General features: G+C 41.2%; 3 protein-coding genes across 5 annotated transcripts in view; 1 reads left to right on the top strand and 2 right to left on the bottom strand.

Moving 5' to 3' along the window:
• The first annotated feature begins 29,522 nt into the window (after positions 1–29,522).
• PAXIP1 (PAX interacting protein 1) lies at positions 29,523–99,914 on the top strand. The gene is made up of 21 exons (XM_089692488.1): positions 29,523–29,764; positions 49,936–50,070; positions 66,557–66,600; positions 67,775–67,838; positions 68,870–68,983; positions 70,084–70,737; positions 74,830–76,498; positions 78,068–78,162; positions 79,300–79,395; positions 79,720–79,857; positions 84,748–84,869; positions 85,219–85,403; positions 86,301–86,344; positions 88,852–88,913; positions 91,226–91,328; positions 91,524–91,692; positions 93,089–93,189; positions 94,189–94,323; positions 95,991–96,066; positions 96,160–96,224; positions 99,472–99,914. Exons 1-21 carry the CDS (start codon positions 29,684–29,686, stop codon positions 99,481–99,483), a joined length of 4,164 nt encoding a protein of 1,387 aa, XP_089548614.1. The 5' UTR covers positions 29,523–29,683; the 3' UTR covers positions 99,484–99,914.
• Positions 42,550–43,140, bottom strand: LOC149474400 (cystatin-B-like). Its single transcript, XM_089652379.1, has one exon. The coding sequence runs from the start codon at positions 43,130–43,132 to the stop codon at positions 42,830–42,832; it is 303 nt and encodes a 100-aa protein (XP_089508505.1). The 5' UTR covers positions 43,133–43,140; the 3' UTR covers positions 42,550–42,829.
• Positions 99,915–135,469: 35,555 nt separating the features above from the next.
• Positions 135,470–144,179, bottom strand: part of DPP6 (dipeptidyl peptidase like 6) — a 1,666,940-nt gene continuing 1,658,230 nt past the window's right edge. For all 3 annotated transcript variants that reach the window (XM_089692326.1, XM_089692191.1, XM_089692252.1), the window contains exon 26: positions 135,470–144,179. This exon is cut by the window's right edge and continues 559 nt beyond it. The gene's annotated coding sequence lies outside the window, so the exon portion shown is untranslated.

Raw genomic sequence — 144,179 nt, 5'->3', positions numbered from 1 at the left:
TAGGATATTTTTTACTAGGTGTGTTAAATCCCACTGTCCTCAGACAGTAATCAGGCAAATAGTATTTTTTTCTTGTTTTATTTGTTTTGAAGAACTGGAACAGGCATTGGGAAAAGCTTTAGGATGCCCAGAACTAAACAACTTGAATGAGCACACTATCTTGAAATAGTTTACTGAAGTAAAGCAGAGTTTTCTGTCCAAAAGCTAGCACCAGCTTTAGCACAGGGGGGCTTCCTCTAAGGCACAGACCTGGCAGCAGATCTGGAACAGTCCCTCTAACAAGAAACTGAAGTAATACAGTGTTTTCAGTACAAAAGGTAGGATGTTGATTTTGAAAGAAATCCAGTGAGGTCCTAACTTCCTGTAGTAAGCTGACAACATCATGCCTCTGCTGCAGTAAAGTTTCAAGCAGTGCTGGCAGCCCTGTCTGAGTTTTTCCCCTATTGATCTACTGAACACCTCCTTATCATCTACCTAACATAAGGAGGTGTTCTGCGGACCAGCAAGGAACAACCCAGAAACAAGCTTTGCTATTTATTACATATTGGGTTCTGTTATTAAATGTTTTCACACATGATTCAGAAAACGTTCACCCAGAATTCACACATTTTTCCAATTGAATCAAACTGAAAAATATGAAGGTTGTGTGAATTACTTTTGAAAACATTTTGTCTCCATGCACACTGTACTCCAAAGGACTCCTAACAGAAAAGCAACTGGAAAAACGGGATAAAAGCTGTGTTTTTTTATGTGCATTTATGAGCGTTCACACACTTAGTGTTAATGCATGCTGTTGGCTAGAATATCATCTTATTCTGGCTATTAAAATGTATTAATGCGAGCTTATGTGAGCCCAAACACTTCTTTTCAGAATGCGCAAGTGATATTTGTTTTCTGCCGCTAAACCAGGCCCAGACTGGGACAATAAATAGGTTTGGGCATTTTAGACTGAGCAGCCCCATTTTGTAGGAGCCCTGTTGGGGGAGAAAAGATAGAAAGGAAGGAAGGAAGAAAGAAAGAAAGAAAGAAAGAAAGAAAGAAAGAGAGAGAGAGAAAGAAAGAAAGAAAGAAAGAAAGAAAGAGAGGGGGAGAGAGAGAGAGAGAGAAAGAAAGAAAGAAAGAAAGAAAGAAAGAAAGAAAGAAAGAAAGACTGTCAGGGAGTGTAGCCGGGGCAGACACAGGAGGAGAGGGCTGGAGGAGGAGGGGTAGAACCAGCTTTCTCTCTCCTCTCCTGTCTGTGGTGGTGGTGGTGGGGGGACTGTCAGCACTGACTCTGGGCTCTCTCAGCTCAGAGCCCCAGGGGACAGTCTATCCTGACAGATCCCCCGTTACAGACGCAGGGAAGGGGGAACCCAGCAGCACTGCAGAGGATGAGGGTTGGGGGCGGTCCCAGGGGAGTATAAAGGAGCCCAGGGCAGCAGGAGATGGATAGGAGGGGCTGCACATAGAGGAACCGATGCGTGCATTTCTCTCCTGCCGTCGCTGAATGCCACAGGAGGGAGAGGAGGAGAAGCAGGCATTCAGTGGCTGCAGGAGTTAAATGCAGAGATTGGTTCCACCATGTGCGGAGTGGCCATGTGTGCCCTATGGCACACCTGTAAATGCCTATGTGTGCTTGGACACATAGGCTTACAAGGAGGGGTGTTTAGAGGGAGAGGAAAAAAAAGTCAAGACGTCATTGAACTGCATTGTGCATTGGGCTCTTGAATGTTCTATTCATTTAGACAGCATTTGGATCTGGTGAGTGTGCATTTAACTCAAGGTGGAGGTCAAACACCATTTAAACTATTATATGAAGAAAAGTCACAGAGGAGAAGACTGTCCTTGAATATATTGACATTATTTGAATTGTTCACACCTTTTTATGTTATACACTTGTCACGGGTTTTGTTGTTTTTTTATTTTTCATTTATATTTTATAAGCATTGCAAAGCACTGTATTTTATATTATTTTGGTGTTTTTTGTTAGCAGCTTATCACTGAGTGCTGAATTTTTCTTTCTAATTTTGTTAACACGGAGTGGTGTTTAGAGGAAGAGGAAAAAAAAGTAAAGAAATCTTTGATCTGCGTTGTGCATCAGGCTCTTGGCCTCGTGCACATGGTGGTCTAGCAGCTCCTGTGTGCTGAGGCGTAGAATCCCTGATGCTTCCTGGCATCCGGGAAGCAGTATGTGCCTCGTACAGCCACCAATACAACTGAATGGCTGTACATGACCATACTCAGGTTAACACCAATGGCTTCTGCATTGGCCTATACCTGCTAGTGCGCACACAGCATTTCTCCCGAAATTTGACATTAAGTTCCAAGAGAACCTCTGATTCCTAAACTTCATTTTTCAGTGTTATTGGTATGTATCTTTAAAATACATAAAGGACATATTCCTACAGACTGTGGCATCTCATGCCCTTTAGAACACCCCCTACAGAAATACTTTTGTCAAAGTCAAATCAATAAACAATTAGTCAATGGTTGACTACAAGTGTAGATCTGAAGGAAGATAAAATATGCTGTTCATCTTCATATAGCAGGGAGAGCTATCAATGTGCTGCTTTAGCTTCCTGAAGAGTCTTTCTAATGAATACTTGCTGCCTTGAAACATCCTGAGATATATCATTCACTATTGATTGCATTATATAACACACCTATGGAGATGAGCTAGATGACACTAATAAACATTTCATGTAAAAGTGAACTTTAAATCTCAACTGACAGCAAGAAATAAGAGATCAGAAAGGAGAACATGGAACATTGTGCACAGTCATTATCTGTTAGATGCAAGTGTTATCAGAAGCTGCAGATATAAATACAGTAGGTACTTACAGGGTCACTTGTACAAAAGGAAAGAAAAGGTAAAATACTTACCTTTCCACAGGATACGTCTTTAAACACTTTTTCCTGGCCACAACAGGTATTTTACCCTTCACGTGGACCTGTTACTCCTGCCACATGCAGTGGTTCCTCCCACCAGTTTGTACATCCAGTAGCAATCAGAAATCAGAACTTCCTCTGACAATGCCTTCTTCTATTTTTATTTTCCCAGAAGAACAGAACCATCTTGTTCAGGCTTCATCCAGGGTCAGTATCTACTTCCTTGGCAGAGCTGCTGGCTCAGAGATCACATAGTCATGAATATCCCTGTGTCTGTGCAGTTCTTGGCTGTGTTCACAAATGTCTGACATAGATCGGCCCCTGCTTCACTGTTACAGATTTAATGAATAGGCTACAAATATTGTCATCCAATGCGTATGACAGCTTGTAGTTCTGATGTTATGTAGATCTTTCGTAGTTCATTCACAAGCTCTGTAGCTTTCAATAGACAGGCAGTATGAAGGTACAGGCAGAAAGCTGCAGGGCTTGTCTGCAGAAACCTGACCATTACACCCCTGATCCACTGATCGCCGATGGAATGCTTTCCAGGTTCCTGCAGCAAAAAATAGTAAATGCACAATTTTTTATTTCAAAATTATTTTTTTATTTCTTGAAAGGTGAACTTTTCCTTTAAAGCAGAACTTCACATCCGAGCAAAATAAACCAAAAGAACTATTTAATTCATTTTTGATATTCAAAGAACCCCCCTTCCCATCCACCCATGTCTCCATGATTTATTTTGCTGATAAATCACTTGAAAAACACCCCCTAGAATTTCTAGCTGTGGTCATCTTAAGTAAGGGCATATGACTCATGTAGCTTTTACTTCCTGGAATCCATCTGCCCTTAGTTCAGGCATGCAGGCAGGATGGTGTGCTTAGCTGGGAAAGCTCCTCCTCCTCTCCTAAAGACTCAAGAGATATATGGCATCTTTTGTCCAGGCATAGAAACCAGGAAGCAACTGAAGAAATGTTTAAAAAAAAAGTTTAAAACAAGTAAGTAGAATATAACTTCCTATATATTTATTAATGCTAGCAGCAAAAGGATTAAAAATATTCAGTGTTGATTGAGAGAGTGAAGTTAAACTTTAAGCTTCTTTAGCTCCAACAAGCAAAAGTGATGACCAGAGCTCTCCGTAGTGCTGGAATTGTGCTTTTACATAGTCTCAACACTAGCAAGGTTAAAAAGGTTTTGTCTTTTTTCTCAGAGGCAATAAAGTTTTATTTTTGAGAGAAATAATACAAGAGAAGTACAGTTGAAAACAAAGGTAAGACTTCCACCTATATCACATAACCAATAAGGAGATACTTTAATCTGTGGGTCATCTGGGTCTAGAAGGCATCATGTACAGAAAGCAAACTGTGCAGTCCATAATGAATATCAGAACTAGTTCTGATGCTTTGCTCTAGGCCAGGCTGTGGGTCCAATTATGGTGTTGTCATGAATTCTCAAGAAGGAGAAATAAAAGTAAAAGACATTCAAGAAGAAAACCAAAAAACAGGGGATAGGAAGAAGAGTAGGAAACAATAAGATGCATAGCGGAGCAGAAGATGGGGAAGAAGAGTGGTCACTCCCTCAAGACAATGTCACGTTCCTCTTACACCAATCATGTAAGCTTGTATCTGCATGGGGGCAAGTGTGCATGTAACCACTTTAACTTAGGTTAGAGGGATGCATTGCGAGTGGTTCCCCTAAAAAAGGGCTACTCCACCTAAAGCACCAGCACTGGATGTTGATGGGCATGAGGAGTTTTTAGAACCCCCAGAAGAGAGTTCCAGCAAGGAAGACCCTGACCTTTCCCCCACCCCATGAAGGGCAAGCAGCTGGTCATTCCATTACTGGTGAACCGGTGTTAGAGATCCTTTGGACACTTAAGCAGTTAATAGTGAAATTAAGTACAGTATATTATCAATAAATAATAGGTTTTAAGAACTGTATATCCTTCATTTAATGCATAACTAAAGTCAAAACATTTCTTTTTAGTTTTTGATAGAGTGGAGATAAAATAGAATATCTGTCAGTTTTTCTTACTTTTTGTACTTTTTACTATTATCGCTGAAAATGGAAAACAAAATTCCACATTTTGGGTTGACATCAGAACAGTAATAGAGTGGAAATCTTTTAATGGGGACATTAGTTCTGCTAACTTTTGTGACACCCCAGTATTCCCTCACTTTGGAAGGATTTCCTCTCACTTCCTGTTATGGCTATGGACAGGTGCTTACTTTTGGGGTGCACATTGCCTTGTCTGTTGTACTGTATTGTATATGTGTTAATAAATCTATGTACGGAGAGCTGTCTAGGGGGTTAGTCAGGGGCTAAGTCTGCTAACTCCCTCTACCCCCCTTGTGGGGGACCATAAATACAAGGGGAAGCAGTTTTCCAGGCTCTTGGATGCCTCCACATGGGAAAAAGTAGCAGGGTGCTACAGAATATGATCTCTACCTATGAGTGGTCATTTCCCCAAAAGGGATATCCAATTGGGCTGCTGAAGAGGACTAAGGACTTTGCACTGCTCTGAGGAATGAGATGGCAGTCTGGTTTGGTACCAGTCTGAATAGGAAAAAGGGGTAGACTGAGGAAGAATTAACTGTAAGAGTCTGTATGCTCTAGAAACTGAATGAATTGCAGTAGAAGGTAGGGTGCAGCCTTAATTCTGATTCTCACACGACAAACATAGATCTATACTCAAACGAAAAAAAACCTAAAAAATACAAACAGTATAAAAGAAAAAATGGGCAGACATGATGGAACACTTGGTCTTTTTCTGCCATCAATATCCTATGTTCTTTTGATATTGATGGCAGAAAAAAGACCAAGTGTTCCATCATGTCTGCCCAAAAAAATGGAAAACTTTTTTTTCATTTTGGATAGAGTAAGGGATGGTTAAAAACCCTTTTCAGGTTTTTTTTTGCCATCTGTGTCCCATAGGGGAGATTTCCCTTCTCTTCCTACCTCATAGCCATGCAGGGTGGGGCTTGTCGCTCGATGCATGGGGACTCTTCACAAACACACTTGCTAATGCCCGGGAAACAAGTTTTCCATTTAGATACTCTTTATAGAAGTCGCCTGATGTCCATACTCCCTAAGTGGGAATCAAAAGCACAAATTATGATTAGTGACTAATGTAAACAGCCTTTTAAATGCCCCCTGTAGTGGCTAACTGTAATTTAGGGACTGCAAATATTATTCTAGGAAAACGTGTACTAAGAGAAATATGCAAGTGGCCAATGCTGACCTCTCCTTCTCAAACAGCTAATCACCTATCTGTGATGTTAATCTTCTACCTGCAATACATTCAAGGCCACTGGTCTGGAACAAGTATGGAGATCAAATATTCTATGTCGGCATATGTTAAGATGATGACTTTTGTAAAAAGCAATAGTTTTACAATATAGTTCTAAAAACAAATGTTCATTTTAGAAATGTGAACATCTCCAGGTTTAGAATGTACAGGTATATAAATCATTTTTGTGTTCAGTGTAGTTCTTTTTTAACAGTAGTTATAAAAAAGGCAAGGCTGTAATTATGTGCCCCCGAAGGTTTCCTTTATAGGACTATTTCCTATGACCACAAAGCTTTTTAAGTGCACAGTTGTCAATGTACAAATGGAAATCAGTTTATACCATGTATAACTGGAGTATTTCATGGAACCAACATACACGACCGAATACTGTATGTGGAAATACCATCAGTGGATCTAGAAGTAAAATAATGTAACCATTTTTTTATAGAAATCAAATAATAATAATCATCATCACCAAGTAATGCAATTCATTCCTTCTCTCCTATGCAGACTAGCAAATTGAAAAACATATAACTTAGTTTTTGTTCGGGAAAATAAGCGCCTATGAATGAAATGCAAGTGACTATAAGCCATACTAAAAGGTGCATTCTATAAATGTTAAAACAAATATCCAGCTGTCATAATTGCTGTTCAGATCTGTGTATGCCGTACTATAATTTTATGTAGAGTTACAATATTTGGGGATGCATACATTTTAAAGGTAATCATGAAAAAATATTGGCATTATGAATATAAATTAGTTTATCAAAATGCAAACTCTAGCCATTGATTTAATAACCATATTTTAATATTTTTTTAAATCCAAAAATATCTTCTATTTGGCCACAAAGCTAATTTAATACCATGATGTGGACCTAAACACACCACCTTTGATCATCTTCTTAACCCCCAGATTAGTTTAAAAAAAATGATCAAGATAAGACTATTGTGCCATTGCCAAAAACAAATCTTAAAAATTGTCTAAAATGATAGGTTAAAATAATGGGTCCACTGAACAATATATAATATGAACTGGAAGAGAGAACGTTCAAGGACCTGATTACATTTGTGGCTGGGGGGTGGTTTACTGTTCCCAACTGCCCAGCTTAACCCACTGTAGCTGGGTCTTCAAAAGAACTGCATGCTTTTAGGCTCTGGCCTAACTGCCCGCATGCTGGTTCTGACAATAGAAACCTACTCATCTGGCTGCAGATCACTTTCCCAGCTACCTCTGCCTCATCAGGTGTGGCTTCTTTGAGCCACTGAGGGAGGGAAGCAGAGACAGCTATCTTCCCTGTGCTTATCTAGGGACCTTGAAAGTTGTGGGAAAAGGAGTTAAGGGGGCCTGCACCTGCATCTCATGATACGTAAAAATACTATACACCTTACCCTAGTACTGTTACACCTCACCCTAATTGACCTTGCTGTACCAAAAGTTGAAGACCATTCAAAGGGTACAGAGTGTCTCCTGAAGTTAGGTCTCTGAAAATGCCTCAGGTGTTAATTTTCTGTTCTGTCCTCTGGAACAAGGACAACATATTTCTGTCTACAGGCACATCAGTGAATGGTGTTTTATAGGGCTCCACAGCAGGAGTATTAACAGTAGCTAGATGACTATTGGATTGTGTAAGATTGTCAGGATCCATGGCTGTCCTGGGGGTTTTGGAGATAATGGTGGAAGAGCAGGAGGTAATCACCATTAAACCTCTGGGGCAAAGATGTTTGTGGCTCACAAACCTGGACAGGGTCTTCTAAATTTCCTTATATGGGTCTCAGTGGATATGAGGAGTTTATAGTATAGGCATCTCAGTGGTTTTGGGTTCCTTCTCTCTGGATATCATAGACTGACACACCTACAATGGACCCCCCGCTAATAATGTGTTCATTCTGATAGGACAGCAGCAGAGTACTGCATGATTGTTGTGTTTGGTGCATGTGCACATGCATAAATACATACATATATGCACTACATACAGTATATAAATGAATGAACAAAAGTTGGGCTAGAGCTTTACCTGTGGGCTGTGAATGTATTTCATAGTAAAGTAGAATTCCCTTGTCATCTTTTATTTCACCCAAGAAACTGTAGCATGTATTCTACACATTCCCTTTTTGCAGATTACCTAATTGAAAAGCATAACATGGTTTATGGAGGGAGAAACAAGTGCCTGTGGGAGAAATAGTTCTAATGAACCATACCAACAGGTGTATTCTATGAATATTAAAATGAATACCCGATTGTCATAATTACTGTTCATATCTGTGTATGCTGTTTTATAATTATATGTAGACTTAGATGACTCAGGAGGCATATATTATAAAGGTAATCATGAAAACCAGCGATATGAATAGAAATGAGTATATCAAAATGCAAACTCTAGCCATTGACTTAGAACCATATTCTAAGAAACTTTCAAACAAACCCAAAAGATTTCTGTTTTTAGTCCCAAAGCTCATTTATTAATCTGAATAACATAACACAGACCTGAACAAGCTACCTATTCATCATCATCCTAACCCCCAGATAATTAAAATAATGGTCAGGACAAGACTAGTGCACTACCAATAAAAAAAACTTCTAAGTTAGGTATGATGACAGGCCTACTAAAACTAGGTTCACTGTACAATAAATAATGTGAACTGGAAGTTACATAAATTGAAATGATTTACAGTATGTTCTTTAACAGGATCAGTGATCGGCTTAATAAACCAAGTTGTGGAGGAATTGGCTAACACAAAGGCGGTCCGGGTCCTTTTGAGTCTGGTGCTGTTTCATGCAAGAAAATTGGTTACCATGTGTTGCAAAAAACATTCTCCCCCTTCAGTTCAGTTCTGGATGCAACTGGTGAATACTAACCTGCCTCAAGAAATTTCATTGAGTCTGGTCTTGTTGGCTTGCCAACTCATCTAAGGCCACACCAATGGATACTTGACCTTTAACTATGCCTTGTTTGGATTAGCCTCATTTATACCCCCTTACAGTTGCTCTTTTTTTTTTTAGAATTTATTTACCATTACACTCTGTGCTTGAGCCATGCACGCATTGCTACCATGTGTGTATGGTATGTATGGTTTATTTATAACTGGGTTTTGTGTTTTTCTATTTTTATTGGACACCGCCCCTGCATGGGATGGGAGTCTTTGTACTCTTATGTACTATTTTTTACCTGTTACTGCATTTTATGTAATAGTAATAAAAAAGTGTTAAAAAAAAAAAAAATATATATATATATACAGTGGGGCAAAAAAGTATTTAGCCAGCCACCAATTGTGCAAGTTCTCCCACTTAAAAAGATGAGAGAGGCCTGTAATTGGCATCATAGGTAGACTTCAACTATGAGAGACAAAATGAGAAAACAAAATCCAGACAATCACATTGGCTGATTTGGAAAGAATTTATTTGCAAATTATGGTGGAATATAAGTATTTGGTCACCTAAAAACAAGCAAGATTTCTGGCTCTCAGAGACCTGTACCTTCTTCTTTAAGAGGCTCCTCTGTCCTGCACTCATTACCTGTATCAATGGCACCTGTTTGAACTTATTATCAGTATAAAAGACACCTGTCCACAACCTCAAACAGTCACACTCCAAACTCCACTATGGTGAAGACCAAAGAGCTGTCGAAGGACACCAGAAACAAAATTGTAGACCTGCACCAGGCTGGGAAGACTGAATCTGCAATAGGCAAGCAGCTTGGTGTGAACAAATCAACTGTGGGAGCAATAATTAGAAAATGGAAGACTCACAAGACCACTGATAATCTCCCTAGATCTGGGGCTCCACGCAAGATCTCACCCCGTGGGGTCAAAATGATCACAAGAACGGTGAGCAAAAATCCTAGGACAACACGGGGGGACCTAGTGAATGACCTGCAGAGAGCTGGGACCAACGTAACAAAGGCTACCATCAGTAACACACTACGCCGCCAGGGACTCAGATCCTGCAGTGCCAGACGTGTCCCCCTGCTTAAGCCAGTACATGTCTGGGCCCGTCTGAAGTTTGCTAGAGAGCATTTGGATAATCCAGAAGAGGATTGGGAGAATGTCATATGGTCAGATGAAACCAAAATAGAACTGTTTGGTAGAAACACAACTCGTCGTGTTTGGAGGAGAGAGAATGCTGAGTTGCATCCAAAGAACACCATACCTACTGTGAAGCATGGGGGTGGCAACATCATGCTTTGGGGCTGTTTCTCCGCAAAGGGACCAGGACGACTGATCCATGTACAGGACAGAATGAATGGCGCCATGTATCGTGAGATTTTGAGTGCAAACCTCCTTCCATCAGCAAGGGCATTGAAGATGAAACATGGCTGGGTCTTCCAACATGACAATGATCCCAAACATACCACCCGGGCAACGAAGGAGTGGCTTCGTAAGAAGCATTTCAAGGTCCTGGAGTGGCCTAGCTAGTCTCCAGATCTCAACCCCATAGAAAACCTTTGGAGGTAGTTGAAAGTCCATGTTGCCCAGAGACAGCCCCAAAACATCACTGCTCTAGAAGAGATCTGCATGGAGGAATGGGCCAACATACCAGCAACAGTGTGTGCCAACCTTGTGAAGACTTACAGGAAACGTTTGACCTCTGTCATTGCCAACAAAGGATATATAACAAAGTATTGAGATGAACTTTTGATATTGACCAAAAACTTATTTTCCACCATAATTTGCAAATAAATTCTTTCCAAATCAGCCAATGTGATTGTCTGGATTTTTTTCTCATTTTGTCTCTCATAGTTGAGGTCTACCTATGATGCCAATTACAGGCCTCTTTCATCTTTTTAAGTGGGAGAACTTGCACAATTGGTGGCTGACCAAATACTTTTTTGCCCCACTGTATATACTATATATATATAGTAAAACTGGGTCTGAACAGCAAAATATAACATGAGCTGGAAGATATATTATTTGAAAGGGTTAAAAAGTGTTCTTGCTAGGCTTAAACATTGACTTTTAGAACTAACATTTAGAATAACATTCTACAACAGTTATATTAATCAAAACTAAAGCAGAGCTATTTTCCAAGGGTTTTGTGGCCAGTCTTGTGACACTGTGGATCCATCCTATTCCCCACCAATGATGTCAGTGGGCAATCCTTGATCGTAATGACTTGTGAGCATTGTTCAGTGCAGTAGTACTGAGATCCCAGACTGGTGTGATTACACACAAATCCACCCGGGCCTATAGGCAGTAGGTTAAATGACACTAGCCATCAACCCAGAAAAGGAGAGTCATCTGCTGCAGGAGCAAACATTCTGCAGGGGACAGAGCCAAATAAAAAGTAAATAATGTACCAATACCCAATCTTTTATTTTTAATATTTCTCAGCTAAATATTTTATTACTTTAAAAGGAGTTCTGCTTTAAAAAAATCTTCATACTATAGATAGCCTGTAAAAATAGCTAGTTAACGACTCTATTGTTAGAGGCACACTTTCAAACAATAAGTTGAGCATATAGGATACTGCTCCTCAGCAGAATTTCACCTTTTAATTCTTTAAAAGGCTTGTCTTTTTTGTCTTTACCTTTTCTATTACATGAATGTTTGCATTGAAGACAACACTAGCTATGATAGACAATCTGTTCCAGCAGGGGAACAATAGCTATGTAACAATCATGAATCAATACAAGTGCTAAGAAATAAATGAAATACTTCAATGCAGATGTTCCTGGAGCTCCCTTTATACCATGATCATGCTTACTGATGTTATACAAGTGTAGAATTCTCTTTCGATTAGGTAGCTAGGTAAATGTAGTTTTTGGCTCCACTGTAGTGAATGCTCAGTAGGGCTGCTCAGGGTTTCCTGAGCTGAGAGTTTGATTGCTTCCCTCTGCCTCTGAATGAAGTTTCCAGAGCATAGGGCTGGGAGATTCAGATGATCAGTTGAATATTTATCATGCCCCAGACAATCCCTGGAAGGAGGCATCCAGAAGGTGCCTGAGGATGTAATAAATGTGCAGGAGGCCTTAGCAGAGTGTTCTTTCCCTCAAGGAAGGGTTCCAAACTCTCTTGGAGCTGCAGCCCCTGGAAGCAGCTCCACTAAAAACAAAAAACTGCCTCAGCAGCTGCTGGTCTGAGGGCCTGGGGAAGATTGCTTGAGGATTCAATTTGCTGGAGGGCACTGCTCTGAAGTCCTGGTCTTGAGAAGGATCTAGTTAATCTCATTAGGATCTCCCTGCAGATGCTGGGCGGCAGACAGCAAAGGGCACTGTGAGTAAAGACCTTGTTGATGAATGATATCTATGCAAATGCCATAAGGGAACTAAGTGCCAAAAGTGGTTTTATGGACTGCTGTGGTAGGGTCCTAAGTATACTGGCCATTCCCTGGTACTTCCAGAAAAGTTGCTATTTGAAGATTGGAGAGAGAAGTTTGTCCTCCTGTTCTTGTTACGGGTCATTTTGGAGTATCCTGTGACCCTAAACCCTTCTCCTGTTGATGTTCGTCTGCAATAAATCCTAGAAAGACATCATCTAGTCTGAGCCTTAATTGTCCGCGTGCGTGGGATTGAGCTAGTGCTACTTGGGTCCCTTGATTTTCCAGACTGATGTTGCAGGGCATCTATTGAGTTCCCCAAAATCCGAGTTCCTGATGGTGCCTAATTTACCCTTGAAAGATTATTTTGAAATAGTAATGGAGTTGCTTTAAGAACACAGATACTCAACACATGTAAATGAATGTCAGTTGGAGCTGCTGACTGATGTTATACAAGCATGATGGAGACTCCTGTCATATTTTGCCAAATTACTCTTTTGGTCTACCAGTTTTATGGGTTTAAATAAACGGGAATTTTTCTAGCCTAACAGTTCTAAAATTCAAAGGGTTTTATTTTCTTTAGTCATTAGGGAATACAGACTAATGAGCCTTGACCTCAGATCTACCATAAACTCTTTTTTCTCACCATCATCTTGAAAGTACAGGAATATCCCACTGTGAAGAAAGCTGTAGAATTTAAAGAGGCTATTTGGGCACATGACATCACTAATGTAAAATAAAATTTAAAGGACTCCTGGTACAGGTTTTGATTTCCTTTAGGATTAAAAGAAACCATTTTAGAATAAAACCTTGCACTGCATAAAGATAAGTGAAATGGAAGCTTTTCCATGAGATAGAGTTAATCTTTAATCTGCTAAATTTCTGAATTTAAAGTTTACCTTTGCACCCCTGGCATTACTTTTGTAATTGGTATTCATGTTTTATCTTTTGTATTTCATTTACATACATTACACTATAAAGGGAATAAACTGTTTAGAGATTGCTCATTAAATTTAATGATGAGTACATTATCATTAAACCAAATGAACATCTGAGTATTCTTTACAGTACTTGGATAAAGTTTAGCGCATTATTTTCCCTATATTTTTTCTTATCATTAACCATAAATTAGGTTTTATATGCAGTTTTAAAACAAAATAGTTTTTTAAAAAAGGAAAGGTTATGATCTATTTAGGATTTTAAGAAATGTCTGAAGGTTTTTGCTGCTGAAGACCCCAACATCACTATTAATATAACACTGACCAAGCTATTCACAAATTCCAACTTAAAGTGATTGTAAAGCTTAATTTTTTTAATTAAAATAATAAACATGTTATACAGTACTTACCTTATCTGTGCAATGGTGTTGCACAGAGTGGCCCCGAACCTCCTCTTCTCAGGGACCACTCCGGCACTTTGGGCAAAGAGAGAAAAGGGAGCTACAAGCAGACAAGCACAGTGCTGAATTGAGATCAGGCTCAGGTAAGTATACGGGGGATAAGGGGATGATATAAATAAAGTGATTTTTTATCTTACTGCAGGGAATGCATTAAAGTAAGAAATGCCCAGCCTTTAAAACCATTTTAAAGTCAAAATTTAAAATCAAATATGCATTTTCACATTATATTTCAATTATTTGTAGCCTACTCCTGTCAATCTGGATGACCTTGAAAACTCAGTTGTGAGTTTGAAAATTCACTTGTTGTAGAATCCCACACATTTGCTTCCTTGAATTCTGCAACATATTCAATATGTCCTGTGAGTAGGCACTGCTGTCACATATTTCACAGAGCCAGCTTTCAGAAACACTGAGAGAAGAAGTTTCAGGAGACAGTCAGTACAAGAATCACAACTTGCAGGCAGCAAGGTACCACGGGATATGTAGTCCTTCAAAACTGGAAGTGAACAACAGGGAAACCAGAAAGCTGTGGAAAGAGAGGGCCAGCAGAGAGGCAGCACTAAATATTTTTCAAGTATGCATACTGTATATTAGATTGTCAAAATGACCATTGTTTGTATTATAAGGTGGCCAGATTTTCATAATAAAATCTGAGGACACCTTGCTGATCATGCAGACTTTTATTGATGGTGAGGTAGGGACAAAGATAATAGCAGTATGCAAAGCACGCTACACCAAATTTTGGGCATGGCTAAATTGTGCCAACAGTTGGAGTAGTTTAAAGGGGTATGGTTTAAAACACTGCAGTCTACTTTGCTCTTGGTCAAGAGTGCATAACACGCGAGTGTAGAGGCCAAAAGTAAGTAAAGCACAGAGTGCCTCCTAAACAAAACACCCTTCTCCCAACACAATCCCACCCATGATAAAAATCACTTAGCACATATTCCCCACTCCCTGAATTGTACTCACTAGATTATTACTGGTGAGTTCTTACAATCCACCATCTGCTGGTGAGTTCCATCCCTTCATCTCCAGTGCTAGCACCTAGACAGCTGCAGAAGGCATCATTTACTTGCAGGACGGGGAAGAATATGTGGCATCAGATGGAGCTATGCTTCTTGTGTGGAGACATGGCTTCTGAGAGGTGGAAAGACATATTTTGCTGGAGAGGGATCTGCTTTGAAGACATTGATCTGCTTTGAAGATATTATTTGGTCTGAGTGTTTTTCCATCTGGAAGGTTCCATCCTTCTGCTCAAACCATTTTTTGCATATCCACTTTCTGCTGTTAAATAAGGTTATGGGTTATTACTCTGACTTACTCCTTCATGTCTTTTTGTTTATCCCGTTATCTTTTATATTAAAATGCATCATCTCCAAGTCTACATAACACATTGAGATGTCCCTGCAACTATATGAACCATATCTAGTCTAAGTAATCCCTTAAAGGAAAAATAATAAATGCACATTTTTTTGTATCATGTTTTGAAAGGTGAACTTATCCTTTAAGTCCTCATGCACACTGGACGTTTTTACAGCTGCTGTTTTTTGCTTTTGACGGTTTTCCCAGGGGGTTCTTATGTAGTTGCACAGCCTGCACAAATGGTATGTCTAGCACTGATTATTTTTTTTTTTCAGGAACCCTCATCTATTTGCTTCTCCAAAACTAGTTTTACTGTGTAACTAGAGTCTTGCCTTACCTGATGTGCAGGCTAAGCTCCAGCAACTTCCAACTTCTGTCCAATGAAAGTGACTTTGTAGACAGCATGAACAATCTCAATGGGAGTTTGCAGGGCTAAGTCCTGAACTCAGGTTCATAGTAATAAAGTACATTTAGTTTAAGAAAGACAATTAGAGCAGAGTTTCCTGGCTAACAAAGGAAATAATGAATCTTTAACATGAACCAACTAAAATTAGTTCATATAAAGACAACTATCACGTACCTGGTGATGGAGGCCAATGGAGAGAGGGCTTCCCTTGCAGCTGAGTTCCAGACTCCCCTGCGAGTGGGACAGCGGGAGTCAGGCCCAAAGTAGCACAGGTTGCCTGTAGAAGTGCTTGTTGGTGGTCCACCCAGGAGCACAGCTGATGCACGGAGATGAGGTCTGCAGACAGGTGGCGCCTGTGCGTGGTATGCAAGCCCTTCCGGGAATAGAGGATTATAGAATACAGTTCAAGCCAAGGTCAGGTACCAGGTGGGAATCAGAGCAGACGTAGTCAGATGGGATGGCCGAGGTCAATCAAGCATGCACTTTTGTTTGCACATTTACGAGTGTTCCTATGGGTCACCTTTAGCGCAGCCCATAAATTTCAATAGGTTGCCGTATGCATGAAAAATGTGCAAAAATATGTCTGCACTATTTAAAAAACTGAGCAGCACCAAAACCCATAGTACTACAGTATCATGTATTTTGAAGGACATTAACATGCATGTGTTTGCAAGATGCACGGAGGTGCCATTAGGAATTAGGGGCACCACTGTGTGTCTGCTAAGGGGTAACATGTTTTGGTGCATTGTAGGAAAGCGCATGAATTTGCATGCGTTTCTGCCATGCACTGGTTTGAAGGAAGTCTTAATAAAATGTTATGTGTTACATATTTTTGGCAAAAAACATTGTAGATTTTAAAATGTATGTTCAGAGCATACATAGGGGGAGATTTAATAAACCTGGAGAGTGCAAAATCTGGAGCAGCTGTGCATGGTAGCCAATCATCTTCTAACTTCAGCTTACTCAATTAAGCTTTAGCAATACAACATGGAAGCTGATTGGTTTCTATGCAGAGCTGCACCAAATTGTGAACTTTCCAGTTTTGGTAAATTGCCCCTGAGGGTTTCCAACTGGGGTTTAAAGGAAAAGCTACTTTGATAAGTATGTATTTCATAATATCAAGAGGTTTTAAATAGTAGAATTTTATCTCCAACACAGAATTAAACGCAAATTTTTTTTGGAAAATGCTTTAATAAAATCAGTATCATTTTGCTCCTTTTTGTCAGGACACGATATGATCATTCTATTAAGTTATGTTGGACACGATTTTAATAAATTGCATTTCTTTCTAGTATTTTATATAAAGACATAAATTAAAAATGACACAGAACTGATTGCATATTCTGGTTCATATTAATTTTGAGTTTCTGATATGGAAGATTGGATATATGTCCTATCTCATCTGGATGTATTTCATGAAAGGAAAACACAAAAAAAAGATAAATATCATCAGAAAACTGAAAATGAAAGAAACTCTTCTTCAGGTTTTGGATATATGTAGTAGGTAATGTTAATGGCAAACTGCAGGATCACAGGACAGAGGGAATAAGGAAGAGCCCACTTCTGAAGTAAATGTTATGCAATGGCTAATTTGTATCACAGAAAACCTTTCCAAAGAGAAACTTGGAGGCTACCATTTCTTACTGCTCTGCAAGTGTTAATTCTCTAGCAGACATGCTGTCGGTAAGTCTGTGGATGTGCACTAGATAAGAGCAGAGTATAGCACCAGTCCCAGAATCTGAATGTACCGCTTTCCTGAACATGTTAAAAGTACCAAATTAAACAACTGTATACACTCCTTCCACCAGTTATAAGTGTAGCACCCTCCTAGTTTAGCTAGGGGGAGCTAGACCCTAATGGTTAGTTAGGAGCTGATTAGCAGCTCAGGTGAGATAGCCAGAGGGGTTGAATTATGGTCAGGGCTGAGAGACTCTGCAGGCCATCCCCTCTGGAATTTACCCTGCTCTTAGGCTTTCTGAGGAGAGCCTTGGGGGCAGTGGGTGGCTACACTTTTGAGGGACCTCAGCCAATCCCCAACAAGAGGCTTGGCAAGGGGCTGAGACTTCCTTAAAAGTGGAAAAGCCTGTTCAGTGGTGGTGGGAGAAGAGTGTGGAGCAGGAAGATGTGAGACTGGAGAAGGAAGGCTGCCAGGAGGTCTGGTGAGATGGGGCCTCCCTGTGAGCCTGAGTCAGAGAGGAGGAAAACTTGGAACTCACTGGTTCCCTGAGCAAGGACCACCTGTATGGCAGGGAAGGAGCAGCTCAGTTGATAGGCCTAGTATCAGCAGCCATCCTGCAAGCGGTACAGGAGAGGATCTGAGTGACTACACCTGCATCCACTGGGCGGATAGGGGAAGGAACACTCTGGTCGGAAACCAGATTAGCCCTCTACTAGTGACCGTGCACCTTATTTAAAGTAACAGGAGCCAGATCACCTGCCCAGGAATAAAATCTCCAGATTGCTGGGTGAAGAGGAGTTCATCTATGGTCTGGGGTAGTACAACTGGAGCTGTTGGCTAGCACTCCAACAGAGACTGTGACAGAGAAAAGAAGCTGTGAGTAGTTCAGGAAGTAGTCCTCAGATTTTGGTTCCCTTGAGCGTCCTATTCACCCCTTACCCTATCCAAGTTCAAATCCCCTCAATAAAATAACAAAACAAATGCTCAAGGACTGATTTCTGTCTATGGATGAGAGCTGGTGTGAAGAAATGTTAAATGATTGGCTGTGCAGGACTATAGGGGTACCAAAATTTAACAGCAACCCCTAAGGGGGTAGTGCTGCATATATAAGCGCTTGCCAAGTTCTGGAATGCAGTTTTTGACACCTCCTCTGTTTTTTTCTGAAAAGAATGATTTTATTTTGTCTAACTGCACACATTTATTTAATATTGTGTGGGATGTTCAATTTCCTTATTACCAAGACCTAATCAGGACCATCATCACTCTGCAGCCCAGACTGAGAACATTTCAAGCTTTTGCTCCTATCTACGCTCATTAAATTACAGTTTGTTCCAATCCTGGAAATAAATTTTTACAGCTAAACAACGGCTTCTGGCCAGTCCAACTGCAATCAATGTCCACAGTTCTCTTTGCTGCAGCCATTTTTACGGTAATTGGTTCTTTTCTCTCTATTCTGTCATTTTGCTTTGTCCATCTGAACTAGATTAGTGTGTAAATCCCTGCTCCTACATCCTATGCATTCAAGTAGAGTGCTAGGACAATTGAATTTTCTTGACATCTACCTACTAATTTAGTTATAACAGAAATAAATATAGTTTTTTTTTCTACTCATAGCTTCAAATTACGTGCATATTCCTTGGATAACCATACACTTAACCAATACATTTGTGGCTTTATGTTTAATTTTATATGAAGCATCTCTCTCTCTGAGGGCCTGCACATTCTTTTCAAAATGCCGCTGACCTTCAGATAAAAAGTGATATTTGCTGGTGTCAATTCTTTAGATGTCATTAGACTAGTATGTACTTTCCTTCAATAATCACATACTATACTTCTGAATGATGACTTTCCAGAGGATGCATGTTCATGCACATACCTGTTGATCTTTGTAAATACCTATACTATTAATGCTTCTTATGTACTAATGTCATGTCATTTTTTTTCCCCATAAAGTAATGTTTATTAAAAGGTTAAGTGTGAATAATACAGACAATAGAACAAATATTTATCTTGCAATGAGCAAAATGTAAAATGAAATAAATAAAATTATATAAGAACAATACAACTCACATTTTATTGGTTGTTAAATGTTAGTGATTACCCTGTTTGTGAATGTGTCTCAGCATGGTGCATTAAGATATGTAAAGATGGTATGCACTAGAAGTAGCTTGTGTAAGGTAAGTATAAGGTGTAAAATCACTAAGGACTAAGGTCTACATCTTATGCATGTAGGTGCATGTGTTGGTTATTCACAGGGATGTAAATAATTTTTATTTCTGGGGGGGGGGTTGGGGTTAGCTCACAGGGAGGAAGGAAGGAAGGAAGGAAGGAAGGAAGGAAGGAAGGAAGGAAGTGGTGGGTGGAGGGAAGGGAGGAGGGGAAGGGTGGAAGGAAGGGAGGGGTAAAAGAGAGGGGTGGAAGAAAGGGAGGGGTGGGTGGGAGGTAGGAAGGAAGGGAGGGGTGGGTGGAAGAAAGGGAGGGTGTAAGGAAGGAAGGAAGGGAGGGTTGTAAGGAAGGAAGGAAGAGGTGAGTGGAAGGAAGAGGTGAGTGGAAGGAAGAGTGGATGGAAGGAATGAAGGGTGGGTGGAGGGAAGGGAGGGATGAAGGAAAGTAAGTTGAAAGGAAGGGTGGGTGGAAGGAAGGAAGAGAGGGAATGGTGGGTGGAAGGAAGGAAAGGAGGGAGGGGTGGAAAGAAGGAAGGGAGGGAGGGGTAGAAGAGGGGGTAGAAGAAAGGAAGGGAGGGGTGGGTGGAAGGAAGGGAGGTGTGGAGGGAAGGAAAGGAGGGGTGGAAGGAAGGGAGGGAGTGGTGGAAGGAAGGGAGAGAAGGGTGGAAGGAAGATGTGGAAGGAAGAAATGGAGGGGTGGGTGGAAGGGAGGGGTAGAAGAGAGGGGTGGAAGAAAGAAAGGAAGGAAGGGAGGGGTGGGTGGGTGGGTGGGAGGTAGGAAGGAAGGGAGGAGTGGGTGGAAGAAAGTGAGAGTGTAAGGAAGGAAGGGAGGGTGTAAGAAAGGAAGGAAGGAAGGGAGGGGTGAAGTGAAGGAATAGAGGGGTGGGTGTAAGGAAGGAAGGAAGAGGTGAGTGGAAGGAAGAGTGGATGGAAGGAATGAAGGGTGGGTGGAGGGAAGGGAGGGATGAAGGAATGTAAGGTGGAAGGAAGGGTGGGTGGAAGGAGGGAGGGAATGGTGGGTGGGTGAAAGGAAGGGAGGGAGGGGTGGAAAGAAGGAAGGGAGGGAGGGGTAGAAGAGGGGGTAGAAGAAAGGAAGGGAGGGGTGGAGGGAAGGAAGGGAGGGGTGGAAGGAAGGGAGGATGGAAGGGAGGGATGGGTGGGTGGAAGGAAGGAAGGGGAGGAAGAGGAGGAAGAGGAGGAAGGAAGGAAGGAAGGAAGGAAGGAAGGAAGGAAGGAAGGAAGGAAGGGTGGAAGGAAGGGTGGGTGGAAGGAAGGAAGAGGTGAGTAGAAGGAAAGAAGAGTGGATGGGAGGAAGGAAGGGTGAGTGGAGGGAAGGGAGGGATGAAGGAAAGTGAGGTGGAAGGAAGGGTGGGTGGAAGGAAGGAAGAGAGGGAATGGTGGGTGGAAGGAAGGAAGAGAAGGAGGGGTGGAAGGAAGGGAGGGAGGGGTGGAAAGAAGGAAGGGAAGGAGGGGTAGAAGAAAGGAAGGGAGGGGTGGGTGGAAGGAAGGGAGGGGTGGATGAAAGGAAGGAAGGGGAGGGAGGAAGGAAGGAAGGAAGAGGTGGAAGGAATTGAGGGGTGGGTGGAAGGAAGGGAGGAAGGAAGGGGTGAAAGGAAGGAAGAAAGGGAAGGGTTGGTGGGTGGAAGGAAGAAAGAGAGGTGTGGAGGGAAGGAAGGAAGGGAGAGGTGGAAGGAAGGGGTGGGTGGAAGAAAGGAATGGAGGGGTGGAAGGAAGAGGTGGGAGGAAGGGAGGGGAGGAGGGGAGAAAGGAAGGGATGGGTGGGTGGATGGGAGGGAGGGGCACTCTCTCCCCTTTTCTCCTATTGGTGCGGAGGATGGAGGGAGGGGCTGGGCACTGGGAAGAACACAGCGGGGGGCCAGAAAGAAAACTGAACCATGAGCTATGTTCTGTGCAGCGGTGGGGGTGGTGACTAGCAGCGATCTCATGTATGGCTTTCAATGATGCAGCTGGAAGCCGCATCTCCTCCTCTCCCTCCTGCGGCTTCCAGCTGCTTCATTGAAAGCAATACAGGAGATCGCTGCTTGTCACCGCCCTCACCACTGCCCCTCCCACACACCTCTAGTTCTGGCGCTGCTCGGCCCCACCTTTTTTCCACTTGCGGGCGAGTGGAATTTCAAGGGCTTCAGGGATGCTTGGCAACTCTCCTCTGGGGGGTTCAGACCCCCCTGACTCCCCCTTTATCTACGCCCCTAGTTATTCAGTGCTATGATTCAGATTTCAATAGGATGTGGGGGGCCATGGGTGTTGAGGAGAGATGGAGGAGGGATATAAATTCTGGGGGTGGGGGGAGATGGGACAAATTGGACAAGGGAAAGCAAGGGAGGGGAGGAATATGTGTTTACATTAGTGGGAGGTAAAGGTCGCTGTGTTATACTATCAGAAAACACATTATTGGGTTACATTTAGGTAAAAGGTCGTTAGTAAGGAGCTTTGTATTAGTGGAGATTTAGGATCAGGGAATGAACATTGTCTAAGTGTAATGCGTTTTTTTTCTTGACATTCAAACTAATTTTTAAGCCACACTGTAAAAACACCAGTCACCACTAAGACACATAGAAAACAATTGCTTTCCATGTGCCCAGGTCACGCTGCAACGCAGTGCAGTGAGCTGCACACAAGAAGGTGCCTCATATCACTGCACAGCTGGACCTCTACTTATAGCGGGACACAGACAATGACATATCACTACACAGGCCTGTTGCCAGTATTATGTGACCGCTGTGACCAATCACAGCAGATCACATGTCAATTGTATACAATGGATGGCTTCTTGCCATGCCATTCATTGTATACAATTGTGTTGTTAGCTGTGATTGATCAAAGCATTCACATGGCACACACAGGGCCAATCACAGCCCATCTGTATCATATGATGAGCTTTGCCCAATCACAGCTAATCACAACAAAAGACTGAATGAGTTAGTTTCAATTTCATTCACTAACAATGATTGCAAATATCAATGAAATACATTGGTATTAGCAATCATAATGTGTAAAATAAAATAAAAAAATCCTGATCACTTGTCCAAAGTAGTTCAATGTCACTGCGGTCACAGTGTGTTGAAAAAAAAAATCTAAAAAAAAATAAAAAATAATGTAATAAAAATTAAAAAAAAAAATGTAATTATTATTATTATTTTTTTACATACTGTCACCAGTCCCTGATCACCACCACACCAGTTACATAAACACACTGTACTGGACTGGTGACAATATGTTAAAAAAAAAGTGATTTTTTTTTTTCTTTTTAATTTCAACATTTTTCAACAAATTGTAACAGAAAAATTACAATCTCCAAAAAACTCACCATGCCTCTTACTACATACCTTGGACTGTCTATTTTCCAAAGATGCATAATTTGGGGGGTATTTGTACTATGCTGGCATTTTCGGGCCTCAAGAAATTAGATTGGCCATCAGTACATTGATTGACAGATTGTCAGATATACAGTATATACCATGGTTTGTGGACTCTATAACTTTCCTACAGACTAAATAATATACACTATTTTGGGGTATTTTCACCAAAGAAATGTAGCAGAATACATGTTGACCTAAATTTATAAAGAAATGTTATAAAATTTTGCAAATAAATAACGAAAATGAAGAAAGTTAGTTTTTTTATCAAAAGTTTCAGGTTTTTTTTGTTCAGCAAAAATAAAAAACTCAGTGGTTATTAAATACCACCAAAAGAAAGCTCTACTTGTGTGAAAAAAATGATAACTTTTTTTATGGGTACAGTGTTCAATGACCGCGCCATTCAACCGTCATTCAAAGTACGACAACACCGAAAGTTGAAAATTGGCCTGGGCAGGAAGAGGGAAAAAGTGCCTGGTATTGAAGTGGTTAAACTTTAAACATTAAAGTGAACCTAACCTGGTGCCTTCAGGAACTTGTGTTAGTCTTTCGCTCAAAAATTGTGTCACTTTGGAGCCACTTGCCCATTACATACATAGGGTATTGGTTAAAACCCACCCCATCATTGAGCATTGCCCCTTCCCCTCGGATACACTTTTCGAATGTCAGAGTCTATTTTACCCACTGTTGACTGACTGTTACATGGCTAGGTTGGATCTTAGTGCCAGGAGCACAACCTCAACCTGTGCAATTTAAGGCACCATACAAATCCTGCGCCTAGGCTCCAAGAAGCTTCACAGGCACAGTGGAATTCATTTAAAAACTAACAAGATACTTGCAGGCACCACAAAGTAACTGATATTACCTTACAAATGCAGTATATTAGGCCAGGTCAGATTTCCGTTCATTGGGGTTTATTTACTAAAGCTGGAGAGTACAAAATCAGGTTGACTTCTGCATAGAAACCAATCAGCTTCCAGGTTTTATTGTCAAAACTTAATTCAACAAGCTGAAGTTAGAAGCTGATTTCTATGCAGAAGTGAGTCTGATTTTGCACTCTCCAGCTTTAGTAAATAAACATCATTGTGTATTGTCAGTAGGGGCGGACTGACAAGTCATGGGGCCCCCAGGCAATAGGGGATCATGGGGCCCCTGTGTCCTTGCCCACACTAAAAAAAAGCCTATAAAAAGGTACCAGGGGCATTTCATGGGGCCCCCTACTGACCCCGGGCCCTCGGGCAGTGCCGAGTTCTCGAATGGTCAGTCCGCCCCTGATTGTCAGATATATATACTTTGATACATTTTTTCCAAAGACGTTACCTCTTTAAAGGGCTGTATGCAAAAATATAGAGTTTTTCCTTGGTGTGTTATCTGAATAATCTTCTTTCATAACCAATACATTTTCAAAGAAAAGCTAGGAGGAGATGAACATTTTCGTTTAGAGACTGAAACTTTGGTCTCTAGATTGTCAGCTTAGGGGATAACTATAGGCATTAGTTTTTTAATCTATTCCATTAATTGTTCCAGAAACAGATTGAGGGCCTCAACTATTCATGACATTGTCACCAAATTTGGCAAAAATTGTAAAAAAAACTCATCGTCAGCTTAGGGGGTAACTATAGGCATTGGCACTAGTTTTCTAATCTATTCCATTAATTGTTCCAGAAACAGGGATTGAGGGCCTCAACTATTCATGACATTGTCACCAAATTTGACAAAAATTGTAAAAAAAACTCATCGTCAGCTTAGGGGGTAACTATAGGCATTGGGACTAGTTTTCTATTCTATTCCATTAATTGTTCCAGAAACAGGGATTGAGGGCCTCAACTATTCATGACATTGTCGCCAAATTTGACAAAAATTGTAAAACAAATTCATATTCTTTGTAAGAAATCATTTAGGCAAAGTATATGTACCCAAGTCTGGCAACCTTGGATCTCCAATTCTCAAACACCATCCTTTGACAAATCACTTTTATCCGTCTAATGTTAATGAGAAAGTGCACCCCATGGGACTCTCATGGAAGCCCCCTTCTTTTCCTTTTCCCTTCTTCCAACCTAAATCCTGCCTCCCACTTTGTTTTGTGATTCTCTGACTGGCTATTGAACATAGCATCACCACTATGTATGAACTTTTTGTTATGTATTTTCTCTCAAAACATTTAAGCTACAGTCACACTAGCAATTTTAGACCGGAGAAAACTGCTGCGGCAAGAATCTTCTGACTTTTATAAATATCTGCGGCTGCCGGTAACCCGTCATTATAATGAATTGGACCAGCGGCAGCACCTAGCCTCTTCCAGCTGCAGCAGGAATCAGAAGATTCACACCAGTCTAAAACACTAGTGTGAATGTAGCCTAAATTATGTTTTCTAAGAATTCATTTTATTTTCTCATCAATGCCTCCTCTCTAAATCCTGTGTTCTTTTTGTGACTTTAAACTGAAATGTCCGCTAGACAGCTTAGTTTTTATATTTCAGATATGACATATTCTATAAGATATCTTTAATAAGAGAAGACTCATCTAATAACCTCAGAAGACATATTCCAAAAGACATCAAAGGGTAATTCTCTAGTGTAACAAATACTGTGAACTACTTTAATAACCTATGAATATATTTCTAGCGGCTATTTTTTTTATCCCTCAAGCTTTTAAAGTTCAGTTGTGCCATTTAATATCATTGCTTCCGGTGGTACATTCCCCCCAAGTGTTTGAAGTAGCCTTTGAGATCCGAATAAAGAATTTTTCAGAGCATTTCATTTCACTCAGTCAACGTTTTTTCATTATTGAAGATAAAAAGGTTTTTTAAAAATGTATGTGTTAATCATTCCTATTAGAGTTGATGCTTATACCACATGCTGTTCATTTTGAACTAGGAGTTACTATTTCCATGTACTAAATCTTAAAGATTATAGAAATGCAATATTAATTTAATATACTCATTTCATCTGTCATTCAAACTAGAACAGCATATAACATCTTGGCTTGCTGTTGCACAGGAGATTACTTTATGTTTAAATTGTAGTTTCAATACATTATTTGTATGTGTCAGGGCAGCACAGTGGCTAAATGGTTAGCACTTCCGCCTGGCAGTACTAGGGTCGTTGGTTTGAATCCCAGCCACAGCACCACCTGCCTGGAGTTTGCATGTTCTCTCTGTGCCTGCGTGGGTTTCCTCCGGGTACTCTGATTTCATCCCACACTCCACAGACATGCTGGTAGGTTAATTGGATCCTGTCTAAACTGGCCCTAGTATGTGTATGTATGAATGTAAATTAGGGACCTTAGATTGTAAGCCCCTTGAGGGTTAGGGACTGATGTGAATGTACAATATATATGTAAAGTGCTGCATATATTGACGGCGCTATATAAGTACCTGAAATAAATATGTGTAAAATGACTTTAAATGAATGTGCATGCTCTTGTTATCTACTTACACCAGTTGTACTATGTGGTTCCATAGCATAATATTTTTTACAGAATTTATATAGCACCAGCAGTTTGCACAGTGCTTTACAAAATTAAGGGATTCAATTCAATACAAGAGGCTTAGGAGGGCCCTGCTTGTGAGAGTTTACAATAGAATAGGGTGTAAGGGACACTAACTGCAGGCATCCAGCAGCAGGGATGACCAGATCAGTGGGCTACAAGAAGAAGAGGAATAAAAAAACCTCTCTGGCAATACACACCAAACTGAGCATGTGCAGAGTGACTCCCCACGATATTACTTATTGGGAGATAAGGGGGGGGGGGCACTGGAAGAAGGGGAGGATCAGAGAAGTCAGGAATAAACAGCATTTTTACACAATGCAAGGGATTAATGCCTTAGGTTCCACAGTGAGTATAACAAGCATGCTTTACTGCATATACAGACTGATTTTAATGTTGTGGGTTTAGTAACACTTTAAGTGTAGCATTTATTAAAACATTTTTTTAAATAATAAACAATTAACCTCCCTAGCGGTATGATTATTTCAGATTTTTGGTGCTGAAAGCAGTACCATTATTTTGCATGGAAATAAGTATTTTTTTTTATTGTAGGCCTGTAATTTTTAGGAATAACTCACTGAAATCTGTCCGAACAAGAGTCTAGTAAACATCCCGGGTATGATAAAATTTGAAACACGAAATCATAAATTATAATTTAATAATCATAAAAAATAATAATATAATAATAATACATTTAATTCAATAATATAATCAAACCGAAAACACTGAAATTTGAAATATAGCGCCAAGTTCGCACATTCACTGAGCAAAGTCGCAGAATCGTTTTCAGTGTCTGATGATGAATTTCCCCCACGAATCATTATCACTCAATTCTGCAAGTGGTTCTGATTTACTGTCGTTGTTCTCTAGCTGATCTAAACCCGCTATTGACCTAAAGGGACACTTTTTGGACGCCATGGACGTTTCTCAGTTTCCAGGCAGAAAGAACAGACAAAACGCACGCAGGGCACAGGACAAAGCACTAGGGACAATATGTATGTGAAATGGGTTGAAACAGCAATGTTTTACTATGAAAAAAATTACTTTTTTTAAATTTTCAAATTTCCCGCCGCCGGCGACGCCCGTACGTCCTGACGTCACAGGGACCGGAACACAGAAGCCGGATGCCGGCATCGGCCGGAGGAGATGGCCGTGGATGCTGCAGGGGACACATCGCGGGAGCAAAAGACAAGGTAAGTGCTGCAGGGACTCCCTATGCAGCGCCGCATGGTAAACCCGAGTGTAGCTTGGGGTTACCGCTTTTGGCACTGACATTTTACCCCGAGCTACACTCGGGAATACCGCTAGGGAGGTTAATATGCACTCACATGTACAAGGTATTAACCACTTGACCTTCGGAAGGCTTTACCCCCTTCAGGACCAGGGCATTTTTTTTGTTATTTAGCACTATGCTACTTTAACTGGCAATTGCGCAGTCATGCAACATTGAACCCAAATGAAATTTATATAATTTTTCTTTCTTTTAGCTTATTTGATCACCACTACAATGTACAGTATTATCACTGATCACTGTATTAGCCTCATTAGCAAGTCAGTGTTCCTCCCAGACATTGTCAATTAGCCCCAGTTTGTATGCCACACTATCACAGTCCCATTATAAGTTGCTCATCACTGCCAGTATAGCGGCTATAGCTGTATATATACAGCGTAGTTTGCAGATGTTATAACTTCCACACAAACCAATTAATTGACACTTTTTTTTTTTTACCAAAGACATAGAGCATCATACATTCTGGTCTAAATTTATGGAGAAATGTGATGTTATTCAATATGTTTTATAACAGAGAATACAAATATATATATTTTTTGTATGTTTTCATGTAATAAAAAACCCAGTGGTAATAAAATATCACCAAAGGAAAGCTCTATTTGTGTGAAAAAGATTATATATATTTTCATTTGGGTACAGTGTTGCATGAATGTGCAATTACCAGTTAAAGTAGCACAGTGCTGAATAGCAAATATTGTCCTGGTCATAAAGGGGATAAAAGTTCCAGAGTGATTAAAAACAACTTGGGGACTTATTTCCCTGCATTTCTTCCATGCACACAGCAGTCCACTAGGCTTTTGTACCTGCAATGTGCACATGCAAATGTACCTAGGCATACATGAACCTAGGCTAAAATGCTCCAGCTGATAGTCACACTCTGACGTCATTCCATACAGAACAGGATCAATAGTTTTGCATTATGTGTGAGGAACATATATTCTGCTACATTTGTAAAAAAAAAAAAAAAAAAAAAGGCAATTAATATATTAATCACTATACACTGAGCTCCTCCCAGTACACCCAGCTCATCACTAGAACTCAGCTCCTCCCAGTACACCCAGCTCATCACTATACACTCAGATCCTCCCAGTACACCCAGCTCATCACTATACACTCAGATCCTCCCAGTACATTCAGCTCATCCCTATACACCCAGCTCATCACTATACACTCAGCTTCTCCCCGTACACCCAGCTCATCACTATACACAGAGTTCCTCCCCGTACACCCAGCACATCACTATACACGCAGCTCCTCCCAGTACACCCAGCTCATCACTCTATACTCAGCTCCTCTCCGTACACCTAGCTCATCACTATACACTCAGCTCCTCCCCGTACACCCAGCTCATCACTATACACTCAGCTCCTCCCTTTACACCCACCACATCACTATACACAGAGCTCCTCCCCGTACACACAGCTCATCACTATACACTCAGCTCCTTCCCGTACACCCAGCTCATCACTATACAATGAGCTCCTCCCCGTACTCAGCTCCTCCCTATACACACAGCACATCACTGTACACACAGCTCCTCCCCGTACACAAAGCTCCACCCCCCACATTCCTCGCCCATCCCACCCCGGCGCCTTTTCCCCGCGTTGACATTGGCTGACACACCCCTCTACACACAGCTCCTCCCCCTCACATCCATCCCGGCGCCTTTTCCCCGCTCTGTTCTGTTTGTTTATAGGACAACCTCTTTGGGCCCCGCCCACTCCCCGGAATATACCATGTCTACACCAGGGGAGATTTAACCAACGTGACATGGAAGTAGCATCCTTCACGACATTTTTCTGAGATAAGCTGACTCCTCAGCATCCACAGAGCAGTCAGGGTCCTTCTTCTATAGCGCTGAGGCCTCAATCCGCCCTACTTTGCCCTTTATACGGACATCAGCCCCCTTCTAGACGTCCGCCTCCCCCCGCCCCGGGATGGTAGGTGCCGCGGCGCGCTCTCCGCATCTTGGTGACCGTGTGGAGCCGGGCCTGACCCCTCATTGATTCCCGCCGGAAAGTGTCCTCCGAGGGGATGTGTCAGTGAGCGGAGCCCGGCGGCGCAGAGACCTCCGAGCGGCCCGTCACCTCACCGGCTGCCGTCGCCGCCATGGCGGACAGCGAGATGAAAGTTCCGGAGGACATGTTCAAAGATGTGAAGTTCTACCTGGTGGGGGAGCTGGACCCTCAGGTGAGACGGAAGAGGGGACAGCTGTGGCGGGGGAAGCCTGGTCTGTAGGCCCGGATAGTCCCCAGCTCCAGCAGTGTGCGGCCCTCCCGCTCTCCGGGGTGGACAAGTCTCCGGCCTGTGCTGTGTGGGTCGTGCTGGGATTTGTAGTTCCCCGGGGGGCCGCCAGAGGACAGAACGTGCTCAGCGCTCCGAGGAGATGAGGGGCTCCCACTGCCAAATAGTGAGCTAGGGGCAGCCCGAGCCGGATGGCGCAGAGAGAGCACTTCCTGCCAAATAGTGAGCCTGTCATGGGGAGTTGGGGATCACCAACATTGAGTGCCCTGACTACAACCTACCTACCCCCCACCCTGAGATCTGTGTACAGGGAGGCCTCACATCCTGTCTGATCCTCATACAAGGATGGCAGAGGAGCTCACCATCTAATGTCACTGCTGACATGCCTACAATGCAGTGTGCAGGGCACAGGTGGTTGGTGTTGATTTGGCGTTCTGTCGGTGACATCATTCAGAATCGTGTGCCGCTGACCTCCATCTGACTGGCTTGAAGGGCCTGGGATGCTGTGCAAGAAAGGCGACTTCAAGGGCAGTGCCCTTGCCAGACGCACGCGGGTGCCAATTCATTGTCAATGGAGCTACAAACGCATCTCACAGCCGCCAGACCACATGGTACCTCAGTACCATGCGATTTTGGTGCGACACGATCTGAAAAAGTAGTGCTACTTTTCTGTCTTCATTTCGCTTACATTTGGCAGCCCATTGAAATGAAGGAGTTGTCAAAAACAGACCAGCATGGCAACTTGTGCACGGCGGTCTGAGCCGGCTTCAAGCTTGTTTACACCGGATGCGATTGCAGGTTTTTTTTTTTTTTTTAAAGGGCAAGGAAAATGAATGTGTGTAAAAAAAAATAGCAAACAAAAACTCTCCGCTCACTTGCCAGCCTGCAACACGCCGATATATCCTGTCTAACAGTTCACGTTAAAACCAAGGGGTTTCGTTTGCACACATTTGCAAATACATGCGTAAGCTGCAGAGCCACTTCATGGCACCCCCCAGTATATCTGCAGTCCTAACTATAAATTCTGAGTCTTCAAAGTGGGAGCACATATATAATAATGGACAGATTGAGAGTAGGTATGTCTGAAGGGAGCCCACCCTTCCTTGCATCCCTATACTTTTAAGGAGGGGTGGGCTCCCTTCAGGCATACCTGCCCTTGATCTATCCATTCTTCTATATGTTCTCCAACTTTGAATACTCCTGCGATCCTAGTTTACACCATTGCAGTGCTTTCATGTGCATTTAAAAAAAATACAGATTTTTTTTTTTACACTGGTACACACTGAAACATGCATGAATATGTGCAAACCAGTGTAAATAAAACTTTGTAAAGAAAACAATTTTTCTAAAAACACACTGTAAACACTGAAAATGCACTGAAAACACGTACATGCAGAGATGCCCAGTAAACATTGATTGTGGTGTGAGCCCCTGTTCACACCAATGTGATTTGACAGATCAGAATTGCATGACAGGTTGCACTCTATTTGTACCTATGGAACCATTCAAATAGTACGACTCCAACCACTTTTGAAAAAGGTTCCTGTACTGTTTTTGGTGTTTTGCATTGACATCTGTGCATGAAGTCGCACTGACCGGCAGCTTTGAAATCGCTTTACGCCAGCTGATTTCAAAGCCGCATTTGTTGTGAACCATACATAAGTGTCCCCTTAAAGCGGAACTTTACCTATCACTTAAAATAAAGATATAAATGTTTAGAAAGAAATATATATTCCACATTAATAATTATGCTACCGAAATGTGTGTGCTGTAAATTGCCTCCAGCATTGTTCCTGTACTTTCTTGCTGGAGGCTGCCATTTTTCTGAAGCCCAGAGTTTTGAGCAGCATTAAATGTTTAGGTTGTCAGCAGATCCACCTACAGTAGCTCTGATTTTCAGCACAGTGTCTGAAAATAGAGAACAATTGAGCATGTCCAGAGCAGGGTGAGACAGTGTATTCATGGATTTCTAAACAGTAAGTCACTTATGCTTCTCTTTAAAAGGGGCCAACGTGAAGTGTTCTAGCGGGACTTAATTTTCTCATTAAAGTTCCACTTTAAAGTAGAACTAAAAGCAGTTTTTTTTTGGATAGAGTAAGGGGGAGTTAGAACTCCTCCGTCTGTTTGCCATCTGTATCCCATTAAGATTTCACTCCACTTCTTGTCCCATAGCCAAAACAGGAAGTAAGAGGAAACCCCACCAAAGTGAGGGGATCCTGGGATGCCATCAGAACTTGTCTCCACTAGATGATTCTTCTCCTGTCCAGTGTCAACTCAAAGTTGGGATTTACATTCACTGTTGGTGATAACAGTAAACAGGATAAATAGGGCGAGTCTCCCTAATAGGGACACAGACCGAAACACTGATAGGTGTTAATCCCTCTCCACTCTGTCCAAAAAAAAACCCCCCAAAAAACTTTGCTTTTAGTTCTACATTGAACTCCAACTCTGGGAAAACTAAGGCAGCCCATACATTATGCATTCATTTTTTGTTCAACCATCAGGTTGATGTAAAGAAAATGGCTCAATTTTCCCCATCCACACATTTGATATGAATGGGGTAATCCCTCTTGCTATAGTATTGTATTCTGACAGTGGGGAGACCTCCATGTCATCAGAATACAATGATCAGCATTGCCAGCTTTAGCTGGCGGCTTTTACGGTTTGTGAAAAGGTTGTACACAAGTCGGTCCCCTTTCTCCCCCACTTACCTTTGAAACTTTGTTTTGGAGTCTCCTACGCCAGGTCCTGCACCATGCCACCATCTTCCTTTTTACATTATGGAGAGCCAGCTGTTCTGCTTCTTCCAGATTCTTGCAGCCAATGATTCAGCAGATCTTGCACATATGCAGACAGAGTTCCAGCGCCATGTCTGTTTACACACAATTCTATGTATAAAGGAAATTAATTCCTCCTGGAATGCTGATATCACACAGTGCAGGAGGCAGTATTTTTCTTCATTCACAGAATAGTATGTAACTGAACACCATGCTAGATCTCTGCGCATGAACGAGATCTGTCCCAACTTCTGTTTACTTAAATGGAAAACCATGCTTCTTGGGATAAGCTGACATTGGTATCACAGGAGGCTGCAGAGGGACAACCTCACCTAGGTGTGATGGAGGGAGGGAGGCCGGGGTCTTCAGAGAAAAAAAAAAAGTCAACTCTTAAAAAGAAAAAAAAGTGGAGTGGATTAGGATGCTGAAAAGTTTTATTTTTAAGTGAAGTTCTGCTTTAATTTCCTATTGGTGGCTAAATACATAAGCATTCTTGTTGATAGCAGAACCATCCCTGTCTGTTGTCATTGCTAAAATACTTGTATTGTCCAACTGTCGTCTTATCCACAGCAATAGGACTAATTGTAGTAGTCTAAGATAAGAACTAGGAGGTCTAAAGTGATTCCTGAAATAGCACAGGACAGCACTGTATTTTTGGCATGATCAACAGGTATGTTTCTATATGTGTATAACAAAATGCTTCCAATATTTTATTTAACAGAACAAAAAGGAGCAAAATATGAAAAGTTTGTCAGGGTTTATATGCACTTTAACCGCTTCCCCGCTGCCCTATAGCAGATATACTGCTACAGGGCAGTAGTGGTGCACAAAATCACGTGTGTTTATATATACGTGAGTTTGCATTTCCGGGTAGGGAGCGCACGTGCCGCCAACCACGGCAGTCAGTCACCGAGTCCCGCCCGGTGATTACCAAGCATCTCTGATGGGTAGGAAGACTGTTTTATTTACTAACAGTTTTCCTCCCTGTTGACTCAGGCACACTGCTCTGGATGGCTTTGCACAGGACAGCCATCCAGAGCAGTGTGCTTACAGTGAAGCACAAACCCCCGTCCCCTAGTAAAACACTCCCTACAAATAGTTTACCCTTTGATCGCTTCTTATATTAACCCCTTCCTGCCCAGTGCCATTAGTACAGTGTCAGGGCTTTTTTTTTTTTTTTTGTAGCACTGACCACTGTATTGGTGTCACTGGGGATGTCAGTGACACCAATTCAGTTCCCCCCAGTGTCAGAAGGTCTGCCACAGTCCCACTAAGTCGCTGATCACTGCCATTACTAGTAGAAAAAAAAATCGCAGTATCTTTCCCGCCATTTGTAAACGCTTTGTCACGTAAACCAATTAATTTACACATATTGGGATTTTTTTTTTTAGCAAAGACATGTTGAATAATATATTTTGGCATAAATTTATGATGAAATTTGATTTTTTTTAAATTTTTTACAGGACACGTTTAATAGTAAAAATTAAAAAATATATACTTTTTTTTTTTTTCTCAAAATTCTTTTTTTTATAGCTCAAAAAATAAAAACCGCACAGGCGATCAAATACCGCCAAAAGAAAGCTCAATTCGCGGGGAAAAAAGGATGTAAATTTTATTTGGGTGCAGCATTGCATGACTGCGCAATTGTCAAAGTAACGCAGCGCCAAAACGCAAAAAATGGCCTGGTCAGGAAGGGGGGTAAATCCTCAGGAGGGTAAGTGGTTAAAGTAAATTCGCACTGTCCTGAACAGTTGACAAACAGGTTACCCACATGGGGACAGAGATAAAGGCAAAGGACCGTCTCGACTTTCTTAAATAGGTTAGAATAAGCCTCTTCTTTCTATGCTTTCCCTTTGGCCAGAAAGGACATTGATCACATTACAGGGCCAATGGGGACAAGCTTGGCTTTTCCAGGGTATGATGGGACTGCTGAGATTTTCTCTGTTCACACGCACATTCGGTTCAGTAATATGCATTACCACAACACAGTTTAGGAAATGCACATATGCATGTTCTGTAGTGCAACATAGACTGGCACCCCAAGACTCATACACAAAAATTCATCTGTGCTATACCCCACTGCATAGATGTGAACTACACTATATTGCCAAAAGTATTGGGACGCCTGCCTTTACACACACATGAACTTTAATGGCATCCCAGTCTTAGTCCGTAGGATTCAATATTGAGTTGGCCCACCCTTTGCAGCTATAACAGCTTCAATTCTTCTGGGAAGGCTGTCCACAAGGTTTAGGAGTGTGTCTATGGGAATGTTTGAGCATTCTTCCAGAAGTGCATTTGTGAGGTCAGGCACTGATGCCAGACAAAAAGGCCTGGCTCATAGTCTCTGCTCTAATTCATTCCAAAGGTGTTCTATCCAGTTGAGGTCAGGATTCTGCAGGCCAGTCAAGTTTCTCGACCCCAAACTCGCTCATCCATGTCTTTATGGACCTTGCTGTGTGCACTGGTATGCAGTCATGTTGGAACAGGAAGGTGCCATTCCCAAACTGTTCCCACAAAGTTGGGAGCAAGAAATTGTTTTGGTATGCGACTCCTTAAGAATTTCCTTCACTGGAACGAAGGGGCTAAACCCAACCTCTGGAAAAACAACCCCACATTATAATCCCCCCTCCACCAAACTTTAGAATTGACACAATGCAGTCAGGCAAGTACTGTTCTCCTGGCAACCGCCAAACCCAGACACGTTCATTGGATTGCCAGACAGAGAAGCATGATTAGTCACTCCAGAGAACACCTCTCCATTGCTCTAGAGTCCAGTGGCAGCGTGCTTTACACCACTGCATCCGATGCTTTGTATTTGGTGATGTAAGGCTTGGATACAGCTGCTCGGCCATGGAAACCCATTCCATGAAGTTCTACGCAGTGTTGTGCTAATCTGAAGGCTACATGAAGTTTGGAGGTCTTTAGCTATTGACTCTGCAGACAGTTGTGGCGACTTCTGCACACTGTGCGCTTCAGCATATGCTGACCTGACATTTTACGTGGCCTACCACTTTGTGGCTGAGTTGCTGTTCACCAGTCGCTTCCACTTTGTTTATAATACCACTAACAGTTGACCAAGGAATATTTACTGTCAAGGAAATGTTTTGGTGCTTTTTTTGGGTAAAAGCTCCTTTGGCCCTACTTGTCCTGCAGGTTACAGGAGTGTACTTCGTTCTTCACTCCTGTGACTTATTTTCAGCTGACAGCGGGCTAAAGCCCACTGTTGGTGATGTCACTGAGCTGGTCTAGGCTGTAGAGAGATCTTGACCACCACCCAGGTTCCTGACCAGCAGCTAACGCAGCTTCTCAGCACACCTCTGGGAGCCTGAGCCAGATGCTCCTGCCCCCTTCCGCAGCCCAGTGCTTCAGTGAGCATTGGAGGGGCGGATCAGAGAGCCAGTGGCTGTTAAAGGCGCTCTACTCAGTGAAGACCAAGGATCGAGTGATCAGCAGTCTTTGGTGGTTTGATTCTTGGTCTTAGAGGCAATGAGGGACAGATGGAGCATCAGACCAATGCTCCTTCCTAGGTGAGAATGCATGGTAATTTTTTCAAATTCCCAGACTTTTCTTTTAAAGTGTATGCATGTGCTAAATCTAAAAATAAAATTTAGGGCATACTCACACTAGTCGTGGTTGCCTTGTACTGAGCTCTATTTTACCCCCCCCCCCTTCCTTGCTAGCCTGCAATCACGCTGTGCGGTTACTTTGTACCCGTACGTAACTATTTCTCACACAGATGTGTACTGTGGTGAGCCCAGCAGTACCGTGCCCAAGACCTCCTCATGGATCAGGGCACATTATGGAGTGATCACACTAGTCAAGCAAACTGGACTTTGAGCAGTCCAGTTTTTTTTTTGACTAGTACACTAGAAATGTGCATGTACCTAGTGTGTACATGCACATTTCCCAATGTTTTATTATAGACTTTTCAACAAAAAATTCCACTTCCAAAATAGTAGAGAACCCCCCCCCCCTCCCCCAACCCCATGTCTAAATGGCACATTTCACATTAAAAAAAACCTGCAAAGTAAATTATAAATGTACTTTCCACACACCTGGCTTCTGCCTCTGGGTCCTCTGGCAAGATTCTGGGAATGCTGAGGATTCAAAAGCTCATGAAAAAACAGTCTTGCACTGTTGGAGAATACTATTGCAAGATAGTGTTTCTTAAGAGTACAGAGTTTGGAGGGGGGGGGGGTGTCACTGTTTCATAAGTGGATCTTTCATATGGATGCAAGATCCACTTTAACCACCTCCCATCTGCCATATAAGGAAATGATGGGCGCAAGGCGGTTCTTTTGTTCTGGAAGGATGTCATACGACATCCTCCCACTAACTGCGTGGCGATTGGTGGTGCGCTGTGTCCCTAGGACACAGTGGATCACCGATCAGTGGAAAGATCTGAAGACGTTGGCTCGGTCATGTGATCAGCTGTGTCCAATCACAGCTGATCGCATGTAAATAAGGACAGCATGCTGACAGCTCGAGAGGAGAGCTGGTAATCGGCATTTCTCAGAGGGTACATGTACACTGATCATCAGGGCACTGATGATCAGTGTAGCCCCAGCAGTACCACCTATCAGTGTCAATGCCAGCTGTCAGTGCCACCTCAATGCCACATAGTGCCCATCTGAGCTGCCAATCCGTGCCACCTCTCAGTGCTGCCTATCAGTGCGTATCAGTGATGCCTGTCAATGCCCATTAGTGCCACCTCATCAGTGCCCATCTGCAGCCTCATTAGCACACATCAGTGAAGGAGAAAAACCACTTATTTACAAAATTTCATAACAAAAAGTAAAACTTTTTTTTTTTTTTTAAATTTTCAGTTTTTGGTTTGTTTAGCAAAAAATAAAAAAAACCCAGAGGTGATTAAATACTACCAAAAGAAAGCGCTATCTGTCTCAAAAAAAAATAAAAATTTCATATGAGTACAGTGTTGCATGATCGCGCAATTGTCATTCAAAGTGTGACAGCGCTGAAAGCTGAAAATTGGCCTGGGCAGGAAGGGGGTATAAGTGCCTTGTAGGCAAGTGGTTAAGCATGCTGCAAGTAAAGGAAGAAAAATCTGATTATCCTGCCAGAAATGCATTCGGCTCCTAACTTCCTGGAGCAGAGAATGATGCATGATCCTTCTTGCCTCTTCTCTGGCCTGGGCAGTTCTTGCTGTTGCAGAGAGATGCAGTGAAATTGCGGTCTGCACCACTTTACTGTGCATGAAGGATGTTGACCTAACAGAGTTCTCCTTCATTCAGCCTGGAAGATTGAGGACATCTTGTGGTCAGTGAGTGGTACAGCTTCGGATTGAAGGTGAATATAGTAGCCTCAGCTGGGTTTTTTTTTTTTTAATTTGCTTTAAAAAAAAAAAAAAAAAATGCTTCAAAGGCTCCTCAGTGTGAAAGTAGCCTTATGACAGTGATGGCGAACCTCTGCTGGCACGCAGAGCCATCTCAGTGGGCACGCCAGGAGGAAGAGAACGCGCTCTCCTGCGCACCGGGCGATCTCCGTGATCGCTGTGTCCTACGGACACAGCTGATCACGTGACGTGGTAAAAGGCCAATCACAGCGGCCTTTTACCACGTGATCAGCCGTGTCCAATGACACGATGATCACCGGGAAATGCAAATGCCGGTTCTCGGCTGCACTTTCCTCACGCTGTCAGATCGTGAGGAAAGTACTGCCGAAAACCGGCAGTTGTCAGAGCAGGGAACGGCACCGATCATCAGGGTCACTGATCATCAGTGCCCTGATGATCGGTACCCAGCAGTGCCACACACAAGTTCCGCCCACCTGTGCCCAGCAGTGCGCCCACCTGTGCCCAGCAGTGCGCCCACCTGTGCCCAGCAGTGCGCCCACCTGTGCCCAGCAGTGCGCCCACCTGTGCCCAGCAGTGCGCCCACCTGTGCCGCCCACCTGTGCCCACCAGTGCCACTCACCTGTGCCCACCAGTGCCATCCATCAGTGCAGCCCAGCAGTGCTGCCAGTCAGTGCCACCAGTCAGTGCCCAGCGGTTGTGCCAGTCAGTGCCCAGCAGTGATGTCAGTCAGTGCCACCTATCAGTGTTGTCTATCAGTACCCATTATCAGTGCCGCCTATCAGTGCCACCTATCTGTGACACCTCATTAGTGCTGCCCATCAGTGCCACCCATCAGTGATGCCCAGCAGTGCCGCTGGTCAGTGCCGTCTGTCAGTGCCTCCAGTTGGTGCTATCAGTCAGTGCCGCTTATCAGTGCCCATCATTTCCTGCATATCAGTGCATCATCAGTGCCTCCTCATCAATGCTCACCAGTGCCGCCTCATCAGTGCTACCTATCTGTGCCGCCTCATCAATGCCCATCAGTGCTGCCTATCAGTGCAGCCTCACCAACGCACATCAAAGAAGAAATATTACCTGTTTGCTAAATTTTAGAATAGAAGCAAAGGAAACCTTTTATGTTTTATTTTTTGCACTATAAATTAAAAAAGAGCAAAAAATTTAAAACACCCAGTGGTGATTAAATACCACCAAAAAAAGCTCTATTTGTGTGAAAAAATGATAAAAATTGCATATGGTTACAGTGTTGCATGACCGCACAATTGTCATTGTTAAGTGCAACAGCACTGAAAGCTGAAAATTGTCCTGGGCAGGAAGGGGGTAGAAGTGCCCGGTAGGCAAGTGATTAATTCCAGTGTTGGCACTTTGAAATAAAAAAGTTGGTTTTGTGTTGCAGTTTGGGCACTCGGGCTCAAAAAGGTTTCGCCATCACTGCCTTATGAGATACTAAGAGCTGGTGCAACTGGATGGGGCTGAATGATGCAGCAAGTGGTACTTACATTTAGGGCTGTATGCAACCAGGGACAAATGCCAAGAATGCAGACTTCTTGTGTTTGTCTCCCTAAACCTAAACATTAGTACCCCTCTGCACCATCTAGCACCTTTTTGTTCTCTCATAGAGTTTTAAAGGCTGCTGGCAGCCGGGCTGGACGGTGCACCTGTGCCTTCTGCCTACAGGAAAACACTAGAATCTCATACACAGGGGCTAAATACCCAGTGTGCATGTTTACTTTGTGTACTTTTTCCAGTGGTGGCTGAATTCCTACTTTTCTTTTTGTAGGTGAATGCATTAAAGTGATGTGAAATGCAGTATATATGCTTTTTTTTAAAGGAAAAGTTTTGAAAAACAAATTCACATTTGTTTTGTAGGTTAAAAAACGTGCATTAGTTTTTCTAAGGAGCCTGCAGAGCATTGCACCTGTGATCAGCAGAGAGCGGGTGCAATCTCAGGCTCCTGCAGTCTCTAGGGCTTCAACTAATGATTATTTTCATAACTGATTAGTTAGCCGATTTTATTGTTTTTATTAATCGGATAAAAACCTCAAAAGTGTGGTGTATAATGTAGTTATGAAAAGTTTAAAAATATTCTTGAATATCTACAGTGCTTGGCATAAGTGAGTACACCCCTTTTGAAAAGTAAGATTTTAATCAATCTCTATGAACACAAGAACAGTTTCCAGAATTTTGACAAAACTGAGTTTTATAGAACATTTGTGTAACTCCTTACATGAAAGTAAGGTTAAAATAACTTACATTACAAAATCTTCAGTTTTGCTCTAGTTGATGCAAATATGAATACACCCCACAACAAAAACTACTCCATCTAGTATTTTGTATGACCTCCATGATTTGTAAGGACAGCACCAAGTCTTCTAGACATGGAATGAACAAGTTTGTGACATATTGCAACATCTATCTTTTTCCATTCTTCAAGAACGACCTCTTTTAGAGCCTGGATACTGGATGGAGAGTGATGCTGAACTTGTCTCTTCATAACTCCACATAGGTGTTCGATTGGGTTCAGATCAGGAGACATACTTGGCCACCAAATCACTTTCACCCTGTTCTTCAGAAATGCAACAGTGGCCTTAGATGTGTGTTTTGGATCATTGTCATGTTGGAAAAGTGCACGACGACCAAGAGCACGGAGTGATGATAGCATCTTCTCTTTCAATATAGAGCAGTACATCTGTGAATTCATGATACCATCAGTGAGATGCAGCTCCCTGACACCAGCAGTACCCATGCAGCCCCACAGAAGGACACTGCCATCACCATGTTTCACTGTAGGCACCATGCATTTTTCTTTGTACTCCACCTTTGCAACGCCATACAGTTTTGAAGCTATCAATTCCAAAAACATTTATCTTCGTTTCATTACTCCAGAGTACAAAGTCCCAGTAGTCTTTTTCAGCATGGGTCTTTGCAAATTCTAGGCAGGCTTTTTTGTGCATGGGCTTTAGGAGAGGCTTCCTTCACGGACGCCATCCATGCATGTCATTCCTCTGAAGAGTACGCGGTATTGTGTCACGGGAAACAATCACCCCAGTTTGGCTTTCTACTTCTTAAGCTAACTGCAGTGAACTTGCATGGTGATTTTCTTCAACCCTCCTCATCAGAAGATGCTCCTGTCGAGGCGTAACTTCCATGGACGGCCTGGATGTCTCTGTGAGATGATTGCAGTTTTAGCTTCGTTAAAGTTTTGTATCACTTTTTTGCTACAGTATTCTGAATGATAAGTAAAGCTTTGCTGAGTTTCTTGTAGCCTTTACTTTTCTTGTGTAAAGAAATTTTCTTTCTCAGGCCTTGTGACATTTCTCTTCCATGTGGTGCCATTCTTGAAATCATGAAATGGGAAGGGGTTGTCTTTAACGCCCTTTTATAATCTGTCTGGACACCTGTTTAATGAATAATTAGACTCACCTGTAGTTTAATTCTTGTTAATTAGGATGTTGTCTAAAATTTAGATTTGCGCCTAAGACTTCCATTGGGGTGTATTGATTTTTGGAACATGGTCTCGAATGAATTTGTTAGGCAAAAATACTTTGCAAATTAACAAATCTTGTTTGCAATCAATGGATGGCCCGCGTTTGAGGGAGTATTTTGTAGTATAGCTTACCATAGAAAAGGATTCTGAAAGGAAAGGTTTTCTGACATCTGTTGGGGTGTACTCATTTATGTTGAGCACTGTATATACAGTGGTAAATATAACCAGCTATAAGGAACAAAATATCTAATCCACTCAGAATACCAGACAGAGGAGATGTGTGTATATATATTAGATGTTGAATTTGGTACATATTTTTATTGAAGAAAAAAAAAACCCTACCACACTCTTTTGCAGATTTTCAGACTGGTCTGTAATATATATTATGCATGACAGACTCCCTTGTCATAGGTAGCCTCCATCAGTGCAATGTGCACTGCATTACATTCAGTGGAGCAGAGGGGAGACATCCAGAGTCTTGTATACCTTGAATGTCTCAGTAAAGAGAACCTGTCACCAAAAATCACTTGTCCACTATGTGATGAAAAAAAAAAATTGAAGTTAAAAAAAAAATAATTTTGTTTTTTAATTGTAAAAAATGAAAGTTGCACCCAAACACAACATTCCCCCCCCCCCCCAAAAAAAAGACGCCCCCCACACACATTCAAACGTAAAAGCACACGCTGGGGCGTCTAGACATGAAAACGTTGATTGCGATACACGTTGCATATCTCCACACACGACAGAATGAGAGCAAAGTCTAGCACCAGGTCTCCTCCTTAAAGCTCTAAAAGTGTCGCCTATAGAAAATACAGGGTACTGAAGTTCATCACCATTTCATGAGCGTGCACAGATTTAAGATTTTAAAAATTAAAAAAAAATAATTTTAGGCGTGAAGATTAGACAAAACCCCCAAACATGATATGTTTTCTGAAATCTGAGACCCTAGAGAATAAAATGATGGTAGTTCCAATTTTGTATGTCTCATGATATTACCGCAAAATTTCAGTAAAAAATACAAGTTAGGTAATTTTAGGGTACTAAAAAAAACAATAAATTACCCTATTTTTTGTAAAATATAAAAGATGAGGCTGCAGTGAGTAAATAGATATTCAACTTGTCAAACCTTAAATTTGTTTTTTTTTTTCCCAAGAAATGCACTAAAGTTTAATAATCTGCATGTAACAAAAAGTATCAAAATATTTTACTCTACGGGAAGCAGCCCAAGATCCCAGAATGCACTGCGATAGCTGAACCCACAGGAGCGCTAGGACAGGATTTATGTTACGGCATTGAGAAGAGATTATCTTTAATAGAAAAAACGAGAGGAAAGTCTGTTAGATCAGAGAGGTGATGAGCACGGCTGCATGGAGGAGGCACTGCAAGGTGGATGGTGAAGGACGGACTCCGCTCTGTCGTCATCAGCAATCGTTTTATATATAAGTGATCTCCTCTTCCTTGGTCTTCCCCAGCTGGGTGGTGGACAGGGTCACCTTTTCCTGCTCGTGTGGAAAGGCTTTGTGTACGCGAAGATGACAGTATTCATCGCCACCGACCTGTACCTGAATGAAGTAGTTTGTTCCATTGACCAGTTGGGATTTGTAGGCGATGGCGAGGAATGTGCCAAAAGTTCGTCCATTTTTCGCTTCCACCTCCGCCTTCACCTGGTCGCACAGCTCCTGCACGGTGGCATTGGCAGGTTTGGTCCCCCCGACTCCTCCGCACTGCATCGCCATTATGCTGGTTGGGTCGTCAAACCTTAAATTTGCGTGCACTCGTGAATTGCCTACAAACTTCGGTACCCTATATTTTCTATAGGTGACGCTTTTAAAGCCCCTTCTATGTCAGCGTTACGGAGGTGGATGTCTCCCCTGTGCTCCACGTAATGTAGTGCAGTCCACATCGCACTGCATTACATACTTTCCCAGCCTCAATTGCCGAAAATCTCTCAACGGGGACACAGACGTAACATCATAATGTCACTTCTGGATCAGGACAAGAAGGGGAGAGGAGGGGATGTATTTGTTCTCCCTCCCCTCTAGCCGCAGGCAGTGAGCCGGGTCAGCAGATGGGCAAACAGAGCCTGGGAGACAGTGGGCAGTGGGAGCTTCAGTGGGGGGGGGGGCATAGTGGAGAGGCTGGCACTGTGTGGAAGCATTTGGGTGGCAGCACTGCTGCCTGAATGCATTCACCTGACAGGTGAGCCCTGCTGCTTGCCTGGGCTGAAGGGAAAAAAAACCTGCATGCCCTGCGCCCGGAAACTACATGTCCTGGGCGTCGGGCGAACCCGTTATCCAGTGCTGTCATATTCCAGAACTGCAACTTACCTGGAGTGCCCAGAAGTACAAGGTGCTCAGCAGTGCTCAGAGACCTAGCCAAGGTAAGGATGGCTGAAACCCAACCCCCACTGAACAAGACACAGATGTTGAAATGTCAAGACTGAGCCAAGAAATATCTGACGTCCGATTTTTCAAAGGTTTTATGGACTGATGAGATGAGTGACACTTGACGGACCAGATGGATGGGCCTGTGTCTGGATCAGTAACAGACATAGAGTTCCACTTCAGATGCCAGCAAGGTGGAGGTTGGGTACTGGAATGGGCTGATATTATTACAGATGAGCTAGGTGGACCTTTTTTGGGTTGAAAATTGACCCAAAATCGATTCCCAAACCTACTGCCAGATTTTAGAAGAGACTTTCTTCAAGCAGTCGTACAAGAATGAGTGCATCTTTCATGAAGACCATGATATTTATTGCAGGGCAATGCTCCATTGCATGCATTGAAGTACTCCCACTGTGTGGCTAGCCAGTAAAGGCCTTAAAGAATAATGACATGGCCCCCTTGCTCACCAAATCTAAATCCTATTGGGAACTTGTGTGCCCTTCTTAAGTAGGAGATTTATGGTGAAGGAAAATAGTACTCCTCTATGAACAGTGTCTGGGAGGCTGTGGTTGATCCTGCCCAAAAAGTTGATAATTAACAGATGAAGAAACTGACAGACTCCATGAATGGAAGCTTATGACTGTTAATGAAAAGAAGTGTGGCTATATTGGTCACTGATTATTTTTATTTTTTTAAATGTTTATTTGTAAACTTTGAGTTGCTTATTATTCTTTAACAACTAAAGAAAATAAGTGAGATAGATTTTCGTTAATTTTAGTTGCATAACAATTCTGCACACTAGGTGCCCAATAATTGTACGCACCGCACATAGATATTCTCCTAAGATAGCCAAAAACCTCCACTTATTTACTTTTATTTTTTTTAAATCGGGTTTGAGGTTTAACATTTTTGTATTGACCAAGAGCACTGCTGTTCAATAATAATGAGATTCAAGGTTGGAGATGGGGATATAAATCTTTTATATTAAAGTAGTACTAATGACTAATGACTAATGAGTTGATTCATACATGTTCAGTGCAGATTGAAGTTCAGGTTTCACAGCTAATTGACGCAGTAGTTGTTCTGTGGTCAGGTTTACATCAAGTTCAGGTCAGGATTTTATCCTGTTCACACGTGTGGTTTAGAAACCGTTCCCATAGAAGTCATTAGCCTGTAATCCACACCTGAACTGGACCGCACCACTCAGAAATTGGACACTCTTTCTTTCCACACTGAATTCACTTTGCCAGTGTACCAGACATATGTGAACAGGTACCATGAGAAGCAATGTTATTTCACATTGTCATGCGGATTGGATGTGGTTCAAACCGCATTCAATCCCCATGTATGTGAACCGCCACTGAGACTTTGTTGCATGGATATAATCATTTTAAATATAATGCACAATACTGGTAAACTTTAAATTTTAATTTAAATGCCTTATATTACCTCCAGTCTATCAGCCTCCAGATTCCAGAGACCTTACTGTGATTGTAAATGTTGAATTTTTTTTTTAAACTAATCATACTTGCCTGCTCTGTCCATTGATTTTTCACAGAGCAGCCCCGATTCTCCTCTTGTGGAATCCCCCTTCCAGCACTTATGGCTCCTCCTGCCTTCAGAGTGCCCCAATACTATAGCAAGCCACAAAGTATAGTATAGAGTGCCCCCTTAGCAAGGTAAAATAACTTCTGCCTTTTAGAATCTATTTAAATCACTTTCTTCTCCTGCCCAAGGCTACATGTCCCATGAGGCATTGCTCCTCACACATTTACAAGTTCTCAGACACTGACATGTATGGACAGTATACTGAGCTGTATGTGTGCTGTACTGTCTTTTCTGATATTTGAACAAAGAATGCATTCTGTATGCAGGCCAACTAATCAAGAATGAAAATCACTGACAACAATTTTCATAATGAATTAAATTAAGTTGTCGATTACTTGTTTCAGCCCTACTCTCAGCATAGCGGTCTGCCTGTACCTTGTATGGGCAGGCAGTTACCTGAGAGCAGAAGGAATCGATGAACTACCAGAGTGCTCATCAGCGCCCTCGTAGTTTGTTGAGAAGTACAAGCTGTCAGACTCAATGGCTGACGGTACTTGTATGCATAAATTTACAGAACACTGTGAATGAATGATGCTGCCGTGTGGGTGGAGCCCTGCTTGGCTGCATTATTTTCAAATTGTGACAGCAGGTGAGGGGAGAAGATCCCATGCCCACTGTCACGGGGTGGGGGGAGGGTATACTGAGGGAATAGAGGCTGCAGATCCTGAAACGTAACACATTCCACCCGTTTTTAGGGTGGAACATGTAACATGTTTCTAAGTTAAACTTGTATATTCCTCCACTAAGGCTGGCCAGAGATTCTTTTTCAAACAGATTTCTCCAACACAGTCGAGGGTGAAGGAATCCTCCCTACTGTCATTTTTTTTTTTTTTTTTTTTTTTTTTTAATATTCTGACAGTGGGACTCCTCCAGAATACAAAGACTCTGGAGGAGTCCCACTGTTGATTCAGTATATGTCGAGCAGGAACAGCCATACATGGATTGAAATTCAGCTGGTCCCTGCTAAACCGAACACATTTTGATCCATCTATGGGCAGCTTTATAAAGTGTAAAGCTGATACCAGATAAATAAACCATTAAATGAATAAACGTAATTCCTATTTAAAAGTTCCACAGAACGCAAAAGATAAAAATCCGCATTTCAAGTCTTAACCGTACTCCACTATAACTATCTTATACCATGTGAACATGAATTGCGCATGTACAATAATCTGTGGTGTCACAGCATAACAAGAAAAAACAGTCAAATATACAATTATACCGTGTAAACTGTAAAAAAAATATAATCTCACCTCTTACAGGTAAAAAAAGACCAAAAATAACAGGACCAAAAATCTTTCCCAGCTATTGATGTCTCCAGTTTCAGTTTGTTCCCATATGTACATTTCACAAAATGACAAGAAGAAACATGGCCATAGTACAACCCTATCTATTAAACTAAGCCTAAAAACCCAGTGCGTAATAACCAATCCGCTTCTATCTTCAGCTTGTTCAGGTAACTTTTAATAATGAAAGAAGCTGATTGCCACAGCTGCTCCAATTATTTTGATTCCCCTCTGTGTATACTCCGTTATGAACAGTCCCAGTCAGATTTTTATGCATCATGTACTGGTCAGTGCCACATACAACACACCTTTCCCCATTATACCTACTACCTCCGGCATGCTGTGACACCACAGAGATTATTGCACATGCGTGGTTCATGGTTATATGGTATAAAATAGTTTAGTGCTATGTAGACTTGATATATGGATTTTTGTATGCTGTATCTATTCTTATGAAAAATATGCCTTTAGGAGCAATTTTCAGCATGTTACCTAATAATAAGGTATTGGTGAGAGCTTCAACCTCTAAATACTGCGCTGCAGAGCTGTCTGTGCTTTTGGTTTAACTATTCCTAGAGTGCAGAACTGTGAAAGTGCTCACAAAGAGGTTTATTCTCTATAATAATTTGTTCCATTTGTTGAACAAATTAAAAAAATTTTAGGCTTGTTTAAAGGCAAAGTTTACATGTTATACCTGTATTTAGGGTTTAACCGGTTCCCGCCTGGCCAATAGCACAAAGGCGGCCGGCAAGACACCTCGTCCCTCCGAGTGGATGGCATATTCCGTCCTTTTAGGCATGTGCAGTGCGCCTGCCCACAGGGCCGCTCTGCGGCGCGATCTGTCACTGGCCGTATACCTCGGACACGGCCGATGACAGATCTGTGTACCTGCCCCGTTTCCAGTACCATGTGACCTGCTGTGACCAATCACAGCAGGTCACATGACAGTTGTATACAATGGATGGCTTCCTTTCATGCCATCCATTGTATACAAGTGTGTCTAGCTGTGAATGGTCACAGCGATCACATGCACAAGCTGGACCAATCACAGCCCAGCTGTGTCATGTGATTAGCTGTGGCCAAATCACAGCTAAGCACCAAAAAAAAAAAAAAAAACCCTGAATGAATCGATGTCATTCAGGTAAATGCTTGCTTATAGCAAAGTAATTCTTTGCTATAAGCAAATTGTGTAAAAAAAAAAAAAAAAAAAAAAAAAAAAAAAAAAAAATAAATACTGATCACTTCCCCAAAGTAGTACAATGTTACTATGGTAACATTATACTACTTTGGTCATAGCAAAATATGAAAAAAAATCTTAAAAAAAAAAAAAGAAAAATAGTAAAAAAATTTAAAATAATAAAGAAAATAAATTTTAAAAAATTCGCTTTTTTTCTTTCGTACTGTCACCAGTCAGATTGGACACAGCTGATCACATGACAGATTCAAAGTCATCGGCTCTTTCCGCTGAACGGTGATCCGCTGTTTCCCAGGGACACAGCACCCCACCGATCGCCGCGCTGCACGCCCCCGAGGGCGCGCATGCGGTTAGAGTGGGAGGTCGTCATATGACGTCCAACCAGAACGAGAGAACTGCCTTGCGCCCGTCATTTCCTTATATGGCGGGTTGGAGGCAGCTAGATATCTCCTCTGCCCTTACATTATCTAATCTCATCAAGATTGGTGTGATCAGATGCTTTCCCAATTTATAAATGGCGCTGTTTATATCCTGCGAAACTGAAGTGATGAAATGCTAGTAGCTTCCGGTGTCTTAGACTATAGAGATGATTGGAGCCATTCTGATTTCTGATCAGCTGTATGGTCAGCCAGTGAAACTGCCGGCTGCATTCTCTGATTCCCCTGTGAGACAGGAGAGCCCAAGAAAACTGGAAGGCAGAAGGAGGGGGGGGGGGATGTCCCTTCCCACTGCTCGTAAAAACAATTCAGAAGCTAATTGGCCACTAGGATTGCTTTTACATGAAAGCCGCCCACCAGCTGAAAAAAAAAAACTGTACCAGAATGATTCCTGTAGCTGCAGGAATCATTCCGGTATAACCACTCCAAATCCAGCGACGTACCAGTACTTTGCTGGTCCACGTTTGGCATATATGTAACAGCAGAGAACACGGGCATAAGATGAATTGGCTCTGTGGATCATCATGACTGCAATTTCTTTTCTGTAATGCCCATGTTGAGGGTTAGGCCCAAAAGAGTTTTAAATTCAGAAACCGTGATAGGTTTCCATGCGAATTGTCTGGAATGAGCTGAATTTGGGTGGGCGGGGATGTATCGTTGTGCGTATAAATTGCCTTGGCCCACAATCAATTGGCACAGATCTTCCGTGAAAAACAGTGGAGGGGCTAAACGCTAGTACTGGCAGCGAAAGAGGCCGATCCTGCTAACTCTGTGTTTTTGTGGACACTATACAAAGCAGGCACTAGTATAGTTCTGTATGTGATCAATATCTTGATCCATACAAATACTATACTAGTAATGGGGGTGATCAGCGACCTATAGCATGAGTGCGATAGTGTGCAGACTATCTAACGCTAGCTGACCCTGGCTGGGTGGGGCGCTAACTAACCCTAACATTAATTGAAGTCTCTAGTCGCAGGAATACAGTGATCAGTGAAAAGTTCTATACACTGACACTGTACTAATGGCACTGGCTGGGTGACGGAGTAATCAAATGGTTAATAGGGGCGAACAAAGGGTTAATTGTGCTAATCTAACGTGTGTGTGTGTAAAATTTTGTGCTTTTTCTTGGTGTAGTGTTCTTTCTTCTCTCCCTGGACTGACAGGTGGGGGGGGGGGGGTGCAGGTGCGTTGACACCCCAAAATAGGAAGCGACGCAAGATTACGTCGCTTTGCCAAAAGCTGCTGCTCTCCCGCAAAAGGCTCTAGGCAGATTACTGAGCCTGGAGTCGGTTCTGAGTCAAGCCCAACCATATGGCTTAGACCGGCTTTGTGACATTTGCTGAAACCTGTCACAGGAGCGCAGAACTAACTGCACTCCTGTGATCCATAGGAGAAGTACATTAGTATATTTTTGCTTTAAATTTCACACACTGATATTAGAACTTGCTGGTTATTACTATTCATTCATGTATTTCCTTTTAGAAATTAATAAACCCAGAGTAAAGTAAGCATTGCCATTTTTGGTCTGGAAATCACATTTGTATTTGTGATGACATTCACTGAACAGACCAAGTGATGCTTTTAGTAACTGTCTTATAGTGTGTCTTTTAATGGTTTATTTTGCAGGTTGTGCAGATGCTAAAAGCCGGAAGAGCAAAGGAGGTGTCATATAATGCTCTAGCTACACACATAATTGCAGAAGATGGAGATAATCCTGAGGTTGGAGAAGCGAGAGAAGTATTTGATCTCCCCATTGTAAAGGTAAATTTGGAGTTTACTAAATCTGATCATTTTGTCACATGGATGATAAACGTTTAGCTGCTTTTTAACCATTCGGGCAGGAATACCTATCTTCAGTGAAAGAAGCTTAAGGAGCAGACTCTTCTTCCACTTTAGCTGTTAAAATAGTAATTTCTTTATCGTACATCAAGGGTCACAGAGCAGGCCATAATAATGACTATGTGGGTTATATGCCACCTATAGGTGAATGGACACTGGCCGAACAGTCGAGAGGAAGTCCTCCCCCCAAATAACCCCTCCTACACAGAAAGTACTTCAGTGACCATCCATCTTACAGACACTGGTGAAAAAACTAAAGTGTTGCATGTGCTCTTGGAGCGTACCTGAAGGTCCAGAATGGTTCCATTGTAGAATCAGGGACTTTAATCGGATCCATATGGAAAGCTGTTAGCCAAAATGGATGGTACCCGAGCCTTTCTGGATAAAGAGAAGCCTGTAATGCAGCCTTACGGAGCTGGACCCTGCATAATGGAACCCTGTGCAGTATTACACTGACCAAGGCTCTTTCTGGTGGGGTGCTGTACAGGTCCGAGGCAGTGGCCCCACATTATGGGGACGGAGTCCTTGAAGGTCTGCATGACAAAGCCCGCCATGATGGGTGAAGGTTAGACTGTTATGATTCAGGGTCCTGCTGTGGGAAAGGTAAGTTTGCATTTGCAATATTTCTTTGAAAAATCTGACTGTTTGGTCATTCTCCCGGTGGCCACTGGGGGCAGTGTGCTATTGGTCTGGCCAGGCCATGCTATGTGTCTCTAAAGGAGTATTGGGCTGCAGCTTCTCCAGCCACTAGAGGTCATGGGGCCGCTCTCTATAGCCTACACGAGTGTTTCTCAACCTTTTTTCGGTCAAGGCATCCATTAAAATCATGGACAGTTCCGGGGCACCCTTTAAAATCATGGACAGTCTTGAGGCACCCCATTCTAAAATGTGAAAAACTAATCTAGTAGTTCTATATAACACAGCAACATCCACACATGTAGGACACCCAACATTATAGGCAATTTATTCTTCCAAAGCAAATACGCTTTTGCTCGCTGGTACTGACTAGTATTTCAATGTTTCTCTTCTCATCACTGAGCTAATGTGACTCCAGCACTAATGGAAATGGATAGGGGAGGGTCAAAATAGGATGCTGTGCAGGCAGCTGACATCCTCCTTGTCTACTGGTGTCAGCTAGAAGGTTGTAATGGTGCACAATGAGAACCTGAGGTTTTGTGTAACTAAAAGGCAGGCTTTTTTCAACCGCTGGCTTGTATTCAAGTTGTGAACAATTTTTAGACATTTTGCCAAGGTGCCCCTGAAGAAACCTCAAGGCGCCCAGGTTGAGAGGCTGGCCTACACTGATACAGTGGAGGCAGGAAGTAGATGGGTGGCCATTTTAGCTTGTATTTGTAATCCCATGTGGCTGGCAGTTTGTGAGGCACCTGAGAGGTAGCAGAGAAATGGCGCAGTCTATGGCTGGATGATTGTGTGTATTTCCTTTTGGGGAGTTGCATGACCAGACAGGACATGATTATATACTGCATTAGCCTGCATAATCCCGGGGGGCTTGTACAACTTCTTTGTTTTACCCTGCAGGGGTATTAGTGCACTTAAAGGAGTTGTCTCCAGAGTACCTTGCATTTGATCTACAGGAGCTTATATTTTAACTGCACTGAAGCAGCATGGAGGCTGCATTCAGGCTGTGTTTGATACATATATTTGCCTAGGATGGGGGTTGGGGGAGTGGTAGTAGTAATCTGGTGGTGTTCGCATTTGACGATAACCAGTGGTGTCATGGGTTTCTGGGCCACTATTCTGTCTCTCCAATCTAAGCATTGAAAGTGTGATCTCTGTAACTTACAGTTGTGATGAGATGGCGATAACTCCAATCTTGAATATCACAGGCAGTGACTCAATACAGAAGACCGTTTATTCCATAAACTAAGAGAATCTTACAACAATGAACATCGGATAGGTCAAAAGATCATAATGTGACCTGCTTCATGACATGAGGCTAGAAGCTGCAATGCCTTACTGGGAAAAGGGTTGGGTTATCTATACAGCATTAACTAAAGCAAAGGAAAGGGAGGAGCAGAGACAAAATATAGAGAACACTTAAAGGCATATGACAGTCATGTGAAACATGATAACTGTGTTTGTCTGACATTGCAGCTATTCCTGGTGGCGGAGCTGCAATGGACTACGGCCACATTACCCTGCATTCACCTGATCTCATCTGAACTTGGAATCTATTCAGGGTCAAGCCCTGGTTACTACTTGAAGGGGAGACTGTCTGGGTATACCAGGTGTTGTAAGCTTTTCCCCTCCAGGGTCTGAGACGGCTGTGTTTTGAGAATTATCTTGGGCAGAGGATGCTAGGGCAGTCTCTGAGGTGATTTGAGACACTCAACAGGTTCGCAGGCCCTAAACCAAACTGGTGTGAGGTCTATCCTAGATCTCAAGGCACTAGACATAAGTCTAGATGTCCTGTTTCGGATGGGGTCGGTCCGATCAGTGGTGGTTGCTCTGCAAGAGAGAGATTTCAGGTGCGATATTTCCTAATGACACATATCTTCCTGTGCCAAATTTTTAGGCTTATCAGGGGTTCTGTGATAGAGAATCACCATTTTGTTGTGGGGCACTTCTCTTTGGGGTGGCCACAGCGCTCCAAGTGTTCCTTTGCTCGGGGAGCAGTCTGGTTTCAAGTTTAAAGCGAAATGTAAGAAGCAATAAGTATCCTTTGGTACATTTCTCCATGAGGAAATATCTACATTGAAGCAGTTTTCTCTGTGCGGTTCCACTCCAGGTCTTTTGTATAGGAACTTTCTATCTGTCTGGATCATGATTGCCCAAGCATTGGATTACAAGAGGGCTTTGTCCCCGTGATATTGCAAAGTCCAAAATTGGTTTGGAAGATAGTAACCATTGATGCCAGTCTCTGGTTTGGGGGCTGACTTAAAGGTGGCTAGCGTTCAGGGGACATTTTGTCTCCACAGGAGGAAATACTGCCCATCAATGTATGGAACTTCAGGCAGTTCGCCTTGTGCTGTATTATTGGACGAACCCGTTGCACAGGTTATTGTCGGGGTTCAGTCTGACAATGCTATAGCAGTGGCATATATCAATCACCAGGGCAGTACGAGGAGTCATGCGGTCTGGGGCAGAACAGTATGTGCTCTCTGTCGGCCGTACATTTTCCAGGTATAGAAAACTGGCAGGGGTTTTTTTTTACCCCAGAGGTCCACGGCTGTTATTGGGAGAATGGTCTCTGCATCCCTGCGTCACATGCCTAATGAAGGGGTCCTGCAAGACTCCGAAACATTGCCTTGCTGTAACTATGTGATGGTTTATTAAAACCTTTGGACCCGTATTGGTGATCCTCGGTGTGCTGGTGACATTTTTTCCTTGCTGATTTTGTTCGCTTCCAGCCGACGGTCACTGCAGCACCCACTTATACACACAGCCATTTTTAACGCAGGAACGTGTGCGTTTGGATTATACACTTGGTCTCTGCATCCCAAGACGTTCTCTGGAACCTGCCTGCATTGGGGAACTCCTGGATGTGGATCCACTGACTTCCAGGTTCTACGACAGGTTAGGCTGTGCCTATGTCGAGAGTCCCACTGGCAATAGAGGTAGATGCATGGTAACACCTTAGAGACCAGTTCCCCTTAATCTATAACCCCCCCCGATTAAACTATTGCCTTGTCTTTTGTGTAGGGCCCGGTAGGAGGTAACACTAATAATACTGGTAGCCCGGCCTAGCCCAGGAGGGCTTGATACACCAGTATAGTGTATCTGGCAGGGGACACACCTTGGAAATTCCAGTCTGCCCAGACCTATTATCTTGGGTCCAAGTATCCTGTATTTGATTGCTTGGATTGGAGGCTTGGCTTTTTAAGACCAATTCTGGTAAGATCTGGGGGTCTTGGAGTCCTGTTTTGTTTGCATTTTTGAGTGCTAGAAAGCCAGTATCAGGGCGCTTCCATTACAGGTCCTGCAAATCCTATTTGCCTGGTGGGAAGCCAGGAAGTGGCACCCGCGGAAGTGGGTAATTGTAAGTTTTATCCTTTTTCCAATCGGGGAATTCAATTTACCTTGAGTACCATTTTTAAGGTCAGATTTCATCTTTATCCATTTTTTTCCCCAGAGACCGTTGTTCTCACTCCTTGATTGGAACTTTGTGCAGGGTGTAACACGGATGGTTCCGTCTGTCAGGGTGCTCTTGTGACTTAGGCTGTCTTTGAAACCAATTACCTAATCCTTTGTTGTGGAAGGTGGCTTCTTTGATTACTATCACTTGGCAGGAAGATTGTCAAAGCTGGCGGACCTTTCATGTAAGGAGCTGTTCTTGGCATCATAAGGTGATGGTCGTCCTCATCTTCCTGCCTAGAATGCTTTTTTGTTTTTCACTTAAATCAGGACTGTGTCTTGCCTATTTTTTCCTAGTCCACAGTCAGCAGGCGAAAGAGCACTTCATACTCTGGATGTAGTTTAAGTGGTCAGGATTTACTTGAGTTGGCGGCACATGTCAGGAATCCTACTTTGTGCTGCCCGAAAAGGGCAGGTGGCATCCAGGTCAACTATTTTTAATTGGCTCTGCTAGTTAATCATTCAAGCCTATGGCTTGAAGTCCCACCCTTTCGGGTGAGAGCACACTCTACCAGGAGTGTGCGGGCATCTTGGGCTATCCGCCACCAGGCGTTAGTTTCTCAGGTTTGCAAGGCTGAAACATGGTCTTTGGTTCATACATTCACAAGTTTTTACCAGGTGGATGTCAGAGCCACAGACGTTTCTGTCTTTGGCTGCAGTGTTTTACAAACAGCTGAGTAGCTCCTTTTGGAATGTTGGTGGTTATTGTGATGTCGTCCACCCCTCAAGTTTTATTACTTTGGGACACCCCACATAGTCATTATTATGGCCTGCTCTGTGTCTCGTGATGTACAATAAAGAAAACTGGATTTTTTTTTCTACATGCTTAACCTGTAAAATCCATTTCTTGGAGTACAGCGTGGGACACACAGGTCCTGCCCCACTTTCTGCAATGTCATTGCTTGCTACAAAAACTGAAGTACTTCCTGCATAGGAGGTGTTATATAGGGGAGAACTTTCTCTCTGATTGGTCAACCAGTGTTCCTTCACCTATAGGTGGTATATAACCCACAGTCATTATTATGGCCTGCTCTGTGTCCCGTGATGTACTCCAAGAAATGAATTTTACAGGTATGTATGTAGAAACAAAATCCAGTTTTTCTCCCCTCACACCCTCCTTATTGAAGACCCCCCCCCCCCCCAAGCTTGGCTGTCAGTCCTCCTGCAAGTTCTGGGGCTCATGTCTGCCAAATCATGAGACAAGCCTTCCTTGTTATAAAGGTGCTTCCCACGTTTCTAGTTTGGGGGGAGTTTAAAGTGTAAGTTCCCCTTTTCATAAAAAATGAAAAGGTGAACTAATGCTGTACGCTCTCTCCCCCCTCGTCCCTGCTGCACTTCTGTTGATGATTGGCTCTTGACACAGCCTGCATGTAGGGCACCGGGGATCCTGGGATAGATCAGAGCGATTCTGATTGGTCACGTGCTGGCATGTGACCACCTTGACCAATCACAATTGTTCTGATGCATCCCTAAGAGGAGAGCTTTCAAATCTCCATCTCTTGGTCCAGTTCATCAAAAAGAAAATTTCCTTTATTGTCTGCATGTCGTATGAAGCGAGTCTTTCTCGCTGCTTTCTTTAGGAAGACTGATTCTTTTTTTAACGCGCCCAATGGACCCAGGAAGTGCAATCAGGCTTCTCATTCTACAGTCTCTAGAAAGCTCAGGTAGACCATTATCCAAAATTATGGTCTCAACTCTTTTTTCCCAGATTACTATGGCTGCACCTAGTCTTCTGTTCACACGTTCTCAAAGTTGTAACAGCCTCATCTGATGCCAGTTTCTGGCATAATGTCCTTCAAGCAGTTGTTTGAGCCTCAGGAAGTCCCCAGTTTTTTTTTTTGTTTTTTTTTTGGGATGCACCGATCTATAATTAGGTCCATAAATGTAATTGGACAAATGAATATAATGAAATCATGTTAATTTTTAATATTTTGTTGAGAATCCTTTACTGGCAATGACTGCCTGAAGTCTGGAACCTACGGACATAACCAAAGACTGGGTTTCTTCCTTTCTGATGCTTTGCCAGGATCTAACTGCAACTGCCTTCAGTTCTTTGTGGGTCTGTCTTTTTAGTTTTGCCTTCAGCAAGTGAAATGCATGCTCAATTGGGTTGAGATCATGTGATTGACTCGGACATTGCAGAACATTCTTTTTTTCCTTCAAAAGCTCCTGGGTTGCTTTTGCAGTGTGTTTTGGCTCATTGTCCATCTGTACTGTGAAGCACCGTCCAATCAACTTTGCTGCATTTGGCTGAATCTGGGCTGACGCTATATCTCTAAGCACTGCAGAATTCATCCGGCTGTTTCTGTCTTCTGTCACACCATCAGTAAACACCAATGACCCAGTGCCACTGGAAGCCATGCATGCCTATGCCATCACACTGCCTCCACCATGTTTTGCAGATGATGTGTGCTTTGGATCATGAGCTGTTCCAAGCCTTCTCCACACTTTTTTTTTTTTCTTCCCGTCATTCTGGTACAGCTCAGTTTTAGTTTCACCCGTCCAAAGAATGCTTTTCCAGAACTGGTCTGGCTTTTTTAGATGTTTTTTGGCAGTCTAATCTGGCTTTTCTATTCTTCAGGCTTATGAATGGTTTGCAACTTGTGGTGAACCCTCTGTATTTGCTCTCGTGAAGTCTTCTCTTGATTTTAGACTTTGAGAATGATACGCCCACTTCCTGGAGAGTGTCCTTCACTTGTCTGGATGTTGTGAATGGGTTTTTCTTTACCATAGAGAGGATCCTGCGATCATCCACCACTGTTGTCTTCCATGGACGTCCATGCCTTTTTAATGTTGCTGAGTTCACTAGTCCGTCATTCTTTCCACAGAATGTACCAAACTTGATTTGGCCACTCCTAATGTTGCTGCTATCTCTCTGATGGATTTCTTTTGTTTTTGAAGCCTTACAATGGCCTGTTTCACTTGCATGGACAGCTCCTTTGAACACATGATGTAGGTTCACAGCAATAGATTCCAAATGCAAATACCACACTTAGAATCAACTCCAGACCTTTTACCTGCTTAATTAATGAAATTACAAAGGAGTAGCCCACACCTGGCCATGAAACGGCTTTTGATCCAATTATCCAATTACTTTTGGTCCCTTGAAAAAGGGAGATGGCTTCTCTTAAGAGCTGTAATTCCTAAACCCTTCCTCCAATTTGGACGTATATACCCTCAAATTAAATCTGGGAGTGTGTACTTTCAGCCCATATCCATTATATAACTATAGCTTGAAGATGTTTTGGTAAATACCTGAAAAAAGCTAAAATTGTGCCTGTGTCCAAATATATACGAACCTAAATATATCAGCGGCCAAAATCTATCGGCAATTTGCTAATAGGGAAAAAAAAGTGCGATTATTGGCCGCCAAAAAAAAACCTGATTTTACCACGTTTAGGGTGTTTTTCATAGGTCACGTGACTCAAAAAGAAAAAGTATCAAAAACACAACACGTGTGCATTTTTGATGCGTTTCCATTGCATTTCAGGCCTGGTTCACACCAATGCAGTTTGTGTTGTCTGTTTGCACGTGCGTTTTACGTGTTTGCATTTTTGAATTTTTGTTTTTGGCCAACTCTGTGGGCAGATTAAAAACACAAAGCACATCAAAAACGCACTACATGTATTTTCTGCAGCACCTCCATTACAGTCTATTGAAACAAAAACGCAATGTTTTGCATTTAAGAAGGTCTTGACCCTTTCCAAAAACGCAGAAGCTCAAAAAAGCATAGATGTGAACATGTCCCATAAGAAACCATATTAAATGGACTGTACTGCGTTTCTTCAGAAAGCACTAAAAATGCATTGGTGTGAACTAGGCCTCAATGGGGAGGTGCGTTTTTGGTGTGTTTTTGTTTTTTGTTTTTTTTTTTTGTTTTAACTGGCCAAATATGCACCAAAAAAAATGCAGCAAGCAGGATTTTTAACACTGCAAGGGAAGCACAACGGACCAGTGTGAAGACATACATTGAATTTAACCAGCCGCCCGGCCAATGGCCGTTTGGCGGCTTCAGATGTGTCCCTGCATTCCGGGGCCACGCCATTTGGCGTGCTCCCGCACATGCGTCGTTTGCACTAATGCAGAGCGGCGCAGCAGTGCGATCTGTCACCGGCCGTGCACCTCGGACTTGGCCGATGACAGATCCGAGTACCGGCTCCCGTTGCTGGTACCATGTGACCTGCTGTGACCAATCACAGCAGGTCACATGACAGTTGTATACAATGGATGGCTTCATTCATGATGCCATCCATTGTATACTAGTGCCTAGCTATGAATGATCACAGCTAATCACATGCACCTGTCATGTGATTAGCTGTGACCAAATCACAGCTAAGCACAAAAAAAAAAAAAAATAAAGCTGAATGAATCGATTTCATTCAGGTAAATGCTTGCTTATAGCAAAGTAATTCTTTGCTATAAGCAAATTGTGTAAAAAATAAAAAAAAATACTGATCACTTCCCCAAAGTAGTACAATGTTACTATGGTAACATTGTACTACTTTGGTCATAGTAAAATATGAAAAAAAAATCTTAAAAAAAAGTAATAAATTAAATATAATAAAAAAATAAAAAAATATATATATATTTTTTTCATACTGTCACCAGTCAGTGTCCCTGTTCACCGCCATGCCAGTTATATGATGACGCTGTACTGCACTGGTGACAGTATGTAAAAAAAAATAGTGAAAATAATTTTTTTAATTTTTTCATTTTCCGAAAAATTATGACAAAAAAATACAACTTCAAAAAACTCGCCATGCCTCTTATGAAGTACGTCGGACTGTCTACTCTGCAAAAAGGGGTCATTTGGGGATATCTGTACTATTCTGACATTCTTGGACCTCAAGAAATTAGATTGGCCGTCAGTACTTCAGGATTGATCAATAATCAGATCTATACCATAGTTTGTGAACTCTATAACTTTCCTACAAACTAAAAAATACATCCTAATTTGGGTTATTTTCACCAAAGACATGTAGCAGAATACATCTCGGCCTAAATTTATGAAGAACAATTATTTATTTGCAAACTTTTATAACAGAAACAAAGAAAAATGTGTGTTTTTTTTTCAAAATTTTTGGTCTTTTTTTGTTAATTTAGCAAAAAATAAAAACCCCAGCGGTGATTAAATACCACCAAAAGAAAGCTCTAGTTGTGTGAAGAAAATGATAAAATTTTAGTTTGGGTACAATGTTGTATGACCGCGCAATTGTCATTCAAAGTGTGAGAGCGCTGAAACCTGAAAAATGGCCTGGGCAGGAAGGTGTAAAATTGCACGGTATTGAAACGGTTAAAGGGATGCATTTTTCTTGCAATTTTTTTTTTTTTTTTTTTAAACTTGATTTTTGTTTTAGACCCAAATTTTAAGTTTCAGTGCACCACTACTTTTTTTTAATTAAAGGCTTGTTAGAAATTGTTTACTATGTTGGTCACCCCTCAGCCGGACTGCTTTTGGACATCCCAAAACTGAGGAACACAAGTCCCAGCCCTCTGTGTTTAAAATTATACTCTTGGTACTACTTACTACAAGCATGCTGATAGTAGGGTGTATCCTAGGCTGGCCCACAGTTTTTTTTTGTTTGCCAGTGTTTAATCCTCCGGTAGGTGTCAGTATAGCCCAAAGGTGATTCCAAGAGAGAGATTTTAAGTACAATAACCCTGTTTATGTATACAAGGGGCCCCAATTAAAGCCCTGCTTCAGACTGCAATATGCAGGCTATATTTACATCTGAAATGAATTCATCACTAGAGCATATTTTTATTTCTGGTTTTCTGTGAAAGCATATTAAAAGGCCCAACCGCAAGTGATGCCAAGATTACAGTTGGTGCCTGTTATAAAGTACTCAAACGTGGAATGCAGAAAGGGAGAAACATGATTCTAAATATCCACCCTATAGGGAGTTATGAATTTAGCCCGCTGTCGGCTGGTTCTGGGTCTGTCTGACCCACAAGAGAAATATGACCAAAAAAGCTTTGGTCATATTTCTCTTGGCTTGGTTCACATCTTTGCGGGTGGTGCTGCTGTGGGACCCTCACAAATACCTGCAGCCGCACTACCCACAAAGAGGACTGCGAGACACGCAGGCAGGTGCCATTAATTCTTATGGCATGCCGCCAGCACTGGAAATCGTAACCGTACTGGGAACCTCGGTTCCCATGTGGGCTGCGGTTTCCCAAGTAGTACAGGGACTTCTTTCCTACGTGTGAGTGGGCCATTGATTATTCAAATGAATAGGCTCTCATGCCCGTGCAATTCACGGCCACATATATGTGAACCACGGGTAATGGAAAACCTCTATTTGAAATTATAATAGCTGGAACAATTGGGTATATGCAAAAAAAAGCGTATGTGTACGCTCACAAGTGGGTATACACTCACAATTGGGTATATGCAAAAAAAGCGTATGTGTACCGCTCTGGATCAGTTATAGTGCTCAGCATAAATGAGGTACACCGCTTTTGAAAAGTAAGATTTTATTCAAAATCTCAATGAACACGAGAACAATTTTTCAAAATTTTGACAAAACAGAGTTTTATAGAATATTTCTTTAGCTCCTTACATGAAAGTAATGTTAATAATATAATTTAAATTACAAAATCTTCACTTTTACTCTAATTAGTCGATGCACAAATGAATACACTCCACAACAAAAACTACTGCATCTAGTATTTTGTATGACCTCCATGATTTGTAAGGACAGCACCAAACTTTCTAGGCATGGAATGAACAAGTTTGCAACTTCTATCTTTTTTCATTCTTCAAGAACAACCTCTTTCAGAGCCTGGATGCTGGATGGAGAGTGATTCTCAACTTGTCTCTTCATAATTCTGCATAGGTGTTCGATTGGGTTCAGATCAGGAGACATACTTGGCCACTGAATCACTTTCACCCTGTTCTTCTTCAGAAATACAACAGTGGCCTTAGATGTTTGTTTTGTATCATTGTCATGTTGGAAAAGTGCACGACGACCAAGAGCACGGAGTGATGGTAGCATATTCTGATTCAATATAGAGCAGTACATCTGTGAATTCATGATTCCATCAATGAAATGCAGCTCCCCGACACCAGCACTCATGCAGCCCCACAGAAGGACACTGCCACTGCCATGTTGTACTGTAGGCATCATGCATTTTTCTTTGTACTCCTCACCTTTGTGATGCCATACAGGTTTGAAGTAATGAGGCTTCCTTTGTGGACGACACCCATGCATACCGTGCCTCTGCAGTGTATGCCGTATTGTGTCATGGGAAATAACCACATCAGTTTGGCTTTCTACTTCTTTAGCTAACTGCAGTGAAATTTTATGGCAATTTTCTTGAACCCTTCTCATCAGAAGATGCTACTGTCGAGGTGTAACTTCCATGGACTGCCTGAACGTCTCTGTGAGATTGTTGCAGTTCCATCTTTGTTAAATTTTTGTACCACTTTTGCTTAAGTATTCTGGCTGATCAGTAAAGCTTTTCTGATCTCCTTGTAGCCTTCCTCTTTCTTCTGTAAAGAAATTCTTTCTCAGGCCTTGTGACATTTCTCTTCCATGTGGTGCCATTGCTGACAGCATGAAACGGGAAGGGGTTTTCTTTATACACTTGCCTATAGGGCACTTTTACCCCCTTCCTACCCAGTCCAATTTTCAGCTTTCAGCGCTGTCGCGTTTGAATGACAATTGCATGGTCATGCAACTTTGTACCCATATAAAAATTTTATAGTTTTTTTTTTTCTCACAAATAGAGCTTTCTTTTTGTGGTTTTTAATCGCCACTGGGTTTTTGTTTTTTTTTGTTGCATTATAAACCAAAAAGGCCGAAAAATTCTTTTTCTATTATAAAATTTTGCAAACAGATAATTTTTCTCCTTCACTGATGTGCATTGAGGCTGCACTGGTAGGCAGCACTGAAGTGGCACTGATGAGGCGGCATTGTTGGGCATTGATGAGTAGGCACTGATGCTGCACTGATATGCAGCAGTGATGGGCACTGGTGGGTGGCACTGATGATCGAGGCACTGACAAACCATGCCCTGTTTATCAGTGCAGATCTGCTCTGTGAGATTTGCCAGCTATTGGTGAAACTTTCCTCACGCTGTGACATCATGAAAAAAGTGCTGCCGATATCCGGCAACTGCATTTACTTTGTGTTCTGCGGTGTCATTGGACATAGCTGGTCACGTGGTAAAAGGCTGCTGTGATTGGCCTTTTACCTAGTCATGTGATCAGCAGAGTCCGTAAGCCACAGCGATCACTGACAGCGCCGGGTGCACGCCACGGGGAGCGCTTTCTGGCAGAACGTCATATGACGCTCTCCCAGAACTGGACAACCGCGCTGTAGCCATCATTCGGCTATAACGCGGTTGTAAAGTGTTTAAGTAATGTCCTTATATAATCATCTGTCTGCTGGACACCTGCTTAATGAATAATTACTCGCCTAGTTAAATTCTTTTCACTGGAGTGTATTCATTTCTGCAACACGGTCTTGCATGAATTTATTAGGAGAAATTATTTTCCGTGTGTGCAAATTCACAAATCTTGTTTGCAGTCAGTGGTCCACATTTGCGAGGGTATTTTGTAGTATAGAGTTCCATAGAAAATGTTGGTTCTGCAAGGAAAGTAAAGGTTTTCTAACAAATCTGTTTGGGTGTACTTATTTATTCTGAGCACTCCACTTAGGCTATTCGGTCTTTGATTTTTCTCAAGAAAACATTTGCAGAAATACCACTGCTTCCAAACAGAGTATGGGTACAGAATACTTACAGGGGACAGGCTTCTCCTTTTCTCGTGTGGTTTTTTTTTCTAACTTGTAAGGGCGTTTTTCACACTAGAACAGTGACTTGTGGTTTTCTGTACTGGAAGAGCACTAGTCACCTCTAGGGCACATAGAAAACAGCAGTTTTCTATGTGAACAGCTCTCACTGTAACACAGCCTTAGGTGAGGTGCAATAATATGCAGACACGGTACATAATATCACACCTAACTGGATGAGGGCATCTACACTGCTCAAAAAAAATTAAAGGAACACTTTGAAAACACATCAGATCTCAATGGGGAAAAATTTCATGCTGGATATCTATATTGATATGGACTGGGTAATGTGTTAGGAATGTAAGGATGCCCCATTGTTTGATGGAAATGAAAATTATCAACCTACAGAGGACTAAATTCAAAGACACCCCGAAAAGCAAAGTGAAAAAATGATGCAGCAGGCTATTCCATTTTGTTAAAATTTCATTGCAGCAACTCAAAATGGTACTCCGTAGCTTGTATGGCCCCCACGTGCTTGTATGCATGCCTGACAACGTCGGGTCATGCTCCTAATGAGATGATGGATGGTGTCCTGGGGAATTTCCTCCGAGATCTGGACCAGGGCATCACTGAGCTCTTGGACAGTCCTGAGGTGCAACCTGGCAGCGTCGGATGGACTTAAACATGATATCCCAGAGGTGTTCTATTGGATTTAGGTCAGGCGTGCGTGGAGGCCATTCAATGGTATTAGTTCCTTTATACTCCAGGAACTGCCTGCATACTCTCGCTACATGAGGTTGGGCATTGTTATGCACCAGGAGGAACCGAGGACCCACTGCACCAGCGTAGGATCTGACAATGGGTCCAAGGATTTCATCCCGATACCTAATTGCGGTCTGAGTGCCATTGTCTAGCCTGTAGTGGTCTGTGCGTCTCTCTGTGGATATGCCTCCCTAGACCATCATTGACCCACCACCCAAATGGTCATGCTGGATGATGTTACAGGCAGCATAATGTTCTCCAGACCCTTTCATGTCTGTCACACGTGCTCAGGGTGAACCTGCTCTCATCTGTGAAAAGCATAGGGTGCTAGTGGTGGACCCTGCCAATTCTGGTGTTCAATGGCAAATGCCAATCGAGCTCTTTGGTCTCGGGCAGTGAGCACAGCGCCCACTAGAGGACGTCGAGCCTTCACGCCACCCTCATGAATTCTGTTTCTTTTTGTTTGGTCAAAGACATTCACACCAGTGGCCTGCTGAAGGTCGTTTTGTAGGGCTCTGGCAGTGCTCATCCTGTTCCTCCTTGCACAAAGGAGCAGAGACCAGTCATGCTGATGGATTAAGGACTTTCTACGGCTCTTTCCAGCTCTCCTAGAGTAACTGCCTGTCTTCTGGCTCTTGAGACTGTGCTGGGAGACGCAGCAAACCACCTTCTGGCAATGGCACGTATTGATGTGCCATCCTGGAGGAGTTGGACTGCCTGTGCAACCTCTGTAGTGTCCAGGTATCGCCTCATGGTACCAATAGTGACACTGACCCTAGCCAAATGCAAAACTATTAAAAAACAGTCAGAAAAGATGAGTAGGGAAAAAAATGTCAGTGGCCTCCACCTGTAAAACTATTCTTTTTTTGGGGGTTGTCTCACTGTTGCCCTTGTTAATTTCATTAACTGCAAAGCAGGTGAAACTGATTAACAACCCCCTCTGCTACTTAACTGACCAGATCAATATCCCAGGAGTTTCATTGACTTGATGCTGTACTCTAATTAGTGTTCCTTTAATTATTTTGAGCAGTGTATATTGTAGATAACAGAAGAGGATAAACAGGTAGCAGAAAATGCTTAATTCTTAGAGTATAATTTGCCTTTCAAAAGAATGTGCATTTATTTATTTTTTCGGGTAAAAAATGTGCATTTACTAATATTTTTTGAGGAGCCTATAAAGCATTGCACCAGGGCTCCTGCAGACTCAGTGTAAGCTGCCTGCTCATACATCGTTCGAGCAGACAGTTTAACACTGACAGGAAGAATTGATTAACTACATGTCAAAAGCCGCAAAAGATGTCAGTGTTTGTAGTTTTCACATTCACTGAACTCTGTGAAAGAGTGGTGCGGCCAGGTGGGTGGAGCCCTGCGCTCTTTTCAGAAAGTGACAGCTGGTACAGGAACTTCTCCTCTTCTGTCACAGGGAGAGAGGGGATCGTCGAGTGGCTGCATTAGCGGGATGATGTTACGTGGTTCACCCTAAAAACAGGTGGAGTATGAACTCTTCCTTTAAGTTTTTGTTTGATGGAAAAAGTAGACTTTATGTAGTGCCAGTTGGTGTCAGTCACCCACAGGGGTATTCAGAGACCATGTCATTTTTGATTTGTCAAGTGTGAATTTTAGTGATCCACTTTTAAACATCTATAGAAGGACCTGTGTTTCCAGTTGAAAGCAATTTGGTTTGTCCAGAATGCAAGTTAACTTGAGGTGATAGGCTGCTGTTCTGGTCCGATGGTACATAATGTGCTCGCATGTTGGGGTGCAGTTCTAAATTAAAGTATATGTAAACCCTCACCTTTGTAAATCAACCCATTCAAATTAAAATAGAAATGAAAGGCTAAATATTTAAAAAAAAAAAAAAAAAAAAAACATTTTATACACATCACATTCCCTCTGTTCTCAGCTGCATAAGAGGTGTGGAAGGAGAAACAGCATGCACTTTACTGTCTACTGTAGGAGTTCACTGAACCAGGTTGCCCAACCCCCCTCCCCCTTGGCTTTGTCTCTCTGCTGAGCTTATCCCAGGAGAGTGTCAGGCTTACTGTGACCATCTGAAGAGTAAAGGCATCCAGGACTCCAGCTCCATGTGCTTTGCCCTCATCCTTCTCAGACAAGGGGGGAGAGATAACGCACCCGGCTGCATCTTATGATCTGTCCATGGCTCAGCCTGGTCGGTCCTCCTCCCAGTATGTGTGAGAGAAGAAAAGCCAAACTATGTACATGCAGCTTGTAATTACCGGTGGAACTGCCATGATTACTGATAGCTCCCCCATGTTCAGAGTGCCAAGGACTTCGGGGGTGAAACTGCTGGGCCCACCCCATGCGCCTAGGGTGATACCCTGTGCACTAAGACAGACATGGGCCCTGGTGGCCAGGCCCCTTGTGATGCCCCATCACACCTCTATGGGCTTCCCCATCCCATGGCAGCCCTGCCTCCGATGCTGGGACACACTCACCCCCATGTTGTTTCCACTTGCTGATTGCGAGCAGGTGAGTGGAAATTTTGAGGGCTGTACACAGTACAGCAGGCACATATCAGGAATATGAAATGTTGGGTTTAATGGCACCATGAGCACTGTGTGTTGCAGTAACAACATCTCTGAATAGTTATGTATGAATTCAGCCTTAATTTTCGTATTGCATGCATATTTCTTTCATGTGTATTTCTAAACTGTGGGTATACTGTACATTTACTTGCTCTTCTAGTTTGGTTTCAAACATTAAATGCTGCGGTATAGATTTCCACTGCTTTAATGAACTTTGTATTCTGAGATCTGCTGGAAACCTAATTATTTTTTTTTTCCTTTTCACAGCCCTCCTGGGTCATATTATCCGTTCGTTGTGGAGTCCGTCTTCCGTATCCTTGAAATTGTGTTTCTCAGTTTTATATATATTTTTTGTTTTTCTTTACTTTTTTTTTTTCCCATTTTTTTTTTTTCTTTGTGTTCACAAATGTTTGACATTTAGGCTGTATCACATGGGTGTTTGCAAGTATAATCTACTTATTAAGGTTATTTGGATGTACATATTGTATCTGCTATTAAATTTGGTTTAGTCAGATCTTTGCTCTATTTCTAAACTATGAAAATAAAAACAACTGGAATGTAACTAGTTGGTGAGGCACTTTCTGGGTGAATTTTTTTTTTCCCCAACATAATGCTCCAAATAAACAGAACCTTGTATTAGGCTTGAACGGTGTTGCAGTTATTGAAACAAATGAAAACCATGCCCAATAATGGGAATCCCATATTAGTCTGGGGATTAGTCATGTGGCCAGAGCCACGAATAGGTCACATGATCTCTGCCAAAAGACCTTGCAGAACTGGTGAACAGAGACACTTCTAGCATAGCTACTTGGGCCTTAGTCATGTTGTCTCTATTGATGGTAAACAATAATTACGTTAGTCCCCTAAAATCTGTGCATCGATGAATACCTGTTGGCATTAGATAACTAAACACCAAAACCAATGGGGATTGCTGAATTTTTTTTTTCCCATTATTCCTTACTAGCTGCACTTCAGACTTTTGTCCTCCAAAGAACATACCTTGTGCAATGCCAAGAAGTATTGTTCATTTACTTTCTGGTCGTCACACTGCATGATGCTTCATGTCTAAGCAATCCATCAGTAACTAGCTGTCAGGCAACGTGTTTGTAATTCTTAGCACCACATGGGAATTCCAATATTATTGATGGATGTTACCAAACAACAGCTGCATGCTAATACAGTTTGCCAAGTAGTGCTCGCTACCTGTGGCTTGGGGGAAATGTAATGCTAGTGCAAGCTTTAGTTTTTTAGATTGTTGTGATAAAGTGTGGGCTGATAGGCTGCCACCAGCAACCAGATAACTTTTCCTTTTCCAGGTGAGAGTAACAAAAAAAAAAAGAGCCTAGAAGTTTGATCTACCTAAATGTGGTAGTTCCATACATTTTGGTATATCAAGACAGTAGCTTAAGGTAAAGTTTTGCATGTCTCTTAACAAATCAAATATTTTCACAATATTTAAAGCTTTCCTTAACAAATAAATCTCAGAGAAAATGGATTTTCTCCAGAGTCTGGTCAAATATTTTTTGGTGTGACTGCTTGCCTTTCACAAGTATGTTTGAAAATGAATGTCATTTTAGATGATGCATTTACCAAAATGTGCACAAATAAATAAATGTAGAATTTGAGAGCAAATTTAGCCAGCCAAGGGCACACTTTTAGCCCTTGTTCACGCAGGCTTTGAAAAAATGCAGCTGGATTGTATTTTTGCTGCTTCTGATTGCCCACCAATGCCACTCTGTTATTAAAACAGGAACCAGATGGGGGAGTACCCACAGAAACATTGACATTTCCTCACTTTGTAGTGAGGCAGAAATAGATGCCTGCAAATTTCTGCAGCTGCCTCCATTCACTTCTATTGAAATGCACTGTAAATGTGCCTAAGTTTAAAGCGCTGTTGCATAGTGTCAACATTGATCTTTTCAAATTTTGGCATTGTAGAAAATAAAATGACATCTCACAAGTTGTTTGAGGAACACCTGTGAAACATGTCTGAAATGTTTATTAACACTATAGGCGCATTTAATGCACATCAAAGGCTGCTTTACAATTCAATGCCCATGTGAACCTAGCCTGAGCAACTGAGCAGGCTTGTTTCATTTATATTTTAGTAGTTATTTTAAATAAAAATGAATAGTATATTTTACTGGGAAAGATTAGGTAGCTGTGTACTCTATTTGCTATTTTACATTTTGGTTTGGTAGGATAGAGGATGAATATTGGGCCGAGTGGGATGAGTAGTGAACATAACATTAATAAAAGAAGGAATGGGGGGGCGGATGTATTATGTTTGGCACAGCATGGCCTACGAACACCATTGTGTCCAGGTCCATCATACTGGTTTTATTACTTTTTTGAAGCTAGCTGCACCTATATAAAACCCTAGTAGCCTAGATTTTTCTCCAGGGATTTGTTCCAAGCAAAATGTATTAGTCATTTTTTTTGTCTTCTACCTAGTCCATAAGGTTTCATTAGTATTACATTTAATCTGTGTATAGCACTAATTGTCAGCTTTTGTTGTCTTTTGCCATCCTCATGTGAAAGCATTGCACCAATCCCCATCATTATACTTCCTTTGTTTAGATATCACCTGATGACAGAAATGCTCTTTGGGCTCTTATTACTTTTTATGGTGGTGACTGTCAGCTAAGCCTCAATAAAAAGTGCACTCATTTAATTGTTCCTGAACCAAAAGGGGTAAGTGTCATGCAAACTACTTCAATGTGTAAAATTTGGTTAACACTGTTTAACTTGAAAGATAAGTTCACCTTTTGCAATACGTTACATCTTACACCCATATCCAGGGTGTAACATGTTACGAAAGTACCAGCCCCCGCTCCCCCATTGTGACAGCTAGTGGGGAATCTTCTCCCACTAGCTGTAACAATTTAAAAAAAAAAAAAAAACATGGCCGTGCATGGCTCCACCTGCCCAGCTTTCGTCAGCCATTTTGTGAATGGAAAGACTACAAGTTCCAGCGGCCTTTACGGCTGTCAGCTTGTACTTCTCAAAGAACTACCACAGCGCTATTGAGGTAGTTCTACCTGTCAGAGTATCTGCTTGCCTGTGCGGGGTACGTTCACACAGATACATTGACAGGTCTGCAGGAATCCTGCATGGCACCAGTGATCTGCTGATCACTGGTACAATACTTTCCAGGCTTCCAAAGCAAAAAATAGGAAATGCACATTTTTTTTTTTTACCTGTAAAATAGGTGCATTTATTATTTTGTTTTGTTAAAAGGTGAATATCTCCTTTTAAAGTAATTGGTAGTTATACTGTATGTTGTGTGCTTATATACTATGTTTTGTTAATCTGAATTGTAGCTCTATGGTAATAAAAATACAGAGCATCACTTGGCTATAAATGAATCAGTATTTCTTCCAGAAATCATTGCAACCGTGATAAAGTCAAGAAGTCAACTAAGTTTAATTTAATCTGAAGTTTATCAAATTCAGACTATTCAGCAGGCTTTCTTTAGTCCTCATAGGTGGGCTTTTATTTAAGGACAGGCTGTAGTGAGCTTAGGTGGCGATAACTGAATCATGAAGAGCACTGGCCTGCATTATACGTTCTCAGATTCATAAGATTAAGATTCAACTAAAGGGATTTAGTTGTAGAATATATAACTTTTTATGGGAAATAGACATTCCAAGTGTATTGACACCAGTGCATGTTATAAAATGTATCGTACTGGGACTAATGTACATTTTTGAGTATGTGGTTTCCTCTAGGTTTTCCTTTTTGAGTTATGGTTTATGTAGACCTTAGTCTGATTTACAATTTTGTATCTGTAGACAAAGTATGAATATGCTTACCAGAGAGAGAACATTAAAATTGTTGCTCCAGACTGGGTTTTGGATTCAATATCTGAGAAGACCAGGAAAGATGAAGCACCTTACCACCCACGTCTTATATTCTATGAAGAGGAGGAGGAAGAAGAGGAGGATGAAGAGGAGGAGGAAGACGTAGAAGATCAGGACTCCCAAAATGCCAGTGCAGATGAGGATAGATATTCTTCAAAATCTAGTCCAGTGACATCACGTGAGCAATCTCCTACACCCAACCAGGAACGTTCACCAAAACGCAGCGGCACAGTGAAAGTTAAAGAGGAGCTGATGTTTGATGACTCTGATGACTCCTCCCCTGAAAAGCAGGAAAGAAACTTGAACTGGACTCCTGCTGAAGTTCCACAGGTGTCGACTGCAAAGCGAAGACTCCCCCAGGGCAAAGATTCAGGACTCATTAATTTGTGCGCGAATGTGCCACCTGTACCAGGGAACATTTTGCCACCTGAAGCTCGGAGTAATTTGCTCACGTCCATCACTGGAACTGCAGGTTCTGAAAGACCAGACATGATGCCTTTTAGAAGTCCGGCAGTGAGAACACTTAGAAACATTACAAACAGTGCAGAGATACAGCAAATTAATCGACCCTCCAATGTAGCACATGTAAGTATACACTTTTTTATCCATTTCCAGTTTTTGTATGTATTTTGAACACTTCATTAGCATAATAGTTTTGTTACAGTGTAATATTTTTTATTAAACTATTATACAGGATTTATATAGCGTCAACAGTTTGCTCAGTGCTTTACAATATAACAGGAGACAATACAGTTCAATACAAGAGGGTTAGGGGGGCCCTGCTCCTTGGAGCTTACAATCTAACTAGCTAGCTGTATGTCTGTATTTTTCTATTTGTTTTCTGCAGAAACTTGCTATATGAGGTGTGTAAAATGCAGGTTTGTGTACAAAATAACTTGGTGTTGAGGTAAACGTTCAGAGTTTTTAGAGACTGAGCATCATAGAGGAACAACCAATTTCTGCCACCTTGTTCCTTTTGCATTTAAATGCATAGTTCACTTTTACCAAAACACTATCCATGCATATAAGGGACATCTGTAGATAAAACGAGCCGGCATTTGAATATCCTTGCTATAGGTGTAAAACTCCCAGGGTGTTGCTAAGAAATCTAGCTGTTACTGCTCATCACAGGAGTGAACTTTTTCTCTGGTCCATATCCCTTCTAATGCACTTTTTCTCCCTGCACTAGCTGTCAGTCGGAGAGAAATTTGAACAGTAACAGATGGGCCACTCTTAAGCTGGCCATAGATGGATCGAGATTCAGCTAGTTCAGCAATGGCTGGCCAAATTTCAATCAATCTAAGGCCTACACACTAGAGAGAAGTCTATCTAACAATCAGCTTTTTTTGGACGCGAATGTTGGAAATGTTCCATTTGCTCAACGTTGCAGCCTGTCAGCTGCAGCACTGATCAGTGTATTCAGACAGTGGTGGAGTCCCTGCTGTCAGAATACAATAGCGCAGCAAAGAGGATTCTGTCATCCACCTCGAATGTGTGGAAGGGGGAATCCACTCGTGTTTTTTTGTTTTGGTTAGCCTCCTGGTCATCTATAGCCAGCTTTGGCAACATCCTGGAAGTTTTCTTGTCTGGTTTCATGAGGTACATAAATGGTTTACACCTATAGCAAGGGCATTATTCAACTTTAGCCCAAGCTGCAGTTTATCTACAAATACCCATCATTACCATAGGCAGTTTATTGGTAAAGGTGAACTAACCCTTTAGGGACTTCAGACCTTCCTGATCTGTATACTCTTGCCACATTGACTTAGTCTGTTTCCACTTTTCCAGTCATATTTCAGAATCCTGCAATATGTTTCTTTTCCCATGCACACAGCATAACTAAAGATTTTTTTTTTTTTTTTAAATATTCTCTTTTAGATCTGTCTTAGGAAATGTCTTTGAATGCAAGCATTTCTCTGCAAGTTTAGTGTGATCTGTCCCAATAGGCTGAGGACAGTTCTCATTAACATGCAATGCATGAGGCTAGTTTCTAAATATTTAACCCTTTGTTAGGAGAGACAGTGTTCAAATCTAGTTTACAACTAAGATCTGCCTGTGTACATACTGGGTTAATAATGGAAAATGCAGATCTGCCTGTGTACATACCTGGTTAATAATGGCAAATGCATCTCTCTAGCCCTCTGATAATAGAACACTAAGTTATCATGCGCACTGGATGTTTTTACAGCGGCTGTTTTTGGCTTTTGAGGTCTTTTTCTACAGCTAGTAAACTCTGCAGCATGTTATTCTTTGTGTCCATGCACACACAGACTGTAATTAACGCTTTTTGGCTGGAAAAAACCCCAGAACTAGTGGGTTTCAAGAGGAGCTTTTTAGCTGTAAAAACACTCTAATGCTGCAAAATGCGGTAAATCGTGGCAAACCAGCGTTTTTGGACTTTTTTTGACCCATAATTTTTTTTTTTTTTTGGTAAAAATGAAAAACCGCAAACGTTGCTAAACGCTAATACAAAAACTCTAAAAAAAAAAAAAAAAAACAAAAAACTGAAAAACTCACTTTTTAAACCTGACCAGCATTATTAAAACGCCCAGTGGGCATGGAGCCTAAAGCTGCCCATAGATAGATTGAGATTTGGGCAGTCCCTGCTGAATTGGCTGAATTTTAATCCATGTATGTGCACTCTGGTTGTACAGAAGTCTATCAACTGCCCTGCTATAAGATTACCTCTAGATCCTGCACTGTAGACTGCAGCTCCAATCTGTGTTCTGATGGCAGGGAAGTTTCCCCACTGTCAGAATACAATAACACAGCAGCACGATTCCTCCATCCAACTCAAATGTATGGATGGGAAATCGGGTCTCAGTTTTTTTGTTTTTTAACGCATGTTGTATTTCACTAGTTCATTCATGACGTTTAATGAAAAATAGCTTGTTGTACGTGACCTGTGTCTTAAGCTCACTCTTTGGGGTTTTGCTTATGTTGCTTTACTGCAATGTAAACCAGTAAGTCTCACATTTAGAAGGGCTGACTGTTTACAAGCTGCAGGGTTTGTGAATGAATTATTACAGTATGAGAGCGCTCATCAGCGCCCTTGCATTCAGAACTACAAGTGGTCAGCCACAAAGGCTGACACAGATTCTGTGAATGAATGATGCAACCATGTGGGCGGAGCACCATGTGGCTGCGCTGTTTTTGAATTGTGACAAGTGGGCATAGGGAGAAGATCCCTCACTCGCTGTCATGAGAGCAGGATCGGAGCGAGTGGCGGCAAGAGTTGGAAATTGTTACATGTTCCAGTCTAAATACGTGTGGAACATGCAACATGTTGCAAAAGGTGAACTGAACGAGTACTGTGCCTGTCTGCAGCAGCACTTAGCTTCTCTCCCTCTCTCATTGGCCTTTTTCTGATGTCTGTGCTGTGTGGGTCTGTGGACACACACAACTTGGCTCAGGAGCATGCCCACATGAGTGCCCCCAAAGCGGCTTGCTATGTGGGAACTCAGAAGAGGAATGGAGAGCTTTGGCAGGATACCCCAGAAGTCCAGGGTGGCTCTGTGCAATACCATTGCACAAAGCAGGCAAGTGTTACATGTTTGTTATTTTAAGAAAAAGGTAATTTATACCTTTTTTTTTTTTTTTTTTTTTTTTTTTGTGACTGCTTTAACTAAGCATATAGACCTATCTCACTCCTCAGAGTGAAAGGGAACCTAGTGCAACGTCTGCACCTAATTAACAGAGGGAATGCGGCAGTTTTCTGTAAAGAAAACTGCCGCAGATCATCACCAGCTCCGAGCTGGCATACAGAATGTGAGCTGTCAGCAGTGATCACGCTACACGAACAGAGCCTGCAGGGTTAACAACCTCCCCCTTCTGTTGTGAGCTTGAGCAGGGGGTGAGGATGGACATAGAGATAAACATGCAGCCCCAGCTCTTCTGTTCTCTTTGCTGTATGTCATAGCCAAATCAACAGAGAACTGATTGCTCCTAATTAACAAAGGGGCCTGCGTCCTTTTTTAATTAGAAGCAGCATCTGCTGTTCTTGATGTTAGGAGAGTGGTGCAAGTAGTATTCAATTTCCCCCCCCCCCCCCCAATGTCAATAAACCCAAAAGCTTTGCGCTGTGAGACTCCCAAATAAAATTGATCAATTGTTCTCTTCGTTTTTGTAAAAGCACTGCCATTGACACAAAATACCTGGTGATTCTGCCAGTTATGTTTCCTTATTCCTGGAGGCAACATTCTGCAGGCTGATATTCCCTATGCAGAGTTGCCACACGCTTGGCATGGGAGATTTGGCTCAGTGGATTAAAGCAGCTCCTCCAGTAAGCCTTGCTGTTCTATTAGGGATTATGGCATTTTCAACTGAGAAAAACCCACCTTTTATTAAGTTTTGTTTATTTCTGATTTGACTTGCTTTATTTCTGTTGAAGTAGCAATAAAGCTTTTTGAAATTTCTTGTTTCTGCTACTTTGCTGTGATTTATGCAAAGATTAATTAGTCTCCCAACCTATATGCCTAAACATGTTCTGGAACCACTTTTGTGCTTCAGACCCATGGTTTCTGTACATGGTTTGGTTTGTTTGCATTTTTTTTGTTTACTCTGTATGCAGATTTTCTCGTTTTCTTGCTTTAAATTTGGCGGAAATGTTTGTAGCAGGCCTGTCTGCTGAAATTTACATAGCTTTTGTATCAAGCTTTTTCTTGTATATTCATATAGATTTTACAAACCCTATCGGCCTCTACCAAAAGTTTAGAACAACAAGGTAACCATCCGCAGCAAGGGCATCCAAACGCAATGTTGTTCAGTCAAGTAAAATCTTTAACACCAGAAGCGCAACAACATTTGTTACAGCAACAGTCCCACCAAACACAACCACAACAACAGCATCATTCTCTGGTGCAACTTCAGCCTCAACAGCTTATGCAACTGCAACAGCAACAGCAGCAGCAGCAGCATCAACAACAAGTAACTCAGCAAGTGTTCCCACAGCATCAGTTTTCACAGGTGAATCAACAGCATCACTTTACTCAGCTGCAGTTTTCTCAGCAACAGCTCCATCGCCCACAGCAGCAAACCATGCAGCACTTCCAGCAGCAGCATGTTCTGCAGCAGCAGCTTCAACAATTGCAGCAGCAACAACATCTTCAGCAGCAGCAGTCTCTACAGCAAACCTTGCAACAGCAGAATATACAACAGATCCTTCAGCGTCAGCAGACTCCTTCACAGCAACAGGCACTACAGCAGCAGCAGCAGTCACTGCAGCCAGCTATACAGCAGCAACAGACTCTTCAGCAGAACATGCAGCAACAGCAAACACTTCAGCAACAGACCCTTCAAACAAGCATTCAACAGGCTCTTCCACCAGGTGTGCAACAACAGCAGAGTCAGGTCTTGCAGCAGAATCTTCAACAGAGCATTCAGATTCAGCAGCAGAATATGCAGCAGATTCAGCACTTGACTCTTCAGCAAAAGCAACAATTACAGCAGCATGCTCTTCAACAGCAGCAGCAGCAAATTCAGCCCCATGCTTTACAGCAGCAAATTTCATCTCATACTCTGCAACAGCAGCAGATTCAGAACCAAGCTCTACAACAGCAGCAGATTCAGTCGCAAACACTTCAGCAGCAGATACAACCACAGGCACTTCAGGCACAGCAGCATCAGATGCAGGCTCAGACTCTGCAGCAGCAGCAAATCCAGACTCAGTCACAGCATCAAATACAAGCACAAACACTGTCACAACAGCAGCATCATGCACAACCGCAAACACTTCAACAGCATCAGATGCAACCACAGACTCTTCAACAGCATCAGCTCCAGCCACATAACATTCAGCTTCAACACCAAATTCAAACACAGGGTCATCAACAACACCAGATCCCATCACAAATGCTGCAACAGCAGACACTTGCCCAACAGCAGCTGCAGCAGCAAACTCTACAGCTTCAGCAACAGCAAATGAAACAGCAGCAAATGCAACAGCAGCAGACACTGCTGCAACAACAAATTCAGCAACAAACAATGCAGCAGCAGCAACAGATTCAGCAAGCAAGCTTACAGCAAATGCAGCAGTCACAAACATCACAAATACAGCAGACAACACTCCAACCACAGCAAACCCAGCAGGCAGCATTGCAGCAGCCTCCAATCCAACAGGCAGCTCTTCAGCAGCCTCCCTTGAACCAAGCAGTTCAGCAACAGAAACACAATCTCCAGCAGATTCAGCAGCAGATCCAGCAGCAGCAACTTCAGCGATTACAGCAGCGACAAATGCAAAATCAGACGCAGCAACAACTAGGTCAGATGGCCCAGCAGGTGCAACCTCAAACAACTAGTCAACCACCCCAGACTCAGCAGCTGCACGGCCATGACCCATCTTTGGAAAGTAAGTTGAGCATGTTTGTTGCAAAATTTCAGGTTTGATCTTTTGTTGTGAACTCCAGATGTTTTACTGATTAAATATTTTCTCTGTTAATTTTTTACAAGAGAGGATTTGTGCTTGATGAAAAGCACATTCATGAGGTGAAGATCATAAATAGCAGTGACATGTAAAGCTTGGCTAGTCAGATTTCAATTTATAGCCTTGAAAAGTGTCCCCACATTAGAAAAGGATTACTAATGCTTTCCTGTGTTAAAGCACTTTACACATCACTCTGCCTTGTCTTACACCACAGTCTGCAGTGGACTGAGGAAATACATTTCCATATGTTTCTCCAATGCAGAGAGAAATATATTAGGAAAATTGGTATCAGTCTGCTGCAGATAAAAGCAAGCATTTCCTCACTTATGTTACCAAGTAGTCTTTGTTAAAGCTGAACTTCAGCTATGATCCAAATTACATACGTAAAGGGTAACTCCACTTTTATGTAAAATAAAATGTAGCAGATAAAAAAAAAAAATTAAATGTACCGGTAACTAAAGGCAGAACTTTAGAACACCTGGCAGCTTTTTATTGCGGTCTGTGCCTGTGTTAGCCACTTGCCCTCCAGAGGATTTACCCCCCTTCCTGACCAGGCCATTTCTGCGAAACAAAAAACAAGATATACCTGTGCTCAAATCCCAATAGCTAGTGCATGCATTTATCCATCAGGTGCTAAAGGGGTGTAACCACATATTAACACTAGAAATTCTGAAGGACCCTCTGCACACTGGTATATACCCTTTCCAGCAGACTTTGCAATAAAGAATAGGGATATTTGGTTCACACATATTGCAATACATGTTATAGCTGGCCAACTGCGTCAAAGTAATCCCTCTATGGCCAGTCCTACTCTGCTCTGCCTTCGCAAACGCTACTGTGGACGCAATGCCAATATACGGGAAAAGACAAAGCAGGGGGGAGAGAGGTCTGGCTACTGACCCACATACAACAAACATTTCTGCGATGCGGTGCTGCGTTACTTTAACTGACGGTTGAGCAGTCATGCAATGCTGTGCATAAATTTGCCATTTTTTTTCCCCAGAAATAGTTTTCTTTTGGAGGTATGTGATCGCCTCTGTGTTTTTTTGTTTTTTTTTTTGTTTTTTTTTTAATTATTATTTTTATAATAAATATATATATATATATATATATATATATCACATTTCCAACAGCTCTGTATGTAAATGCCTTGCACTTGATATATGGAGCTATACTGAGTACAAGACAATCCTATATGAATTGCTCATGCATTTGCAATATCAGTGGAATTAAAAAAACCCAAAAAAACTTTTAAAGATTTACCATAAAATAATTTGTGTGTATATATACAGTATAAAAAGGTAAAAACCTTAAAGCCATTTCTTATACATAAGTATACAAAGTAGTTCAGGTAATCAGCTGATGATGTATAGCCTAAGATTATAAATTCTTTTAGTTGTAGCATTTGAAGATAATGGGTTTACAAATGTGGTATGCTGACATTTTTTTTTTTTTAACATTGCAAATGTCTTTCTCTCTTGCCTTTTCTCTTAGTTCCTGAAGACTACTTCTTGGCTGGCTGTGTGTTTGCAATCGCTGACTACCCAGAACAGATGTCTGATAAGCAGCTCCTTGCAACATGGAAAAGAGTATGTTTTGTTTTCTTTTGTTTTTAGTTAATGCTTCTTAAACTGGTTTTAAAGCCTCAAGGTTTTTTACCTTACTGCATTAGCTGCATTAGGTAAAAAAGAACCTTATGTCTAGCAGCCATTGGCTCCTGCTGCTGTCAGTCAAATCTTATGATGAGGGAGCAGAGGGCGGGGCAAAGCCTCACTGTCCTGTGACTAGGGACACAGCCAGCAAGGCTCAGGATTGAGTATACAGTGTGCAGCAGCCCCCCAGTACTCACCTGAGCCTGAATTCAGTCCAGCCATGTGCTCTCCGTGTCTCTCTCTCTTCTCATTGACTTAGACACAGTAGCGGAAGCCATTGGCTCTTGCTGTTATGAATCACAGCCAGTGAGGAGAGATGGGGCCGAGCCACGCTCTGTCTTGTGGACACAGAGAGTGGGACACGTACCAGTGGCTCCATAGCAAACGATTTGCTATGGGGGCATTGCTCGGGGGAGGGGGGGAGAGGAGGATGATTGGTGCTGCTCTGTGAAAAACTATTGCACAGAGCAGGTGAGTATAACATGGTATCACTTTGTTATAAGAGAATCCCTATTACCTTCCTAAGACTGCACAAACATCCCTATGCAGTGTACATGTGAACCCTTAGGGCACTTTCACACTATTGCGGTGCAGTTTTCCTGCACCATGGGTGCAGCGCAACTTACCCGTATGTTTGTAACTGGTTAGCTGCGATTCCATAGAGTTCTATTGTGTCCTGTGAGTTTGGTGCACTTTCTGAAAGCACACCAAAACTCCTGCACGCTGCATCTTTGGTGCGTTTCATAAAGCACACTAAACACGGGGGTTACAATATAACGCTATGGTAAAACACAGCCAACACACTCCAATTATGCAGGTAAGTGGTGCTGTACCTGTAGTGGAAAACCGCACCGCAGTAGTGTGAAACTGGACTTACTGAATGGCATTTAGTTTTATATTGTGAGAGCGTGTGACAGGGTGACAGCATAGGGACATTGTTGTCCTATAACACAAAGTAACAAATGTTTTTGTTGGATTACACTAGAAACTTTAAGCAAGATACACAAGACCAAAACCGCCTCTCTGCTGTTCTATTTGTACATTTCTAAAAAAAAATTTTCAATCTTTCTAAAGATAATACAAACGCATGGAGGCACAGTGGACCCTACACTTACCAGTCGTTGTACACATCTTTTATGTGAAAGCCAAGTCAGTAGTATGTATGCCCAGGTGAGTTCTGATGTGGATTAAAACTGTTCTTCAAAAACTGCCTTTTTTTAGCTTTATGGGTTTGGTACAAAAGGAATTTGTCTGTGAAGTCCTATATAGGAACGTTAAAATAAGAAAAGGTTAAGACATTTAAATATGGAAGAATTAGATTCCTTAAGTCAACATTTTTCATTACCAGCTGATTTTTTTTTGTTTTCTTTAATATATATCATAAAATATATAGCTGTTAGGAGTTTTGTAATTTCCTCTTCAACGTAGTAAGTTGAAATTCTTTAAAATGTATTCCTTTTATAAAGCTGAGTTCTTTGGTTCACTCATAAATAGGCTATGAAGGAAAGAAAACGTTGCATCACTGCTCATTGGCTCAACACCGTGCTGAAAAAGAAGAAGATGGTGCCGCCACATCGTGCTCTACATTTTCCTGTAGCATTTCCACCAGGAGGGAAGCCATGCTCTCAACATGTAAGAAAGCAATATAATGATACAGTAATGGCATTCTAAACTGCAGCAATTTCGGTTTCATGCAGGAGTATGTTTGTTTTTCTAAGTCATGTTCTCCCACCAGGATTTTTAGTGAAAGTGAAAATACACTATATTGCCCGAAAGCATTGGGACACCCCTCCAAATCATTAGATTCGGGTGTTCCAATCACCTCCATGGCCACAGGTGTATAAAATAAAGCACCTAGGCATGCAGACTGCTTCTACAAACATTTGTGAAAGAATGGGTCGCTCTCAGGAGCTCAGTGAATTCAAGCGTGGCACCGTAATAGGTTGCCACCTGTGCAATAAATCATCTGCGAAATTTCCTTGCTACTAAATATTCCACGGGCAACTGTTAGTGGTACTGTAACAAAGTGGAAGCAACTGGGAACAACAGCAACAGGCCACGTAAAATGACAGAGCGGGGTCAGTGCATGCTGAAGCTCACAGCGTGCAGAAGTCTCCGTCTGTCAATAGCTAAAGACCTCCAAACTTTCTGTGGCCTTCAGATTAGCACAACAGTGCATAGAGAGCTTCATGGAATGGGTTTCTATGGCTGAGCAGCTGCATCCAAGCACTTAAATCACCAAGTGCACTGCAAAGCGTCGGATGCAGTGGTGTAAAGCATGACACCACTGGACTCTAGAGCAGTGGAGACGTCTTCTCTGGAGTGACCAATCACGCTTCTCTGTCTGGCAATCCAATAGACGTGTCTGGGTTTGGCGGTTGCCAGGAGAACGGTACTTGCCTGACTACATTGTGCCAAGTGTAAAGTTTGGTGGAGGGGGGATTATGGTGTGGGGTTGTTTTTCAGGGGTTGGGCTTGGACCCTTAGTTCCAGTGAAGGGAACTCTTAAGGCGTCAGCATATCAAGACATTTTGGACAATTTCATACTCCCACATTTGTGGGAAAAGTTTGGGGATGGCCCCTTCCTGTTCCAACATGACTGCGCGCCAGTGCACAAAGCAAGGTTCATAAAGACATGGATGAGCGAGTTTGGGGTGGAGGAACTTGACTGGCCTGCACAGAGTCCTGACCTCAACCCGACTGAACGCCTTTGGGATGAATTTGAGCAGAGACTGCGAGCCAGGCCTTCTCGTCCAACATCAGTGCCTGACCGCACAAATACGCTTCTGGAAGAATGGTCAAACATTCCCATAGACACACTCCTAAACCTTGTGGACAGCCTTCCCAGAAGAAATTAAGCTGTTATAGCTGCAAAGGGCGGGCCAACTCAATATTGAATGGACCCTACGTATTAAGACTGGGATGCCATTAGAGTTCATGTGCGTGTAAAGGCAGGCGCCCCAATACTTTTAGCAATATAGTGTAGTTACTTGGCAATCAAAGATTGCTCTAGTGTGACTGTTTGAGCAAAGATACCGAAATCCTGTCCCTCCCGGCATCTTTCCTTACAGCTGTAGATCTCTTCTATCCACCATAAAAGTGTATAAGGGACTGGGTGGTATTGAAATATAGTAAAACTGGAAGATCAATATGTTCAAGTGTGTTGACAGAATTTATTGAAAATCTATTTTCTTGGCAAGCACCGTAAAATGCTGGTATTGGGACATTTTGATCTCATATTCCACATCTCTTAGTGAAACGTGGGGTTTTCAGATGTATTTTGCTGGTTTGTGTATATAGTTGGTTCAATATTTTTCATGGTGCATAGTGTTTTTTCTTTACTGACTTTGGAAATCAAACTTTTTAAAATTTGATTCAAAGCGTAAACAATACTACAGTCTTGTAAATTTAAGTAGTTTAATCTTAATTGTCAGGACCTGCAATTTAGTAGATCATACCGGATAATGTTGTGATGGAAGGTCGGAAAGTTCTTATTCTAGTGGTTTATTTTGCAGCCCCAGCTAAGATTATTTATTTATTTTTATTTTTTTGGAATATGGCACGTGAACTTGAATATGGTTTGACCTGCTCAGGATTTTTGCTGCCTTGTCTCCTTTGTAAAGATTCTGTTCAAATCTGTATCTACACAGGTAGTAAAGGGAAGTCTTCTTGTGCATACACCAGTGGAATATTCATGTTCATTTATACAGAAGTCTCAAAAGAAACTTTTTGTGTAAACATGCATTTAGCATTTTGTTCTGTTTTCATAAGTGCTGTGAATGCTGAGATAGTGTGGTCGACCTTTTGTCAATCATTCCACCAAGGCTGTGGACATTTTTTTTAAAATAACTGCTTGTCCAAGGGACTAAATTGGGGTCCCAATCTACTTGTCCTTAATGACAATCTACGTGTCCAGATAATAAATATGAAGGGTTGATGTGTTTTTTGTTTTTTTTTCTATTAGGCATAGGTTTTTTTAGGAATGTCTGGGGCTTTAAAAAACAAAAGGGGCTTTATGTCAACTTAAACTTTTAATGTTTTTAACATTGCACTGTATCTCCTCTTCCCCTCCCTACCTGTCTCCAGCACTGAACCCCAGGACTAGCAGGCAGGGGAGAGACCTTGCAGTGTAATGAGCACCAATTGGGTGCTCGTCAGGAAAGGGGAGTGTCGGGTTCTTAGCTCTCAGCAGAAGCCAATCTGTTGAGCGAGTAAATCGAATGCCAGCCCCAGTGAAAAAAAAAAAATCATTTTTATTTCTTTGGGTAATCCTCGCACAAGACAGCACTTGGGTGCTCAGTACAAGTGCATACGGAGCAGTCAAATCAAGCTCCAGTGTCTGCTCTGGATGCAGTGTCTCCCAGGATTAGGCCGAAAAACCCCTTGGAAATTGTGGACTAGATCCTTCACAGTGGCTTCAGGTAAGCACCTAATGCAGACATTCTGCCGCCACTTGCGATTTTCATAGTCGCTAAATTGTGCTAAAAGTGATTCCATCATGCCTGCGGGAAGCAATCTCTCAGTTTTTCCATAGTATGAAACAAATTTTCCTGAACTGTTTCTAAGGTCTCCACTCAGTTGCACTTGAGTGCTGGTCTCGGCAGATCGGTGAGAGTCTGAGCAAGGTGCTGGTCCAGGCTCCTCGCTGGGTCCTGACAATATGGTTGCGATCTTTCCCCAGCCTGGACCAGCTGAGTGACGTCAGTTGACAGCAGGTCACCAGTGTGCAGAACAAATTGTATTCCTGTAATCCACAGGAGAAATACAGCCAAATGAGCTTTGGCTGTACTTCTTTAAATGAAGACTGCACAGTGGAATACAACTGCAGAATGTCAGCTTTAGTAGGAAGGGCTCGTATATGCTCTCTAATGTCCCTGTCTCCTGCAATGTCATCTAGCACTGAGCCTGCTGTAGAATTGTGTGGAGGCATGTGAGAGGGCTGGGCTGGTGCAGTGTACCTGGGCAGAGCTGACAACTTCTCCCTGATCAGAGACTGCTGGAGATGCAGGGTGGTCTGGCGCCATCTTGGATCCCCCTGTGTGTGGCCCAGAGAAATAGGAATCTAGGGCTCCAGATAAGTTGTGCGGGACTCAGGCTGGTGTGGATGGCGCCCGCTGCTTCTCTGGCATGTCTGCAGGTCTGTTTGGTGGCTTGCTCCCACGGTAAAGCCCGGAGTGAACAGGAGCTTTTTGGCTCTCTGACCTCACAAAGTAAACCCTGCTGCTTGCCTGCAACAGGGCTAAGTGTACAAAAACCCACTTGCCTGGAACCGCATGTCCTGGGTGTCAGGTGATAGGATTGGTACATCCCTGCTCCCCCCACTGCTGTCCAAGCATATTGCTCAGATGGAGATTAACATGTTTTCTGAGTAGCAATGCACATAGAGAGCGTGGTGACAGGCAGATCACAATGCAGAACAGTTCAATGCCAGTAAGCACAGTTATGTGAGTTGTTCTGCCTTATCAGAATTCCTGTAGGGAAGGAGGGGGGTGTTGGTGATAGAAGGAATGCAATATGTAGATGAATCACAATATTGAAATATGAATGTAGATTTATAGGTGTTGCACGCAGAGATCAAGTACCCAGGGTTACTGCAGCACCTCTTCCCAGCTAGTGCCATATAGTATAGAGAGGGAAGAGGGCAGGGGCTCATTCCTGTGATTTTGGCTCCCCCATAGAGCTTACTTAAACTGGGCTTCAGGCTAGGGTGGAGCTGACAGCACAACAGGGTCACAAATCAGAGCAGAATGAGGAGCTACACACACCTGTTATCCCTAGGGAATGCCACAGACTCTTGTAGCTTTTGTGATACAACTTCAACCAAAAAAAAAAATCAGAGTTTAGCCATGTAATGGGTATATCCTTTTTGGCTTAAATTAAAGAAGTAATCAGTAAGGAGGTCTTATTTAATTTTTTAACACCAATCATGCTCCATTTTACAGGAGAATCCTGTGCAATGAACATGTTGGTGGGAAATGAAGGAACCAACTCTTAGATTGTAAGCTGCAAGGAGCAGGGCCCTCCTATCCCTCTTGTATTGAACTGTATTGTTGCTGTATTGTCTCCTGTTATATTGTAAAGTGCTGAGCAAACTGTTGGCGCTATATAAATCCTGTATAATAATAACAACCAGCTACTGCTTAAGTGCTGGCTAATTCCATTATGGCTAATCTAAGCACATGATCAAATGAGATTTTTGTTTGGTTTATAGAGCCCCTTTCAGGGTTACAGTTTCATTTGTTTTCTAATATCTGTTAGCACTACTATAAGTGACTCTATATTTTTATGCAGCTTTACCTCCTTAGTGTAGCTTTGTCAATTTGTGGGGCATACTGTTGTCTTTATAAAACACAGCAACGTGGCAAGTGAAAAAATAATCTCTTCCTCCCCCCTATGCTTTTTTTATGCGGCATATTTTTGCTGCAAGATGGGGCCCTTTAAATGCTGAACTGTTTTTTTCTTCTTGTAGAAATGGGTTTGTGTAATGATGATGTAAATGTTACACCTTTGTTCCCTTTCTAGATTATTTCGGTGACCGGGTTTGTTGATAGTGATAGAGATGACTTGAAGCTAATGGCCTACTTGGCAGGCGCCAAGTACACTGGGTATCTGTGTCGCAGCAATACTGTTCTCATCTGTAAGGAGTAAGTGATGGCTCTTCATACATTCTCATCCCAGTCTGAGCATTTCATATCCAAACTTTCACAAATGCCTCTTATATCATCTTGCTTTGACGTTGATGGGCAATTTTATCGTCATGGTCTGTGCCCTTAAATAGGATGTAGGCAGCGGCTTTTCACTGAAAAATATAGCAGCTGCTGCATTAGCAAAGCAAACTGCAGGGACAAGTGGTTTTAAAACTTACATTTAACTATTTAGAGGAGATTGGGTGTAACTTTCTATTTCAGTACTAGCGGTTAATTTCTTTTGTATTTCTGTAAAGCTTGTCCGGCCTTGTTCTTAACAGAAAGTTAATCAATGTGCTCTGTTTAGGCCTAACGGCATGAAGTATGAAAAGGCAAAAGAGTGGAGGATACCATGTGTAAATGCATTATGGCTCTGCGACATCCTTTTGGGAAACTTTGAAGCATTACGTCAGATTCAAAACAGCCGATATACAGTGTTCAATCTTCAGGATGCCCTCGCCCCTTCACCACATCTGGTTTCAAACCTCCTTGGTATGATTTATCTTCATCTTTAATTTAATCCTTTTTAATTTATTACAATACTCTGAGTGCAAGCTCAGCCCAGTTACTTAAAGGCTAAATTCACCTTTTTTGAAAAAAATAAATGTGCATATTTTTGCAAAAGAAAATGTGCGTTTATGATTTTTTTTTTTCAGAGGAGTCTGCAGAGCATTGCACCTGCCATCAGTAGATTGTGAGCAAAATGCAACGCTCCTGCAGGCAAGTCCTCCAGCTTTGTGCCTGTATCTCTGTGCGGGCTTTTTATTTATTTTTATTATATCTTTTATTAACTTTTTTTATTACAAAAAATCATTATTGTACCAATACAATTCACATATACATGAATTCCACATAAATTAACCTATTCCCCCCAGTTCAATTATGTACGGGCTTTTAGTTACAAAGCTGGAGGAAGTCTGAACTATGAAGCCTGTCAGCAGGACTTGGCTGTGCAGGTGTCAATTTTAAAATGATTGGATCGGAGGAGGTGGGGAGAAGCAGGAGCTGAAACATGTTGAACCCTAAATACGAGCGATTCAAGAGGCGAACCTATCCTTTAATGACAGCCGTGGTAGGCCTCTGCTGACCTTTGGGTTCTGGTTCTAATTGTTAAACCACAGCCCTTTTTGTTTAGTTCACATCAGTAGGCAGACTGAGTAACCATCTTGACTAGCAGAGAGGTGGGGGAGGATATGGGTTAACGTGCAGCCATACCCATCGCCACTTTATGCAGCCATATAACGACCTGGAGGAGCTCTGTCAGGTAAAGCCAGCACCCGGAGTAGCCAAACGTTTTTTTAGTTCAGTGTCTGTTTTGATTTTGATGCTTTTTACATAGAGCTAATTCCTATATTATTTCTCTTGTGTTGACAAAATTTGTTCTCACAGATGCATGGAGAATACCTTTAAAAGTCTCAACCGACGTGCTAATGGTAGGTATTTTTTTTTTTTTTTTATATTCAGTTCGTTATACTTTTTGTATATTTATATGTGAATCGGTGCATTATAGCATATAGACATAATATGAAAACTGTCTGTTTCTTGAGTTTGTTAATGGTATGCTTTCCATTTTTTGGGAACTGATCTTCAAGCCAACTTAAAGTGGACCTTTTGGTAGCAGTAGTAAGAGTCTGTAAGAATACTTTCCTGACACACCGCAGTATACAGCATCAGTATCATTTGTTTTTACAAATGTTCCATCTTTTATCATTAAAAAAACAAAGCATCCTTAAGTTTAGGTCAGTGGATGTAGTCTGCAGCTGGCAGGAGGAAGTACTTCCTCAGGCTCCTCTCCCCTAGTGATTAGTCTGCAATGTTGTAACTATTGCAAAGCGAGAGGCTGCGTCAGACATTTGTGAAAAAAAGAACTGTACAGATACCTAGATTTTCTGAGCTATAACAATATTAAATCAAGTGATATGTAACATAAAAAATATATGTGAGACTGCCAACATCCCATACAAAACCGTGAAAACATAAAAATCCGCCTGGGACTTTAAAGGCAGACACAATATATGCAAAATCAAACTGTCTTAAAAGCAATATCCATGTTTATTGGTAGGTATATATTGATACAAGCAAAAAGACCGCATAGGTCCATAAAACCACATAAACCACGTGGGTTAGTTGGTGGTGTTGCATACAATCAAGGAACAATACAGAGTACCTATACCCTAGCAAATAGAGACACACCAACAGAAAATTGCCAAATAAGATGCGACTTGGTCAGTCGAGGTGTGGTCTTCAAAAATGTCCCGACATGTTTTGGAAAAATAATTTTTTATTTAGGGGAAAGAGTTGGGTATAGCAATACTACAATATAATAGGTACAGCATCAGTATACCACGACAGTTATTGTAAGGAACCATTTTTTACAGCGCATTGTAAATAGTAAGACCAAATGATGATGGCATGCGGTATCATTTTGAAATTGGGTAAGCCCTGTACCTTGATGTATCTTTGACACTACTCCTGATTGGATCCTTGTATACATATCCTTTACTTATCAAACCCCCCATCCATATCTCACTCCAACACTTTTGGTCTCTAGCCTTATGACCTGGCTGTGACATAAATGGTCCCAATTTGCTTACGGTGTTCAATTTATACTTTCATTGAATGATTGGATGTCTATACAACAGTGGGTTGGAGCTCATGGGATCCTTGTAGTGAGGTGGATGGCCTGAGGGTCTTCTTGGTGGTACCTGTGTGGGCCAACAGCAGCTCCATATGTATCACAATCCTGATTATAAGCTCCAGATGTCATGTGTACATATACGGAGGATGTAAGTATATTGAACATTTTTTGAAATATTATAATGCTTACATGCCATCATTTGGTCTTCCTGTTTACAATATGCTATAAAAAAATGTTCTTTACAATAACTGTCGTGGTATACTTATGCTTTACCTATTCTATTGTAGTATTGCTATACTGAACTCTTTCCCTTGAAGGAATGATTTTTCTGAAACATGTTGGGACATTTTGAAGACCACACCGTGACTGACCAAGTCTTGGCAGTTTTTGGTTGGTGTGTCTCTATTTGCTATCGTATATGTATATGTTGTTTCTTGATTGTATGCAACACCACCTACTAACCCACATGTTTTATGTGGTTTTATGGACCTATGCAGTCTTTTTGATTTTAAGACAGTTTGATTTTGCATATATTTTCTCTGCCTTTAAAGTCCCAGGGGGACTTTTTGCTATTTGTCTTTTCCCTGGATTTTCTGAGCTGGCATCTCAGTCCAGGAAGTAGATGGTGACCCTGTATAATGCCTGGACAAAGATGGTGCCATCCTGGAGAGAAAGACATCATTGGGTGGAGTACTCTAATATCTTTGAAAGGTAAAAAGTAACTGAAAGTTATAGGACTTAAGAAAATTTCCTCTCTAAGCAGCTTCTCTTCACTGCTATTTGAGCCCTCAGAGCTGAAGGCAAATTGCAATCCACAATCACTCTTCAGAAGCAAAGAAAAGAGCAGCTGCATACAGGATAAATCAGACTTCCACATTTATTGTAGCACATCCACAAACATGGCAATGACAGTCCCCACCCTAGTACTGTGGGGGCGGTCCTAGCATGGGGACTGTCATTGCCATGTTTGTGGATGTGCTACAATAAATGTGGAAGTCTGTGGTTTATCCATTGTGTATTTGTTCTTAAATACCTGCAAGTGTTACGCATTACTTGAGCTTAACATGAAAACCCATCTTTTTTTTTTTCATAGATTTTAGTGAGCTTGTCTCTTGTGGTCTGTCTTATATTGTTAGAAGTCTATCCAGCTCATGTTTGAACTAACATGCAAAGTTTCATTTTATGTTACTACAATTTTGAATGTTTTGGAACCCTGAAACTCTGAAGTAGGATGAATATGAAGCTTAATTTTGGCTTTGCTTTTATTGATTGTAATGTTCTTTTGTGTCCACATGTTTTCAGAGCATAAGAGTTCCCCTTAAACCCAAGCAAAATGAACCAGCTGTTCAGCCAAAGCGACCAAGGTAAATAAACATTTGTAGGTGCTGATACTGTATAAAATCCATTATTTAGTATTTAGTGGTGGTAAACTTTGGCATGCATAGCCAATTTAACCCTTTCCTGCCTACCCAGGGGTCCCTTTTTAAACAGTTGGGAATAGGTTCTTTGATCAGCAATCACGAAGGGATGCTAGTCCTGTCAGCTACCGATTTTTTGTTTTTTAGCCCATACTCAGCGCTGGCTTAATATTTGTGCTAGGAGTGCACATTGATCATTCTCTGCTCATAAACATCTGCCGCCCAGCAACGCACATGTGCACTGTGTAGGCATGAAAGCCCACTGTTTTGCCACCGCACATGTGACGGGTGGTTGTAAAGGAGTTAATGCATATTAAGAATTCACTGGGCTGTCCAACATTATGGCTAACCTTTCATTTTGATTGCATGCTAGTGTTATTCTCTAGTCTTTTTACATGCAGTCCCCATTCTCTGCATAGGATTATATTCAGAAAATATTTGCGTTCCTGAAGACTGCATAAAGTGGGTTTATTTCTTAGTTTATATGCTCTGCTCAGTCTGTGACACATGAGACATCAGACATTATATGATAATTTTGTCAGGCTGGGAAGGAGGCGATAGTACACGTTGCACTACGAAACAAATCAGGGAATCTGGACTTGTGAGCTGCACAGAGAAATTCCCCAGCAGCAGTCAACATGCAGTGTAGGAAGAGTTTGTCCCCTACCCCCTGCATTTCCTGTCACTGCATTTGTCCCAGGCAAGCTCTTCAAAGCGGAGAGACATGAGTTGTTGCCGTGAGCACGCTGTCAACCAAGAGACTCCGCTTCCATAACACAGAAAGATGGGACAAACTGCTTTATTTTCCTTGTATCCTGGAGGATCAGGGCAACAGAAAATGAAGTGAGATGACTATGTTATAGACTGTCATCTTTCTGAGCATGTTTCATGTTACACCTGTATTTCGGGTCTACAACCCATGCCACCCCCTCTTACAGGAGTGGAGGGGTTGGAGGGTGCGTCTCATTTTGAAAGTAGCATGGCCGTGTTAATCATTCCAGTGGCAGAGGGACTCGTAGCTCTCAGTAGAGCACAGATGCAATGACTATTTAGTGGATCACATGCTGAAGTACAGGAGATGTTAGAAAAGTGTTACTTTACTGCATACAAATTTGTTCTATTACTCAAAGCTAAAGTGAAAGGATAAGTTCACCTTTTGACCAAAATTAATGAATGCACATTTTTTTGCAGGTAAAAAAATTTATATTTATTATTTTTGGTTGCAGGAGCCTGTGCCATGCAGGTCTCCTGCAGACCTATCAGTATATCTGCTTGCCCGTTTGGGATGTACAGGCAAGCAGGTATACTGACAGGAAGATTCACTGAACTACCATGGAACTCCACAGCGCCGTGGTAGTTCATTGAGCACTACAAACCGACATCCGTTAACGCTATCGGAACTTGTAGTTCAGTCACAGAACACTGTGAATGACGTGACCGTGTGGGTGTAGCCCTTCACGGCAGCGCTGTTTTAAAAAGTGATGGCTTGTACGGGGAGCTTCTCATACTTCTGTCACAGGGAGGAATGCCACAATGGGTGGAACGTGTAACATGTGCTACATCCAGGGGCGGACTGACAACTCATGGGGCCCCCTACTGACCTCTGGCAGTTCCCGAGTTTCCAAATGGTCAGTCCGTCCCTGGCTACATCTGAAACTTTCAAAAACATTGGCGCTGCCATTACTGACCGCCTTCAGATAATGCTAGTTACATGATTGCCAATGTGTTTTAGACTTTTAGTTGCTGACCCTGAACAAGCATGTTCCATGTTGAAGTCTAAAGTACTGATTTGCATACTTGTTCCAAGTGGCTTATCTTATTGAGGTTCTTGGTTCAGCATGACATCCAGCGAACTTGCATTATTAGTAACGGTAAGCAGTGACAGACTATGTATTCCTTCAGCATAGACATAAGGGGGTTTATTTACTAAAGCTGGAGAGTGCAAAATCAGACTCACTTCTGCATAGAAACCAATTAGCTTCCAGGTTTCATTGCCAAAGCTTCATTGAACAAGCTGAGGTTAGAAGCTGATTGGTTTCTATCCAGAAGAGAGTCTGATTTTGCACTCTCCAGCTTTAGTAAATAAACCCCAAGATGTCTGCTCTTACCTTTTGTTGGCTAGAAAAGCCTCCTTTTTCTCGCTAATTTTGTTTACTAGGCAATGATTGTACTGAACATTACATACTTAACGCAGTCTTAGTGTAGAATACGGTTTTTTACCTATGTTGCATGTCTCAGTACATACTGGTCTTTTTCAGAATTGAAGACCTTCCGCCTCCAACTAAGAAATTGTCCCCAGACATGACTCCTCATGTACTGTTTACAGGGTTTGATCCCAACCAAGTTCAGCAGTATGTAAAGGTAAGGACCTTTTCCCAAAGACTTGAGCACTGAATTGACTCCTGCTTTCACAATTAAACATTTACAAAATGCTAGCAGCATAAACCATGTTAAAAAAAAAAAAAAAATGCCTTCACGCTTAGTGTTTTATATTTTGTTTAAATGTTTAATGTTGGACTTTAAAAAAAAAAAAATAAATAAAAACTTTGTTTTCAGAAACTATATATACTTGGAGGAGAAGTTGTAGACTCTGCACAAAGATGCACTCATTTAATTGCCAGTAAAGTAACAAGAACTGTCAAGTTCCTGACTGCGATTTCCGTAGCAAAGCACATTGTGACTCCAGAGTGGCTTGATGAAAGCTTCAAGTGCCAAAAATTTGTTGGTAAGGCATGATCTTGTATTGGACTATTCATCGATTTGGCCAATCAGATAAAACAATGTAGGTCTTGTGTATAGGAAAGTGTCTTAGAATAGTGCTTTTAGCTTAGTTTGTTATACTGATGAAAGATGACCTATGGCTGCTGTGTGTGGATTACTACATTACAGATTTCACTTTGATATTAATTTTTCCATTGAGTACCAGTTTTAAGTTATTGTAGTGTTAACCCGTTCATGTTTCGATTGAAAACCGTATGACAGATTGTAAAGATTATGAAAAACTTGATGGACCCTGTGATGAAGCAGAATGAGTCCTGTGTAGTGCGCCATGGCAAATGGTTGTCATGGTCAGTTTGTGCCGAACAGTGGAATTGACTGAAATTGGGAAGATTAAACCAATCCTTAGCCTAGTCGTTGTATACCTCATACCTATTCCACAGCCACAGTCTACTCACAAAATACTCCTAACTACTGTACACTAGTGACAGTCTCACTGACGCACCAACTTTAGGACAAAAGGATTATTTAAAAAAAATTGTTTTTCAATGAGTGGCTTTTCTGCACACAAAATGGATATCACTTATGACTGAGCCTTAAAGGAAAAAGTCATTAAAACCAGCAGTGGTTTAGACAATGAACACTTTAGTCATAACTATGTAAAGTACAAAGAAGTGTTTTGAGTCAGCATGAGAGAGGGAAAGATGGGGGATGGGAGGAGGGTTCGTTTGGTGTACAAAATGCCCGCTCACCAGATATGGCTGCCGAGGTTGGTCTCCCCAAGGCAGGCAGCATTGCAGAGAGCGACTAGGATCCAGAGCTGCTACGTGCCCTCTGTGTTCATATCTACCGCCTGCCCATGCCCACACAATGCCTTTCACATGCAGTGTTGCCATGCATTGCATGTGACACGTGTGGGGGGTGGCTGGGCAGACAGCAGGAATAGGGCCAGGAGGAAGAACAGATCTAACCTCCTTCCTGTTCATGCAGGAACTGTGCTGGGCAAAAGAGGGTCACAGACAGGCTGAAGTGATAGCTGCAGCCAGCCACCCTGTTTTCATGGACAGTTTCTCCTGTCCACAGAATTTTTACAGATGGGAGAAATCAGGTTGATTTTTTTTTTTTTTTCTTACACAATTCACCTTTATCAAAGTATTGTGATTGTGCCTTTCATTTAAATGATGGGTAAAAGCTTGCAGAATTCTCAAATCTTCTATATGAATTGGCAGAGTACATTAGAAACAAGGGCAGAGTTTGTGTACAGAGGCAGTACTCTACTACAGTCACATTTTGCAATGTATTTCATACAAAGTAAGGACATTATCATATGTAAAATATTGCTGTAGATGTCCATTTCCCTTTAACAACACAATAAAGGTTTTCATTTTTTTCCTTCTATTTAGAGGAACAGAACTACATACTTCGGGATGCTGAAGCTGAAGTGTTGTTTTGCTTTAGCTTAGAAGAGTCCTTGAAAAGAGCGCGGGTGACTCCACTCTTCAAGGTAAGGGCACTTCTAGTAGTTGGAAATTCTGTTACAGATCTGTTTTCAAAATGTTTTGACTTTGAATGCTTTCTTTTATCCAGGTCATGGTATATAGCTAGTAGTAGTATCACTGGATCGACCTTGTTCTCTAATGTTGAAGACACTCAGCATTAAATAAACTTTGAGCAGAGAAACATCTTCATTATTATAACACAATTGCGGATGAATGTTGCAAACTATGGCTAGCATTGTATTTTTTTTTTTTTTTTTAATATAGTTTGAATGATGCCCAAACCAGGCTTTCCTTGCATTGTGGCTTAAACTGATCCAGTTTATTTTCAGTTATTAGAAGCCTGTAGGAACTGTTTAGCAGAATGCAAAGTTGCAAAACCCATCCTCTGTACTTAACGGTTGTTTTTAGCAGTGCAGACTTTTAGGGGTGACATCTGATTCTCATTGCTTAGTTTAAAGAGCAGGCTTTTAGGAAGCTGCATGCTGGGGAGTCGGGGTGGGTTAACCCAAATATAGTACCAAGTTCTGTACTACTACTTTCTTGCACACAGATGTGTACATTTTAAACTAAGGGAGTAACTGGTAATATAAACATATTTGCATGACTAAGTTTATGTATTAATTGTATAATTATGATTAAAGCAAACCTGTATTAAGTAAAAAAAAAAAAAATGCAAAGATTAAAGCTTTTCTTATAGGCACCAAAAGGTATTTGCACATTTACAGAATACATACTCATTAGCAGTAGAGGTCTCAGGAAAACAGTACTTTTGGATATGGTGCACATATACACCACTGTATATATGTGATGGGTGCCTGGGCAGACATTTAGCTAGGCCAAGGACTTTCACAGCAGTGGGTTTAGTCGGCAATATTAAGGTAATGTTAAGGTGCTTGCTGTGTGGCTTTAGCTTCACTGTATAGATGTTTTCCTTACTACAGGTTCTTTTTGATTAAAACAATTTAGCAATTCAATGTATATACTTTTTATTTTATTTTTTTCAGGGAAAGTATTTTTACATTACTCCAGGGATCTGTCCCAGTTTGTCAACCATGAAATCTATTGTTGAGTGTGCAGGTGGCAAAATTTTAACAAAACCACCTTCTTTTCGGAAAATCATGGAGCACAAACAAAATAAAGTAAGTGATCGTCACGCCTTTCAGAGCTTCTGCCTCCCAAGAGTACCTTCTAATAAGAACTTAAATCTGAATTGGGGGGGGAAGGTGTCTATTGTTATGGTTGAGAAGATTCCCCTTAAATTTCCTTCCCTAGTAACTAATTCAAAGGGACAGGAAGTGGTTGGGGATCGCACTGTCGGTGATACACTGACTTTTTTTTTTTTTTTTCTTGTGTTTAGGAGTTAGAAAATGTGAAGCCTCTATTGCTGTCTGTCCCCTTTTTTCTTGTTCATTTAATACAGGGGGATCCAACCTGTGGCACACAACAGCTGTAAAATGTGACCCAACACAATCTTCAACGTATTTTAAAATGTCGATTGTGTTTGTAAAATGCTTTTACACTTAGCGAACACATGCAGCTGAAAAGAAAATTTGAGTGTCTTCACTGAACTATTTTAAAAGTTATCTTCCCAAATAAAAATATCACACTCTTCAGTCACGCCTTATTCCTGTCATTACTTTGCGGCAGCACTTATATTTGGGAGCAACTATGTTCATGGATGAAGTATACAGAGGGCAAAATTAGAACCGAAATATCTGATGAGCACCTTGCTAATTGAGTATTGCTACTACATCCATACCAGATATTGATGCACTAGTTTTATCAAAAACAGTGTAAAATATCACACTAGTTTTTTGGAGGGGGTTTGCCATTTTTTTTACCATTTTTATAATAAATATTACAATAAAAGTTTTATTACTCAAATAAGTACACTATTAGTGATCATTAACGTGAATTTTTTTTCCCGCTCATCCACTATCCTTATTGTTAGTGTACTTTGTGTGGCCCAAGACTTCCTCTTCTTACAATGTGGCCCAGGAAAGTCAAAAGGTTGAACACACATGGATAATAAGTGAGTGGTGTTTTCAATTGAGATGTGAACAGTTAAAAAATTGGAAAAAAATTCATACCCTTTTGCTGGGCTTTAAACCGCTTTGACATTCTTTTTGATATGTCACAGCCTCATCAATATTTATATTGCTATAATCCCATAACCATTTACCAATCCAATAGATCAGTCATAGAAACACACTTGGCAAAAAGCTATTTAATGTTCTAGTACTGATTGTGGGCGGAAACTGGATTAGGGTGTATGCACACTTGTGAATGCATCCTGTTTGTGATCAGTTGCGAGATCCCCAGTGGAGGGTTCCCACACTTGACTGCGAGTAAGCAGCCCCATTGAAAGCAATGGGAGGCTACCGGCTCTTGCAGCTAATCGCACCCACTCATATGTAATCCTGCAACAATCACATTTTTGATTCCTGCTTGAGCGATTGCATGTAAGTGGGGATGATTAGCTGCAAGAACTGGCAGCCTCCCATTGCTTTCAATGGAGCTGCCTACTCGCATTTATTTGCAGGAACCCCTACCAGGGTTCTCAGAGATAATCGCGCAAATGCACCCTGTGTAAGTCAGAATGCACCCTTAACTGAAGATGTCGCTGGTTGGATCTTGGGATTCTAGTACTGAATGGCAGAACTACCAACTGTTGAGCTGCGGTTTTATCCACTCTGTTTTATTCATCTAGGTAAATACTGTAGAATATTATCCCTTTCTTGAATGCCTTAATACATTACAAGAGAATAATATGGTTTCAATAAAGGATCTTATTTCTTTTTTGTAGAGCTTGGCAGAAATTATCTTGATTTCATGTGAAAATGATCTTCATCTTTGCAGAGAGTATTTTTCTGGTAGTATAGGTAAATACTATCCTTTTATGTATTTTAGCATGATTGTTTGTTTCTTATTGATCTTTTATGAGGTCTGGTGATTATTGTTCCCATTTCTTATAGATGTTCATAATGCGGAATTTGTCCTCACTGGAGTTCTGACACAGACGTTGGATTATGAGTCATATCCTTATAAAATGTGAATATGTGGCTAAAGCCCATCTACTGGAAAAAAATAAATCTTACTGCTTAAGTTTGTTTTTCTTGCCTTGTCTGCTCGCTAGTCCTGGAGGACCAGTGACACAGGTATGCTTGTGGGGTACCCAACAGGCCCTTTATTTGTAATCACAGATGAGACTCTTCTGGTTCCCGATGGGACCCCATCTCCTGTAAACAGACGGCGAGAAGACTCAAGACTGGAGTATCACAGCATAATGGAATTGGGTGAAAAAAAAAGGGCATTTAGATAGGATTTTTTTTTTCACCCAATGCCAACGATTTGGGGGGGGGGGGGGTGATTAACCACTTGCCTACTGGGCCAACTCTGACATTTCTCTCCTACATGTAAAAATCTTTTTTTTTCCCCATAGAATATATATATATATATATATATATATATATATATATATATATATATATATATATTTATTTACTTAGAACCCCCCAAACATTATATATATATTTTTTTTTTAAGCCAAGGCGCTAGGGCAGGGGTACCCAAACTTTCTAAGCAAAGGGCCAGCTGTTGACGTTCACGGTGATACCTCACGTGTGGTGCGATGACTGTTTACATATGCGTGGGGGAGTGGGGTGTGCATTAGGCTTTGCCTGAATTTTACACTCTACATTTTTTTTTGGATCACTTTTTTTGCTATCACAAGAGATGAATAACATCCTTTGTGACAGCTTGGACCATGACATGTCCTTTTTATAGAGAGATATGGGGTCCCATATCTCTCCTTTGGCCTCCAATGCAGCAGATCAAACCAAGATCGGTTTCATTGCTGCTTCAGAAGGCTGTACCTGTTTGTAAACCGACAAACCAGAAGTGATGATATCCTCGTCGCTTTTGATTTCTGACACAGTGGAAAAAACATCATCAGTTACTCCCACTGTCTGGGGAGGTTGATGCCACCTGTTGTATCTTTACTGGGCTCCTCGATCGGACAGGAGAGCCCGGTAAAGGCAACTGGAGTGGGGTGGGACCCCCTTCTGCTGCCTGTAAAAGTGATCCGGTGGCTGCATAGCTGCTTGGATTACTTTTACAAAACAGTATCACTGACCTTAAAAGTTTCCAGTCAGTTAAGTTAACCACTTGCCCTCCTGAAGATTTACCCCCCCTTCCTGACCAGGCCATTTTTTGCGTTACGGTGCTGCGTTATTTTAACTGACAATTGTGGGGTCATGCAACCCTGCACCCAAATTAAATTTACATCCTTTTTTCCCACAAATTGAGCATTCTTTCAGTGGTATTTGATCACCTGTGCGCTGTAAGCAAAAAAAGACCGACAATTTTGAGAGAAAAAAAAAACAATATTTTGGACTTTTTGCAATTAAACATGTCCAGTAAAAACATGTTAAAAATCAAATTTCGTCATAAATTTAGGCCAAAATGTATTCTGCTACATGTCTTTGCTGAAAAAAAAATCCTAATACGTGTAAATTAATTGGTTTACGTGTATAGCGTTTACAAATGGCGGTATTGATAATGGAATATTTTTTTTTTCCTACTAGTAATGGCGGCGATCAGCGACTTTTAACCTGACTGCGGTGGATATTCTGACACTTGGGGGGAACTAACACCCCAGTGACACCAATACAGTGATCAGTGCTAAAAAAAAAAAAAGCACTGACTGTACTAATAACACTGGGCAGGAAGGGGTTAATGTATACACGTGATCCTGCGCACAGGTGCCGCCCTGTAACAGTTTATCTGCTATAGGATGGTCCTTAAGCGGTTAATCAGTGGGTGCTTTGAGTAGTACATGGTAATGTCTAGCAGTTGAGGGGTTATCTGTTAGGCTGAGATCCCTACCTGGCAAATGTAGGGTTAAGTTTGTGCAGCTGCTCATCTGCTCTCCTATGCTTGTATCCCCCCCCCCCCGCCCACATGTGTCCCGGGAATTGGCACTGTAATAATGATGACTGATGTCTATCTCCCTGCGTTAAGGTCACAGTTCCTTCTGAATTTGCTAGCTGTGAATAGTCACAGTACAAAAAATTGTCCAGAGCAGGAAGGGGTAAAAGTGCTCAGTACTGAGGTGGTTAATTAGCAAGGTGTGAAAGCTTTGCTGATTGCAGGGCTATAGGTCTGGGTTGTGGCCTCGCTTATTAGTGAGGATGGTAAGTAAACATACTACATAGAAGAGTGGACCAGAGCTATCACTAATGAAAGGCACTTGCTTTTTTTTTTTATATTGGGATGCTCTGGTTTTTAGGGGTTCCAATTTGTTCTGCAGGACATCAGGAATCTGCTGTTCATTGTAACCTGCAGATTACTTTATATTATAAGGTTCACTTTTGTAATTTGGCAATAGCTTACCTGCCCTGCATGATTATCGAAAAAAGGCAAATGTGCCAATGACACATCATTTCTACAGTGGGAATCGGGCAGATGTAGCGCTAATGTTACATCATTTTTATAAAATGAAAATCTTGGGCCAAGGCAGAGGTTACAACAACATACAGAGGCAGAGGTCAGATATGTTAGGAGGTAGATATGCAACACTTCAGAAGTAATTGCAGTCTCAGGTTTTAGAAATATTAAAGTGGTTACGCATCCAGATTCCCCCAGCCCCCCCTTATCCATACCTGAACACGATCTTGATCTATCAATGTCCACTAGAGCAGTTCTCTCCCTCCTCATTGGCTTCTCAATCACAGCAAGTGAGTGGGGGGTGGGGCAAAGTCATGTTCATTGGTCGCACAGTGATCATGCACAAGTGCCCCCATAGCAAGCGGTTTGCTATGGGGGCACTTGGCCTGGAAAGGGAGGGTGGAGTTAGCACAGAACAGGTAAATATGTAAGTATGTTACATGTTTGTTATTTTAAGAAAAAAATTGAGCATTTACAATCCCTTTTTAAGCTGACCATAGAGATCATATGCCCTCCCTTAAGATTGGGTTTCCCATGATTAGCTGCGAGTAATATAACTTAGCGAATGGGGTACTGATAGAATGAAGAAAAGGAAATATTTATAGTCAGTTAGCAGACATTGTTTTGGAAGAACAAAAACTGATATTGTTTTTTATGAAGATCTGTTCCTGTTATCAGGATATTAAATTTGTTTTTTTCTGTCCTCGTAACCCAATTCTTGCCTTTTGCCCTGGCACAGCTACATCATAAGTGGACCCATAGCTGAGGTCAGAATCTGTTCATATTTTCAATAAATATTGTTGTCTTGTTGCGCTGTTTTCCTTAACCAGCACACATATAAATTTACATAAATGTTTATAACTACACAAGGACCCATGGACCTTTTGGATGCCGCAGTGTTATCGGTCATGCTGAAAGGCCATGAAATGTCTCACTGTCTTCATGTAAAGATTTCCTTGATGGCTGTTCCTCGGTGAACAAGGAAGAAGTTTATCTGCATCTTTTCTTAGGATGTGAATTTTCTTAAAAGGAAACATAAATAATTATGTTTGTATTATAATATGGTTTTAAAGCCCGTCTAAGGGTTTAATAAAATTCTTTTCATGTTTTGTTTGTACTGTAAAATAATGAAGGTACTTAAACTATTTTTGTCAAAAGAAGAGGCAATTGTTTGTTAAATAAGTGGGGAAAATAAACCTTTTGTATTATTTTATATTTCTAAACCAGAGTTCATTTTTATATTGCTGTTTTCAAAATTTCTATTAAATGTGCTTTGGTTGTATGATTTGTGTATCTGAGGTATTTTTTTGTTTAATCTCTTTAGAAAAAGGAAGAGTTAGAAGACTAGTGCTGTGGAAGTTGTACACTAAAAATTAAGCAGAAGGCAAAGGACTAGTCACCAGTATTTTGCAAATAAAGTGTTGCACTATATACATGCAAAAACTACAGAAACCAATAAACATAAATGTGAAATCACAAAAAATAAATATCTTGTGAAAAAGTCCATGTGCAATAAGTTTGTGCAGGTGAAGATATCCAAACTCTCCTTCCTTCAAATCAGTAAGTAATCAAGGCATTCTCACCATCTCTTGAAAAGAATCTGCACCTCAGAAATTAGGATATGCACTTACCAAAAGTAGGTGACCTTCTAGCCAAAGAAAAATCAAACAAACTGGTGATAAAAGATCATCCAGAACATGCAACTTCCATTGGTGACTGCTTTCTTATCAAATGACACATCACATCTCACCTCCGTTCCATAATCAGGAGAACATAAGAGAAACAAATGTACCACATAGCATAAAACTCTTAAACATTTATAAAGCTTTAAAACCGCACTCACAAAGTATAAAAATCAGATGTGCATGAAGAAAAGCTCCCAGTCTGCATGTATAGCGGTTTTACCGGTTTACGTGATGACGTCGGCATGCTACTTCACCCTTTTTCACGAGGATATATTTAATGTTTTTGTGATTTCACGTTTAATGGTTTCTGTAGTTTAAATGTGTATATAGCACAATACTCTATTTGCATGTTATTTTACTATGATATCTCTGTGTTTGCAGCTGAAATTCATGGTAATTTTGTTTTTGGTACACAAGTGCAGTTTTCTTGTACATTACCCCTACCCTATTCTGTGAGGCCTCAGTTTTTTGCTAGTGTCCTTGGGTCATGGAACAGTTTTCCTTTATGGACTAGTTTCTCTGCTTAACTAGTTCTTATATACAGGTGAAACTCGAAAAATTAGAATATCTTGCAAAAGTTCATTTATTTCAGTAATGCAACTTAAAAGGTGAAACTAATATATGAGATAGACTCATTACATGCAAAGCAAGATAGTTCAAGCCGTGATTTGTCATCATTGTGATGATTATGGCTTACAGCTCATGCAAACCCCAAATCCACCTGCAGTACCTTTTGTCTTCTGTGTTGTTTTTTTTTCCCCCCACCCTTTCTTTTATTGCTACTTAAGTCCCTTAAGTATACTGAAATGGGATGAGCCAGGTATACAGATTTTGTTTGACACTGTGGGGGTTATTTACTAAAACTACAGTGCAAAATCTGGTGCAACTCTGCATAGAAACCAATCAGCTTCCATGTTTTATTGCCAAAGCTTAATCGAACAAGCTGAAGTTAGAAGATTTAGTAAATCTATCCCTTTTATCTTAATTTTCCTTTCCTAGTTCTCTGTCATGTCAGCATAATTTCCTTTACCGATATTCATTGTACAGTAAGTCTTGATATGGAACACATGGGGGAGAGGGAATGCAGGGGACTTTATTATTTACAGAGTGGTGACCTGAGGGGACAATGGGCCATAGGTATGATGACATTAGAGTGAGCCAGGAAAGCATTATTATGTATGGTATGTGCCAATGGGATTCCGTATTCTAACCCCTTCATTCTTCTGAGGGTTCCTTGTCTAGGAGGATAGTGCAAAATCCAGCTGCACAAATGTGTGTGTATATGTATGTATGTATGTGTGTGTATATGTATGTGTGTGTGTGTGTGTGTATATATATGTATATGTGTGTGTGTGTGTGTATATATATGTGTGTGTGTGTGTGTGTGTGTGTATATATATATATACAGTCATGGCCGAAATTGTTGGCACCCTTGATATTTTTCCTGAAAATCAAGTATTTCACACAAAAAAGGTATTGCATTAACACATGTTTTGCTATACACATGTTTATTCCCTTTGTATGTATTGGAACAAATATAAAACAGAGGCAGAAAAGCAAATATGACATAATGTCACACAAAACCCCAAAAATGGGCTGGACAAAAGTATTGGCACCCTTAACTTAATATTTGGTTGCACACCCTTTGGAAAACATAACTGAAATCAGTCGCTTCCTATAACCATCAATAAGCTTCTGACACCTCTCACCCGGAATTTTGGACCACTCTTCCTTTGCAAACAGCTCCAGGTCTCTCTTATTGGAAGGACACCTTTTCCCAACAGCAATTTTAAGATCTCTCCACAGGTGTTCAATGGGATTTAGATCTGGGCTCATTGCTGGCCACTTCAGAACTCTCCAGCGCTTCTTTGCCATCCATTTCTGAGTGCTTTTTGACGTATGTTTGGGGTCATTGTCCTGCTGGAAGACCCAGGATCTTGGACGCAAACCCAGCTTTCTGACACTGGGCCCTACAGTGCGACCCAAAATCCTTTGGTAATCCTCAGATTTCATGATGCCTTGCACACAGTCAAGGCACCCAGTGCCAGAGGCAGCAAAACAACCCCAAAACATCATTGAACCTCCACCATATTTTACCGTAGGTACTGTGTTTTGTTCTTTGTAGGCCTCATTCCGTTTTCGGTAAACAGTAGAATGATGTGCTTTACCGAAAAGCTCTATCTTGGTCTCATCTGTCCACAAGACGTTTTCCCAGAAGGCTTTTGGCTTACTCAAGTACATTTTGGCAAACTGTAGTCTTGCTTTTTTATGTCTCTGTGTCAGCAGTGGGGTCCTCCTGGGTCTCCTGCCATAGCGTTTCATTTCATTTAAATGTCGACGGATAGTTCGCGCTGACACTGATGCTCCCTGAGCCTGCAGGACAGCTTGAATGTCTTTGGAACATGTTTGGGGCTGCTTATCCACCATCCGGACTATTCTGCGTTGCAATCTTTCATCAATTTTCCTCATCCGTCCACGACCAGGGAGATTAGCTACAGTGCCATGGGTTGCAAACTTCTTGATAATGTTGCGCACTGTGGACAAAGGCAAATCTAGTTCTCTGGAGATGGACTTGTAACCTTGAGATTGTTGATATTTTGCCACAATTTTGGTTCTCAGGTCCTCAGACAGTTCTCGTCTCCTCTTTCTGTTGTCCATGCTTAGTGTGGCACAGACAGACACACAATGCAAAGGTTAAGTGAACGTCTCTCCTTTTTATCTGCTTTCAGGTGTGATTTCTATATTGCCCACACCTGTTACTTGCCCCAGGTGAGTTTACAGGAGCATCACATGCTTGTAACATTCTTATTTATCCGCAGTTGTGAAAGGGTGCCAATACTTTTGTCCAGCCCATTTTTGGAGGTTTGTGTGACATTATGTCGAATTTGCTTTCTTTCCTCCCTTTTTTTGTTTTGTCCCAATACACACAAAGGGAATAAACATGTGTATAGCAAAACATGTGTTAATGCAATACGTTTCGTGAGAAATACATGATTTCCTGGAGAAATATCAAGGGTGCCAACAATTTCGGCCATGACTGTATATATATATATATATATATATTATACACACATACAGTGCTCAGCATAAATGAGTAAACCCCAACAGATTTGTCAGAAAACCTTTACTTTTCTTTCAGAAATGTTTTCTATGGGACATATTCTCCAAAATACTCCCACAAATGCGGGCCATTGATTGTAAACAAGATTTGTTGTTTTGCACACACAAAAAAGTATTTTTTCTAACAAATTCATTCAAGACCATGTTGAAAAAATGAATACACCCCAATGAAAGTCTTAGGAGCAAGTCTAATTATTCATTAAACAGGTGTCCAGCAGACAGTTGATTATGAAAGGGCGTTACTTAACAAGGAAAACCCCTTCCCATTTCATGCTGTCAGCAATGGCACTTCATGGAAGAGAATGTCACAAGGCCTGAGAAAGAAAATAATTTCTTTACAAAAGAAAGGTGAAGGCTACAAGAAGATCAGCAAAGCTTTACTTAACTGTAATACTGTTTTGTTACTAATACTGTAACAAAAGTGATACAAAGATTTATCAAAGATGGAACTGCCACCATGTCACAGAGATGTCCAGGCTGGCCAAGGACGTTAACACCTCAACAGGAGCGTCTTCTGATGAGAAGGGTTGAAGAAAATCACCATGCAAGTTCACTGCAGTTAGCTAAAGAAGTAGAAAGCCAAACGGGTGATTGTTTCCCGTGATACAATACGGCGTACACTGCAGAGGAATGGCATCCATGGGTGTCGTCCATGAAGGAAGCCTCTCCTAAAACCCATGCACAAAAAAGCCCACCTAGAATTGCCAGAGCCCATGCTGAAAAAGACTACTAGGACTCTACTCTGGAGTGACGAGACCAAAATACATTTTTCTTTTGGAACTGATGGCTTCAATACTGTATGGTATCACAAAGATGAGGAGTACAAAGAAAAATGCATGGTGCCTACATTGAAACGTGGTGGCAGTGTCATTCTGTGGGGTTGCATTTCATTGATGGTATCATGAATTCACAAATGTACTGCTCTATATTGACAGAGAAGATGTTACCATCACTCCGTGCTCTTGGTCGTCGTGCACTTTTCCAACAGGACAATGATCTGAAACACTCATCCAAGAACACTGTTGCATTTCGTAAGAAGAACAGGATGAAAGTAATTCAGTGGCCAAGTATGTCTCCTGATCTGAACCCAATCAAACACCTATGGGGAATTCTGAAGAGACAAGTTGAGCATCACTCTCCATCCAGCATCCAGGCTCTAAAAAATGTTCTTGAAGAATGGAAAAAGATAGATGATTTTTTTACCAACTTGTTCATTCCATACCTAGAAGACTTGGTGCTGTCCTTACGAATCATGGAGGTCATACAAAATACTAGATGGAGTAGTTTTTGTTGTGGGGTGAATTTATTTTTGCATTAACTAATTTGAGTAAAATTGAAGATTTTGTAATCTAAGTTATGTTATTAACCTTACTTTCATGTAATGAGCTAAACAAATGTTCTATAAAACTCAGTTTTGTCAAAATTTTGGAAATTGTTCTTGTCTTCATTGAGATATTGATTAAAATCTTACTTTTCAAAAGGGGTGTACTCGTCTATGCTGAGCACTGTATGTATATATTCACTTACCTGCCACTTTACTAGCTAGACCTGTTCAGTTGCTTGGCAACACAAATTGCTAATCAGCCAATCGCATGGCAGCAACTCAATACATTTAGGCATCTAGACGTGGTGAAGACGACTTGCTGAAGTTCAAACCGAGCATCAGCATGGGGTGGAAAGGGGATTTAAATGAGTTTGAACATGGTATGGTTATTAGTGCCAGATGGGTCGGTCTGAGTATTTCAAAAACTGCTGATCTACTGGCAGGTTTGATGCTACCAATAAGCGAACTAGGCAGCCACCTAGGGCGCAGACACGGCCGCTGGTTTCCAAACTTTCCTGCTTGCTGAGAATTGTATCATAGACTGTTTTTTTACCTGTTCACTTTGCTTTTTCTACTTTATTTGAGATGTTGCCAAAAATGTCATGCTGGTATCTGTAGTCCACCTAGCTGCTGCTGTGCCCATAAGCATTGGGATACAGCAGTGTGCTTCCAGGCAGGGCCAGTGCTAGACTATTTTGTGCCGTAGGCAAGACCAGCTACTTTCTCCCCCCATATCGGCAAATGCAACCTGTGCAGGGAGAACTGAGAGGAAGTGATATTGCACAGCATGTTTCATCTCCCACTGAAAGAATGAGGCTGCAGGCGCAGATTAATCATTTAGCGGCAGGGCACATGAATGACTGAATGGCCGGGGGTCATTCTGGCCCTCATTCAGGGGGAAATGTAAACACTCAATGTATAATCCTCAGCGGCAGCACTGAATGTACACATCTCAAGCCATACAGACCTAAGTTCCTTTACGTGATGTGAGTTCAGAAGCAGTACAGACCACTTACTGCTGACAGTATAAATATATGGCTGTATAAATCTTATATAGCCGTGTACATAAGCCCCTTGTGTCACATATTGTCTTTTTATTATGTTATATGGCTATTAATAGCAGATCACTAATAATATAACATAGAAATAATAATCACTGAACCCTCTACAGCAAACACAATCATTCCGCGCAACACAGACAATTCAGCTTCTAGACACAGAGGTGCCAATTTCTTGCCAATATGACATTAAAGGACCATTCTCAATAATCAAATAATTTTGTGAATGTAGACAACTCCAATACAACTGATTCTGACAGATTTAAAATGTAGATTGGAGCGATGGTAAGGAGTGGTGTCTACAGCCTGCTTCTTCCAGCACCACAATTAGAATCTTAGAGATTTTCAGAAATTATTTTGATAGTGGTGATGAGATTTTAGGATCAGTGACATTGATTAACCAGTTTATAATTGGCAGGTGAAGCCATGTCAGAGATGAGGATGGGGGTTGGGGTGCAGTGCCAGGATTGATTGGTGGGAGATTTGCGATAATTTCTGTGGCAATGGGTGGAATCATTGTAAGCAGACGGAGATTGGCAGGGCCCAGTGCAGGTGGCATTGGATGGGGAGGCTCCGGGCGATGACATCACCCACTCCCCCACCCTAACTATGGAAGGGAAAGTGGAAGTCGGTGATCTCCATGGATTAGCCTGCAGAGGGCCCCTGCTGGCACCACCACCTCCCAGCACCAGAAGGGGGATGGGATCTGGAAAGCAGAAGTGCGGGGAGGGTCTTCAGCCTCACTGTGCACCTATCGGTGGGCATAGGGCCGAGAAGTAGCAGGGATTACTCCCAATCCCCAGAGAGGGTGGACGGAGATCAGCAGGCACTGCAGACACCTGATCCTTAACACTGGGCACTGTGCTCCTATAGGATATATATATTTACACACAGTACTGCGCAAAAGTCTTAGGCAGATGTGAAAAATGCTGTAAATTAATAATACTTTCAGAAGTAGAAGTGTTAATAGTTTATTTTATCAATTAACAAAATGGAAAGTAAAAACCTAAAGAAAAATACACATCAAAACAACATTTTGCCTTCAAAACCGCATCAATTCTTCTAGGTACACTTGCACGCAGTTCTTGAACTGTTCTTGAATTTGGCATGTCGGTTGTTCTAAACATCTTGGAGAACTAACCACAGATCTTCTGCGGATGTCAGCTGCCTCAAAGCCTTCTGTCTCTTCATGTATTCCCAGATAAACTCCATGATGTTGAGATCAGGGCTCTGTGGGGGGCCAAACCATCATTTTCAGGACTCCTTGTTCTTCCTTATGCTGAAGATAGTTCTTTATAAGATTGACAGTGTGTTTGGGGTCATTGTCCTGCTTAAGAATAAATTTGGGGCCAATCACACTCCTCCCTGATGGTATGGCATAATGGATAAGTATCTGTCTGCATCTCTCAGCAATGAGGACACCACTGATCCTGACTAAATCTTCAACTCCATTTGCAGAAATGCAGCTGCAGACTTGCAAGGAACCTCCACCATGCTTCAATGTTGCCTGCAGACACTTATTATTGTAAGTCTCTCCAACCCTTCGCAAACAAACTGCCTTCTGCTACAGCCAAATATTTCAGATTCTGACTCATCAGTCCGGAGCACCTGCTGCCATTTTTCTACACCCCAGTTCCTATGATTTCATGCATAGTTGAGTCACTTAGTCTTGTTTCCATGTCCTATGCATGAAAATATAGGATCTAGGAAATAATTCGGATTTCTCTTCTGTTCATTTACAGTACTTTGTTTTGTTAATTGATAAAAATAAAACTATGAACATGTCTATTTCTTAAAGCATTGTTCATTTACAAATTGTTTTTCACACCTTCCTAAGACTTTTGCACAGGACAGTCTTTGTATACAGTATATATGTTATCTGTGGAATCCCTGTTGTGTATTTTAACCACTGCCCACAAGCTGTTATTTCTCCTCTGTTAATGAATTCAGAACTGTGTGCACTTTTGTGTAATTTACCTTGCCAAGTGTTCCTATTCCTGGAACACATTCAAACTCATTCTTGTTGAGAGCCACTTTCAAGAAAATAGATGTAGATTTTGTAGAGTCTATCTTTGAAATTGCCAATTCCACCTTTGAAATTGATCGCGGGTAATGCTGTGTGGAGTGCTTGCGTAGTTTATCCAAGGGGGAATTTAACTATTCCCTCACTTAAATATTTACACAGTCTACTCTATATATACATTGCATTTTTATTGGTAACATAGGATTACCTAATGAGAAATGTTCCCTTACGTAGATTGGGAAAAAATATATAGTTACGTGTTAGAAGAGAAGAAAGTGTCCCCAGTGATATCCTTGGGAACACTGCGCTCTAGGCTATGGTATCTTCAAAGCAGCAGCCAATAGTAATGTGTTTATCTTTTTGTTCTTGAGTACGAGGTAACCCCCGGATTTTCATTTAGTGCAGAAAGAAATTCAGTGCCTAAAAAGGGCTTATCGCTTAAGCTATCAACTTTTCAAATAAAAAAAATCTTACCTATTGCATCTGCTTGTTAATGGGTAAAAATTGAGTTCCTTAGTTGAGTTCACTCAAGGAGTGCCAAAGTGCATCTAGCACATCTGTGATTTTGGGAGGCATTCCACTTAATTTGCAAGTCCATTAGTTGCACTACCTTGTTCAACAAGTCTTCTGAGTCAAACGTATAGCTCATGCTCTCCTATGCCAACAACCATGCAAATGCCTTCTATGGATAACTGACACTATAGTGAGTATATTGCTGCATTAGCGGCTGTAATGGGAGAGTCGGGTTATCTTTCTCATGTATGGTTTTTGGAAAAGATGCTGAGAAATTAGGTGACACCTTGGAAAGCACTGGATCTCTTGTAGCACAGACTGTTGTCTCCCTAGGCTAATATATTGTACAATGATCAGCCATTTATTTATGAACACTGACATGTTACGTGAATAACTTTGATTATTTTGTTACAATGGCATTTGAAAGTAGGAGGGATATATTAGGCAGCAAATATTTTTATTATTATTATTAATATACAGTGTTTATATAGTGCCAAAAGGTTTACTCAGCGCTGTACATTAAAGTGGGGGGACAGTACATGAGACAATATAGTAACAATACAATACACAAGGGGTTCGAGGGCCCTGCTCTTTCGAGCTTACAATCTAGGAACAAATAAACATGTTGTCCATGAAGTTGAAGTGTTGAAAGCAGAAAAAAAAAATGAGCATTGTAGTTTGCTGTGGATAGGTCTCTGTAGCTGCAGAGCTGTCAAGGTGCCCATACTCCCTTGAAGCTCAATGCTCAGAAACACTCAACAAGGAAAATCCCATTCATTTCAATGGCCCTTGTTCACATTTGAGCGTTTTGTCACCTGTAGCAAAACATCTGCTATTCAAAAAAGTCAATGCGCTACTTTTCAGGCAGATTTGAGTGTTTTTGTCCCATAGACTTGAATGGAAAATGCCTGAAGGAGAAGAAATTAGCATTTTTTTCATGCTTTTTTAGCAGCTCCCCTTCTCTTTTCTAGCATCGCTCCACGCCTTATAAACACATCTTGTAATCAAAATGGAGGAGAGTCTGCTTCTGGAAGCTGAGCCATTCATTGCTCCCATTCGTGGCCACCCCTTCATCTATGATCCCAGGGATTCCCGTTATAAGAGCCAGGCAAGAACCACCAGAGCCTCAGGGGAGAAACTTGCTGCCCCAGTGGAACAGCTACACTGCTCCCCAGATCAAGGAGAACGGTACAGAACGTCTGCAGAGTTCCCAACTGTCCCTCATTTCAAGGGACTGTCATTTCAAAGGACTGTCCCTCATTTGGAACAAAGTCCCTCTTTCCTCCTCATTCGTCCCTCATTTTGGTCTGATCTATATAGTTGTATATAAAATGCACTATTTATCTATCAAGAAGTATTTTACAGTGCTAAACCTTTCATTCAGTTTCTAAATTGCTGCATTTGGATATTTCCAAAGCCAATATAAAGGAATAGCACCTGTCAAAAAACTACTTGTGGGTTTAACCAACTATTTTTTGTGTGTAATTCTCCTTTATTGGGGGGGGGGACGTGGTGGGGGGTATGTCCTATGCCTACATACTTTTGCCAATCGGTGTCCCTCATTCTCATATCATAAAGTTGGGCAGTATCCTTCTGTGTACAGCAGCCATGCGCTTGATTCTGCTTTTCCTGTTGTATGTGCCTAGGACACATCTACACCGGTTTCTATTGGCCCAGCAAAAACACCTAAATGAAAAATCCCTAATAAATAATATTTGCAAATCTGCTAAAAAAAACACTCAAAAACGCCTAAAAAAAACACGCTCAGTCCGAATGTAAGCTAAAATTGTGTTATGGCTTTTAGCAAATAGCAGCTTCTCTGAGCAGGTCCACCCCCACTGAGTTAGACCTACAGTGCTCCAATCAAAACCACTGTCTGAGGATAGCAAGCATTACTGATTGGAGCGCTGTAGGTCTAACTACAGACTGGGAGCCAGACTGCTGCAGAGAGACTACTGTTTTCATACAAAAGAGTGGCAAAGTGTGAAGCAAGGACTTTTCTGCTGGGGCTGAGGGGTGACAGGCAGACATAACACTTAGGAGTCTATGTATAAAACATTTGTGTACAAACTTGTCAAACATTCCCACAATCAGAACAAAGGTTCCCTGTATTTTCTGTACTGTTCAGTTTCTATATCTTTAGTGACATCTAGTGGCCATAATACTTTTGTTTCCTGGAAATAACTCAATCAGAAAAAAAAACATTATGGCCACTAGGTGGTGCTAACAATATAGGAACTAAACATGTTACAGAAGATACAGTAAACATTTGTTCTGACTATGCAGATGTTTGGCACATTCTCTATATGAATGTGATATACAGTACATTGACTCCTTACTGTTTTATTTTTAGTAACTGCCATGAGACTGTATTTGGGCTTCAAGAGAATTGTCAGTACCACTATCTGATTGTACGCCTAACATTCCAACACTGCTCTGTATAATCCAAGGGATAGGTTGTACACCAAAAATGTCTTAGCAGCCAAACTTTAATCAGCCAACAAGTTTCAGTACATAATCCTGCCCTCAGGACCACCCCTCTAACATGTTTCACCCAAAGGGCTTACAGTGTTACTAAACCCACAACAGTAAAATCAGTCTGTATATGCACGAAAACATGCTTGTTATACTGTTGTGGAACCTAAGGGGTTAATCCTCTGCATTGTGTGAAAAGGTTGTTTGATCCTTTCTTCTCTGGTCCTCCCCTTTCTCAAAAGCCCACCACTTATCTCCTGATAAGACAGACTGAACCATAGGCATTTGCACATGCTCAGTATCTAGCCTAGTCAGTGCTTTCATGTAAGAGCTAACAAACTCTGACTATTTATATACGGACACTAAATGCAATTTAAAAAGCCACCGATGTGGGACATTAACTCCTAATTGGCATTTTAGCCCGTGTGTGTCACCTTGTGTGTCTGTACCAAGGCCAAACATTCCAGGGTATGTAAACTTTTGATCATAGCCATTTGGGTGATTTCTGTTATCATTATGATGTAAAAAGGAGCCAAACAACTATTTGATAATAAATGGCTTCACATGATCATCATCCTTCAATAAAAGAGCATTTTTTGGCATGATCAGTTATATTTTCAATATCAATGTCAAAATTTCACAATTTCTGCCAGGGTATGCAAACTTTTGAGCACAACTGTATGAATGTAAGTTAGGGACCTTAGATTGTTCACCCCTTGAGGGTTAGGGACTGATGTGAATGTACAATATACATAAAGTGCTGTGTAAATTGATGGCACTATATAAGTATCTGAAATAAATATATTAAAGTTATGTACCGTGTTGCATGACCGTGCAATTGGGGGGGTTAAGTGGATAGAGGAGAAAGATGAGAGAAGAGAGAGCTTTGGCATTGGAGAATGAAAGGGGGACTTTCACTTTAGGACAAGGTTTTCAAATCTGTGCAAATTACCTTTGTCTTTCTCTGTTTGGCTGATAGGCGGCTGATGCTGCCATAAGAAAATTAGATTATTATCCAGTCTGGCCTAAAATTGATGAATTGGCCTGCAATCAACTCATTTGTATAGCCAGCTCAACAAATCAAATTTACAATTAAGCCATGTCATTTTGATATGTGAATCACTCCAGAATTCTAGAGAACTCTACGGCGTGCAAAATCAAAGTGGTGATATAATGTAATGGGTGGTATTTATCAAGCAAACGTATGACACAATTAGATGCAGATCGGACTGCCTCTTAATGAGCAAAGTCTCTGCTCCTGTGATCCTGGACAGCCTACTGTGATGGATTTATGACAGATTTATTACTGAGGATAAAACAGTGAGAGCTGTGAAAATGTGGAATAGACTCCCTCAAGAGTTGGTTCTGGCCAGCTCAGTGGATTGCTTTAAAAAAGGCCTGGATTCTTTCCTAGATACACAGAATATAACTGGATACTAAGATTTATAGGTAAAGTTGATCCAGGGAATATCCGATTGCCTCTCTGGGGATCAGGAAGGAATTTTTTTTTCCCAGCAGGAGCAAATTGGATCATGCTTTGCTGGATTTTTTTGCCTTCCTCTGGATCAGCTATGGGTATAGGATTATAACTTTTATTTTTATGGTTGAACTGGATGGACTTTTGTCTTTTTCCAGCCAGACTGTGTAACTATTTCGATTTTCCTCTCTTTAGGTTAAGGTTTAGGTATGGTAGTTTTTACATGCAGCTTGGACCAATGTGAGTATGTTTGTGCCATACCTGTGGGTCTCCTGTAGACACCGCTACTAAAGTGATCACAGTTCCTTTCCAGGTCCCGTGCAGAACGGCTACCCTGCTGCTTAGTGAACACTGGCGATCGCTCGCTCCACACAGGTGAAATTTAAAGAACACTTTGCATTTTCTCAATGAATGCAAAGTGTTCTCTGATTGAACACATTAGAGAGGTGGGGTGGGTAGTCATGTCACAATCTCCTTCTCAGGCAAAGGACACTTTGCTTTTATTATTGAGAAAATATAGAGTGCTCTCTGAATGGTTCCAAGTGAGAGACCTCCTGTGTTCACTGAGCAGCAGGGAAGTTAGTGGAGATCAGTGTAGTAGAGGTGCCTACTACAGGGATTTTCAGCTTTCACAGGGATCCCACAGGTTTGGAACATACATACTCACATTTGTTTAAGCTGGACCAATGTAAAAATTTCCATCCCTAATCTTCAGCTTTAACAAATGCATAATTATGCAGTGATCAGGGTCAGGTTTCATGTTGTGGTCGTGCGACTTTAGAGCACCTGGTTCAGGAATTTATCCGCTGCAACTCCCTCCTCACTGGCCTACATGTCATCTCCCCTTCAATCTACCCTGAATGCTGCTGGTAGACCTATACACCTTACCAACCAAACCATGACTGCTGCCCCCCCTCTGCCAATCCCTTCACTAGCTTCCGCTAGCTCAATGTATATAATTGAAAATACTAACCACAACATACAAAGCTATCCACAGCATTGTCCCCAGCCTCATCACCAACCTCATCTCAAGATATTGTCCAAATTGTCTCCTCCACTCCTCCCTAGACATCTTGCTCTCTAGCTCCCGTGTTACCTCCTCCCATGCTCACCTTTAGAACTTCTCTAGAACCTCTCCCTTCATATGGAACTCCCTACCCCAGTATATCTGGTCAGGTCCAATTGTGTCCGCCTTTAGGCGATCCTTAAAAACTAAATTATTCAGAAAAGCCTACCCCAACTCCACCTAAAAACTGTCCTTGGGCCACCACCACCAGCAGATCACCCCCACCCAGCTATTACCTCCCCCTCTATTTAGATTGTAAGCTCCATGAGCAGGGCCCTCCTATTGCTTCTGTATTGAAATGTATTGTAATTGTCATGTCTCTCTTTATATTATAAAGCACTGTGTAAGCTGTTGGCACTATATAACTCCTGTATAATAATAATATGACTCATGCGGTAACCTCGTTGTAGCAAATCCATCGCCCAGTCTGTCTCATGGCTCCTGTTGTGCCTTGTAGTCTTGCTCTGTGACAGAACTGACAAATGTTCCCCATATGTTAAGCCATAATGGAGAAAAGGCAAAAGGCAGGGATTCAACCCAAGTATATCACCTTCACTCTGCCTCAACAGGTCCCTTTATTATCAATGAGATGAATGAAGTCTTGTACAAGTCTTCACGAGTTGATGTAAGTCAGCTGTATAGAGGTCTGGTTTAGGAGACCTACCCCATTCTTACATGAGGATGAAGATATTTGTATTGCAATGAAAAAAAGGTTTATCTGTGTGCTGATGAATGATGAGATATTCATTGGAAAGCAATCACAAATTACCTGAGGCTCCATTCACACTTGTGCGACTTCAAAATCGTCTGATTTTCATAGTGAATTTACAGTGCGACTTGATGCGACTTTGACGCGACTTTGATTCGTCTTTGGATGAGTGCAACTTTGGTGCATGTCTCATGTATGACTTTCATTCAACTTTGGGGTGTTTACATTGAAGTCTACGGTCCTCAAGTTGCATGAAAGTCAGACCAAAGTAGTGCAGGAACTACTTTCAAGTCGCTGTGACTTGAAGTCGCACAGGTATGAATGGTACTCATTGGGAAACATGGGGTTCGACTTGTCATGCGACTTTGGACCCCACAAGTATGAATGGGCTCTAAGTCTCCTTAGTTTCATAACGTAGCATATGGCAAGACATGTGGCTATGTGCTAGGTGTGTTTCAGTACATGGTTGCTCCCAGGACCGCCCCCTAACATGTTTCACCCATCAGGTGCTTATTTAAAAAGCACTACAAAGAGCTTCGCTATGTTTAGGTCCATTGAGTGAAACATATTAGAGGGCCTTCAAGTCGCTGCAACTTGAATTCGCACAGATATAAATGGCACTCATTGGGAAACATAGGGTGCAACATGTCACAAGATTTTGGACCCCAAAGTCGCATGATAAGTCGCGCAAGTATGAATGGGCTCTTACTGGTATTCTATTGCGAAAAACAAAAGAAAAAAAAGATTAACCAATGGTATTTAATTTTTCATCAGCATCCTACTTTAATATCAATATTAGGCTTCTAAGTTGCTGTGTTTTGGATGGAATCCTTATCCATAGTTGTCTTATGTAGGCCATGGGACGTATGTTCAGGTGTTCTGTGCATCAGTTGTCAGATGTCAGTGTTACAAGGGGATGACAGAGACCTGGAAGTCTGTATATTGCACATATTTTCTGTGCTTCTCCCTTCCTCTGTAAAAGAAATCTTTTGTTACAACATGGCAATCAATTGTTTCCCATTTAGGCCAACAAGGGACTTGAGATTCAAATACATGTTCTTTTGCTGCCACCATGTGGCTAAAATACCTAAGTACAACTGGCCAGTCTACTGTGTAGGTATGGTTTGCTGCTGGGGGGTATTCCCCTACTTCTATCATTTTTATGATGTGATTCAGGAATTCTAGGTGGGCAGGTGTGACCTCTGCACTTAACCTGCGTTGTGACCTCTGCACTTAACCTGCGTTGTGACCTCTGCACTTAACCTGCGTTGTGACCTCTGCACTTAACCTGCATTTATTTTTAATATATTTATTGTATTTAAATTCAGAACATGAACCCCTTGTTCACACTAAGCACAATGCGGGAATGAGTTGGAAAGTGTGTGTTCTCCCGCACCGCACAAAAACATGCTGCCTTCTGCAGAAGTTAATTCTTAATGGCACCCTCACACACCTGGCAAACGTGTATGTTCGCCCCTGACAAAACTGTTGTACAGTGCAGGTTGGTGAGGCTTGATTTAAAAAATCATGGTTGCACTATTTGGAGTGTTTCATGCAAATAGGGCAATTCATTGAAAATACTCCTCTAAAGGAGAGGTAAATGTGCAAAAATGCATGCATTTAGACACACCTTATGGTGTGAACGAGCTCCTAAAGTGGCCAGATGCGACCCTTTGATTGCCTTTACTTGGCCCTTGGGACACTATTCCTCCCATTGATATGAGGCACTATCCCTTCCACTAACACCAACATTGGGACATAATTCCTCCCACTGATATAAACTACAGAACACTATTACTTCCACCAACACTAAAGATGGGACACTTTTCCTCCCACTGGTGCCATCATTGGGGTACTATTCCTGCCACTGACATCAACAATGGGGCATAATTCCATTCACTGATATAAAATATAGAGCACTATTACGAACACTACAGATGGGGCACCTTTCTTCCCACTGGTACCATCGATGATGCATTATTCCTGCCACTGACACCAATGTTGGAGCACCAGTCTTTCCACTGACACCAATTTTGGAGCACCAGTCCTTCCACTGACACCAATGTTGGAGCACCAGTCTTTCCACTGACACCAATGTTGGAGCACCCGTCCTTCCACTGACACTAATGTTGGGGCCTGGTCCTACCACTGACACCAGTATTGGGGAAAATCTTCTTTCATTCATACCAGTGTTGGGGAACCATTCCTTCCACTGACACCAAAGTTGGAGCACCGGTCCTTCCACTGACACCAATGTTGGGGCCTGGTCCTTCCATTGACACCAGTATTAGGGAAAATGTTCTTTCATTCATACCAGTGTTGGGGAACCATTCCTTCCACTGACACCAATGTTGGAGCACTATTCCTTCTACTGACACCAGTAATTGGGCATTATTTCTGCTGCATTTTCCACTCCCACTGGTTACAGTCCATCCCCCCTAAAGTCAGAAGACCAAAAAACTGTCCCTCTGTTCAGAAAGTTTGGAGACCCCTGTCCTAAATTATAGTTAAAGGAACAACTTTTTTTTTAGTGTTGTCCTGTTTACCATTATTATTGAAAATGAAAGAAAATCCCATATTTGGGTTGTCACCAGTAAAGGAATAGAGGGGAAATCTTTCAATGGGAACACTAATTTTGTTGATCCTGGTGACACCCTGGTATTCCCTCACTTTGGAGGGATTTTCTCACACTTGGCCATATGACAGGAAGTGAAGGTCAAACTCCCCAATAGAACACGAGTGGCTAAAAAAAAAAAAAATGACAGGAGTTATAACCCTCCCTCCAAAATGAAAATGTTTTTCCTTTAGTTGTACTTTAGAAGCATATACATCATAACAGACATATGGGATCTGCTATTGCCAACCTCCTACTGAAAGTGCTGCTTGTCTGCCTTTAATATTTGAGTCGCAGACCTAGATCAAGCATGGGTCAATGAATCAGAAATTATTAACTTCAGTGTATTAAAGTAGAACTTCACCTGAAAAGGAAAGTTGTTTTTTCTCCTCCTCACCCTCCTGACACTTTTGAAGGTTTTTTTCTTTTAGAGAGCAGGTACCTATTTCTGGTAGATACCTGTCACTGCCTAAGCAATCCCAGCGGATGATCTTCCAACTCCCATCCCCCACTCCCCTGCCTGCAATATCCTGGGACACATCACAGGTCCCAGGAAGCTGCGGGTCCATTCACAAAGCAAAGTGTGACTCATGCATGTGCAGCGGGGAGCCATCTTTGATACCACAGGAAATCACAGCTGGCTTTCCACATCCAAAATGATGGGATCCTGGAGACTGATGAAGAATTGGCCCAGTTGAGGAAAGCACTGGATCCCTGGACAGGTAAGTGTCTGTTTATTAATAGTCAGCAGCTACAGCATTTGAAGCTGCTGACTTTTAATTTTTTTTTCCAGACCGAAGATCTTCTTTATGTGCCGGTTCACATATATGCAGCCTGGATGTGGTTTGAACCGCATCCAATCCGCATAACAAGTGAAATAACATTGCTTCCTATGGTGCCTGTTCACATACACTATATTGCCAAAAGTATTGGGTCACCCCTCCGAATCATTGGATTCAGGTATTTCAATCACCTCCATGGCCACAGGTCTATAAAATCAAGCACCTAGGCATGCAGACTGCTTCTACAATTTGTGAAAGAATGGGTCGCTCTCAGGAGCTCAGTGAATTCAAGCGTGGTACTGTGATAGGTTGCCACCTGTGCAATAAGTCCATCCATGAAATTTCCTTGCTACTAAATATTCCACAGTCAACTGTTAGTGGCATTATAACAAAGTGGAAGCAACTGGAAACAGCAGCAACTCAGCCACAAAGTGGTAGGCCACGTAAAATGACAGAGCGAGGTCAGCGCATGCTGAAGTGCGCAGTGCACACAAGTCACCAACTGTCTGCAGTTTCAAAGCTACAGACCTCCAAACTTCATGTGGCCTTCAGATTAGTACAACAGTGCACAGAGAGCTTCATGGAATGGGTTTCCATGGCCGAGCAGCTACAACCAAGCCTTACATCACCTAGTGCAATGCAAAGCGTCGGATGCAGTGGTGTAAAGCATGCCGCCACTGGATTCTAGAGCAGTGGAGATGTGTTCTCTGGAGTGACAAATCACACTTCTCTGTCTGGCAATCTGATGGACATGTCTGGGTTTGGTGGTTGCCAGGAGAACGGTACTTGCCTGACTGCATTGTGCCAAGTGTAAAGTTTGGTGGAGGGGGATTATGGTGTGGGGTTGTTTTTCAGGGGTTGGGCTTGGCCCCTTAGTTCCAGTGAAGAGAACTCTTAAGGCATCAGAATACCAAAACATTTTGCAGAATTTCATGCTCCCAACTTTGTGGGAAGAGTTTGGGGATGGCCCCTTCCTGTTCCAATATGACTGCACACCAGTGCACAAATCAAGGTCCATAAAGACATGGTTTACTTTACTGGCCTGCAGAGTCCTATCCTCAACCCGCTAGAACACCTTTGGGATGAATTAGGGCAGAGACTGCTAGCCAGGCCTTCTCGTCTGACATCAGTTCCTGACCTCACAAATGTTCTTCTGGAAGAATGGTCAAACATTCCCATAGACACTCCTAAACCTTGTGGACGGCCTTCCCAGAAGAGTTGAAGCTGTTATAGCTGCAAAGGGTGGGCCAACTCAATATTGAGCCCTACGGACTAAGACTGGGATGCCATTAATGTTCATGTGCGTGTAGAGGCAGGCGTCCCAATACTTTTGGCAATATAGTGTATGTCCGGTGCAGATTCAGTGCAGTTTTAAAAAGAGTCATGCCTGATTTCTGAGCAGTGCAGTCTGGTTCGGGTGCAAATTACAGGCTGTTGGCCTCTATGAGAACCATTTCTAAACCACACATGTGTAAACAGGATAAAATCTTGACCTGAACCTGTGCTGAACCTGATGTAAACCTGACATGAACGCTGAAAAAGCACTGTGCCAATTATCTGTGAAACCTGAGCTTCAATCCGCACCGCACATGTGTGAGTGAGCTATGACATGACAGCTAGGGAGCAAACATTCTATGAAGGAGAGCAATGACAATATTCTGTACATAATCCTCTCCTGAATGTATATTAATTCAAGCCTCCTGTGTCAGTAAAACTCTATTTCTGTATCTGATATCTGTGTCAGTAAAACCCTATTTCTCCTATTAAAGGTCCATCTTTATGTCCTAAAGAAAATAAGAATTTGGCAGCCCATCCCAGCTGAGCCCATAGTCTCTTTATGTGTCACTACAGAACACCATGACAGCTGTGCTGGGTACTTGACAGATTGTGCCAGAGCTCAGCAGTATGGGATGTGCTTGATGGAAACATTTTTTGTTTCAGATTCGTTTGTTAATGTAATAATTTCATTTTGCCATATTCTTATGCTAGAATTATTCATTTTCAGAATTCATTTTGTATAGTTCTTATTTTCAAATCAAAATTTGAATTTCAGAAGACAGCTATGTTCATTCTGTTTTATTCTATGCTTTTCTGCTCTCGTCCATTTTGTTTTATTCTTTTAATTTTTTCTATTCTATTCTGTTTTATTCTGTTCTGTTCTAGTTTTTCTACTCAGTTCTATTGTATTCTATTCTAGTCTATTCTATTATTTTATTTTCTATTCTAGTGTATTCTCTTCTGTTTTATTCTATTCTATTTTTTCCATTCTATTCTTTTCTATTCTATTTTATTCTATTCCATTGTATTATTTTCTATTATATTCTGTTCTATTATTTTTATACTATTCTATTCCAGCCTTTTTTAACTAGTGTGCCCAGACACCCTGGGGTTCCTTCAGGCTTCTTCAGGGGTGCCTTGACATAATTACCAAAAATTGTATACAAGCACCATTCTTGCTTGCCCCTCCCCTGCCACTCTCCGTCAGTCACATTAGCAGAGTGAGTGAGAGAAACTGAGAGGGACACACTGGAATACTAGTCAGTACCAGTGTGCAAAGGGATATTTTCTTTAGAAGAATAATTCACCTCTAACGTTGGGTGTACTATGTGTGTGAATGTGTGTAGAATAGTTTTTTACATTTTAGAATGGGGTGTCTTAATGTGCAGAATTCTTAAAGGGTGCATTGACTGAAAAAAAGGTAGAGAAACACTGTTCTATTCTATTCTGTTTTATTCTATTCTGTTCAGCAGCCTAAGTAGGAATCATCATCTTATTTTACTTTTATATCTGAATGTATTTATTGCAATATGTTTCCATTTTGAATTCTAAGTCATTTTCAATTTGTAGTGAAGAGAATCGCACATGTCTACTCAGCAGCACATTGGGCCAGGGACAGCAGGAGATGGATCTGGTACTGTTCTGCAAACAGAGGACAGGCTCAGCTACTATCTTGTACTCAACAATAAAAAAGGGCAACAAGCTAGAGAATGGAATTACATTTTTGTGGACCTGATAAACAGGGCTGTGGATAAGGGGGTACCACCAGTCCTTCTGTATGGGGACCAGGCCAGCAGGGGGGCCCAGGCAACTGGGTGAATCATATACGGGCAGGGAGGGTGATCGGCATGGTGGGGGGCAATTACTGGGACTGATCACCTGTATGGCTCTCTCTGCAGCAGCTGAAAGCTGGCTTCTTCTCCTCTCCATCACACTGGTTCACAGCTGCTGTGAAGAGAGCCATACATGGGATCGGTTCCAGTAATTGCCCCATTCCCCACGGCACCCATCAGCCTCCCTGTGCACCATACGTTTCCCCCACAGTGCTGCCAGCATCCTTCCTCTCCTTTCTACTGTCAGCTGCAAGCACACAATAGGATCCTTCAGGATGGAAAGTAGGGGAAGGTTCTGGTAATTGTGTCACATTTACCAGTCCCTTCCTTTCCTGAATGAACACAATGATTAATTGGTACTGATCACTCGCTGTGTTCATTCATAACTGAAACATAGTAAACTGGGGGGAGAGGGGGCCTGTAAGGTTGGCTGAATGGGGCCCTGTGATTTCTAGCAGCAGCCCTGCCGATAAAACAGTATGACATAAAAAGATTTGAAGATTTAGATGCCCCTGCTAAAGTCCTACATTTGTCCTGGGGGGAGGCATTTGCCCCAAGAACTCCTGTAGTTGCAGCACCTGTAAGAGAAGTCTTCCAACATCAATTCCTTTTGTGGCTCTGAGATGCCATCTGACCAAATGTGAAATATGTTGTGCTCATTAGTTGAAGGAGCCTGCATGATCATAAGCATGGTTTGTGATGATAACATGGTGCAATGTATCAAACAGTGCCACACAACTTAATTACAGCCTCACATGCATCAATCTGTGAAAAAAAATACAATAACATAAAAATAAAATTTTCATGAAACAATGTTAGGATGTTTCTTCTATTAATGGCTTCTCAATGTAATAGATGCAATCAGTTCCAATGGATGCAGTGATTATATTAACCACTTGCCGACCAGCAACAGTAAAATTACAGTAAAATTACTGCTGGCGGGCGGCTTCCCCAGGCTCCAGTGATGTAACAGGAGAAGAAACACAAGACTGTTCTACACATATTAGTACATAGGAAGGACTTTTATTTATGGATTTCTCTGTTCGATATAATCACTGGATCCATTGGTATTGATTGCATCTATCACTTTGAGAATTCATAGAAGAAACATTATATTATTGTTTCATGATAATTTTATTTTTATTTAATTGTGTTTTGTTCACAGATTGATGCATATGTACTTTAGTTTTAACTTGCACGGCACTATTTGATACATTGCATATTGGTGGATGTGGGAAACACATTACAGTGTGAGCAGCAACACTAATTTATTTACGTAAATAGGATTGCACCACTAATTTAATTGTAAGCACTGATTGGGTTTCACAGAGAATATCTTAACTATTCATGATGATGGCATGGTATTTGATGTGATATTTTATTTAGGTGATTTCACATCTTTTTTCACAGACCATCAGTCATCATGTATAAATTGTATAAATCTCATACAATCCCTGTTTTTTAGCATATATGTGTAAAACAATGGATTTCAATAAACCACGCTCATTCAGACAACATCCACAGACCTCAGTGGCCACCAATCACTGAGGCACCATGGCATACTCTTGGTAGTGCACATTGTTTAGCTCACCGGTATCTGAAACCATCCCTACCTTAGTAGAACCAGTTGTTTATGTTTGTGTATATAGAAATATGCAGCGCTAAAGAGCAATGAGTAATCATATATATCTGTAACAATAAATAACATATAAAGCAAAGTTGCAATGGCATTTGATGATGCTAAAAGGCAATAGGCTAAGAAGCAGTCTCATGTGTATATCATAGAAGGTGCATATAGTGACATCCGTGATAAAATCAATAAATCCATATGGTGAAAGCATCCATGATTCCTGTGGCTGTGAAAATGGATATAAATTGCACTAACCAGATAGCGCAATCATTTGCGCATGGAGTATATAAGACCTACTCCTGGTTCTTCTCCTGGATTTTTTTTGGATAGTTAAATTGCTTTATCTTGGGCCAATATAAGTATGTATGTGCCATACCTGAAATATTCCTGTGGAAGCTGGAAATTGTTGTTCAAGGCATCGCTACAACAGTGATCAATGCTAGCTTCCAGGTCTCAAGCTGGTCCCTCATTCAGCATGCATGCCATTCAGTGAACACATTCCATCATCTCAATGAATGCAAGGTGTTCTCTGATTGGATGAGGTTGAGAGGCGGGGCAGTGAGGTCACTATCTCCATCTTGTCCGATCAGAGAATGTAACGCAAATTGTTCCCTGAATGGCGCCTGTGCCAAGCAAGTGACAGCCTGAATTTACAGCATGGGTCCAAGCTGGACCAGTGTATCTATGCAAAAAATGCCACACCTAAACTTCAGCTTTAATGAATGTACTTTTACCTACATGTTATCATTAGCACCTTTTTAGTATGGCTGTTTAATCATACACTGGATATTATGCCTGAAAAACCCATAATTGTATGTAGGTGTATGTGGGAGAATTGATGTTGTTCAAGGGTGGACATAGCAAATATTGGTTTGGTTTGGTTTAAGCTTATTCTGTTTTTTTTTACACTTTGTAGGTTGTTAATTGATGGAAAAAAAACTGTTAATGCCAACACTCGAAATCTCATAATCTCATACATCTCCTTCATCATAATAAAGTACAAGGGTAACTATTCTCCCTTGATATGCATGAAGCATTTGACGCTCTCCCTTGGGATTATTTATATTACATACTGCAGAGTGCAGAGATGAGGCTTCGGATATAACTTCCTTTCCTGGCTGCAATTCCTTTATTACCACCACACCGTCACAGTTAAATATCTTAACATCAAAGCTTCCTTTAAATTTACTTGGGCCATTAGACATCTAAACTACAGTATTTAGGCATTCGATTTAGCCCTCATTACCCTGACCTATATCAAGCTAACTACCTCCCAACTTTCCTCACCCTCACAAATTTGATAACTTCTTGGTCCACTTATCCCATCCCATCACATATCTCCTGGATAGGACAGATTGACACAGTCAAAATGAATACCCTCTCAAAAATGTTTTATCTGTTCCGCATCCTTTCAGTCCCTATCCCCTCCTTTGCAATTAAAGCTTTTCAGAATCATGTCATGTCCTTCATTTGGCACGGGAGACTAGGTCCCAAATTTTCTTAAATACTATCAAGCAGCTTAAATCATTTTCCTCATAACCTTGTATGCAGCTAACAAGGCCCCCTTGTGGGTGGAATTAGAGGCATCCACCTGCACCCCATCACTTTAACTTCTCTACTGTGGACCAACCCCCCCACTACTGAGCCCCCTTATGAAACATACTTTAAGAGTTTGGGATGATGTCAAGTACTCTAATCTCCCCCTCACAGGTAACCCCCTCTTTCAACTGGGCCTTGACTCCCGCTCAGCTTTCAGTTGCTGGACCTCCATTGGCTTCACTACCTCTTTCTCCTTTTTGGAAATGGGTTCCACTCTCTCATGGCAAGCTATTCGCAACTGAAAAGCCGCCACATCCGAGCTTTTCTGGTACACACAAATTAGGCACTGGATTACTAGTTTTACCACTCACCATTTTTGAACACACCTCTCACCGCACCGCATTGTTTTATAAGCTTATCTCACTAGTATACTCCAAACTAAGTTGGCTGCCCTCATCTACTGTTCACACCTAGATGGCTAAATGGAAGGAAGACTTGAAAGTCCATAAATCACTCCTAGATTGGCAGGCCATTTGGTCCTCTACTATATCCAATACAATTAACATTACTACACTGGAATTGGCTAGTGATCACTAGCTTGTACATGGTCCCTTCCAGATTAGTTCACATGATCCCTGGATACATGTGACTTTGCTTTCAAGGATGCCGAACCACTATAGATGTCTTCTATATTTGGTGGATTTGCCCGATTCTGTGCTGCTTCTGGTCTAGGGTCTTTTCGCTACTACGTGCTTTACTTGGTGTTCAGCTTACCAAAAATCCCTGGCTGACCCTTCTGCATTGCCAGCCTCAGAACATCACTAAACGCCAATTCAAATTGGTCCACTTTGTTTTGCTAGCCTCTAAAATAATGATTGCTAAGGTGTAAATAAGGGAATTTATCCATTTCTCTGAAGATTGCTGTACCATATATTCATTAATGAACAACTGACTAGTATCCTTACTAATAGCCACAACAAATTTCTACAAATTTGAATCCCATGGCTCACCTATCGACACCCAACGGTCCCCTTGGCAAGTTTGGCTGCTGCATAAGAGGCTTCCCTGTTGGCCGGACACCCCCTGCATCATACCCATATCTCATCTCCCCCTTTTTCCCATCTTCTCCAGCCCTCTTCCTTCTCATTTTTTCCCTCTTTCTTCTTCCTTTTCTCGTTTTCTCAACACTTGATTCGATGATCATGGATTGATACCATGTTGTTTACAAAGGTCAACTTATCGTTTTGGCCTCACAGCTCATATTTTCTCTCCTGCTTACCATACTGATTGGATGTAAACATTACTGTATGCAGTTTGTACCTTATTTGATGTAACTATTACTTTGTTTATTCCATATTTGCTCAGTTTTTGGGCATCTATCTGTATACTCTGTTTGTATCTCCTTTTTATACAAAAATCAATAAACATATTGAAAAGAAAAAACTATTAATGCCTCTGTAATTAAAAGCATTCTTACTTCACAACATTTTTTTCGCAAATGCCCAAAACTGTTGCACAGTAATGTATACATTTCTTTTGACTATACATTGTAAGTGTTTCACAGAATCCACCAGAGAGCAGCCTTGCAATGTTTCAGTTATACTTGCTACATTTATAGACAAGTGTTGAGCAAATTAGTTTGCAGAACTGAAAAATTCAGCTTTCTTTTTAATTTCCTGCATTCACAAATATCCTGTCGGCAGAGAATCGCACGATTTGTAAACATTATAGAATGAATTCCTGCATAGATTGATTCTCTGAGGATCAGACAGATCAACATGGAAATATCCTTGAAAATCAGAAAATGTGATGAATCAGCTATTCTGCTGATTCGATCAACCCTACTGACTGCTCCAAGCAAAGTGTGAAAGCTGTGCTCAGCAGAAAAAGACGAATCTGATGTTCAGAAATTATACGTAATCTGTCTTAGAGCACAACATCTGTGTGAGAAGGCACTTATGAAACAGATTCTCAAATGTACAGCACTCTAGTTCCAAGACATTGGCTTAGTGAATACATTCATTTAGTGATCTGGACCTAATATAAGGCATTAATATAAGGCACATGTGTAAAAAAGTGACTGCTTCCATCAGTGTCTTCTCACACATTTTCCTTTAAATGGCTGCCATGTTTCTTTGCTGCAATGGAGCGGTGAGGCTGGAAGCAGGTAGATATGTATGTAAAGAGACAAAAAGAGGGCACACAGGCCTAGTGCATTACCTTTAAAAATTTGATTTATTTATAAAAAGTAAAATACTTACAAGATAAATAAAATCAAATGGAAAGCATGTCACAAGGGATGCAATGTGGTCCAAAACCCCTGAAGGTGGTCTGATGAGGGACTGTAGACCTCTAGATAGCTGGTGGCTGACACGTTTTGAGACTGGCTGAGACAGTCTCAAAACGTGACAGAGACTGGCTCTGAGAAAAAGCTACAACCTCAAAATGCATCAGCCACCAGCTATCTAGAGGTCTACAGTCCCTCATCAGACCACCTTCAGGGGTTTTGGACCACATTGCATCCCTTGTGACATGCTTTCCATTTGATTTTATATCTCTTGTAAGTATTTTACTTTTTATAAATAAATCTCATTTGTAAAGGTAATGCACTAGGCCTGTGTGCCCTCTTTTTGTCTCTTTATATACAGTTCTTTTTGGATTTCCCTGGTCCAATGAGGGCAGCAAAGCTTGCATTCCTTTCATACATATATGGGGATATTGACATTATGGAATCCACTGTCTAGCGCAGGAGCTCAGGCATTCGGTTGCTTTTTTCTTCTTTCCATCCTTCCTTCTTGGCAACAGGTAGACCCTGTTCACACAAGTATGATTTCTCCTACATCTGCTGTCAAATTGCAATTCACATCATTGGAAATCACATTATTTTCTATAATACCCATTCACATCAATGTAATCTGATGCAATATGGTTTTTGAAACAGTGCAGGGGCTTCTTTTGGTGCGTCATACTATGTTTTTGGCCCTGTATTCAGTGGGAGTGCTTGAAAAACTAACCAGCCTCCTCCTACACCTGAACACATAAACAAAAACACTAAAAATATAAAAACGTACAAACAAGCTGCAAAACATGGCTCCCAACTGATCCTCATTTGGGGGGACTGTCCCTTTTTTGAGACCAAATCCCTTTGTCAATCGTGCAGCCTCAGTTGTCCTTCTTTTAAACTGATGTGGTCATTTCCATACAAAAGGTAGTATTTTACTACCAAATGTGTTATCCTGCACTAATCTACTTATTCAGCCTTTAGATAACTGCATTTATTAACCACTTCCCTGCTGCCCTATAGCAGAGATACTGCTACACGGCTTCAGGGCTGCACAAAATCGCGTATATATATATATATATATGTGATTTTGCAGTTCCAGGTAGCCATTGGCGGCTTCAGCTGTCGATCACCGGGTCCCGATAGGTGATTCCCCGCCGGCACCCGGCGATTGATGAGTATCACTGATGGGGGAGAGGCTTGTATGTAAACAATACAGATCTCTCACCTGTCAGCTGCAGCACACTGCTTTGTATTGCTCTGCATAGCAGAGCAATACAAAGCAATGTTCTGACACTGTAAGATACACACACAGCAAACAATGTAAAACACACACAGCACACAGTTAACCCTTTGATCACCCCAGATGTTAACCCCAGTGTCATTAGTACAGTGTCAGTGCTTTTTATTAGCACTGATCACTGTATTAGTGTCACTGGAGATGTAAGTGACAGTTAGTCAGTCCCCCCCCAGTGTCAGAATGCCAGCCACAGTCCCGCAGTCCTGTTGTAAGTCACCGATCGCAGTCATTACTAGTATATATATATATATATATATATATATATATATAAAAATTCCAGTATATATACTACCACTTATAGACGCTATAACTTTCACATAAACACATTAATTCACATGTAGTGGGATTTTTTTTAAGCAAAGACATGCAGCAGAATACATTTTGGCCTACATTTATGATGCAATTTGATTTTTTAATTGCAAAACAATTGTTTTTTTCTCAAAATTGTTGGTCTTGTTTTGTTTATAGTGTAGAAGATAAAAACTGCACAGGCGATCAAATACCACCAAAAAAAGCTCAATTTATGAGAAAAAAGGACATAACCTTCATTTGGGTAAATGGCTGCATGACAGCGCAATTGTCAGTTAAAATAACACAGCGCTGTATTGCAAAAAATGGCCTGGTCAGGAAGGGGGGTAAATCCACTGAAGGGCAAGTGGTTCAACAAACAATATTTTGAAAAAGGAAAGATAGAGGTAAAAACAAATGCAATACTGTAGTTTGGCCAATCATTTTCTGCATTTTAGATATTTGGGGTCCGCGTAGCTGATGTTGTGGCAGGGATGTGTCCTTTGCCTACATGCTGTGTGATAAAAGGTGTTCCTCTTTCTCATTTCAAAAAATGGGAGGTATGCAAAAACACACTGAAAACTGCATTATTTTGCAGCAGGATGAGTGTGAACCTTGGATTAAGCTGGAACTGAGGCTGGGTGCATTAATACTAAGTGCAGTGAGGCTGGGTGCAGAGAGATAGGAATTAGGGAGACTGGGCGCAGGGAGGCTGGGTGTAGGAAGGCTGGCAGCTTAAGGAATGGGTAAGTGCTCAAATGCTGTATTCATAAAAAATGTGCTCAGTGTATCATCTTGCTCTAGGTAATTTGACATCTCCAATGTGTCAAGCTGATTGATCTGCCTTGTGCTTTACTGTGCAAAAGTTTTAGGCAGGTGTGAAAACAATGCTGTAAATTAAGAATGTTTTCAGAAATAGAAGTATTAATAGTTTGTTTTTTATCAATTAACAAAATGGAAAGGAAATGAACAGAAGAGAAATCTAAATCAAATCAATATTTTGGTGTGACCACCCTTTGCCTTCCAAACAGCATCAATTCTTGAAGGAACTTGGCAGGTAGATTGTTCCGAACAGATCTTGGATGTAGGCGGCCTCAAATCCTTCTGTCTCTTCATGTAATCCCATACAGACTCTATGATGTTAAGATCAGGGCTCTGTAGGGGCCAAGCCATCACTTCCAGGACTCCTTGCTCTTCTTTACACTGAAGATAGTTCCTAATGATGTTGGATATATGTTTGAGGCCGTTGTCCTCCTGCAGAATACATTTGGGGCCAGTCATATGCCTCTCTGAAAGTATGGCATGATGGATAAGTATCTGCCTATATCTCTCAGCATTGATCCTGACCAAATCTCCAGCTCCATCTGGAGAAATGCAAAGACTTGCAAAGAACCACCACCATGTTGCCTGCAGACACTTATTTTACCATTCTCCAACCATTCGCAAACAAACTGCCATTTGCTACAGCTAAATATTTAAAATTTTGACCTGCTGCCATTTTTCTATGCCCCAGTTGCTATTTTCCATGCATAGTTGAGTTGCTTAGCCTTGCTTCCACATTCTGTTATACAATACTGTATATATTTTTTCCCAAATAGAGTAACCATTGCCGACCTGTAAGAATGGAAGCCATCCACTGTATACAATTGTCATGTGATTTGCTGTGACTGGTCACAGTAATCACATGGTACTGGCAGCGACTTGGTACACTGATCTGTCATCTGGACACCGCCGGTGACAGATCGCAATGCAGTGTGGCCAACCCATGGGGCACAATTCTGGGAGGACATCATATGACATTCACCCAGAACAGGAGAGCTCACGTCCAGCCATCATATTGCAATAGGTCAGGCGGGAAGCTGGTAAACATTCTTTAAGAAAGAGATTTATATCAGTTACAGTAAGTGACATCCAATATATTTGGAATTTGGAACAGCAAAGCAAACAAAGAAAGCCTTATGAGAGCAAGAAGATAACTATATGTAGAACTTTTGAGGATTGTATCTAAACACATCTAAGACAATGAATCATTTTCGGGGTAATCAGGGAAACAGTATATATCCCAGGTCTAGTTGGTGAACGTAGCAAAGTATAGCCTACAATGCTGGCCAGCTGTCTTTGTATGTGGTGTTCAAATGCTGAGAATGCACTTTTACTTTCTGTCAAACACAGAGCAGTTACTAAGGCTTGAGGATTGCATATTGAGGTGATTTTAAAGACTTGTGTTGTTGGGGGGGGGGGGGGGGGGTGTCACTTTTTTGTGCACTTTAGGAGCCATGTGCCATAGAGAAGATTTTTTGGGGCAGAATTGCACTTTAATGGCGCCAAAGACTTTTACTATGGAAGCACCTGAAAATGCACGTATTGCATTTTTATGTTTTCAGGTGCTCCCATTAAAGTCTACAGGACCAAGACTGCCAAAAATGGCCTGGAAGGAATCTTGTGTACTTTTTTGAATGGCAGGCCCCTGAGCAAGCACCATTTTAAACAATGGAATTTTTACTGTTGAGTGTTTTGTAGCTTCAAAATGTGAATAAGGCTTGATATTTGAATTCTTCTGATGTCTCTCAAAATTAAGAGACATGGATTCCTGTTCAGTTATTAACCTACAGCCATGTCTTATTCCTCTCTCTGGATAATAAAACCATCTGAATTTTTTTCTTTACTTTCCCCCAGCATGCAAGGCACATTTATTTTTTAAATAATTTTATGCATACCTTTTTTCATGGGTTTTTGATCTGCTTATGTGACCCCTTTCTTTAGTGGTGGACGGTTCCTGGATGCTTTAGAGTTTAGTACCACATAATGACATGGTACTGGTCCAGGGGCGGACTGACAACTCATGGGGCCCCTGGGCAATAGGGGATCATGGGGCCCCTGTGTCCTTGCCCAAACTCAAAAAAGCCTATGAAAAAGGTACCAGGGGCATCTCATGGGTCCCCCTACTGACAACGGGCCCTCGGGCAGTGCCCGAGTTTCCAAATGGTCAGTCCGCCCCTGTACTGGTCTTTGCAACCTTCTCTAATGATTCCAGAGCAGCTTGATGACCCCAGGAGGCAAGTCCTTGAAAACCTGGGCTCACAGGAAGTGGGTTGAGTGATTCTGGATGTTATTCATCCTGTAAGAGGATTGGAGCCTGGAGACTAGAATGGTGAGTATATGGGAGGTGGAGCAGAACGGGGTATTTTTTTTATTATAATAACTCCTTGTCCCCTGTTAGTTCTACAAGCTGGTAAGTTGGGTCTTAAAGCACTAGAGCATAAATTTACCTCTAAGAATAACCTCTCCCTTTTCTACATATGTCTCTTCAAGTTGTGTGCAAAAAAGTGCACCGTGGATTATGGCCATGGAGCTGAACACACTGGGATTGATTTATTGAAGACAAAATTAATTGTTCACTTTGCAGGGGAATTTTCTCAAGAGTTTATTGAATGTGATAAAGTTTCATTTGTAAAGAACACCCAATCATGTGCATAGAAAATAAAAAACAGCATGTTTGCTTACACATGATTGGATGATGGAAGTCAGCAAAGCTTCACCTCATTCACCAATCTCTGGGGAAAATCCTCTTGAAAAGTGCAACTTCCCTTGCAAAGTGAACAGCCCTTTAGTAAATCAACATTGGAGAATTCCAACTAATGCCAGCTGTCATTTAACTGTTATTACCTAAGAAAGCAGAGTGGCCCTAACACTGTTTTGCCATTAAAATCAGCTTGGGTGCATACTGGGTGCATTTCCAATAGTTTTAATGCATTTCTTAACAAAATGAAAAGGCATGGACATCATGGAAATCAATGCGGCCAATAGAGATTGCGCATACCAAGACACTGTGATAAAGTCCTGTATACTGCATTTTAGTGCCAAGACCTGTATTGTGATATTAAATTGAAGGGTGCTTTAAAAATAGTGTAATTTGTTTGGAATGCTTGTTGGCCATACGTGTTTGAATCTTGTGCAATATGAAGCATTTTGTACCAAAAATGGAAAAGTATACAAAAAAATAAATAAAAATGACCAAAGACTTTTAACCATGATCACAAAACCAACATCCCACCCCATGACCCCACTGTCATGAGGCGGTTAAAAATACATTTAGAAATGTCGTCACTGTGTGCACATGGACTATAATGTGTTTTTGATGTTCTTCTTTAAAGTATATGCAAACCCAATCACTAAAATCTCACGTAAGTGTTAGCATGGTAAATTATATTTTAGAAGTAATTTTCTAGTAATTTTAAATCTTCAGCTTTCATTAAAATAATACTTGGTGATCCTGCCATGACGGCCCTTGTTCACAACACTTCCTGTTATGGGGTGACATGCATTGTCACCCTGTCTAGCAAGCTTCTGGTGGGGACTACAAGTGGCCATTTCATTGCCCTATGTGCAGGTTTGGTCCACTGTTGTCACCATCAGGAAACCCAACCTGAGAATTGCCATGCAGCCAGCGTTGGAGTGCATGTAGACAAGAACTGGTTGCAAATAGGTTGCAGGAGATCATGAGCACTGAGATGAAAAAAAAATGTGAAAATGATTTTATGTGCATTTGTTTACAATTTTCAGTGCTTTAGCAAACTAAATGTTATTAAGTCAGGGTTAACCTCTCCTTATACATATCGTATTTAATTGTATTGGAGTTGTGTTCATGTTTCCTTCCTCTTCATTTTTTTATTCTTTTGTGTTTAGAGGCACTGCGCTTGTCTTGCTCATTGAGCAAAGTTTTAATTAAGATGACACAAGACAGTGTTAATAAACATTGCTTCTGAAAAGAATACAATTTAATTATAAAAAGGCTGTCTCATTTACTTTCCTATAATTATGTAGCCAAGTCAAAGCCAGTCCTTTAAAATATAGCTGGATTAAGATCAGAAGATAATACATTGTTTAGAGGAATTAGTGGACTTTGCATATCAATGTGTGTTGCTTTTGTTCCATCCTAGTGGCTATCAACAGCAAAGGATGCACACTGCCCCAGAGGAATCGGCTCCTCCAGACACAAGGAGTGCACTGTTCACTTATCTCTTAGAGCCTTGGATTGGACAGACAAAGAGGATCTGTAATATGTTGTGTGATTAGGACAGGCTTATGTCCCTACTCTGCTGAGTGAGTTTTCACCTTTTATTGTATAATGCTTTAGCAACTTTCAATTAAATCATTAGGATTTTGCTTTATCTTCTTATGAATTGCCACTGAGGGCCAAAAGCAAAATGATATTTTGGTCATACACAGAAGCCAGTAATTTTAGTCAATGGCTTCCTATATTATTGTGGGGCATTTTGGTAAGCTGGATTTCAAAAATATCCTGTCACTGTCTAGGGTAACCTTTCTCAGCCTTTTTACCCTGGAGCAACCCTTGCAATATTTTTCAGTCCTTCGGAGACCCCTGCTTAAGTTATATATAAATCACTCCCAGTACATTAATGTGATAAGTGGGAGAAGTGTCTTCTTATGTTGGTAGTTAGTGGCAAAAGAACCCCCCCTCTTTAAATTGACTACCAATGGGAGAAGGGCCCACTTTTATTGGTAGTCAGATGGAGAGGTGCATCCTTATGTTAGGGGTCAATGGAAGAAACGCCCCACTTACAGATTGCTAAAAAGATCATGGGTGTCAGTGGTTACTTGAAAGTCAATATTAAAGGAGATCAACCTGCCATTTCTCAAGGAACTGCTAGCAATCTCTGAAAGAAGCCTAGGGTTCCACACAACCTTGGTTGAGAAAGGGTGGTCTAGGGTGAATCATGCTAGGCCATATTTAACCCGGAATACTGATGATATCTAGTGGTGGAAATTAATTACTACAGGGAAACAAGGGGTGCCAACCAGAGGGGAGGTGAATATTTCAGCAAGAAATGCCTTTTAGTTACACATTCTAAGGCAACATGAAAAAAAAATTGCCTGAATTTGCGTTTAAAATTGTCATATGCCAAAACCTCTACTGCCCACTGATGGCGTTTAGAGTTGAATAACAGAGGGTGGGTCTTGGTGTCTGTATTGGGAAAGTTTCACTTTGACATTGTATACGTTAAGGTCCCATTTACAGCCTATTTCTAGGATCCAAGGGGATCCACAGGGATTATTTTAGTCTCAATAGGTCTTTTATTGTTAGGAGTATAAGCACAATGAACATCATATATCAAATTCCAAAAGAGAAATAACTCTTACAGTCTTACAATTACCATGTGGGAAAGAGGCGGACTAGGATAGAAAAGGGAGGGGAAAAGAAAGAGGAGAGATAACAAGGGGAAAGAAAGAAAGAAAGAAAGAAAGAAAGAAAGAAAGAAAGAAAGAAAGAAAGAAAGAAAGAAAGAAAGAAAGAAAGAAAGAACTGGTATGACAATAAAGTAAAGGGGAGTATATTGTGGAGGGAGTAAGTAACAATCCACAGCTATTTTAACATTAGCAAGACTGTAATATTTGAAATATACTGAAATAGGAGATAGTAATTAAAATGATAATGTGCAATCAGGATTTTGTAGCCTGAGAGACCAAGAGAGGAAGAACATATGTTCATAAAAGGCGTATTCATTTAGAATTTGTTCATGAGTAGAGAGGTCAGGGGGTGTTGGTCACTTCCACTGTTGAGCAAGAGACAACCTTGCTGCTGTGAATAATTGGGTAAGTACAACTTGGAGTTCATGAGGCCAGGAGTCCATGCCTATGCCCAACAGAGCCAGTTTAGAGTTAATTGTAGGCACAATACCAGAAACAGAGGATTCCAGGGAAAAGACAGCAGAACTAAAATGTTGGATAACTAGGCAGTACCACCAAATGTGAGATAATTATCCAACAGAGCCACAGTGTCTCCAGCAAAAGGGAGATTCATCAGAAAAAAGTATGGCTAACCTTTTAGGGGTATAATACCATTTGAGAAGGAATTTTTGTGAATATTCTCAGTGTACCATTGAGTGTGATCGCCAAAAAATGTAATGGACTGTTCCCAGGAAGTCATTGAGGAAGGATGAGAGAGGAGGTGGTAAAATCAAAGAGTTCTTCAGGTAGTGAAGGCTAACACAGGTACTTGCCAGGACCACTGGAACACACAACAATTTTCCTACCTTAGAAATGTATACTCTTCCCCTTATGTGAACCTTTTAACTGAATGCACATAGCTAACGTGTAGCTGGAGGAAAATGTCACATTTTTGTTTCATTGTTCATTCACAGTTGAAAAAAAAGGATCAGCACATGATATGGTAATCTCTTTTCTCCATATCTTATTGTTGGATAGATACCACCATAACATATATAAACTATTTCTCCAGGATTGCACTGGCATTGGATTTCTAGTTTTCCCCCTGCTACCATGGAGTCTTACTCCTCATGTTATAGGGGAAGTCAATGTCTATGATATAACATATATGGAAATCCAATGAAGAGTGAGACCACCTCATAATGACCTGGCCAGTGGGAATTTTCTGAACATGACAGAACAAATTTTGGTTAACACATTCATGAGTACTATTATGTAAAGGGGAAGGAAATGTTTTGTTTGGCACCCAAAGGCATTGGATAACCATTACAGCAGGGCTTGGTAACAATTGAGATGCGTATGGGTATCTTTAGACCTCAATACACGACCTGGTTCCAAAGGAAAAGTTCAGCGAGTCCAAATAATTGCAACCCATGTCCTTACTGTTTAAAGACAGAACTTTCAGCCATTGAATCATTCACACATGTTCTACCTCCTTCTAACGTCTATAGTCAGTTGGCTTTCAAATATGTGAAAATTCTATCTTGGTTAACATTTACTTATATGTATGTGCACTGTTCCACATCTGAACAATATATACAGTATGTTACGGCTGCAGATTTTTTTTAGCTTACACCAAATACCAACAACCAGCTTGATAAAATAATGATTTATTTTATGGATGACGAAACACTACCATGCCACATCCTAACTTTCTTTCTACAAAAATTGAGGACAAAAATTGAGGATTTTACATACCAAGGTACACCTTGTCACCCAATGAGATAGCAAAATGTTAAAACCATTAGTCTTCATTTGGCATCTTATTTGTATTTTTTTTTTATGACCTTTCACCATTTTTTGTAATGTACCGAAAAAATATCCACTGTAATCAAAATGACTTACAGATAGTCTATTGTCCAATGTGACATAAATAACAGTGACTAACATTCAAAACTTTAAGATAAAAACAAAAATGTAAAAATGACGAAAAATAAAATTGAAAATAACATAGGAACAACATTATTACATCATTTCCCAAACTGGATGTGAGTCTACTAACATTACTATGTCAAAAATTTTAGAAACCGGCATCAACATTCAAGCTGTCAAAAAAAAAAAAAGAAAGCAAAAAAGAAACATGAAGATTAGCTGTTTTTATACTGAAATTTAAAGCTAAAGGTTTAGCAATGGATGATGTCTGACGGCATGCTGAACACAATACTTAAAAGCAGTTGGCGTTGTTACAAATAAATGACATACATTCCGTATTTACAAATTCATATTTACATCATTAGTACTGGCTGCAAATTTGGTTGGAATGCTAATAATCAGTTATCAATTTAAAGCCAGCGTATCAAAATAATGTAAGTGTCCATCTGGATGTCCATCTATTTTCCTTGAACTAAAAAAAATCATAAACTTAAATCAACAGTAAACACATTTTGGAGTCCAATCAACACAAAGATACGGTACACATTATTTTTTAAAATCAGTTATTTGGGTGAATCATTCTGATTATAGATAAGCCAATTTTTTTAAAGACTGGGTACACTTCTAAGTTATTTTTTAATTGCTTAGAGATTTCCACTGTTTTCAGTAAGAATTTTATCTTTAGGTTTTGAATTAACTATTGAAAACCTTTTAACTGTTTTGTTTCTCTGTGGTCTCAAGTTAATACATTAAACACCCAATCATGCTGCTCCCTACTATTGAATGGAGTACTTCTAACACTGACTATGCATGTGCCTGACAGTGGAAGGATATATAAACCCAAGAAAGCAATTTATTATATTGCAGCTTACTAGTCTGTAGACTTGTTGACTTAAATAGTTTTATGTTTTCAAGTTGAGAACATTTTCACCAAGTACACAAAATGCCTGTTGCCTTAATTAGAATTGCAGTGTCCTTGTAATGTTCTCTGAATTTAACTGATACATCAAACATTGTTTTCCAGCCACACTGCCTTCTATAAATTCCCCGATCCCTTCCTCAGGTATTGGAGATGAAGATGTGTTTGTAGTCCTGTCCTAGGATGAGAACCATATCTGTCTCCATAGTATATAGCCTGAAAAAGAAAACAAATGAAGCCACCACATCTAAGGACAAGTAAACTTCAATGTATGACAGTTTTGGTTTTATATATGCTTTAACCACTTGCCCTCCTGAGGATTTACCCCCTTTCATGACCAGGCCATTTTTGCATTACTTTAACTGACAATTGCACGGACATGCAATGCTGCACCCAAATTAAATTTTCGTCCTTTTTTTCCACTAATTGAGCTTTCTTTCAGTGGTATTTGATCGCCGGTGCGTTTTTTTATTTTTTGCGCTATAAGCAAAAAAGAACGACAATTTTGAGAAAAAAACAATATTTTGGACTTTTTGCTATTAAACATGTCCAGTAAAAAAAATCAAATTTCGTCATAAATTTAGGCTAAAATGTATGCTACTACATGTCTTTGCTAAAAAAAAAGCCACTACATGTAAATTAATTTGTTTATGTGAAAGTTATAGAGTTTACAAATGGCGGTATAGATAATGGGATTTTTTTCTACTAGTAATGGCGGCAATCAGCGACTTTTAGTGGGACTGCGGCAGACATTCTGACACTGGGGGGGAACTAACTGACACCCCAGTGACACCAATACAGTGATCAGTGCTAATAAAAAGCACTGACACTGTACTAATGGCACTAGGCAGGAAGGGGTTAATGTGAGGGGTGAAAGGGTTAACTGTGTGCTGGGAGTATTTTACTAGGGGGCAGGGGGTGTGCTTCACTGTAAGCACACTGATCAGGATGGCTGTACTGTGCACAGCCTTCCCAAGCAGTGTGCTCGAGCTGACAGGCAGGAAGATTGTTTGTAAACAAAACAATCTTCCTCCCTGTCGGTGATTGTCGGTAATCACATGGCGCCAGCGGGTAATTACCATGCCGAACCCGGTGATTGACATCTGTGGCCGCAAATGGCGGCACGGGTTGGGCACGCATACGCCCCCCTACCCGGAAATGCTAATTTATGTATATATATGTGATTCTGTGCACAGGTGCCGCCCTGTTGCAGTATATCTGCTATAGGACGGTCCTTAAGCGGTTAAAGAGAACTTGCAAGGTAGAAATTTGGAAGCTGCCATTGTTGACTTGATCCAAACAGAAATGATCATATTGTTTTATGTAGCCAGTGTTATTCTATTGCTTTCTCAGTAAAGGGGAGGTACCGCGGAAGGTTATCGTCAAATACCTAACATTATCCAAATGCCTCATGTGACATTCAGATTGTGAGCTATTAGATTTGAGTATCGGCTTTCCCACCCACAATGTAAAGACATTTGGCGGTCACCTAAAATGTCTGCTAATTACTTCCTTTTAGCACTTATTTGATGTTAGCTTTACGTTTATGTGACCTGAAATATAAAAGGGGAATTTTTGAAACTGTTTTACAGATGGCATTTTTGTTTCCGGTTTCTATAAACATCAAATCACAGTTAAATGTTAGGAATCTCTGAATGCACCAAAAGATCTTTTCTCCAAATGATGCCAACATGACCAACAAGGATGGTTTCCCACAAGCACAAAAGCATGCAGCACACAGGCACCTTCATTATCCCTTTTAATTCCGGGACAAACCTCTTTTCATCAGAGTTATACTGTAGGCACTCTTCTTTAATGTATGGATTAGTGTAGACTGAAAGAATAGAAAGATCCATTGTTTATTCTTTGAATTTTAGGTATGAATATTACTTTGTATTCATTATTTCACAACCTGTCAATTAGGACAGAGTAAGAAAACTGCGGTGTACCTATCTTATATTCTGCACTGAGATTTAGGCAGAAGCAGGTGTAAGCTTGAATAGTGATTAATGCAATTTACCACAATTATTCCAATTTAAAAAAAAAAAAAAAACAATTAACACGCCAGCTATTTTCAGTTCTTCACAACACCAGCTTTCACAACACATTTAAGATTACAGAACTCAGAATAAAATAGGACTTCAAATAGGGCGGTGTTACATGTATAAAAGGATTATTCAGTTGATGACTGAACCCTTCTTGATAGCTTATTCTATTGGAACTAATGGTAAGTAAGTCATAATTTATAATTACATATAAATTGTGTAAATGTAAATTTAAATACTTTTCTGCAGTGAAAATCATGTCCTTCCAAACAGATTTTCCAATGATGAGCAAACACTGGCAAGTTGTAGATCTCACGGGCATCACAGATTCTAGATGCAAGATCAAGTCACACCCATTCTTGTCTATACACCCACCAAGGCCATCATGTACTCTGTTGAAGTATACCATCAATCACACACAGGTTTATTTCAATATAAAGGGGATGTCTACCATGAGTTCTTCCTTATGATATGGTGTCTTACACCTCCTACTCCAGTTTTAACAAATGGGCTGGTGAATGAACTAGAAGTATGGGTGTTTGAGGGTATAGTAGGGTTGCCTGACACTACCATCCATTCACTGGGAAAACCATGCAATCTGGCTGTGGGCAACAACTTCACTTCTACCCAGATGTCCTCACCCTCATGTTTTATCAGCCCTGTGAAGAATGAGACTCCCCCTCCCCCATTAGAATGACTGTAAAAGGTAAGCAGATCTGGGAATATTGAGATCTCACTACAGCAGTCTCTCATGAGTCCAAAAAGGAATCCACCCACCAGCATCTATATTTTGGGTGAATTATGTTACATCTTGGATAAATGTGACACCTTCACTTATATCCATAATGGCTGTCTAGAGACAAATTCTGGGAGAAAATCCTATTGGCCTTCTATATCTGCCCATAACCAAAGCAATGTTTTGGGTGGACCCGGCCTTTAAACGGTCCTGAAATATGTGGAAAAACACATTTTTAATTATTCTAAGACAAAAATAAATACTAATTAGCACATTATCAGTGCAAGGGTTATGCAGTTTAATATTTTAGTAAATTACAAAAATTATTATATAATATTGGTACTTCCAGAATTGCTTTAGTTGCCATGACTATTTTTTCCTGCAATATTATGCTACTCTCAAAATTATCTTGAAATTATCAATCTTGATTGCCAACAATGTACAGACTGAGTAAAATGAGGAATAGGGCTGAATTTATATTCCTTGATCCCTCAGACCACTTGTCTTGTACTGCCTGCCTCGTACCCCATTCCACAAACTAGACACAGTATCATGCTAACAAGCTCACTCACCATAGCCAAAAAGTAATGCTTAGGGCGGGGGAGAAATAGACAGTTTATCCAGTCCTTGTCAGCACACCCAGAATCCACAACTAGAAAAGATGGACAGAGTATGGGCTGTTTGGTCATATGTACAGTAGGTACATACCAGGGGCGGATTGACCATTTAGCCACTCTGGCACTGCCCGAGGGCCCGGGGTCAGTAGGGGGCCCCATAAGATGCCCCTGATACCTTTCATAGGCTTTTTTGGGTGTGGTTTGAGTGTGCGTGAGGCCCCATGATTTCCTATTGCTGGGGGCCCCATGAGTTGTCAGTCTGCCCCTGGTACATACATAGAGCACTAGTCCAACAACAAAAATGCACAAACTGTGCAGAGACAACAATAAGGACCTAATTGCATTGCACTGGGATGAAAGATGGCAGTCTAAATTCTTCAGCAACATGTGAGTGGCTGTTTGCCACCCCTGGTAGCCTTGTCACCACAAACTATGGCTTAAGCATGGCTAAGCAGAATTCTGACAATATTATTTTTCTTGTTTATAAGACACTGTATAAAGAGACTATACATAAAAAAATAGATGGAGAATGTATATTATTTGTACTTTATATAATTTTGCTGCTTGTGTCCTTTAGTTCTCCATAATATGCATCAATGCTATTTTAGTTATCTAGAAATATTGGTTTCTCATGTCTCTCTTCCTTTAAGGTTGATGATTCATCTACAACTAATGTCAGTTGGTGATGATCAGTAATGCCAGCAGTACAAAAGGTTAATTGCATTATGATTGCATGGCCCTATGAAACTTTGTATAAGTTGCAACATTGTACGAGTCTGCCTTGTGGATTTTACTAGATTCACAAAGTGAATCTATTTTCATAATATATTTAATGAATTGCTAATTACATCGTGTACCTGCCTGCAGGTTGTAAAGGCTTTTATTTACAACTCCCCAGAGGGCCAGAAACGTGTAATAGTCAGTTATGCAAATAGATACGAAAAAGAATTCCCTCTATTCATTGGAACTATTATAGGCAAAAAATATATGTAAGCTTGTATATAAAAAATGTAAACTTTATTCGTACAAATATATTAAATAGAATAAAATAAATTGTGGCTACATAATACATGTATAGGTTTCACAGTTGTTCATTGTAGAACATCCTTAAAGTGGAGCTCCACCCAAAAGGGGAAGTTTTGCTTTAAGGACTGTTCCCCCACTCCCCATTAAGGATTGGCACCCTTGGGGGTGGGGGGGAGCGGGTACCCGAATTTGACAGGTACCCGCTCCCATTTCCGGTCCAATCACCTAGGCGATCAGAAATTGAAGGTGTCCTCCCTCCCTTCCTGTAGTATTTTGGGACACGTGACAGGTCCCAGAAGAGTACAGGACCATTCATGAAGCGCAGTGCTACTCGCACATGCGCAGTGGCTACCCGGCTGTGAAGCCACAAGCTATCACAGGCGGGTGCCCACACTGAAGATGCTGGCCTCTTGGAATCCAGGACGGCCAGTGAAAAAAAGGGCTGCGGGGGACACACCACGGGACCGAGGCTACAGGTAAGTGGCTGTTTTTTAAAAGTCAGAAGCTACAGTTTTTGTAGCTGCTGACTTTTATTTTTTGACAGGTGAGTGGAACTCCACTTTAAATCTATGTATGGGCTTCCCTGAAGAAGAGTGGACCTACTTGCTCAGTGGGGGATCTCTCCGCTGATCTCCGCTGAGCAAGAAAATGACAGTTCTGTGTCTGTTCCCGATTGGAACGTCCATGTGAAAGAGCCCTAAAGCCCTGTCTTGAAATGCGTCGGATGCCTAGGCATCCATTAAGCTGTTCGGTGTAACTGCAACTGTGAAACCTATACATGTATTATGTAGCCACAATTTATTTTATTCTATTTTATGAATTCATACCAATAAAGTTGTTTACATTTTTATATACGAGCTCACATATATATATATTTTTGCCTAAAATAGTCCCAATCAATAGAGGATATTCTTTTTGATAAACATTATAGGGATAATGGCACTCTTCTTGCATTCTACCACATATGTCCCATTATGCAAATAAAAATAGAAGCCAGCATCCATAGTCATGGGCTCAAGTCTACCCCCATCTGCCTAACTATTGGTTAATGAAGCTACCAATCCAACCAGTCTGCTTCTAATAGCAAGACTGTTTAGAGCTCAAATTAAAACCTATTAGTATTTGTACAGTATATGTGTTTTTGAAGCTGGGAGTGCTTCTAATATTCAACTAAGCTGAGCTCAAAACTCGAAAGCCAGAACATTGGCTGTGAGTGCCATTCCTGCTGATCTTTAAGAGTCAGTATACGCCTTCCTTGGTCTCTTCCCACCCTCACCAGTGATCATTAGGGCATGCTAAGTAGTAAAGGTTAAACACACATCCTATTTTTCCACTTTTTCAGATAAGTTTAACTGTTAGAGACATGAGGGCTCCAAACAGTAAGTGCCACTTTGTTTGCACAGACAGGGTTGCTGTTTCTCTAGAATTGCATTAAGCTTCCATTAAGTGATCAGTTTAAATGTAATAAGTGCTTGGAGTAGGTGTCCTTTTAGGACCAAGCCAATGTGTACATCAACTATTTTCTTTACACTTCTTTAGAACTTCAGCTTATAAAGTTTCTGGCTAGTTATTTTACCAACATAATTAATATGCACTGCCTTCAAAACTAATGTCAATACATTTCTTTTTATATGGTATCCACAGACATTTGTTGTTATTCTGAAGAAACTGAGAAGTATTTTAGATATGATACATTTCTAGCTGTTGACTTACCATATATGGTATAACCACATTATATTTTTGTGAACTTGTATTTAAATTCACTTTTTTTCATTCCCTTGTATCCCTAGTCAGGCTGGTTAACGCTGTGTATTTCTATTATCAGACTCCCATCACTGAAACAATGCAACCCTTTAGAAATCATATCAATGTATTCCTTTCAAACAATATATCAGCTACTTTGTAGTATGTTTTAAGTTTTATAACTTTTCTTATCTGTTTTGGATTTTTGTCCTTGATTTGTGTCAGTCGTAAATGAGAAAGAGAAAGCGAAGAGTAATATATCTTTCATGTACATGACTAGAATGATGGTTTATTACTGGTAGCAAATAACATTACAGACTAATATCTAAAGTAATTGGCTTGCCAGCATCTGAGAAACAACTGCAAAAATCCAATCTATGGTTTTGTTTATATTTCTTATACTTGAAAGAAGAAAGAAAAATGATTGTTGGGCAATTTACATTTCAATTGAAAGTACACTTGCTAACAGTCACAGATTCCCATGTCACCAAATGATGTATGTCACCTTGGTCAAAATGCTCTTATATTAAGTGGTTTTGAAAGTTTCAAAACTATTAAAGTAAATCTAAAGCCAAAACTTTTTTGGAATAGAGAGGCCAATGGTTAAAACTCCTGAGATTTTTCTTTGCTGTGTGCTACTGGGGAGATTTTACATTACTTTCTATCTTGAGCCACAACAGAAAGCAAGTGGCCATCTCTCCAAAGTAAAGAGAAATCCTCTTGTAGACAATTGTCACTGAATCAAATGTCATTTTTGGAAGATTTCCCCATAATTCTGGTCCCCCAGACAATTCAAAAATGTCAGCTCTTCTTTCACTTCAGTCCTGTGAAACCAGAATATTTAAAAGAGGGTGAATCTTCCTAGTAAGGAAAGAGACAGCAATAAAAGCCTGTGAGGGATTCTACCCTTCCCCAGTCTATAAAAAAATATCTGCTTTAGACAGACTTTCATATTTGAAAATGGATACAGTATATTGGCATTAATGCCAATGTATAGCACGGATGAGCAGTTAAAAATGAATGATCAGGTCTTCATGAAAAACAGCTAACAAGAAACACAGTCCAAGACATTGTAAATAATGGTACACATCTTTCATACTCTGAAGCAGTTTGTAAAGAAAAGGTATGGGTTATAAAGAAATCACAATGAAGCCAGTAGAAACAAGATAGAAAAAAAGATGAAATAATTACATAATGATACACATGATTTTAGCAAGATTAATACATCGTCTTTGTTTATGCTGCCCTGAAAGTTGCCATTTTCTATTATTTTTTATTTCATGATGTGAGCAAGCAAACTGTAAATTAGTATTAATAAAATAATTGTGCTATAATCCCTTTTGAAC

The sequence above is a fragment of the Staurois parvus genome, unplaced genomic scaffold (assembly GCF_062004578.1).
Source record: "Staurois parvus isolate SC_StPar_1 unplaced genomic scaffold, SC_StPar_1.0 ptg000005l, whole genome shotgun sequence".
In the NCBI taxonomy this organism is placed as follows: Eukaryota; Metazoa; Chordata; class Amphibia; order Anura; family Ranidae; genus Staurois; species Staurois parvus.
Note: the sequence above shows the minus strand (reverse complement) of the source record. Positions and strands in the feature narration are given on the sequence as shown.

What these genes read in the sequence shown, in the direction of transcription:
- PAXIP1 (XM_089692488.1), top strand. Translation starts at nt 29,684, where the DNA reads ATGGCGGACAGCGAGATGAAAGTTCCGGAGGACATGTTCAAAGATGTG. An exon ending in GACCCTCCAATGTAGCACAT is followed by an intron (nt 70,738 to 74,829) that starts GTAAGTATACAC and finishes ATATTCATATAG; the next exon opens with ATTTTACAAACCCTATCGGC. An exon ending in GGGTGACTCCACTCTTCAAG is followed by an intron (nt 93,190 to 94,188) that starts GTAAGGGCACTT and finishes TATTTTTTTCAG; the next exon opens with GGAAAGTATTTTTACATTAC.
- LOC149474400 (XM_089652379.1), bottom strand. Translation starts at nt 43,132, where the DNA reads ATGGCGATGCAGTGCGGAGGAGTCGGGGGGACCAAACCTGCCAATGCC.